Genomic DNA, 138,254 nt, shown 5'->3' with positions numbered 1-138,254 from the left:
GGGAGGCTGGAAGAGAAGGGGCTCAGTTCAGCTCCCTACAGCATGCCCCCATGGGCCCACAGGAGCAGGGTGGAACTGAGGGATCTGGGCCCCTGCCTTCCTCCCTCCTCAGCCCCATGGGGGTTGATTTCCCCAGTGGGCCAAGGGCTGGGATCCTCCCATGGTTCCAGTGGCCTGGCGCTCCCTGGGCTAAGCACGCTCCTCTTCTCTCCCAGCTGCATCGGGTTGGGCCGGGCCGTCCTGGCGCCCGCACGGCACCTGAAGAACACGCTGGGGCGGTGGCAGGCATGGCCCGCGGCCTCCGTCAAAGTCAAGCGGCAGGAGTGGGAGGCACAGGGCAGCCCCCCCGGGCTCTACGACAAGTGTCTCCAGCTGGCCAGGGCAGCCCGGAGGTCAGACCATCATCCCGCGCCCCACTGAGGCCAGGGCACAGCCTGGACGTGGGACCGTGGAGCCGGCCTGTCTGCAGGGGGAACGTGGAACTGACGCTGCGGCCAGCCCGCCCCTGCTCACTTCCGGCGGGGCTCGGAGACTGACTGTGCTGGACATGACCGGCTGGGCAGCCTGTAGCCTCCAGCATGGACACTGGGCGGGGGGGCATCTCAGGGAGACAGGACCCTCCCAGCCTGCTCTGGGACAGAGGCTTGGCTGTTCCCTCCCTCTCCTTCACCTGATGGTGCAGCTGCCCCCTGCCTCACACTCCTGGGGGGTGGGCTGGACAGAACCCAGGCAGGAGCTGTGATGCTTGTGGGGCCAGGCCACGGTGCTGTCTCCACTCCATGTTCACCCGCGGGGAGCATCCTGTCCTGTGCAAAGGTCAAAGGAGCCCTGTCCGGGGGAGGGGCTGTCTGCCCCGCTTCAGGGGGCAACCCCCAGGGCTGGGTCCCTTGAACACGCCCTCTGGGGAGAAGCTCCAGGATGCTACTTCCTGAAGCTCTGCCATGGGGGGCGGGCGCGGCACCTCCTCAGGACTGCAGCCCCGGTGGGGGGGGGGGGGGGGGCAAGACACTGGAAACCAGCCCCATGCTGCAGGGAATCCCCTGCCGGTGGGGGGGCCCTGCCACTAGCAGTGCCCCCCACCCCGAGGGGCAGGAGGACCCCGTTGTACCTCCCCGAGGCTGTGGGGAGGAGGGAGGTGAGTCAAGAGGGGGGGTGCTGGTCCTAGCCTTGCTGAGGGAGCCTGTTAGTGCCCTGCCTAGGGTGGGGGGCAGTGCCCCCCGGCCCCGGGGCAGAGCCGGCCCCTGGCAACTGCAGTGACAACTTTTCTAGAGAGCCTGTATTTTTTTTACATCTTTCCCCACAATGCTGCAGCCCCCCCCCCCCCCCCCCGACGTGCTCGGGCCAGGGCCATTGCTCTGTAAATAATGCTGCAATAAAGGGTTCCCTTCACACCGGCTGTGTGCTGGGGCTGGGCTGGGCTGCTGGGGTCCAGGCCGGGGTGGGTCGAGCAGCCCCCTGCTCCTGCGGGGCCTGTGGGGGGCTACTTCTGTCCCATCAGCCTCTTGTGCATCCCACCTCGTTCTGTACCCTCCCCCTCCCATTCTGCAGTACCCTGGCCTGCCCAGGCCCCCAGCAGAAGAGAAGGGGCGGGAGGGCTGCCTGCAGGGGACTATGGCCCCTTCTCCCACCTCCCAGCTCCACGGGAAGGGCAGGTGGCCCAGTCAGCTGCTCGCCCTGCACATTCCTTATGGCCCTGGGGGAATGTTGCTAATTTTATCCACAGCAACAGCACAGAGCGGGGGAGCCAGCATGCGTGGGGCGGGGGCAAGGGGACCCAGCGTGCGCATGCAGCTGGGGGGGCTATTTTGCACATGGGGTGAGGTGACCGGACCTAGAGAAAGCACCTAGGGCCCAAACTGCCCCGGGGAGGGCGGGAACAGCACTGGCTTCAAGCTGCCAGCCACTCATTGAGCATCTTCCCCCCCCTCCCCGAGAGCAGCACAGGGTGGGGGCGCCCAGCTCAGGGGAGCCTCAGCAGTGGGGCAGCAGCTGACCTTGGTACATCCTTGTCCGCTAAGAGGCGGGGGGTCATGGTCCCCACACCTTGCCTGGGGCCCCTCCTCCTACCACTGCTCTGCTCTGCCAGCTCCAGTCCCCCGGTAGCTCCTGTGCTGAGGGTGGGGCCCACTCAGGGTCCTCCCACATGCAGCAAGCGGCAGACCCAGGGGGCATGGCCCCCAGCCGCTGCACTCCCAGCACAGGGCCAGGCAGGGCAAGCGGGTGAGGCGGAATGGAGTGACCCACCAGCACTAGCTCCCTGGGGCGGAGCCTTCAGGGACCACCGGTGACTAGCACCATGCTTTGACAGGCACCCTCTGTGCTGAGCTGGGGCCTCGGGGCTCCTGGCAGCATGGCACCCCTTAGTGCTGCACGGGGGCTGGCATTGAGTGCTAGGGTAGTGCTGCCTCCTGAGCCATGCCATCCAAATGCTGAGCCAGCCCAACCCTGCCAAGGGAGCAGCCCCAGGCCTGCCATCCCTGCCCCAGCCCCTCCTGCACATACCAGTTCAGCAAATCAAAGCACAGGGGGGCACCTGGGGGTGGGGCATTTATTCCATCAGCTGCAATGTGGTAGGACATGGTGCGTTGGCTCTGACCCTTGCCGAGCCGTGGGCCCCAGGGCAGCCAGGCCCATGCACTCCCTGGCAGCTTTGGTTTCTTCCCTCCCTCGTGGGCACTTGTGCTGCAGGCCCAGGCCAGGCTTTGTGGAGTGAACAGCTGTGGGTCAGTGACCCCCCCCCCCTTGTGCTGCACAGCTCCGTCCTGTCCCCCTCTGCTCTAATCTGCCCTGACGCTGTCCCTGTACCCCCAGCACCGCACCGTGCCCCAACCACCCCTTCGCACCCAACGCCAGCTGGAACCACAGCTGGGCCCGCACCACAACTGCCCCGAGTGACCCTGACACGCTCCCTTTGCAGCCGTGGGGCCAGCGCTCAGCCCTTCTGGGCGTCTGGCACCCTCCCTCTTGGAGACTCTAGCTGGGCCCCCAGAAGGCTCCTCAGCATCCACCTCCCTGTCCATGACATCGTCTGGGCCATGGGGCCAGTCCCACTGTCTCTCCTCTTCCTCAGCCTGCTCTGCGTGGGGGCAGCAGGCTCGGCCCAACCGTGCGGCAAAGGAAAGGAGGACTTGGACCGTCTGTCATGTCAGCGGCTCCCAACCAGCTCCCCCAGCCACATCCTCGTGGCCCCAGGCTGCCAGCCCTGCCCACATCCCCCTGGCATAGCCACTGACTGTTGCCAGGGGCTCTGCCATACCCAGTGTCCCGACTCCCTGGCCCAGCTCATGCCCTATGGACTCCGTGCTCCAGGCTGCCCAGGAAGCGCTGGCCAAGCCCAGCCCCAAGGCGCCGTCTCTCAGCTGATGGAACAGGCGGTGGGGCCCAAGCACACAACCTGGGGCGGAGGGTTTCACGACTGGAACAGCGAACAGGAGGAATGGGCCCAGCGGCCCCGCTGGGGCCTCACTACACTCACACTACAGGACCCGGCGGGCGGATGGCTCGGGTGAGTGTGTGTGGGGAGCAGAGTGTCCGTGCAGTGGCCAGTGCCTGGACCTTGGCAGGGCGTGTGGGTCGCTAACGGCCGTTGCCTACATCACACCAGCAGGGACGGATCACAGAGCACCTGGGGTGGCCCAGTGTGGGCAAGAGAGGCAGCACACGGGAAGAACACGGCAAGCTCTACACGGGGATCACTGCAAGTGGCCAGGCCCAGCATTCACTGCGCAGTGCCAGCTGCTCGGCCCTGAGTGGCTCCAGTGGCTGCAGCTGGCAGAGGGTCTTGGCTGTCCCTGGAGCTGCTCCCCTCCTTGGGGGAGGTGCTGAACAGATTGGCAGCCCCAGCGGTGGGGCTGGTGGGGCTCATCCTCCTGGCAGGGTAGCCCTGGTCTGCGCTCGCCCTCCTTGGGCCCATGGCCTGGTCGACAGTCTCCAGGCGGAGCGCGGGCAGCAGGCCGAGGTTCCTGGGGTTGGCCCTGGCCAGGGGGTTGTCGTCAGAGAGGCACCAGGCGCCGCAGGGCTCCCCCGCAGTCCTGTAGCCAGGGGCACGGCTGTTCTCCTGGCTCTCAGCAGCCCGCGCTGGCTCCTTGCTCTTGGCATTGCGCCAGGGCAGCTCCTCCTTTGGCAGCTGGATGCTGGGGATGTCGCCCTTCAGGGGGCGTCGGCTCTGCGGCGACGGGCTGCGGCTGGCCCCCCGTTCGTGGCTCATCGGCCTCAGGATGAGCCCCTGGAACTTGGGGAGGCTGGGGCTGCGGCTTCGGTGGCTCTTCATCTTGCCAGGGCTGGGGCTGCGGGACTTGGGCGCCAACAGGACCAGGGTGCTGTTGTCCTCCTCCTCGGAGCTGGTGCTCGAGCTGTCCGTCTGGCTGCTGCCCTCCTCCGACGTGGGCAGCGAGATCTGCACGCCCATAGAGACAGTCAGTGGGGAGACAAGGCTGGTGCTGCCCCATGGGGCGTGCGTGAGGAGAGGGGGTGTCTCGGGACAGGCGGTATACCCAGTCCACCCTCTCTCCTGCCCCTCACCTCCCCACACCGAGGGTTCAGCTGCCATGGAAGGGGGGGCATAGACATGTCACAGCGCATTTGGGGCAAGGCCAGCCCAGCTTCTGGGGTGTCTGGGCAGCAGCTGGCACCATGAGGCCCCAAGAACCCCCATGTCATTCAGCTCATACCCCCAGAACTCCCCTCCCTGTCACCCTCCATCTCTTCTTCCCCACCGTGATACCCTTGTACCCTGCACAGCAGCCCCCGCCCTGCACTCCCCATCCCCACCTGCATGGTGCCCCCCAATGTGCCTTGCCCCCCGCGGACGTGCCCAGCAGGAAGCTGCTCACCTGGAAGGGTTCTGTCACCCCAGTGATGCTGCTGTAGTTGTTGCCGTAGTAACCGAGAATGTATTCGCCCTTCCCTTTGGGTAGCGCCTCCTCCGAAAACACCACCTACAGCCCCGGGGAGAGCGAGGGGGCATCAGGGGCCCTGCCAGCCACCCGTCCCTCCTCCACCTCTGGCATGGCAGAGCACCCAGCGGGGTAGCTCAAATGCGGGCCCATCACAGTGCCCCTTGGCGTACCCAGGAAGGACATGTGGCGCCCCAGGGCGTTTCTAAGGGGACAGGCGAACGCAGAGCTGGCAGATGGAGAGGGCATGGCACTAGTCGGAGAGCCGGCGCTCCGAGAGGCCAAAGGCTCGCTGGGAGCAGGGCATATTCCAACAGGCACAGGGAGCCTGGCACCCAGGCAGATCACCGCCACCGGCAGCTGTTGGCAACGGCCTGGCTCCTGCTGTGGCATGGCGTCCAGGCTCCAGGCCGTCCAGTGGCTTGCATGGGATTGTGTGATCATCTACCCACGTGGCAGGGGCTGTCTCCATGCTATGAGGGGCTGGTTCAGCTGGGCATGTGGCTGTCTCTCTAGTCACCAATCCAGCCCCTGGACTGTCCTACAAGCTCTAAAGCCCCACACCTGGCCTCTGGCTGGTGCTGGTTCTCCAGCTCCCCCCTCCCCACACACACACCTGGTGGCCCCCAGCACAACTCCCCTCTGGTGCAGGATGTCCTGCTAACAATGACTGCCTCCCACTGGGCTGCGTGCTACACCCAGCCTGGAGGGAGGCTGCCCTAAGATGCCATGGGCTGGGAGATCCCGAGAGCCCCAGGCTCTATGGGGGGCTGACCCTCACCTGGCTGGCAGAGCAGGGAGGGCTAGCTCACTGTTGTGGGGGGAAGAGAGTGGGGCTCAGTGGGGTATTTGGGAAGCAGAGGCAAAACGAGCAGCCAGCGGGGGCCAGCTGGGTGCATGGCCATGAACGGGGGCTGGGGTCACATACCTGGTACACACTGCCCTCTGGGTCCTCTTGTTTGGCCCACACGTACGCCACGTAGTCCTTGTAGTGCCTGAAGCCTACCTGCAGGGAGAGAAGTCCCAATGGAGAGCGAGATGGGACCAGGCCCCGCACCCAGAGAGTGCCCAGTGCTGACCCCTGCTCTTGCCCACACCACTGGGCCTCACACTGACTCCTAACCCTGCCCACACCCCTATAACACTCACCTGCACGACCCAACCCCCACCAGTGTGCACCTAACGCTGACCCCCTAACCCAGCCACACTAGAATATGCTCCATTGACATCAACCGCAACCCTATCACTGGACCATGCCCAACTCTAATCCCTGACCTCTAACCCCAAGGTGCTCGATTCTGACCCCTAACCCCAGAGCATGCTTACCCTAACCCAGCCTGGTCGTACCCCCCGAGCCAACCCTCAGCTCCCAGCCGGCCTCTGCCAACAGCCCGGCCTGATCTGGGGGCTCCATTTAAGACACACGGGGTCAAATTTTCAGAGGTGCTGAGCACCTGCAGGCACCCACTGGTCACCCCACCCACCACCACCAGCCACAGCCCCAAAGTCCTGAGCTTTCAGAACGCCCCAGGGCTCGTCCTGGATGCACCTTCTGGGCTCGGAGCTGCGAGGGGCTCTCCTCTCCAGCCCTGGGGGCTCCCAATCCATTTACAAATAGTGCACTGTGAGACACCCCTTTGGGCACAACACGAGTCGCCGGAGGCGCTCGCCCCCCCGGCCCAGTCCCCAGTCCCCGGCTGGGCATCCAGGAACCGAGGAACCTGAATCAGAGGAGATGCTGGCCCAGGTGACTGCCTCTTCTCCTCACCACAGGGCGGGTCAGGTGCCCCTGGCCAGCCCCCCAGCCCCGAGCGCTAGCGGGGCATGGGCTCGCCCAGTGGGTGTTGGGGGCGGGGGGACGCATCCCCTCTGTCACTTCCATCCATGCTCCTGCCATAGCAGCAGTGCCCCAATTTGGAGCTGTTAGCGAAGACCAGGCTCTGCCCCAGACATGTCCCCCCCACCCCCCGGCTGCACGGCCCCATCGCAGCGGCACCCAGGGCGGGGCCTTGGCACGCAGCAGCTCCCGGCCAGGCAGCAGGCAGCTATAACCCAGGGGACCCACAAGCCCCTGGGGAATCCAGTTAGCAGCAGGGGCAAGGGGAAGAGGGATGGCCCCTGCTAGGAAGAGGGGCCAGATTCCTCCCTGGGGTCAACACACTGAAGCCAAGGGAGTTACCCCAGGGGAGAACCTGGCCCAGTGAGCCTAGGAAACCAGGGGGCCTAGACAGCAGGGCCCAGGGAGCAGAGGCTGGCCCCACATGGGAAACAGAGACCCTGGAGAGGGGTGCAGGGCAACGTGTGATCCCTGCAGGCTGCTGGAGTCTCTCTGCCAGGGGATCAGGTTTGCAGCGCAGCACATGGGAGCCTCCCCTGCAGCCCCAGCTTGGCACAGGGGGATCTGAAAGTCACATTGCCTGGCTCCTGCGCCGGAGGCCTCCCTCAGCTGTAAGGAGACACCCAGGTGAGATGCAGGCTGCTCCAGAAAGGCTTACCCTGTGAGCTGATTGCACAGTGCCAAGGACACCTGCAGCTCGCCGGGGCTCACCTTGGGTCCATGCTCGCAGAGCCCTGGCACACACTGCAGCTGGCTGCCAAGGGGCGGTGGCTCGCCATGTGGTACAGAGCAGCACTGTAGCTAGGGATGCCAGCACCAGGGGAGTCGGCTCTCCCACTTCAGGCCATGGGCAGCTCGCCCCATCAGGAAGGGAAGGGGCAGCAGGCAGTGACCGCTTAGGAAGGCTGGACAGCCTGGCTCAGAGTGGCAAAGCCGGTGCTCCCACAGGACAGCTCTGCCCCTCAAGAGGGAACTAACCCGAGGGCACCCCTGTAACAGGCATCTAGCCCTGCAGCGCTCCCCATTCACCTGCTCAAAGATTGCTGACTGCACAGACATGGGGTGGGAGCTACTGCCCTGGGCGGGGGGAAGGGGCAAGGATACAGCTCTTTTGGGGTGTGGGACTCTGGGGGCTAGGGAGGGAGGAGCCCCGTGGAGCCCGCACCCTCCATCTCCACCTCCAGGGGACACCTGCCTGCCTGCTTGCCATCCCCCAGCCATCTGGACCTGCTCCCCCTCACACCCCCAGCCACCCCCTCCCCCTGCATGCCCAAGCAGCAGCCAGGGAAGGACCCAGCAGAGAGGCCAGGAGCAGCCACAGGAGGGCCCCACACCCTGCCCCTCTGGCACTCAGCCCCAGCTACAGCACAGCCCCTTACCCGGTAGAGACCTATCCAGTCCCAGGAGCTCCTGTGGAAGACGGTGGCCATCTTGTATCGGACAATGGCTTGCTCAGGTCTTGACCACTCGTCGGCCACTTGAATCTCAACCAAAGGCTTGTCGGTCTTGGAGGCAAACTGCCATGGAGAAGCACAGGGCATCAGCGGGGGCAGCCGCACCCCTGCAGGGGAAGCTCTGCCAACGCTGTCAAGCACCTCTGTCGAGGCGCTGGTCCCTCAGGACCGTGGCCAGAGCCGCTCCACCAGACCCAGACTAGCGCTGGGGAGCTCCAGAGGAGGCGACTGACTCACCTGCACGGCGAAGATGGCAGCCACAGGCTTGTGGTCGCTCACCACATACTCCATGTGGCTGCAGTAGCAGAGCTGGGTCACGGCCAGGACGGTCCTGCTGGGCCTCCGGCCGCTGGGGTTGTGCGGGGCGCCGCAGGACTTGATCTTCCAGAGGATGCGGTCGGTCCAGGCTGGTTTCCGTTTCTTGGCACTGCGTGGCACAGGTGGGCACCATTCAGCTGGCACAGGGCAAAGGGGTCTCCCTGCAAACCGCCCCCCTCCCCGGCGCAGGCCCTGGGGGAGGGGAACGGAGCACATCTTGGCGATGCTCCCTGGTGCAACTGCAGGGACTCCCTGGCAACATGGCTACTGCAGCCTCCCCCATAACAAACCCCATGTCCCCCACGCTGACATGGCAGCCCATCCCTACGCCCCTCGCGCCGACACGGCCACCTGTACCCTCCGCCCATCCCTACGCCCCCCGCGCCGACACGGCCGCCTGTACCCTCCGCCCATCCCTACGCCCCCCGTGCCGACACAGCCGCCTGTACCCTATGCCCATCCCTATGCCCCCCGCGCCGACACGGCCGCCTGTACCCTCCGCCCATCCCTACGCCCCCCGCGCCGACATGGCAGCCCATCCCTATGCCCATCCCCATGCCCCCCGCGCCGACACGGCCACCTGTACCCTCCGCCCATCCCTACGCCCCCCGCGCCGACACGGCCGCCTGTACCCTACGCCCATCCCTACGCCCCCCGCGCCGACACGGCCGCCTGTACCCTCCGCCCATCCCTACGCCCCCCGCGCCGACACGGCCGCCTGTACCCTCCGCCCATCCCTACGCCCCCCGTGCCGACACGGCCGCCTGTACCCTCCGCCCACCCCTATGCCCCCCCCACCGACATGGCAGCCCATCTCTATGCCCATCCCCATGCCCCCCGCGCCGACACGGCCGCCTGTACCCTATGCCCATCCCTATGCCCCCCGCGCCGACACGGCCGCCTGTACCCTCCGCCCATCCCTACGCCCCCCGCGCCGACATGGCAGCCCATCCCTATGCCCATCCCCATGCCCCCCGCGCCGACACGGCCACCTGTACCCTCCGCCCATCCCTACGCCCCCCGCGCCGACACGGCCGCCTGTACCCTACGCCCATCCCTACGCCCCCCGCGCCGACACGGCCGCCTGTACCCTCCGCCCATCCCTACGCCCCCCGCGCCGACACAGCCGCCTGTACCCTCCGCCCATCCCTACGCCCCCCGTGCCGACACGGCCGCCTGTACCCTCCGCCCACCCCTATGCCCCCCCCACCGACATGGCAGCCCATCTCTATGCCCATCCCCATGCCCCCCGCGCCGACACGGCCGCCTGTACCCTACGCCCATCCCTACGCCCCCCGCGCCGACACGGCCGCCTGTACCCTCCGCCCATCCCTACGCCCCCCGCGCCGACACGGCCGCCTGTACCCTCCGCCCATCCCTACGCCCCCCGTGCCGACACGGCCGCCTGTACCCTCCGCCCACCCCTATGCCCCCCCCACCGACATGGCAGCCCATCTCTATGCCCATCCCCATGCCCCCCGCGCCGACACGGCCGCCTGTACCCTCCGCCCATCCCTACGCCCCCCGCGCCGACACGGCCGCCTGTACCCTCCGCCCATCCCCACGCCCCCCGCGCCGACATGGCAGCCTGTACCCTCCGCCCATCCCCATGCCCCCCGCGCCGACACGGCCGCCTGTACCCTCCGCCCATCCCTACGCCCCCCGCGCCGACACAGCCGCCTGTACCCTCCGCCCATCCCTACGCCCCCCGTGCCGACACGGCCGCCTGTACCCTCCGCCCACCCCTATGCCCCCCCCACCGACATGGCAGCCCATCTCTATGCCCATCCCCATGCCCCCCGCGCCGACACGGCCGCCTGTACCCTACGCCCATCCCTACGCCCCCCGCGCCGACACGGCCGCCTGTACCCTCCGCCCATCCCTACGCCCCCCGCGCCGACACGGCCGCCTGTACCCTCCGCCCATCCCTACGCCCCCCGTGCCGACACGGCCGCCTGTACCCTCCGCCCACCCCTATGCCCCCCCCACCGACATGGCAGCCCATCTCTATGCCCATCCCCATGCCCCCCGCGCCGACACGGCCGCCTGTACCCTCCGCCCATCCCTACGCCCCCCGCGCCGACACGGCCTCCTGTACCCTCCGCCCACCCCTATGCCCCCCCCGCCGACATGGCAGCCCATCCCTATGCCCATCCCCATGCCCCCCGCGCCGACACGGCCGCCTGTACCCGCCGCCCATCCCTACGCCCCCCGCGCCGACACGGCCGCCTGTACCCTCCGCCCATCCCTACGCCCCCTGCGCCGACACGGCCGCCTGTACCCTCCGCCCATCCCTACGCCCCCCGCGCCGACACGGCCGCCTGTTCCCTCCGCCCATCCCTACGCCCCCAGCGCCGACACGGCCGCCTGTACCCTCCGCCCATCCCTACGCCCCCCGCGCCGACACGGCCGCCTGTACCCTCCGCCCATCCCTATGCCCCCCGCGCCGACACGGCCGCCTGTACCCTCCGCCCATCCCTATGCCCCCCACGCTGACACAGCCACCTATATCCTCTGCCTGTCCCTATTTCCCGGTGCTGATGTATCCTGCCATATCCTCCCCCCCACGGGTGTGCCCGTCCTATGCCTCCCATTCTGGAGCCCCTTTCCCAGCCCCCATGCAGAAGCTGCTTCTACTCCCTCCTTGTATTGTGTCCCCCAGCCAACCGCCAGCAGCCTGCAATGAGGATAATGGTACCCCAGTTCCAGAGTTCAAGACACCCAGTGCCCACTCTCACAGCTAGGCCCCCCAGTCTTCTCCTCAGCCTCTCCCTCCCCACGGCAGGCAAGTCGCTCACGCTGCACCCCTACCTGGTGTCATACTGGTTGGTCCCCACGTCGAACTTGAAAGTGGGCGGGAAGTTGAGGGGCCCCTCCTGGAAGCCGCTCAGGATGGGCCAGGTACCTTTGGCGATGTTCAGCTGGGGGAGGGGATCAAGGGGAATGGACAGACATTGACAGGGTCAGCCCCCAGTGCAATTCACACAGGCCTCCCTTCCAGCCCCTGCAGCCCCCCAGCTCCTGACCCACTCCAAGGAAGAGAACGCAGCTGCTGGCCCTGGGCTTTGGGATAGGGTGACCAGACAGTAAATGTGAAAAATCGGGATGGGGGTGGGGGGTAATAGGAGCCTATATAAGAAAAAGACCGAAAAATAGGGACTGTCCCTATAAAATCGGGACATCTGGTCACCCTACTTGGGGAGGGGCTTGGGGCTGGGCGTTGCTGGAGTGGGGCTCTGGGCTTAAGTGGAGCCATGGCCCTGGTGATTCCCCTCCCCCCTTCATCCTCTTTTGGGGGCAGCCCCATTAACGCCTGCCCTGGGGAGCCCCAGTGGCCGTTCCCTGGAGCGCAGGAGAGGACCGGCTGAGCTGCTGCAGACTCAGGGTTGGGGATCTCAGCCAGCACCTGTTCCTGCCCTTGGAGCCCCAGCTGAGAGCACGGATGCAGGCAGCAGTCCCGGGTTACAATGGCTCCAATGGCTCCATGGAGCCGGGCCCATGCTCAGAAGGGCCCCCACCACTTGCTCCTCTTGGCCTTCCCACCTGCTGCCTCCTTGGCCCCACCCTCCTGCTCCTCTCTGCCCCCTGCCCGGACCCCAGGGCACCTCCAGCTCCGGGCAGTCTCTGCTTCCCACCACCAGTGGGGCCCCCCGTCTCCCTGGAGCTGAGCCACCTGGGACTGGTGCAGAAGCCTGGCCCGTCTCAGCCGGGGACTGTGCGGGAAGCTTGGCTGGGTCCCTGAAGGCGAAATGCGTCTTGAGGAGCCCAGCCGGGGCAGGCCCTGGCCTGGCTGATCACAGCACTCCCGCGGGGCCGGAGCGATTCCCCGCCCCAGGACCAGCCCTGGCTGCACTGCCGGGGGCTCAGCCCGGCAAACACAGTCGCCTCCCAGCAGGGCCAGTGAGTGCGGCCAAGAGGCAGGGTGTGGGGGAGTGGGTTTCTTGCGGGGGCACTGCTGGGCTGGGAGGGGGCAGGGAAGAGGTGTATGTTGGGGCACTAGGGAGTGGGGGTTCTGTGGGGGGTGCTTGGCAGTTGTGGGGGGGCTGTGGGCAGGGGGGCACTGGACAGGGGTGGTGTTGTGCAGGGCGCTATGCATTTGTCTGGGGGGGCGTTGGGCACAGTGGGTCTGGTGGGGCTCTGGCCAGAGGGTGTTGGTGTGACGAAGTGGAAATTTTCTTTATGCTTTCTCTGAATATTGTGTGAGTGCCTCAGTTTCCCCTATGCATTTCTTAAGTATCTAGGTGGGGGGATAAGGGTGTGTGATTGTTGCAGAGCCCGAGAGGGCCAGTGTGATGGTGTCTACACAGAGAATGGCCAACACCCTGTCTCCTGGCAACTGATTGTAACAAAGTGTGGTGGAGTCCGGGCCCTGCACCCCTCTTCCTGGGATTCACCGTGACTCTCAGCCAGCCAGTAAAACGGAAGGTTTATTGGCCATAGCAATACAGTCTAAAACAGAGCTTATGGGAACAACCAGGACTCCTCAGTCAAGTCCTTCTGGGGGGCAGGGAGCTTAGACCCCAGCCTTGGTGTTCCCTGCATTCGACCACCCAGCCCGAAACTCTCTCCACCCACTCCTCCTCTTGGCTTTGGCCCTTTCCCAGGCTAGGAGGGCACCTGATTCCTTTGTTCTCCAACCCTTTAGCTCTCACCTTGCAGGGGGGAAGGGCCCAGGCCATCAGTTGCCAGGAAACAGGGTGTCGGCCATTCTCTGTGTCCAGACCCCTGCACACACCTGCCCTCTAGGGCTCTGCAATGATCATACACCCTTATCCCACCACCTAGATACTTAAGAACTGCCTAGGGGAAACTGAGGCACCCCCACAATATTCAGAGAAAACATTAAGAACAGTCCCACTTTGTCACACTGATGTCCTGGGCCCCTCCCCTGCAAAGGTGCCAACTGAAGGTGTTGGAGAACAAAGAGATCAGGTGACCTCCTGGCCTGGGAAAGAGACAAAGGCCAGAGGAGGGGCTGGAGAGTTTTCAGTTTGGAGCTGGCTGGGGAAATGGAGGGAGGCCCAGATGGGGTTCTGGGCTCCCTGCGCCCCAAGATGGACCTAATTGAGGGGTCCTCGTCTCTGTACCTACAAGCTCTGTTTTAGACCGTGTTCCTGTCATCTAATAAACCTTCTGTTTCACTGGCTGGCTGAGAGTCACGTCTGACTGTGAAGTTGGGGGGCAGGACCCTCTGGCTTCCCCAGGAGCCCTGCCTGTGTGGACTCGCTGTGGGAAGCGCACGGTGTGGACGGGGATGCTGAATGCTCCGAGGTCAGACCCAGGAAGGTGGAAGCTGTGTGAGCTTCTTGCCCTGGGGACAGGCTGCTCCCAGAGAGGAGGCTCCCCCAGAGTCCTGACTGGCTTCATGTGGAGTAGTTCCAAAGCATCGCCCAGGGACGCCATGACAGTTGGGCGGGAGGGGGGACTGTGTGGTGTGGCATGGGCCCGCCCCCCGAGGGGAAGGGGCATGTTGGCAGCACAGGGCGGGGCGGGCCACTGTGTGTCTGGCAACTACCAATTTGTAAATAGTGCCCTCGCACTGGGCTGGGTGGAGCTGGGCCACCCCTGCCATGCCATGCCCCATTGCCCCGGTTGGCCCCTTGCTCTGGGACTGACCTCCCTGTGCCAGGCTCCACTGCCCCCCGGGGGTCCACAAATAAGTTTGGCACCGGGCCCACAAAAGGTCAATCCGGCCCTGGCAGGCGCCAAGATCCAGATCCTCATGCAAATATGTCCCCGCAGCTCCCGGCAACACAGGCCAGGCTGGGAGGACTTTGCCCCAAGCACAAACCTCTAGAAGTGCCAGGCGGCTCCTGTGCTCTCTGCCCAGCCTTAGTGCAGCCCCACGGTGCTCAGGACCCCCGTGCGGGCCGCATGCCCAGAGCCCAGCGATTACAGCCTCGCATCAACTTCAGAGCCCATCAGTGCAGAGACATGTCTCCCCGTCCCAGCCCCCACGCTCCCCCCAGGCTCTGAGAGTCATGCTGGGCTTGTGCATCAACCACAGAGATTGTGCACTGAGAACGCAGGGAGCAATTCCCTTGTCGATGCACAAGCCAGGCTGGGCCCCAGCTCCCCCGCATCCCACTGGCCCTGCAGGGCGAACGGGACAGGATTAAAGTAGCTCTGAGCCACACCCCAGGGAGCAGACAGAGAGGGAGGAACGAGGCACTTTGCACATCGCTTTCCTGAGCAGCCCCAGAACCCAACCCTCTTACAAACCCCCTCCCAGCCTCCCAGCCCCCTTCAATCTCTTCCTAAGGGGGATTCCGCACTGTGACTTTACCTTGTTCATGGAGCAAGAACACAGGGTGGCCACATCACTGCAGGGCAGTGTGACAAAGTGGGAATGTTCTTAATATTTTCTCTGAATACTGTGTGGGTGCCTCAGTTTCCTGTATGCATTTCTTAAGGATCTAGGTGGGGGGATAAGGGTGTGTGATTGTTGCAGAGCCCTAGAAGGCCAGTGTGATGCTGTCTGCACAGAGAATGGCCGACACCCTGTCTCCTGGCAACTGATGGCCTGGGCCCCTCATCTGCAAAGGTGCCAACTGAAGGTGTTGGAGAACAAAGAAATTAGGTGGCCTCCTGGCCTGGGAAAGAGACAAAGGCCAGAGGAGGGGCTGGAGAGTTCAGTTTGGAGCTGGTTGGGGAAATGGAGGGAGGCCCAGATGGGGTTCTGGGCTCCCTGCCTCCCAAGATGGACCTGACTGAGAAGTCCTGGTCTCTGTACCTGAAAGCTCTGTTTTAGACCGTGTTCCTGTCGTCTAATAAACCTTCTGTTTCACTGGCTGGCTGAGAGTCACGTCTGACTGCGGAGTTGGGGTGCAGGACCCTCTGGCTGCCCCAGGAGCCCCACCTGGGCGGACTCGCTGTGGGAAGCGCACGGTGTGGAAGGGGATGCTGAATGCTCTGAGGTCAGACCCAGGAAGGTGGAAGCTTCTTGCCCTGGAGACAGTCTGCTCAGAGAGAGGAGGCTCCCACAGAGCGCTGACTGGCCTTGTACGGAGTAGTTCCAGAGCATCGCCCAGGGACTTCATGACAGGCAGTAGGCGGGGGAGCAACGCTGCCCCACTCCAGGGGACTCTGCGGCGGGGTCACGGAGGCAGCTGGGCTGCAGGGAACCTCGCTCCCAAGCCCAGGGGCACGCCTGCACTTCATGCCCCATGGGCTCTGGGCTGGCAGCAGCCGGGTTAGGAGGAAGGAGCTTTTCTAGCCTCTTGCCCTCCCCGTCCCCAAGGAGCTGCGGGCCCCAGCCGGGGATTTTCATTCCCCGGGGGAGCAGCTCTCCCTGCCCCCCCGGCTGGGGGCACAAGGGATTGGATTTTCATATCTGCCCCAGGGAGGCGCTGGCTCCTCAGCCCCATGTCGCCCTCAGCACCTAGCATGTGGGGCTCCAGAAAAGCAGAAGAGTATCTGCCGGCCCCCCTCCAGCACCGCCGAGCGTTAACTCGGAGCCGAGCACGCACAGGAAGCAAGCACCTGCCTCGTGGGATGCACCTGCCCGGACGGCCTCTCACCTGGTCCTTCTCCCACAGCTGGCTCAGGATGCTGTTGTCGATGGCGTACTTCACAAAGCGGATGTCCAGGCTCTCGATGCGGAAGTTGAGGTCCCCAAACCAGAAGACGATGCTGGGGAGAGCGAGGGCGAGAGCACGGCCAGGGTGAAGAGGGGACTCCATGCCCCCCACACAGCACAAATGCAGCGTCCCCAGGGGTGGGCCAGCTGCAGCCCATGGAGACGGGACTAGACTCCCTCCAGAACTCGCAGTGACTGAGTGACAGCCCGGGGAGAGCACTGGGAGTCCTGGCTTCCAGGCCTGGGATCCAGCCACTGGGCTGCGCTGCCTCGGAGAACTGAGGCCCAGGGAAATGTCCTGGGTAAGGCAGTGGGGAGGGAAAATCCCTGCCCCAGACCCCAGCTCCCATAGCCCTGTGCAAGGAGGCTCCCCTGCAGCACCCAGCACAATGGGGCACGATTCCCAACAGGTCGCTGTCAGAGACCCACCGTCACAGGGTCTCGGGGAAGTTTAACCTGGGGCGGGGGGAGAGCTTCAGTCTAGCTGTCAGGGTCCAGAGGACAGGGCGAAAGCAGCTGGGACTCTGGCAGCCCTGCCAGGGCCTCCCCTGGGCCCTCCAACCAGCTCCAGGGTGACAGGTTGGGTGACAAGCAGTCCTGGAGCTGTCCTCTGAGCCCCAATGCGACCCGGCCTTGAGCCTGCTCCCAGGCAGGCAGGAGCCAGGAGTCTTTTGCCTGCTAGCGTCTGAGGAGCTGGAGCACGGCTGCGGGTAGCAGGGTGGGTTCTGGGCTGTGTCTCAACTTGGGCTTCTGGAAGCTTGTGGGCTGCAGAGGGTGTGACGAACTGGGACTGTTCTTAATGTTTCCTCTAAATAGTGTGGGGGTGCCTCAGTTTCCCCTATGCAGTTCTTAAGTATCTAGGGGGTGGGATAAGGGTGTATGATCATTGCAGAGCCCTAGAGGGCAGTTGTGTGCAGGAGTCTGGACACAGAGAATGGCCGACACCCTGTTTTCTGGCAACTGATGGCCTGGGCCCTTCCCCCCTGCAAGGTGAGAGCTGAAGGTTTGGAGAACAAAGAAATCCGGTGACCTCCTGGCCCGGGGAAGGGACAAAGCCCAGAGGAGGAGGGACTGGAGGGAGTTTCAGTTTGGGGCTGGCTGGGACATGGAGTGAAGGGCAGATGTGGCTGTCTGGCTCACTGCCCCTCCAAAATGGACCCAGCTGAGGGGTCCTGTTCCCTGCACCTGCAAGCTCTGTTTTAGACCATGTTCCTGTCGTTTAATAAACCTCTGTTTTACTGGCTGGCTGAGAGTCACGTCTGAGTGCGAAGTTGGGGGGCAGGACCCTCTGGCTTCCCCAGGAGCCCTGCCTGGGCGGACTCGCTGTGGGAAGCGCACGGAGGGGCAGAGGATGCTGAATGCTCCGAGGTCAGACCCAGGAAGGTGGAAGCTGTGTGAGCTGTGTGTCCTGCAGACAGGCTGCTCACAGAAAGGAGACTTCCCCAGAGTCCTGACTGGCTTCATGGGGAGCAGTTCCAGAGCATCGCCCGGGGACTCCGTGACAACTGGTGGGAATGGTGGGATCTACTGCACCCCATGGATGGCACTTCCTGCAGTAAGTGACTGGGGAGCAGTAAAACGAAGGGGGATTGACGGGGACCAGGCGTGCTGAAGATTCAGAAGGAGACGGTTTCAGGGGGCGGTTAACCCCTAGGAGTGTGTGACCAGAGAGAAGGACTTTTGCAGTAACAGGGTCCCCCGGGGGATTGCAACGAGCGGTCCCAGGGGCGGAGGAGTCTGCCGCTCGACCCTGGCAAAGAGGTGGTGACCTTGAGAAGGGCTGGCATACTAGGGGTTCTCCCTGGAAACCGTGGGGAGCTGAGAGCACACAGGCCTGTGAGTCCACAACAACTTGGGAAGAGCGGAGTGATGGCCTGTCACCATATCCTTAAGAAGGACATTGTAACCCTGTGCAAAAAGAGAGGGTTGAGCATTGGAAAGTTCACCAAAGCAGAGTTAATCGTGCAGCTGGAGGAGGATGACCGCCCTAAGGAACAGATTCCTGACCCCAGATGGGGCTATAGCAGGATCTGGGAGCAGCTGGAGTGGTAGTCAGACATCCCCAAGACTCCTGTCCCCGACCAGACGAGGGTCTTCACAATCGGGTTCCCCATCCGGGGATCGGAGACAGACGGGATTGGAGCTGAGTCTGAGAGAGCAAGAGGACTGTGAGAGACAGCGAGAGCCCAAGAAAGAGCTGCAGAAGCAGCAGCAGCATGAACTGGCGTTGGTGGAGCGGAGAGGCATGGGGTCCTCCCAGGGGTGAGTGGGGATAGACCCCGGGGGGCCAGTTCCGCAGGGAACCTCGAGACTAAATTGCTGCCCCTGGTTAAGGAGGAGGGGGGATATGGATGCCCACCTCACTGCCTTTGAGCAGGCTGGAGATTTGAACCAGGGGGACCCTGCAGAAAAGCCCCGGTGTCTAGCTCCCTTGCTGGGTCCCAAGGCCATAGACTCCATCAGCCAGATGGGTGGGGAGGTGGAGAGGCTCCCACTCCTGACCCCAACCTGTATGTCTGTGTGGAGTCTCCTGGGGCCAGGCCCCTCAGACTCCCAGTGGGAGCGGAAGGTGATGGTCAATGGGGAGACGTTCCTGGGGTGGCGAGACCGTGGGACAGAGAGAACTGTTGTCAGGCCCTGGGTGGTGCAGCCTCAGATACTGAGGGGCTGTGTGAGCTGGGTGAGGGTCCCAGGGACGAAGCCCCTTGCCCTGCCAATGGCCCAGATCCCTGTGCAGACCCAGGAGGGGTCGGGCTGGCTGGCCGTTGGGGTGCTCCAGGACACCAGCTGCGAGACCCTGTTGTGGGGTGACTGTGTCTCTTTGGGACAGGATCCAGGCCCTGCTCCTGTAACATCCAAGGGTTTGAATTTGAATCCAGGGAACCAATTGGTGGAGAGGGAAATGGTCAGTGAAAATGCAGATGACCTTGCTGGCAGCAGGGAGGAGCCGCTACGCTTGGGCTACCTGCCTGCCTGTAACCAGACCCCTGGAGCTGGGTGGGACAGAGAGATGCTCCCTGCCCCCTTGCACACCAGAGAGGGGGCTCAGGCTGGCTCTGATGCAGTGAGGAAAGCAGCGAGCTCGCTGCCTACCCCACTGGGACAGCAAGGGCAGCGCTGAGCACAGTGGGAGCTGAGACCCCAGCTGAGTGGGGGGAGACACAGGCAGGGCAGGGGATCTGTTGGGAGTGGAAGGTGCTTGGTAAGGAAAGTTTGGATGAGCCTAGGCAGCCTTGTGATCTGATGGCTGTGTCTAGTCAGCAGGGTGGGAAGGCGAGGAGAGTGGAAGATGAGTGTCCTTGGACCTTACCTGTTAGCTGGGTGGAGAATTGGGACAGTGAAGGAAATGTGCCTGTGTCTGTCAGGGGTAGCCTATGGAGGGAGCTACCCCCATCTCCAAGCAGTTGTCTGTGACCAGCCTTGTGTGCTGGAACAAGGGGAATGAGATCCCAAGCTGTGTGTTTGGGAAAGGAGAAAGGGTGTCCGGCTCTTCTTTGTCTGTGGAGCAGACTGAAGGGGCCTTTCCGCCTGTGATGGTTGAGGGTAGTGCAGTTGTCTCAAAGTTGGTTCTGGATTCAACTAAAGCCCAGGAAGGGAATGGTCCTAAGTTTGTGTCTGCTCGGGAGAATGGCCCTGTAACTAGGTTGCATCCAGTTAGTGTCTATGCAAAATCCCAGAGCCCAGACAATTCTGGTGCTTGTATTTTGCCTGTTGCTAGTGTGTTGTTGGGAAACGGTGTAGCAACTGTGTCTAATCAGGGTGAGATCCTAGCCAGAGCACAAGGAGAGCATGAAGGTGATGTGATTATGTTACCTACTGAGGGGGTGGAAACCTGTGACAAGAAGGAAAAGATTCCTGAACTTGTGTGTGGCAAAGGGAAGGAGAATGCTTCTGACCTTTTATCTAGGAAGTCTGTAAGTTTGCCTGAAAGGGGATTGTGTAGGAATCCGCCGGATGGGCCAGAGGTAATTCTGGATGTAAGGGAGACCCGGAAAGAGTCTGTTGTTGCTCAGCAAAGTGTTCCTCTAGAGCAAGCCCTAGGTAAAGAGGGTAAGAGCAGAATTTCTGAGAAGTGTGAATTGTTGCATCGAAAAGCCCTAGGGAAAGGAATCCTCATGGAGTCTTTGCAAGCAGTTTGCTGCAACTGAAGGGTGTGAAAGTGATTTAATCAAGAAAGTTTCAGGTCCTAACAGCCAGAAATTTTCTGCTGTGAAGGGATCCACTGACTTTCCTGTTGAAAGATCCAGTGTGGATAGCTTTGAGAAGGTCTCAGATGAAGTGAAAGCTGTTAAGAAAGTTAAACAGTCCTATAACCAAGTGGCTGTGTTTGGCCAGCTTGTTGGGGAGAAGACCCAATCCCAGTTTGACCCCCTGGGGTTTTGGGGTGGCCAAAGGGCACTGGCCGCATAAACCTTCCCACATGCGGCCTGCGAGTGCTATTGACCACCCCGGACCTAAGGGAGTGCGTGAAACTGGAAGGGCCTGGTGTAACTCCTACCAAGGAATGGGAGAGATGCTGGGCCATCCATGGGAACGTTGGTGGCTTCGAACTTCCCCAGGTCACTGGCTAAAGTGACCCCGCCCAGTTCGATCTCGAAGGGGGGAGAGATGTCACAAAGTGGGACTGTTCTTAATGTTTCCTCTGAATAGTGTAGGGGTCTCAGTTTCCCCTATGCAGTTCTCAAGTATCTAGGGGGTGGGATAAGGGTGTATGATCATTGCAGAGCCCTAGAGGGCAGGTGTGTGCAGGGGTCTGGACACAGAAAATGGCCGACACCCTGTTTCCTGGCAACTGATGGCCTGGGCCCTTCCCCCCTGCAAGGTGAGAGCTGAAGGGTTGGAGAACAAAGGAATCCGGTGACCTCCTGGCCCGGGAAAGGGACAAAGCCCAGAGGAGGGGGGGCTGGAGGGAGTTTCAGTTTGGGGCTGGCTGGGACATGGAGTGAAGGGCAGACGTGGTTGTCTGGCTCACTGCCCCCCCAAAATAGACCCAGCTGAGGGGTCCCGTTCTCTGCACCTACAAGCTCTGTTTTAGACCATGTTCCTGTCATCTAATAAAACTCTGTTTTACTGGCTGGCTGAGAGTCACGTCTGAGTGCGAAGTTGGGGGGCAGGACCCTCTGGCTTCCCCAGGAGCCCCGCCTGAGCGGACTCGCTGTGGGAAGCGCAGGGAGGGGCAGAGGATGCTGAATGCTCCGAGGTCAGACCCAGGAAGGTGGAAGCTGTGTGAGTTGTGTGTCCTGCAGACAGGCTGCTCACAGAAAGGAGACTTCCCCAGAGTCCTGACTGGCTTCATGGGGAGCAGTTCCAGAGCATCGCGCGGGGACTCCGTGACAGAGGGCAGGGCAGGAGCCTGGTCACATGGGGGGCCTAGATGCACAGAGCGCTGTTGGGTGGGGCCCTGGATGCACAGGGGTCCTGGGATGGGGGGTGTTGGGCAGGGCCCTGGACACACAGGGGGCCTGGATGCACAGAGCACAGTTGGGTGAGGCCTTGGATGCACAGGGGTTCTAGGATGGGGGGGTTGGGAGGACCCTGGACACACAGGGGAGCGCCCAGGCAAGCGGGGGCAGAGCAGGAGCCGGGACACGTGGCTCTGGCACAGGGAGGCCTGGGGACAGGAGTCAATCTCACCCAGCTGCGCAGGCGCTCTCAGCAGCCCAGCCGTGCGAGCGAGGGAATGTAGGTCAGTGCTTTGCCGATAACGCGCTGGCCAGCTGCCAGCCCCGCTGCGGGAGCGGCTCAGGTGCGGGGCCCAGCAGCCCTGGGGATAATTAGCCGAAACCTTCTGCTCAGATCATCCGACTTTCCATGGATCAAACGGGAGAGCGCGAACCCGGGGTGGAAATTTCCACTGCCAGGCGCTAGCTGGTGGGGCTGTCCCGGGGCCTGCAGCCCTGCTAGCACCGAGCACGAGAGCATGGTGGGAAGTGGGCAGAGCAAACCACAACCTGACAGGCTGAAGCAGACTCCCTGACCCCCAGCTAGCCTGGAGGAAGCCATCTGCCAGCGCAGGAGAATGGCCGTGTACACACAGCCCTGTGCCCAGCACACATCCAGAGGGGCCACAGATTCAGACGGGAGCTGCGGCAGAGCAATCCCAGCTGGGTTTAGGACTGAAGGGCCAAGGGAGGCCCGGGACCCAAATCCACGTGGGGATGACACAGCATTCCCCAGGCAAGGTGCTGGCTTGCGATTCCCAAAGCAGAGCCCCCGCTGGGAACCCTGCTGGATGCAGGGGTTCAGCACCTGAATCTGGCCTCCTGGGGGCGGGACACGGCCCGTTTCAGAGGGGTGGAGCTGCAGACTCAGCTCCAAGCCCCAGTCAGAGCCGGTGGGTGGGGCAGGCAGGGAGTGGAAGGAGCCGGGGGTTACATACTCGTGGTCCAGGATGCCGCTGGCTGCATGTCCCTCGAACTGCTGCATGTTGAGGATGGTGGTGAAATCCTCCTTGCGCTGCTCGGCCTTCTCCAGGTGAGCCGGCAGGTGGCAGTTCAGGAAACAGACCATGTGGCCGAAGATGGAGAGCCGCACGCTGACCCCGCCCTTGTTGCCCTGCTCCAAGAGGAACCCAAGCTGTGTCATCGGAGGAGGGGAGTCCCCCCCCTGGAGTCACATCCCCCCACCCCTGCCAGAGCACCCTCCTCACCCAGTAGCCGCCCAGCCCGGTCCTGGTGCAGTCCGTCTGGATGTCCTGCAGGAAGGGGAGGTGATAGTACTTGGCAAACACCAGCAGGATCACACCCTGCATCCGCACCGTGCTCACCTGCAACAGGGAGAGAAGGGCGTGAGGCAGGGCAGCCATTCCAGGGCTTTTCCCCTGCATGGCAGGCGGCATGGGGCTGAGGTGCAGGGCTGGGCCAGCACCTCAGCTAGAATCCCAGCTCTGCCCAGGTGCCTCCCCCCAGTCCCTGCCCCTGCCTGCCTCAGTCTCCCCATCTGCGAGACAGGGCTGATGGCACTGACCCACCTTCCCTGGGGCAGGGCTGGTAGGACTGGTCAGCGTTGGCACATGGCACAGCACTGAGGGGTGTTTATGCGCCAGCCAGAGCAGATGGCAGCCACCCCAAGCATGCAGACCTGCAGCTTGCTGTGACCGGGAGCACCCACCCTGTCCTGTATTTGGTACCCAGCCGGCGCCCTGCTCCGCAGCACCCATTCCCAGGCAATCCTTATGCAGCCAGGCTGACGCCAGCATGCCACTGCCCCAGGAATGGACCCTGCAGAGCACTCTCTTGGCAACAGGCACTATCCCAGAGTCCCAGCGGGGCTTAGTTCCCTGGATGGGGGTGGGCACTTAGGACCTCAGATCAGGCCAGAGCCCGGCGGCTGCTCAAAGCCCAGGGCTCCACACGCAGTGCGCTGGGGGCTGTGCTAGCCCCCCAAGGAATGGGGGCGGTGGGCCAGCAAGGGACCAGCAGGATGGGGAGGTATGCTGGGCTGGCCGGGCAGGCATGGTGGGGAGTGCTGTGAGCCGCAGGGCCATGGGATGGCACAGGGCAGCTCCATGGGCTCCAGGCTGCAGGGTAGATCCACTGGAAATGGGGTGAGCTCAGGCCCCCATGGCAGAGCAGCCCCCACCCTTGTGCTACTGGGGAAGACCTGCACTCCACTCCTGGGCCCAGGTAGAGTTACACCCCCAGCCCTCTGGCAGGGGAGGAGCCAGACACAGCACTGCCCACCCAGCATTTGGGGCCCCCCATTAGAAGAGTTTAACTGTGCTTGTGACCTCACAGTCTCAAGTTGCCATGGAGACAGCTGTGAGGACACACACAAAGGGGACCAGGGGGCTGGGAGTGTGCAGATCACAGGCAGAAGCCCATGGACGGTGCCTGGCACCAGATACCACTGTCATGAGCTTTGTACGTTCTCTGCGCTCCCCGACTTGCCAAACCCAACCCCACTCCTGACTCTCCACCAGCTCCCCTCTACTCTTTGACCTCACCCCAAACTTTAATTCAAAGAATTACCCCAAACGGCACTGAGGAGACACCCATGGGACAAGAAGCGCCTCATGTCCCAGATTCTTAGTACCTTGCAAAGGTGGGGCAGGGTGTCACTTCTCCGTGGTGCAATGAGGGAAACTGAGGCAGAGATCAGGGCAGGGTCTTGCCCAGAGTCACCCAATGAAGTGGTGGCAGGGTCTTGCTCTCCCTGTGCATTGTTTAGGCGTTAGAGCAATCTCCTTCAAATCACCACCCAGGGAGACCTGGGATGGGGAACTGTGTCAGCTTGCCAGGCTGGGGGGGTTTCGGGAGGCCCTGGCTGCCTGCACTGCTGGGTGGGGTACCCAGTTTGATTTAATCAGATTTTTGCTCAAACCAAGCAGGCCTTCGAGCCCAACCCCTCCTACCAATACAAAGTTGAAGGGACTCAGCACGTCCATGAAGAGCTCACTCCACTGGTCTGTGAAGAGGGCGTCCTTCAGGCGCTTGTTGATCATGGAGTTCACTTCCTGCAGCCTGGAAGGGAGACAGGCAGGTCTGACTGCAGGCTTGGGAAGACTCCCCAGCAGCCCTCCAGCCAGCGGGCACTCCTCCCTGCCAGGAGACTGCCCGGGCGCCAGCTAGGGGCAACTCCCTCAGACAGGGGCAGAGGCCCAGTGCTGGAGGGAGCAGGGAGGTGGAAATCCCCCCAGGAGAGTCCCTGCCACTGGCAGTGGAGGGGGCTTCTGCACAGTGCCCGGCTGGCAGCTCAGGGTGAGTCAAACACTACAGCCAGCAGGGCAGGGCTTAGCCGCCAGACAGGGGTCTTGGGGACCCCGCAGGGGTTCTGTGCCCCTGTTCACACTGCAGTTCTGCCAAGGTTTGCGCCAGCTCAGCCCGGGCAGCTGTTAACAAAAGCAAACGGCGGGAGACGCTGCCTCAGGGACAGAGTCATAGACATGTGGGGCTGGAACGGAAGGGACCTCGGGAGGTCAGGTCCTCCAGCCCCTGCGCTGGGGCAGGACCAAGTTAACCTAGACCAGCCCTGACAGGCATTTGTCCAACCTGTTCTTAAACTTCCAGTGACGGGGATTCCACACCCTCCCAGGGAACCTGCTGGTTGAAGATGTCGCATCAAAAAGCAGAGAGGAATTTAAACAGTGCCAGGCCCCTGGGCACCGTGCCTGTGGGGGCCAGGCAAGTGGGCCAGAGGTGTCAAGGAACCTGGAGAGCCCTAGGAATGGACAGTGATCATAAACGGGTACAGGGAATTGAATCTCCTGTGCTGTGTGCGACTCCCAGCCTGGATGGGGGAGTCCAGCAGGAGAGAGAGCAAGCCCACAAGCAGCCTCATTTGGACTGGAAGGTCTCTGGGAGAGGGACTGTCTCTGAACAATGGAGCCCTGATCTCAGTTAGGGTTCCCAGGTACTAATGTAAACCACTACAATAGTACCCAAAGGGCCTGTCTTTTTCTTGCACTTTGGCAACACTCGTCTGGCTTGTTGTGCCAACAAAGTCTCCGTGCGTTGAATTGGAAGCTGCCTTGTTGGTAGCTAAGAACTGCATTAAGTGTTACCAGGGGCTGGCTCCAATCCAGCTTGAACAGAACAATGGATCCATGCCCTTGAGGGCTGCTTACTATGGCCAAGGGCTCATCGCAGAGAGAGAGACTTCTACGAGACTTTGGAGGGGATGTTGAACTGTCCACGGCCCAGTCCTGAGAGGTGCAGGGGCATTTGTATGGGCTGGGCTCTGCCATGTATGGCAAGCAGGGATCGGGGGAGCGAGGAGGGCTGGAGGGTGGATTTGAGGGGGTTAAAAAGCGTTTTGGCTACATTTACTGTTATATCTTTATCGTGTGTTTTATTCTGAATCATCTTCCTTGCAGGAGCAGCACGCACACCTGGGGAGCTGGGACTAGAACCTGGATCTTTCTGCTTCAAAAGAGGCTCTATTGCTTGGGCTAGTGGACGATTCCTTTTGGTGACCACAGAAGTAGGTCTGCTGGCCTCTCTGGGACCCACCTACTGCAGGGCAGCCTCCTTCAACACCGGCGCATGGCGCCCCTTACCCAATGGCGATCATGTCGGTGTCGTTTGTGTCACCCGTGTTGAGGTGCAGCAGGGAGGTCACGTCGCTCGGGGGCATGGCTGTGCCAACGTTCCACGTGACCACGGTGATCCTTGGAAAGATAAAGGGAGCCACGCTCAGGTTTTGGGACAAGGGTGCCCCTCCCCCACAGTCTGCTTACCCCTCTGCCTCAGAGCTGCTGCCCTGCGGGGAGAGAGAACCAGCCATGGCAAAGGCTAATGAATGAGGTTGGGGTCTGGCAAGGCTGTGCCCGAGGAAGAGGCTGCTGGGCACCCCGCCCCGCTGCAAGCGGAGCTCAGCTGGGCTAAGAACACCACACTGGGCATGCTACGCACCAAGTGCACTCAGCAAGTGCTAGCCCCTGGGTGCATGGTCCATACCAGATCATGGCAGGCACAGGGCTCAACCCTGCCTCGACACCCACACCTCAGCTGGACTGTCACACACCCGGCTGGGCGGCAGGAAGGCCTTCACCTACAGCAGTGTCTTTGGACCACTAGTAGCCTCTGTGGAGCTTCTGCCCCTTGCCCTGTGGGCTCAGGGCCGGGATAGCAACACCAGGCTGGCCCCAGGCTCCCTGCAGCCCCCCACCCCCAGGAGCCTGCTAATCCCCAGTTGCATCAGCAGTAGGGTGACCAGATGTCCCGATTTTATAGGGACAGTCCCGATTTTTGTGTCTTTTTCTTATATAGGCTCCTATTACCCCCCACCCCCTGTCCCGATTTTTCATACTTGCTGTCTGGTCACCCTAATGAGCAGCCACCCACCCCAACAAGCTGCCTGGGGTTGTGCAGCCCCATGACTGCTCCTTCCGCCCCACTGCTCAGGGCAGGACTTGGTGGTTCTAGTGACATGCAAATTACTTGCAAAATGTAACTTGACTCGTTAGCTTATTTGCACAAGATGACAGAGGTGGGGGGAGGGCAGTGGCTGCATCTGAGCCCCCAGGGACCATGCCGCAGCCATGGGTCACACACAAGGCTGCAGCTGACCCCAGCCAGGAAGTTGGTGCAGAAATGGGGTCTCTCATGGGTCTCTCCCCTCATTAGGGTGACCAGACAGCAAATGTGAAAAATCGGGACAGGGACTGGGGGTAATAGGAGCCTATATAGAAAAGACTCAAAAATCGTGACTGTCCCTATAAAATCGGGACATCTGGTCACCATACCCCTGATCCAGGAGCTTACTGGATTCTGGGTGGTGTTGAAGGAGTTGGGTTTGAGCTCGGGGGAGACATTGGAACCCACTTCCCTCCCCACGGTCTGCCTGAGTTTGCTGCCCTGGCTTAGAAGCATGTGGCAGACCTGGGGGAGGAAGGGAGGAGCAGGCAATGCCTTGGCATCGGGGGGAAGCTGGGCTGTTTCCTCTGGAGCAGCTGCTGGCTCTCTCTTTGTGAAGGGCTGGGATTGGTAGAGGGGCCCGGAGCCCAGGGCATGTGTGTGCTGGCCTGGCGCAGAGCTGCTATCAGTCACGCCATGGCACTGAACGCCAGCCTTGCTGGACAGTTGAAGTTGCTGAAGAAGGTGGGTTCCGGCTGCAGGGTAGATGTATGGGGCAGGCAGGCTAGGCCCGGATCCCAAGCTAGGGAGCTGGATGGACAGACAGCTACACAACTGACCCTGCTGCCCTTTGAGCCCCGCACTGGGATCACATCCCCGCCGCTGCCAGGTCTAGGAGCAGTCGACAGGCAGGTGGCACACGCCCCACCTGCCCCCATGTGCTCCAGCTCCCGAGGGGGCTCTGCCCATCCACACTGGGCTGGCCTTTGAGCTGGGCAGTTGGCCCTGACTCTGCTGAGCATGCTGCGGCCACCTGCAGAGAGCACCGGAGCGGGGCATTTCTCTGCTCCTCCGTGCTGGCACTCAGCCAGAGCCTCTCCCGGTTCCTCCCCCTGCCCAGCCCACCGCAGCAGGGCTCCGAGCATGCCCTGGCCCTGAAATAGGCTTCCCAGCCCCCCAGGGATCAGACTGATCCCCCCCCCCTCTCTTCCCCAGCGCTGCAGCTCACGCTCACCAGAACGCGCCGTTCTCCTTGGCCTTGCCCAGCCGGCTCACGGGAGCCTCGGGGGGGTCCATGCAGCCAGGCAGGGCGAGGGACGGGCTGCTCCTCCCGTAGGAGGGGAACTCCTCAGACTCGACCTTGGCCAGGGCCATGGACTTGGAGGGGCCGATCCTTCCCCCGGAGAGGAACTCGCTGGAGATGGCTTTGGGGAGGCTCACGGGTCTGGGGGACGAGCCAGTTCTGCCCCCGGAGATGTAGTCACTGGACTCTGCCTTGGGGAGTGCCTCTTTCCGCTCCACAGGGAGCATCGGCCCGGAGGGCCCTTGATCCAGGGGGCAGAGTTCGGGGTGTGTGGATCGGCTGGGCGACTGGCTGAGCTTCCCAGCGGGCGCCGGGCTGGGGCGGGAGGAGGGGCTGCCGGTGCCCGGGGACAGCGGGCAGAACTCCACCGGGGACAGCAAGCTGAACAGCTGGGCCCCACCTGAGCCGTCGGGCTGGGCTCTGCTGCTCTCCAGCGCCAGGGACTGGCTGTGCCTGCCCGGGGACCTCTCCTCCGGCCCCACGTGCTGGGAGCCCTCGGGCTGCGAGCGAGGGGAGATGGGATGGAAAGGGTCAAAGAGGGTGTCGGGCCTCGAGCCGCTGTGCCCCAGGGGGAGGTTCCCCCCGGGGTACGCTGCTGAGATGGACCCACTGGAGCCCTCTGGCTGGAACCGAACTGAGCCCTCTGCCCCGAACGGGGCCACGAGGGGAGCAAACAGTCCCGGGGAGGTGGCGGTAATGGAGCCCCTCGGCGATAGAGACGGGGCCCCCATGGCCGAGGCCGGTCCCTGGTCCTTGTTCCCACGGTGAGCCGGCTCCATCTGAGAGAGAGAACAGACAGGGTGTGCATGAGCCCCTGCCACGCTCGCGTCTCCTGGCCTGGGACACTGGCCCTCGCCCATCCCTGCACCCCGAGACGCACTCATGCTGGGGACGCCACCCTTCCAGGGACACCCCGAGATGCTCTCCTTCCAGGGACACCCCCTTCCAAAGATACCGCCCCTTCCAGGGATGCCCACGTGTCCTGAGATGAGCTCCTCCCAGGGACGCCCAGCTTCCGGAGATGCCCCCACCCCGAGACGTGCACTTTACCCACCCATCCTGTGCACAGCACTCATGGGCCCACTGCCTATGAAAGTGCAGCCCACAGGCCCCAGTGGGCCAGACTCCATTTTGGTGTGGGACCAAGATGCAGCAGTGCATGCTGGGACCTGGATCCTTTGCAGGCCATACCTTTGCTTTCAAGAGGCGAGTGTCTGCCCTGTTTCAGGCCAAGCCTGCAGTAGCCTAGGAGGGCCAGGGCCCATCCACTGGAGCTAGAGGCTCCCCCTGACAGTCACATGGAGGCCAAAGCCCCTTGTGCGGGCCAGAGGTCTCCGCACCAGGTTTGTCCTCTGCCCGTCCTCCCCAGACTCACCGGGGCTGCGCTGGGACACCGGGCGAGCAGGCACGTACCTGCAAGAAAGCTCCAGGGGTATCTCTGGAGCAGGTGGGGGTGGGGAGGGTGGCTCCAGATCTGCCACATGCACATTAGCACACCAGCAAAGCGTGCCCCTGCCCGGAGCCATGTCGTGTGCTCGGGGCTCTCGGGGCCTGGGGTTCACAGCAGCCTGTCTCCACCCTGGGGAAGGGAAGTCAGGGACCTTCCTCAGAGCTCCTGCTGCCTTCCCAAGTCTGCATGAGGGGCTATGGCCGCAACAGCCCCCGCCCCCCCCACCCCCGCTGCTCCTTGTCTCCTGCCTGTCCCCTGGCCTCAGCACCCTGAGAGGGCTAACTCCGGGGTGCAGAGGACGGCAGCTGGCGAGCACATCCCAGCTCCTAGGGGTCAAAGCGCTGAGGCCAGGGCGCACACAGGGCTGCACAGTGGCACAGTTTCTGCAGTGCATGGTGCCAAGCGAGTGCCCGCAGTCCTGCCTCTGCAGGGCTGGGCCTGGCACCCAGGAGGGAGCAGCGGGTCCCCTCTCTGGCTGCTCCAATCTGATCAGCAAGCTCAGCACACGGGGAGGAGAGAGGAGAGAGCGCCTGGCAGGCCGGTGCCCTGCCCACTCCAGCGAGTTACCAGTGAGATCCTGGGGGCACAGAGGCTGGCAGGTGCAGGGCCTGCTACACAGCATGGGGCAGCAGATTCATCAGAGCCCAGAAAAACAGAGGGCCCAGCTGCCCACTCGCATGCACCCCCCGGGGGTCAGGGAGATGCCATTGGCATCAGGGTAGTCACACCCAGGAGCTTCTTGCTGCCCCGCCACATGCCACTCACTGCCATGCTCAGAGTGTCCAGCTGGGGGTGCCAGGCTGGTCAGTTGGAGCTATGCATGCTGGGAACACCCATCTAGGGCAGGAGATGCCAGAGAATGGTGCCGCTGCCCTGCTGCATGGGGGCAAGGCGTGGCCAGCAGTGCCAGTGCGAGGCATGCCAGGGAGAATGGGGTCACGCGAGTGCAGGAGCCAGCTGAGTGAAGGGACACAGCCCATCAGGGGGATCCCCAGTTCGTTTCCCCCCCACACACACACACACCCCCTCTGGCTGGCCTGGCCTGGGGCCGGGCTGGATTAAGGAGCGGGGATGGAGAGACCTGGCTGCACCCAAAGCCGGCAGCCCCTGGCACAAACCCCACCCTGCCAAAGCCCCCCCATCCCCCATCTCTGCCAGCCCAGCAGCATGACACGGCCCGGCCATGCGGTCACCTCGCTCCTGCTGCTCTGCCCAGCCAGCCTACTCCTCCCTCGGGGGTGTTCTCTTCCCAGCTAAGAGCCTGGAGCCCTGCTGCTGGGGGTCTCCCTCCCCCCAGGGGCTTGTCCTCTCTGGCAGCGCTTGGCATCGGTGGGCAAGGGGCTGTGCCTGAGCTGCCCACCCATCTCCCCTATACCAGGGCACCCGCCGCCCCTCTGCTACTAGCCATTAGAGCAGAGGACTAGCCCAGACTCCTGGGTTCTAGCCTCTGTTCCCTTAGCACAAGGTCAGCAGCCTCGGGGCACTGGCTTTGGGGTGGGAGCATCGGGGGCCGAGCCCTCTGCCCCTGCTGGTACAACAGGCCACAGTACCATTCCCCCTGCGGGACTTGGACTAGCAGTTCCGGGCACCCAGCCCGAGGGGGCCAGGCTCTCAGCTCTTAGGGACAATCAGGCCCCCTCGTGCTGGGCCCCCAGAGCCACCAGCCCCTGGGAACAGCTTGGCCTCGGTGTCCGACGTGAGGCCCCTTTGTGTGAAAAGCATTGACCTTGGGGACCCAGTTCCTGGCTGGCTCGCCGTGCTGTGGGGCAGACGGGACGTCCCACCTGCCGGCAGGGGGCTGGGCTGTGGGTAGCGAGTCGCTGGCACCTGGGGAGCTAGGCACCGTTCTCCCGCCATGGATCCCTGTGCTCACATGGCCCCTCCATGCCCTTCATTTCCCCTCTCCAGCCCGGCTCAAACTTGCTGACACTTGCACCGTTCCCTTAACCCTTCCCATACCGGGGACCCCGCTTTGGGGCTGCTGGCCCATCGGGCATGGGACCCCCTCGGCCGCTTGGCTCCCTGCAAAGACAGGGGCTGCTTTTTGCCCCAGGAACGCCCGCCGTTGCTAGCAGGAAGGGGAAGAGGAAGCAGCTGACGGGCTCTTGGGTAACACGGGTGCTGGGTGTCAGCTTGGCCAGTGCTCGCAGCGGGGTGGGGGCAGAGCATGGCTGGGGGCACCAGGGCAGGCACACACACAGCAGGCCAAGCTACCAGAGCCGCCAGAGTCTGGCACAAACCAATGAAATCCCCCCATGGGGCTCAGAGACGGGGGGCACTGGACAGCGGAGCCAGCCAGACCCGCGCCCCTCGACGTCACCAGGCTCTTTCCTGCCCCGGGCAGAGCTGTCCCGCTGGGAAGCCACGGGCAGGTCTCCTGGGTTCTACCCCGGGCACAGAGCAGCGCTCAGCTCCCTCCAGGACCCAGCCCCCCCGCAACCTCCCCCCAGCCTCCCCCACCTTTCCAGAGCTCTGGCTCCTCCACTCACTTGCCATGAAAATAGCTCAGCCCGGGCCCCCCCGCGCTCCCCAGCCTGGGGGCGGAGGGGGAGAAACCACCAGCCATTATTTGACTCACCTGCCAAAAGCAGCGACTCTGTCACCAGGTGGGCGAGAGGTCGGCTGGCGCTGCCAGCGTGAACCAGCTCCCCCCCGGGCCACAGGTGCGTGGGACCCCGGCCAGGCCCCTCCCGCAGCTGAGCGAGGGACGTGGGCCGGGGGGCAGCCTGGGGTCATCGGACTAACGGATCCATGCCCCGTCGGGGCAGCTCTGCCAGCCCCGACCCCTGGCATCACTCGCCCCTCGGGGCTCCAGGCTGCCCCAGGGGCAGGGGCAGCCCGTCACCAGAGCTCGCAGCAGGTCAGAGCCGGGGCCGGGCACGTGGGGAGCAGCCGGCCCGGCACTCGGGGCACCCCGGGGGGCAGCGCTGCCCGGCTCTTGCGGGGAGGCTCCATTTTCCCTGGCTCAGGTGTGCCCGGGCTGCCCGCGGGGCCGGACGGAGCCTCACCTTGCGGGGGCCGCCGCAGGGCTCAGCCGCAGCCTGCGGGGCAGCGGTTCTGCTGCGCCCCGGCCCCGGCCCCGGCCCCGGCCTCCGGCTGCTGCGGCTCGGTTGCTCCATCGCTGCCTCCCCGACGATGCTTTCAGCTCCCTCCCGCAGCCCGGGGACTCAGTGATGTCACCAGCCCCGCAACCTGCTGGAGGATTTAAAGGCGCAGGAGCCCATCAGGGTGCCACTGAGCGCTGCCAGCTGGAGGGCAGCAGGCTGGGCAAGCAGAAAGGGGGGACTGGGAGCCCTTTGCCCTGCCCCAGGATGGCGAGGGTCTCTGGGCACAGCTGCCACCGCAGGTTCTGCTCCCTGGGTGAGGGCACCCACTGCCGCTCTGCCCCACTGGCATGGGACTGTCGGAGACGCTGAGCTGAGCAGGCGGGCACTGGGGGCCCCCTCTGGGATTCTCAGGGGGCATCTGCATTTAACAGAGCGGGTCCAGGTCCTGGCACTGTTGGCAGGATGTTGGCAGAGCTCGGAATCCCACATGGGCCGGGAGGTGGGGCCTCACCACACACCAGGGTCTACGCAGGACAGGGTGTCGGGGGCAAAAGTTGGCCCCATCAGATGCACGTGGCACTAGGGGGTGCTGTGCTGTAGGGAGAGGGGTGGGCGCTTAGTAGGGGGCACTCTTCCCTTGCAGCCAGTGCTGACCCCAATGCCCGAGTGTGGCACTAGGGGGTGCTCTGCTGCAGGGAGCAGGATGGGGGATTGAGGGCTGTTGCTACACTGGGACCCGCTCGCTGCAGCAGATGGGGCGACTCCAGCACCAGGAGAGCTGACAGCAATTCCCCTCCAGGGGCTGGAACCAGACCATCTGGGACAGGCCCCCTGGGCACTGGGAGCTGAGCTTCAGGCAAGTGCGAGAGGCACCCAGCACCCACACTTCCAGGCCTCTGCCCAGCTGCTTGGCGCTGCCCCCAATGGCCTGCTGAAAGGATCTCTGCCCCTCTCCACCTGGGAGCTCGGCTGTCTGACTTGGCCTGTGACTCAGAGACAGACTAGCTCTGCCAGTCACGCTCCTGCTCAGGTGCTGTGGGGAAGCAGGTTCAGGGCCGTCCCAGATGGGAGATGGCAGGCAAGGCTGCCTGGGTGGCTGTGTCTGCCCAATGGGGACTGCTTGGCGAGGGGGTGACCTGCACAATATCTGTGCCCATGGGGACAGCAGTGTGGGGAGTGAGCCTTGCTTGGGAAGGAGAGCCATGGTCCTAGGGCAGGCCGAGGCTGCGAGCCCAGCCAGAGGCAGCCCCAGAGGGGAAACTCTTACAAATCTGTGCCTGCATGGATGTGCTGAGGGCCCACGTACCAATAGCAGCATGTGTTAAAGTGAGCAGGGCTGGGGCACATGGGGAAGGGGGCACAAAGACCTTGGGGTCCTGGCATAGAACACCCTGAGTCCCCTACAGAGTATGGGCCAGCGTGCCCCTGTGGGGGATGCCCCAACTCAAACCCATGCTCCCAGGTGGAACAGTATGACCTGGCTCTGGCCAGACCCACCTGTGAGCAGAGAGGTGGCAGGCAATTGCCAAGCTGGTCACAACCCCCCTGGGCCCACTCCAGAAGGGGCAGGGAGACGCTGTTGTACCAGCTGAAGCAGGAGCCCCTGGTGCCACTGGAGATGGGGGTGAAGAGGCCAGCACCCAGCATGTCCCATTAGCACCATGTGGGTCAGGAAGACCCCATCCAGTTGGTCACCTGAACCTTCTGCCTGGGGTCCCCACAGCAGAATCTGACATCTGTGTCCCGGCATGTGGCTCCCGTGGATGACCCTGCCCAGAGAGTCAGCCGCACTCCTCGAGTTGGAGCCCCAAACAGAGCCCCCACCCCGCACCAGCCCCCACCCTGTACCTGGCCCACCTGAGCGCTGCGCTGCACTGCTCCTGGCACAGGTAGCAGCTGTGGGAATGGCCTGCCCTCTGGTGGCCACTTCTAACAGTGCAGCCTGGCCACTGCTGCCAGACACCGAGCCTCCCCCTGGTTCCCGCCAGGAAGCAGCCTGGACCCTGGGCTTGCCGTGGGCAGGGGGGCTGGAACAATGTGTACAGTGCGGGTGCTGAGAACCATTGAACCAAACTGTAAGCCCTGAATATGATGGAAACCACTTCACACCAGGGGGTGCGGCAGCCCCCCCAACACCCCTAGTGCCAGCACCCATGATTGTGGGGCCAGGGCTGTCAGCTCTGGTGCATGGGATTCTGCAGGCTCCTCTGTGCCTTTGGGGCTGCCATTGTGCAGCGACCTGGGCCTGTTCCTTGGGGTGTTGGGGGCTGTTAACGGGGTGGCTGCTGGCTATCGGGGGCCTCATCTGAACCTTTCCTCCCTTAGCCTCCAGACCATGGAGCCGGGAAATGTACCAGTCTCCTCCCTTTGCCCATGGGTGCCCACTGGCCCCATCACACCCTTGGCCTCAGCTTTTCCCCACTGTCCCGGTCCCTCCCCACGTCCTGCCATCCGAGTCCATGCCTGTCTGAGCCAGCAGCCCACCCCAGTCCCTCCATTGCCGCCTCCCCTGAGATGGGTGCAATGGTTCTCGGGAGTGCGGTGAGATTCCCAGGCAGGAGCCTCAGGTTTGGTTAACAAGATGCATTAAGAACAGAAGTGACACGCAGAGGACAAGGAGGGGCCCCCAGTGCCCAGCCAGGCTGGTTCACTGAGCTGTCCCGCCAGGCAGGCGTGTTGGGGGGTGGTGAAAGCCATGCCCCTTTCTGCCTTGTGCCAAGAGCGCATTTCTCATCTCCCCACCTGTGACCCACTTAGCCTCCCAATCCCAGCTGTGTGCTGAATGCTCTGAGCTCCTCTCGCTCCTTCCGCTCAGGTTCCTTTGATGTGCCTGGCTCAGCTCAGTGCAGACAGCCGGCATCTCCCCCAGACTCATGCAGGAGACAGGCCAGGTTCCATAGGGCTGGCTCCTCTGCAGCTGGAAATCAGCAACGCTCCTCTGAAATCTTTGCACCAGCCATGGGTCTGGCCCCCAGTCTCGTTAACCTCCTGTCAAATGTCGCTGCTCCCGAGCCTGGTGCCAACCTGCACCCGCGCCTGGTCCAGCTGTTACAGAGAGTTCTCACGAGAATCCCTCCTCAGCTGCGTTTCTCCTCGCTACGAAACACTCACCACCGAGAGCTGATCAAGCAACCACACACCCTGAGCCTTCGGCAGCTCTGCCCAGGGCCTAAGGCTCTGCCAAGCCGCGGACTGGGGCGGGGGTTAACGTTAGCCGAAATCAGCACTTCTCACACTGGGGGTCCCAACCCAAAAGGGGTCACAAGGCAATTGTAGGGGGGTCATGAGATCACAAAAAATATTGTCAGGGTGGTGGGGAGTTTGAGGGGGCGAGGGGGTTCAGCAGCTGCCCCCCGGCCACCCAGCTGTAAAGGCAGGGCCGCCACCAGCAGCAGCACAGAAGTAAGGGTGGCATTACCGTGAGTATGCTCCTAGGAGCATGTACAGAAATTTGTTGTCTTTTTTTTGGCTGGGGGGGTTGCCACATCCTTAACTATTTTCCAAAGGAGGCCCAGAAAAAAAAGGTTTGAGAATCCCTGGCCTAAATCATCATGGCCCTAAAACAGGGATTGTTCTCAGACTAGAAAGGTCTCCCCCTCCCCTAGCTCTCCCGCAGCACAGCACCCCTCGTGGCAGAGGTGGAGCAGCACCCTGCACTGGGCCACCTCCTGCTGCCATCAGCATAGGGCTCCCTGGGACCCTCCTGGGGCACTGGGCTCTGCACTGACTCAGGGGGGAGAGCGCCCCCTGCTGAGCCCCACACCACTCCCTGCAGCACAGCACCCCTTAGCGCTGTCCTGGGGCACAGCGGTCAGTGCTAACACAGAGGGGAGAGTGCCCCCCCCGCATGAGGAAGTGCGAATTTTTCATAATATTTTGGATGAATAGTGTGTGTGCCTCAATTTCCCCTGTGCGGTGCACGGTTAACTAGGCTGGGGAAAAGGTTGCTTTGCTCTTTGCAGAGACCCAGAGATACAGGCATGCCTGGGGGACCATGCCCATGGAGAGTGCCAGAAGACAATGGCCACTCCAATTGCCCAGAGATTTGGCACCTAGCAACAAATGACCATGCATGGCCCACCCTCCTTAGGAAGCCAGTGGGATGTGACCAGCTGAAGAACAAAGGGCTGGGGACGGGTTGCTAAGCGTGGGCTGCTGGAGGCAGGAGAGAACTGAAGCTTCTGGACTGGGACTAAAGAGGGGGTCAGAAGGCTCTGGACGGACCCAGATGGACCAGGCTGTAACTTTCTGTTCTCCATGTTAACTAAGGACTTTCTACGATGTGTTCCAGACATCTAATAAACCCTTCTCCTGCTACACCGCTGGCTGAGAGTCATTCCATAGTCAGGAAGTTGGGGGTGCATGGCTCCTTCAGCTATCCAGCGCTGGTGGGCTCGCTAAAGAGAGATTTCTGTGTGACATGGGAGTGCTGAAGGCTCTGAAGTTTGGTCCCAGGAGGCAGTGAGGCCAAGGGACTTCCCATAGTGAAAGGCTGTGAGCCTAAGGGGCTGACACACTGTTCTAGAGCCCATCCAGGGTCTGTTCTAGAGCCCTTCAAGAGCACCGGACCTATGGATCCCTGACACCCCCTACTGAGCCACCCACACAGGAACGTTAAGAACAACATAAGAGTGGCCATAGTGGGTCAGACCAATGGGCCATCTAGCCCAGTCTCCTGTCTTCCAACAGTGGCCAATGCCAGGTCCTTCAGAGGGAATGAACAGAACAGGCAATCGAGTATTGTCCACTCCCAGGTTGTGACGAACAGAGGCCAAGGACACTCAGAGCATGGGCTTGCATCCCTACCCATCCTGACTAATAGCCATTGATGGACCAACCCTCCAGGAACTTACCTAGTTCTTTTTTAAACCTGTTATAGTCTTGGCCTGCACAACATCCTCTGGCAAAGAGTTCCACAGGTTGACTGTGAAGAAATACTTCCTTTGTTTGTTTTAAACCTACTGCCTATTAATTTCATTGGGTGACCCCTGGTTCTTGTGTTATGTGAAGGAGTAAATAACATTTCTTTATTCACTTTCACCACACACCAGTCAAGATTTTATCCCATTTTAGTTGTCTCTTTTCCAAGCTGCAAAGTCCCTGTCTTTTTAATCTCTCCTCATAAAGAAACGGTTCCATACCCCTAATCATTTTTGTTGCCCTTCTCTGAACCTTTTCCAATTCTAATGTATCTTTTTTGAGATGGGGCGACCGGATCTGTACGCGGTATTCAAGGTGTGGGCGAACCATGGATTAATATAGCAGCATTACGAGATTTTCTGTCTTATTATCTCTCCCTTTCTTGATGATTCCCAACATTCTGTTGGCTTTTTTGACAGCCGCTGCACATTGAGCGGATGTTTTCAGAGAACTCTCCACAATGACTCCAAGATCTCTTTCCTGAGTGGTAACAGCTAAATCAGCACTGAGCGTTTTGCAACCCCCCCCTCCCCACTGAGTCACAAATCCTGGTTTTACCCACATTGGCCGTGACTCATCCATTCTTTGCAGCATTGCCCACGACAAGCCAGCAGCCCTAAGTGTCATATCAATATCACTGCTGTTATCAGGGGGCTCTCTCCAGCTCACCCACAAACTAGCACACAGCTTTCTGGCAGTCACACTCGCTTGGCTCGCTTACTCAGACTGCTCCCACTGCACGTGTCTGGATTCCCCAACCCTGCAGCCAGGGAGCAGAGACTGGCCATCGTCCCTGCCCAGGAGCACAAACACTCTCAGATGCCATCACTGGGGCTTGGCATGAGCTCCAGTCTTTTCACCTATCCCAGACCACCTGTGCAGCCAGGGATGGGGCCAGGGGCAGTACAGGGGGAGGGATGTGCCTGGGTGCCAGTAGCTCTGGGCAGCAGGTGTGTATTCTGCAGCCACTGGGCTGAATTCACCAGCAGGGTTCCAGGATTCCTCCCCCTTCAGAGCCCAGCTTGGGCATCTGCAGAAGCTTCCTTTACATCCATTTGTGGCTCTTGGCAATGAATTCAGCCTGCACCTGAGTGGCCCATCCCTCTTGGCACCATTTCTGTTTCCTCTGCTATTAAATGCTATTGATTTTATGTGGTGCCCACATGCTCCATGGTGTCGGTGCCAAAGAGGTTGCCTTGCCAGAGCAAAATCCTTGTTGGGGGATGTCATAAATATAAAGGGAAGTGTAACCACCTTTCTGTATACAATGCTATAAAATCCCTCCTGGCCAGAGGCAAAACCCTTTCACCTGTAAGGGGTTAAGAAGCTAAGATAACCTCACTGGCACCTGACCCAAAATGACCAATGAAGGGACAAGATACTTTCAAATCTGGAGAGGGGGTGGGGAGAACAAAGGGTTTGTCTGTCTGTGTGTGATGCTTTTGCCAGGAACAGATCAGGAATGCAGCCTTACAACTCCTGTTAAATTAGTAAGTAATCTAGCTAGACAGGCATTAGATTTCGTTTTGTTTAAATGGCTGATAAAATAAGTTGTGCTGAATGGAATGGATATTCCTGTTTTTGTGTCTTTTTGTAACTTAAGGCTTTGCCTAGAGGGATTCTCTATGTTTTGAATCTGATTACCCTGTAAAGTATTTACCATCCTGATTTTACAGAGGTGATTCTTTTACCTTTTCTTTCATTAAAATTCTTCTTTTAAGAACCTGATTGATTTTTCATTGCTCTTAAGATCCAAGGGTTTGGGTCTGTGTTCACCTGTACCAATTGGTGAGGATTCTTATCAAGCCTTCCCCAGGAAAGGGGGTGTAGGGCTTGGGGGGATATTTTGGCGGAAGATGTTTCCAAGTGGGCTCTTTCCCTATTCTTTGTTTAAAACGCTTGGTGGTGGCAGCATACAGTTCAAGGCCAAGGCAAAGTTTGTACCTTGGGGAAGTTTTTAACCTAAGCTGGTAAGAATAAGCTTCGGGGGTCTTTCATGCAGGTCCCCACATCTGTATACTAGAGTTCACAGTGGGGAAGGAACCTTGACATGGTGGCAGAGCGGTGGGATCATTTTGAACCAGAAGCACAGCAGGATTTTAAAGGGTTTTGTAAAAGGTGATTGCAGCTGTAGATTCTGTCTCTCTGCCTGGGAGACAGAGCAGCAGTCATAACAAAAGGATTTTTCTGTAGGTTGAGAACAGCTATCAGAGAAAAGGGTATCAGGTTACAGCACAGCAAAATTTTACAAGCCAGGGTTTTTTTTGTTTTCTTTCTAACTCTCGGGTGCAAAGTTAGTTAAAAACAGAGAGGTTAGGATGACAGACTGCACTGTTCAACAGAATCTGGAATTAGCCAGATTTGAGGCTGAGGAAAAACAAAAGGAACATGAAAGACGGGTAGAACTTGGACAGATGGAGATGGAGGCAAAAGAAAAAGAAATGGAGGCTGCCCACAGGAGAGAAATGGAGGAAAAAGAAAAAGAGAGGAAGCATGCACTGGAGATGGAGAAGGCAAAAGCTCAGCAGAATATACCGAATAACCCTAACAATCCTTCCCCAACAATCCACAAATGGGAGCGACCGTGTCCACGGTATGATGAATCCAGTGATATTGCTGAATATTTTCTCACCTTTGAGAGACTGTGCACACTCCATCACCTCACAAGATGACCACATTGGTCACAAAATTGACTGGAAGAGCTCTGGACATATTCAATAAGATGCCCATTGAGGAGGCTTCTGACTATGGTAAATTTAAGGATTTGGTTTTAAAGCAATTTCAAGTTACACCTGAAACTTACAGAGTAAAATTTAGAGCCCTTATTTAAACCAGATGAAGGATCTGTTAGATAAATGGGTCAAAGGAAGGGGTGTAACTAGCTTTGAAGAATGTGTGATTTCATGACTCAGGAACAATTCCTGAATATGACCAATCATAGAATATCAGGGTTGGAAGGGACCTCAGGAGGTCATCTAGTCCAACCCCCTGCTCAAAGCAGGACCAATCCCCAATTAAATCATCCCAGCCAGGGCTTTGTCAAGCCTGACCTAAAAACTTCTAAGGAAGGAGATTCCACCACCTCCCTAGGTAACGCAGTCCAGTGTTTCCCCACCCTCCTAGTGAAAAAGTTTTTCCTAATATCCAACCGAAATCTCCCCCACTGCAACTTGAGACCATTACTCCTTGTTCTGTCATCTGCTGCCACTGAGAACAGCCTAGATCCATCCTCTTTGGAACCCCCTTTCAGGTAGTTGAAAGCAGCTATCAAATCCCCCCTCATTCTTCTCTTCCGTAGACTAAACATCCCCAGTTCCCTCAGCCTCTCCTCATAACTCATGTGTTCCAATCCCCTACTCATTTTTGTTGCCCTCAGCTGGACTCTTTCCAATTTTTCCACATCCTTCTTGTAGTGTGGGGCCCAAAACTGGACACAGTACTCCAGATGAGGCCTCACCAGTGTCGAATAGAGGAGAACGATCACGTCCCTCGATCTGCTGGCAATGCCCCTACCTATACATCCCAAAATGCCATTGGCCTTCTTGGCAAAAAGGGCACACTGTTGACTCATATTCAGCTTCTCGTCCACTGTAACCTCTAGGTCCTTTTCTGCAGAACTGCTGCCGAGCCAACTGCTGCTGCCGAGCTAGTCTGTAGCGGTGCATTGGATTCTTCCGTCCTAAGTGCAGGACTCTGCACTTGTCCTTGTTGAACCTCATCAGATTTCTTTTGGCCCAATCCTCCAATTTGTCTAGGTCCCTCTGTATCCTATCCCTACCCTCCAGCGTATCTACCTCTCCTCCCAGTTTAGTGTCATCTGCAAACTTGCTGAGAGTGCAATCCACACCATCCTCCAGATCATTTATGAAGATATTGAACAAAACCGGACCCAGGACCGACCCTTCGGGCACTCCACTTGATACCAGCTGCCAACTAGACATGGAGCCATTGATCACTACCCGTTGAGCCCGACAATCTAGCCAGCTTTCTATCCACCTTATAGTCCATTCATCCAGCCCATACTTCTTTAACTTGCTGACAAGAATACTGTGGGAGACCGTGTCAAAAGCTTTGCTAAAGTCAAGGAACAACACGTCCACTGCTTTCCCTTCATCCAAGAGCCAGTTATCTCGTCATAGAAGGCAATTAGATTAGTCAGGCATGACTTTCCCTTGGTGAATCCATGCTGACTGTTCCTGATCACTTTCCTCTCCTCTAAGTGCTTCAGAATTGATTCCTTGAGGACCTGCTCCATGATTTTTCCAGGGACTGAGGTGAGGCTAACTGGCCTGTAGTTCCCAGGATCCTCCTTCTTCCCTTTTTTAAAGATTGGCACTACATTAGCCTTTTTCCAGTTGTCCGGGACCTCCCCCGATTGCCATGAGCTTTCAAAGATAATGGCCAATGGCTCTGCAATCACATCCGCCAACTCCTTTAGTACTCTCGGATGCAACGCATCCGGCCCCATGGACTTGTGCTCGTCCAGCTTTTCTAAATAGTCCCGAACCACTTCTTTCTCCACAAAGGGCTGGTCACCTTCTCCCCATGCTGTGCTGCCCAGTGCAGTAGTCTGGGAGCTGACCTTGTTCATGAAGACAGAGGCAAAAAAAGCATTGAGTACATTAGCTTTTTCCACATCCTCTGTCACTAGGTTGCCTCCCTCATTCAGTAAGGGGTCCACACTTTCCTTGACTTTCTTCTTGTTGCTAACATACCTGAAGAAACCCTTCTTGTTACTCTTACCATCTCTTGCTAGCTGCATCTCCAGGTGTGATTTGGCCTTCCTGATTTCACTCCTGCATGCCCGAGCAATATTTTTATACTCATCCCTGGTCATTTGTCCAATCTTCCACTTCTTGTAAGCTTCTTTTTTGTATTTAAGATCAGCAAAGATTTCACTGTTAAGCCAAGCCGGTCGCCTGCCATATTTACTATTCTTTCTACACATCGGGATGGTTTGTCCCTGTAACCTCAATAAGGATTCTTTAAAATACAGCCAGCTCTCCTGGACTCCTTTTCCCCTCATGTTATTCTGCCAGGGGATCCTGCCCATCAGTTCCCGGAGGGAGTCAAAGTCTGCTTTTCTGAAGTCCAGGGTCCGTATTCTGCTGCTTTCCTTTCTTCCTTGTGTCAGGATCCTGAACTTGACCATCTCATGATCACTGCATCCCAGGTTCCCACCCACTTTTGCTTCCCCTACTAATTCTTCCCGGTTTGTGAGCAGCAGGTCAAGAAGAGCTCTGCCCCTAGTTGGTTCCTCCAGTACTTGCACCAGGAAATTGTCCCCTACATTTTCCAAAAACTTCCTGGATTGTCTGTGCACCGCTGTCTTGCTCTCCCAGCAGATATCAGGGTGATTGAAGTCTCCCATTAGAACCAGGGCATGCGATCTAGTAACTTCTGCGAGTTGCATGAAGAAAGCCTCGTCCACCTCATCCCCCTGGTCCGGTGGTCTATAGTAGACTCCCACCACGACATCACCCTTGTTGCTCACACTTCTAAACTTAATCCAGAGACTCAGGTTTTTCTGCAGTTTCATACTTGAGCTCTGAGCAGTCATACTGCTCTCTTACATACAGTGCAACTCCCCCACCTTTTCTGCCCTTCCTGTCCTTCCTGAACAGCTTATATCCATCCATGACAGTACTCCAGTCATGCGAGTTATCCCACCAAGTCTCTGTTATTCCAATCACATCATAATTCCTTGACTTTGCCAGGACTTCCAGTTCTCCCTGCTTGTTTCCCAGGCTTCGTGCATTTGTGTATAGGCACTTGAAATAACCTGCTGATCGCCCCTCTTTCTCAGTATGAGGCAGGAGCCCTCCCCTCTCACGCACTCCTGCTCGTGCTTCCTCCTGGTATCCCACTTCCCCACTTACCTCAGGGCTTTGGTCTCCTTCCCCCGGTGAACCTAGTGTAAGCAGTGTCAGGATGAGCTCCACCCTGACATCTGGTGGTGAGGTGTGGCAAGTTGTGGAAAAGAACTTCAGGGGCTGATCTCATTTGCATAAGCACACCCACCCCACTGAGAATGAGGCCATAGCTGCCCAAATAGTCACTTTGGCTGCTGTGGGATCCCCAGTGTCTCTGTTATTGGGGCAGGAAGAATAAATTGTTATTACCCTGATTATGGGAACTGTGCTTGGAACTGTACTTGGCCTTTTATTATGATGGAGGGACTCACCATCAACTAAGGAGCACTCGCTAGGCAAGAGTCATGGGTTCCAAAACTCTGTGAATTGAGAGAGGTTGGGGGTAAGTATTAGTACTTGGTGGTATGGGTCCCTTGGTGAGGGCCTTACATGCTAATTGCACTTTCTCCTCTCTCCACTGTGAAATATCAGAGTTAATTTTGATTCCATTAGGAGTCTAGTTACAGGCTGCTGAGCTCACTTTGGGCTAATGGTGCGCCAGCACTGAGGCTTCCCTACTACAAGCTGAATTCACCAAAGAGCTGAACTGACTAAGAGCTGAAATCACTGAGTGTTGTGTTAAGTAGTGCAGGAGCCTGAAGATATATTGTGGAGCAGTTTGTGGGATGGCTGGAGTGCCTTGTGGACAGGCTGGTGGAGCAGTTCATAGGATGGCGGGAGCTGCTTGTGGGACATGGAGCAGAACCGAGTAAAGCAGTTCGTGGGGGGGCGACTGGAGCGAAGGCCTATGGAGCTGTGGGGGGGTCAGCTTCAGATCATGGGAGCTGGTTTTGTTCAATATCTTCATAAATGATCTGGAGGATGGTGTGGATTGCACTCTCAGCCAATTTGCGGATGATACTAAACTAGAAGGAGTGGTAGATACGCTGGAGGGCAGGGATAGGATACAGAGGGACCTAGACAAATTGGAGGATTGGGCCAAAAGAAATCTGATGAGGTTCAACAAGGATAAGTGCAGGGTCCTGCACTTAGGATGGAAGAACCCAATGCACCGCTACAGACTAGGGACCGAATGGCTAGGCAGCAGTTCTCCGGAAAAGGACCTAGGGGTGACAGTGGATGAGAAGCTGGATATGAGTCAACAGTGTGCCCTTGTTGCCAAGAAGACCAACGGCATTTTGGGATGTATAAGTAGGGGCATAGTGAGCAGATTGAGGGACGTGATCGTTCCCCTCTATTCGACATTGGTGAGGCCTCACCTGGAGTACTGTGTCCAGTTTTGGGCCCCACACTACAAGAAGGATGTGGATAAATTGGAGAGAGTCCAGCGAAGGGAAACAAAAATGATTAGGTGTCTGGAACACATGAGTTATGAGGAGAGGCTGAGGGAACTGTGATTGTTTAGTCTGCAGAAGAGAAGAATGAGGGGGGATTTGATAGCTGCTTTCAACTACCTGAGAGGTGGTTCCAGAGAGGATGGTTCTAGACTATTCTCAGTGGTAGAAGAGGACAGGACAAGGAGTAATGGTCTCAAGTTGCAGTGGGGGAGGTTTAGGTTGGATATTAGGAAAAACTTTTTCACTAGGAGGGTGGTGAAACACTGGAATGCGTTACCTAGGGAGGTGGTAGAATCTCCTTCCTTAGAAGTTTTTAAGGTCAGGCTTGACAAAGCCCTGGCTGGGATGATTTAATTGGGGATTGGTCCTGCTTTGAGCAGGGGGTTGGACTAGATGACCTCCTGAGGTCCCTTCCAACCCTGATATTCTATGATTCTATGACTCTATGTAAGGTGCCCCTTACCTCTCTCTCTCCCCCTCTCCCCCCCATCTCCACCCAGGTTGGGAGGTAAAGCTCTGCAGATAAACTTTCGAACTCTGGGGCGGCCCTGACGAGGGACAGAGACTTTTGGGTCACTGGACTTTTGGGACTTTGGGTGATTTGGGGTTGCTGGACTCAAGAACCAAAGGGAAAGGGCATGCCCCAATTTGCTTGGGGTGGGTTTTTGCTCATAGGTTGTGTTATGAATCCTGTTGGTGGTGTTTCCCCAACATAATGCTACATTGTTTCTCTCTGTTATTAAAAGGCTTTTGCTACACTCAGACTATGTGCTTGCGAGAGGGGAAGTATTGCCTCTTGGAGGTGCCCAGCGGGGGTGGTATATATTTGTTCCAGGTCACTGGGTGGGAGCTTGAGACGGTTTGCATTGGGTTATTGGAATGGATCCCCTAGATATTGAACCCGGCCCTTGTTGCTGCCAACTCTGACGGGCAGAAGGGTTACATTTTTGGGGGCTCGTCCAGGATCCCTGGGTCAGTACCCATCGCAAGCACCTGTTGAGTGATCTACTACATTGGGAAACAATTTATATTTTGTTTGTTTGTGCTTATATTTTGAGGAAATTACTGTTTGTATAATGGCTAATATGTCAGGTTTGTTGGGCCCTGGCTCAGCAGCTTCTAGCTCAGAGGCTACAGCCTCGGCTGATGATTGGACAAAAGCTCTGGGGCAAACATTGGAAAAGCTTGTTGTGTCCCATGCTGCTTCAAACTCTTGTTGCAAGTTAAGGTTATTTGGTGGAGAGAAGGAGTTTGAACCCTGGTTAGAGCATACCACTGAAATGCTGCAAGAGTGGGCCGTACCAGATGCAGAAAAGCGAAGTTGCCTTGGCAGCCCAGCATTAGATGTGATTCGCACTCTGAAGCTCATTGACCCTGGGGTCAGTGTGAAGGACTGCCTAGAGGCCCTTGAACACAACTTTGGGAGCGTAGAGGGCCCTGAAGACAGCTACTGTAAGTTCCTTAATTCCCGACAACAAAAGGGTGAGAAGGCTTCAGCCTACATCCAGAGACTGGAGAGACTGCTTCAGAGAGCTGTCATGAGGGGAGCAGTGACTGCTGAGCAGATGGAGCAGACCAGACTGGCTCAAATTGTAAGAGGAACTCAGTATCAGAACCCGATTCTACTTCATCTCCAGCTTAGAGAACGACAGGAACATCCCCCAAGTTACTCCCAGCTGATAAAAGAATCAGAGAGGAGGAAGAAAGGCAGGTTGCCAGTGAGTTTTGGGAAGCCCAAACATCAGCTCCAGCTAGCACACCACCACTGCAAACGGCCAGTGTACTGATGGTGAGCACCAGAGAGGAACTTGCCCAACAAATGCAGGTCCTGACGGAACGGATAGCTGAGCTGCAAAGCACCATTGACCACGTTAAGACTTCCAGGAATAAGGAGCCTCAAACTGTGGCGATTGAGAAGCCCGCACTTAGAGCCACCATCCCACCCAGGCGAAGGGGGAAAGGTCAATTCTTCTGCTACCAATGTGGTCAGGATGGACACAGTGCTGCCAAGTGCCGTAATGAAGAAAACCCTTCCTTAGTGTATGGAAAGCTGAGGATCAGTTGGGAGAGATCCGGTAGCTGCCAGAGGGTCTGGGGACAGGGACCCCCCAGGTCTGCAGGATTTGAAGATTCCCCCAGAAAAGACTGTCCAGCTGGGATCCCCGCACGACTGATAGGGCCTCGAGCAGAGGTCACGGTGAGGATTGAAGGGATGGAGTGTAAAGCAGGGCTTGACACTGGATCTCAAGTGACTATTATATTTCAGTCATTCTACCAACAGATGCTTAGGCACCTGCCTATACAGCCACTGACTGGCTTTGGCCTGTGTGGCCTCAGCATGGATGAATACCCCTACCAAGGGTATGTCATAGTGCACCTGGAATTCCCAGAGGAGGTTGCTGGGGTAAGAGAAGAGGTAGACACAGCTGCCTTAATATGCCCTGACCCTAAAGGGACCTCTGATGTGTCTGTGCTGATAGGGAGCAACTCCAGTCTCTTCAAGGTACTCGCAGATTACTGAATACCCTGATGATCCATATGCTTTGTGCTGAAGCCTATAGGAAAATTGAGAATGCTAAAAGGGACACATCTGAGCTACCGCTTGGGGCACTGAAGTACGCGGGCACGACCCCCTTAGCAGTGCCTGCAAGGACGGAGCAAGAAGTGCTTGTCATGAGTACCTGGCTGAAAGGCAGTAAACGGACATTAGCAATGATAGAGCAGACGATGGGAGGAGAGCTCCCTGAAGGAGTGCTGGTCCCCAGTGGAGTCATAACCCTACCTGCTGAAGCCCAGGAAAGGGTGACTATACTGATTGCTAATGAAACGAGTCATGATGTTGTTGTGAAGCAAGGACAAAAGATAGCAGACCTCTTTGAGCCTGAGTCGATTGTAAAACCCCAGTGTGAAACTCAAGTTCCGACAATAGACCCAGCAAAGTTTGACTTTGGAGATTCATCAGTGTCCGAGGAGCGGAAAGATCGCCTGAGGAAGAAACTTTGTGAAAGATCCAAGGTGTTCTCACTGCATGAGTGGGATGTGGGATGTGCAAAAGGAGTAGAGCACAATATCAGACTACATGACTCTCGACCTTTCAGGGAGAGATCTAGGAAGATTGCTCTCCCTGAGGTGGAAGATGTTCGACATCACCTTCAGGAGCTGGCTGCGAATGGCATCATTACAGAGTCCCACAGCCCATACGCCTCACCCATTGTGGTAGTCCATAAAAAGAATGGGAAAATCCGGATGTGTATTGACTACCGCCCCCTACACAGCCGTACTGTGGTCGACCAGTACACTATGCCTCAAGTGCAAGATGCCTTAGACTGTTTGCTGGGAAGCCAGTGGTTCTCTGTGTTGGATCTTCAAAGTGGATACTACCAGATCCCTCTGGGAGAAGAAGATAAGGAGAAGACAGCCTTCATCTGCCCATTAGGGTTTTATCAGTTCGAACGCATGCCCCAAGGGATTTCTGGAGCACCTGCCACCTTTCAACGTCTCATGGAGAAAGTTGTGGGAGATATGAATTTACTGCAAGTGTTAGTTTATTTGGATGACCTGATTGTGTTTGGAAGAACCTTAGAGGAGCATGAAGAAAGACTTCTTAAAGTGCTTGATAGGTTGGAGGATTATGGTCTGAAGCTTTCAGTTGACAAATGCCAGTTCTGCAGAACCTCAGTGAAGTATGTGGGTCACATCGTGTCCCAAGAGGGTGTGAGTACTGATCCCGATAAAATAGAAGCACTCACTACATGGCCACATCCAGGTAACTACAGAGAACTCAAGACCTTTCTTGGATTTAGTGGCTACTACCGCAGATTTGTGAAAAACTATGCTACGATTGTAAAGCCTCTGAACAATCTTACCAGGGGACATCAGTCCAGCAAGAACAAATCTAAGACCAAGAATAAGGGGAGGTCCCCAAAGCCTCCTGTGCAGAGACACTATGGCCCCTTCGAACCATTTGGGCCAAGGTGGGATGAAAGATGTGAAAAGGCTTTTCGAGAAATCATTACTTGCCTAACTCATGCTCCAGTCCTAGTTTTTGCTGCGCCAAGCAAACCATTTATCCTGCATACTGATGCCAGTTTGGAGGGTCTGGGAGCAGTCCTGTACCAGGAAGTGGAAGGCAAACGTAAACCTGTAGCCTTTGCCAGCCGAGGATTGTCTGATAGTGAAACTCGCTATCCCACCCACAAGCTGGAATTCTTGGCCTTGAAATGGGCCATCACTGAGAAATTTCGAGACTACTTGTATGGTGCTCAGTTCCAGGTGTGGACAGAGAACAATCCACTGACTTATGTGTTAACAAGTGCTAAGCTGGAAGCTACAGGGCAGAGATGGGTGGCCGCCTTGGCTAGCTATGAGTTCAGCATTCAGTACCGATCAGGGAGAAGCAATGTAGATGCAGATGCATTGTCCAGGCATCCGCAGGTTCCAGAAGTTGCTGTGATACCCACAGATGGAGTGAGAGCTATTTGCAGTGTGAGTCGCCGAGAGCCAGAGGTCTGTGAGAGCCTTCAGGGATGTGTTGCAGAAGCTTTGGGCCTGCCCCCTGAATGCATGCCTTCTGCTTCAGTGAACTATAGTGCATTGGACCAATCTCCTTTGCCCATGCTCAATGCGGCTGACTGGCAAGAAGCCCAGCGGCAAGATATTGACATTCGTGATACACTACTTGCCAAAAGGGAGGGGCGAAGCCCAGCTGCAGTTGTCCCACCTAACCCAGAGGGTAAACTAGTATTGAGAGAATGGACCAAACTAAAACTGATTCAGGGAGTGCTACACCGAATGACCACCGACCCTTTAAAAAAACAATGAGCACAACTAGTACTGCCAGAAAAGTACAGAGCCCTGGCCCTGAGGGCCCTGCATGATGACTTTGGGCCCTGGAACTTATTCATAGTAGGTTCTATTGGCCCCGAATAGCTGAAGATGTTCACAGGAAATGTGAGACTTGCGCTCAATGTGTTCAAAGGAAAACTCTGCCCACGAAGGCTGCATATCTCAAGAACATCACCAGCACCAAACCTTTGGAACTGGTATGCATTGATTTCTTGTCTGTAGAGGTAGACAAGAGGAATGTTGGGAACATTCTAGTAGTGACTGACCATTTTACACAGTATGCACAGGCATATCCCACACGTGATCAGAGGTCCACCACCGTCGCTCGAGTATTGTGGGACAAATATTTCTCAGTCTATGGATTCCCGGCTCAGATACACTCTGATCAGGGGCGGGATTTTGAGAGTCACCTTCTGAAGGAGGTGCTGAAGATAGCAGGAATTAAAAAGTCTAGGACAACGCCTTATCACCCCCAAGGTGATCCTCAGCCAGAGAGGTTCAACCGAACCCTATTAGATATGTTGGGAACTTTGCAACCAGAGCAGAAGACAACCTGGAGCCAGCATGTCGCATTTCTGGTGCATGCCCACAATGCCACAAAGAACGATTCTATGGGAGTCACCCCATATCTCTTGATGTTTGGGCGAGAACCAAGATTACCCATAGACTTGTGCTTTGGTGTATCAGAGGATGGAGATAGCTATGAAACTCATCAGCAATATGTATCCCGACTAAGAGAAAAGCTGCGGGATGCTTATCACTTAGCTACCGCTGCGGCTCGGAAGAACGCAGACCGCAACAAACATCGATATGATGCTAGAGTGCGTTCGCAGGAGCTCCAGCCAGGGGACAGAGTCCTGCTGCGAAATTTGGGTATTGCTGGCAAACACAAGATAGCTGACGGATGGAAGGCAATACCTTACCTGGTGATGGAAAAGCTGGGAGATCTGCCGGTCTACAAGATCAAACCTGAAGACGGTCCAGGGCAAATAAAGATGGTGCATAGAAACCTTTTGCTCCCTGTGGGGGAATTGGTAAGCACCCCTTATGAGATGGGCCACGATAGGGCAGCCGGGCAGAACAGAAGTGCTAGACCAAAGCTGTCATCCAACACAGACAGCGGGCCCCATGCAGCTAACTTACCCCTATTCTGCACATTTGAGAGTGGGTCTGAGGAGGAAGACACAATCCTGGTGTATCCTGGGATGGAGACAAGATTTCAGTCTCAATCAGCTGAACCAAACAAGAGTTTTCCCTCTTCCGCCCTCAACCCCATGGCGGAATTATTTAGGCCCATTTCTGACACCCCTGTGCCGCTGATGAGACCCCCGTGTGATGACACACACAGGTTATTGGACAGTGGAGACACACAGGTAGAGGATGTCCTGGGCACCTTGGACCCTCCAGCATTAGAACTAGGAGTGCAGGGGCCTACTCCAGTAGCCAAGGGACCCTCAAAGGAAGCCTCTCCATCCGTCACTCAAGAGGATGTTCCCTCTACCTCAGCAACAGAGATTCTCAATAGACGAGACAGGGTGATAAGACCAGTAAAACGGTTAACTTATGATGCACCTGGGGTGACTAGTGAGGAGCCAATACATTTAGCACACAGGCTTGTGGAAGCTAAAGTGGGATTCCTGATGCCCTTTGGAGGAAACCAATGAGTTGGTATAAAGGGAGTGTGATTTGTCGGGACGACAAATTCTCGGCTGGGGGGAGGATGTAAGCAGTGTCAGGATGAGCTCCACCCTGACATCTGGTGGTGAGGTGTGGCAAGTTGTGGAAAAGAATTTTAGGGGCCGATCTCATTTGCATAGGCACACCCACCCTGCCTAGAATGAGGCCATAGCTGCCCAAATGGTCACTTTGGCTGCTGTGGGATCCCCAGTGTCTCTGTTATTGGGGCAGGAAGAATAAATTGTTATTACCCTGATTATGGGAACTGTGCTTGGAACTGTACTTGGCCTTTTGTTATGATGGAGTGACTCACCATCAACTGAGTAGCACTCGCTAGGCAAGGGGTATTAATACTTGGTGGTGTGGTATGGGCCCCCTTGGTGGGGGTCTTATATGCTAATTGCACTTTCTCCTCTCTCCACTGTGGAATATCAGAGCTAATTTTGATTCCATTAGCACATTGACTCCACTGTAGAATATCAGGTTGCTGAGCTCACTTTAGGCTAATGGTGTGCCAGCGCTGAGGCTTCCCTACTACAAGCTGAATTCACCTAAGAGCTGAAATCACTGAGCGTTGTGTTAAGTAGTGGGGGAGCCTGAAGATATATTGTGGAGCAGTTTGTGGGATGGCTGGAGTGCCTTGTGGACCAGCTGGTGGAGCAGTTCATAGGACGGCGGGAGCTGCTTGTGGGCCGCAGAGCAGAACTGAGCGAAGCAGTTTGTGGGGCGGCGAGCGGAGCGAAGGCCTATTGAGCTGTGGGGCGGTCAACTTCAGATCATGTAAGGTGCCCCTTACCCCTCCACCCAGGTTGGGAGGTAAAGCTCTGCAGATAAACTTTCGAACTCTGGGGCTGCCCTGACCAGGGACAGAGACTTTTGGGTCGTTGGACTTTTGGGACTTTGGGTGATTTGGGGTTGCTCGACTCAAGAACCGAAGGGAAAGGACACGCCCCAATTTGTTTGGGGTGGGTTTTTTGCTCATGGGTTGTGTTATGAATCCTGTTGGTGGTGTTTCCCCGACATAATGCCACATTGTTTCTCTCTGTTATTAAAAGGCTTTTTGTTACACTCAGACTATGTGCTTGCGAGAGGGGAAGTATTGCCTCTTGGAGGCGCCCAGCGGGGGTGGTATATGTTTGTCCCAGGTCACTGGGTGGGGTCTCGAGCCGGTTTTGCATTATTGGAATGGATCCCCTAGATACTGAACCCAGCCCTTGTTGCTGCCAACTCTGATGGGCAGAAGGGTTACATCTACAAAAAGTCTTCAAGCGCATAAGGGAGGCAGGACTAACTATTAAGGCTAAGAAGTGTCAAATAGGCCTAAACAGAGTGACTTACCTTGGATACCAGGTGGGTCAAGGAACTATCAACTCCCTATAGGCCGAAGTGGATGTTATCCAAAAAGTCAAAGAAACAGGTCCAATCCTTCTTAGGCTTGGCCGGATATTACAGGTGATTTGTACTGCAATACAGCCAAATCGCTGCCCCACTGACAGACCTAACCAAAAAGAAACAGCCAAATGCAGTTCAGTGGACTGAAGAGTGTCAGAAGGTCTTTAACCAGCTTAAAGCGACACTCATGTCTGATCCTGTGCTAAGGGCCCCAGACTTTGACAAACCGTTCCTAGTAACCACAGATGCATCCAAGCATGGTGTGGGAGCAGTCTTAATGCAGGAAGGACCAAATCAAAAGTTCCATCCTGTTGTGTTTCTCAGCAAGAAGCTGTCTGAGCGGGAAAGCCACTTGTCAATCAGAGAAAAGGAATGTTACTCCATTGTCTACGCTCTGGAAAAGCTATGCCCATACGTTTGGGGACAGCGTTTCCACCTGCAAACCGACCATGCTGCACTGAAGTGGCTTCATACCGCCACAGGAAATAACAAAAAACTTATTCAGTGGAGTTTAGCTCTCCAAGATTTTGATTTTGACATACAACACATCTCAGGAGCTTCTAACAAAGTGGCTGATGCACTTTCCCTTGAAAGTTTCCCAGAATCAACTGTTTAAAATCGTCCTTGAGATGTGGAAAATATTGTTAGTCTTTATATACTTGGTAGTATATTTAGAGGAGCATGTGTCTTATTAACTCTGTTTTCTCCTAGAGCTTCAAGAAGAAATCACAACCAGCGTTTCACCCTATCTGTGATTTGGGGGGCGTGTCATAAATATAAAGGGAAGGGTAACCACCTTTCTGTATACAGTGCTATAAAATCCCTCCTGGCCAGAGGCAAAACCCTTTCACCTGTAAGGGGTTAAGAAGCTAAGATAACCTCACTGGCACCTGACCCAAAATGACCAATGAAGGGACAAGATACTTTCAAATCTGGAGAGGGGGTGGGGGGAACAAAGGGTTTGTCTGTCTGTGTGTGATGCTATTGCCAGGAACAGATCAGGAATGCAGCCTTACAACTCCTGTTAAATTAGTAAGTAATCTAGCTAGACAGGCATTAGATTTCGTTTTGTTTAAATGGCTGATAAAATAAGTTGTGCTGAATGGAATGGATATTCCTGTTTTTGTGTCTTTTTGTAACTTAAGGCTTTGCCTAGAGGGATTCTCTATGTTTTGAATCTGATTACCCTGTAAGGTATTTACCATCCTGATTTTACAGAGGTGATTCTTTTACCTTTTCTTTCATTAAAATTCTTCTTTTAAGAACCTGATTGATTTTTCATTGCTCTTAAGATCCAAGGGTTTGGGTCTGTGTTCACCTGTACCAATTGGTGAGGATTCTTATCAAGCCTTCCCCAGGAAAGGGGGTGTAGGGCTTGGGGGGGATATTTTGGGGGAAGACATCTCCAAGTTGGCTCTTTCCCTATTCTTTGTTTAACATGCTTGGTGGTGGCAGCATACAGTTCAAGGCCAAGGCAAAGTCTGTACCTTGGGGAAGTTTTTAACCTAAGCTGGTAAGAAAAAGCTTCGGGGGTCTTTCATGCAGGTCCCCACCTCTGTACCCTAGAGTTCAGAGTGGGGAAGGAACCCTGACAAGGGAGGCCAGAGGTGGGGGTCAGAGTCGCCCGACTTCAGTGGCAGCCAGGCCTTTCAACGCCAGGGGTGAATGGCTCACCTAGCTGTGCCTGCTGAAATGATCAGCAGTGAAGGAGGTAATGGCTGTGCCAATGAAATGGTCCCCATGGGGGCACTGGAGCTGACCCCACTCCCACAGAGCGGCAGGAGACCACTCTCCCACTCTGAGCTGTGGTTGCAGGATCTCTGCTGACCGAGGCCAGAGTCGTCCACTCACAATGGGTTTGTTTTTCTCTCTCAGCCAGGAGGGCCCCACACGTGTTGCCAACCCCAAATGTTCAAAAATCATGAGATTGGCTTTAAAATCATGAAATCAGCACCAGATTTGGGGTTCTTGTTATTGGTCTTCTGCCTTTGTGGGCCTTTCGGGCACATGGGGGGTCACATTTGGAAGCTTTCTCCACAGCCATGAGGGCTAGAAACTTACCTTTTCTTTAAGAATGAAGGCTGAAATCACCACATCTCCACAGGACTCCAGGAGCTAGGGCTTTAAGGAAAACAATAATTATCCTGAGACTCATGACAGAACATAAGAACGGCCAGACTGGGTCAGACCAAAGGTCCATCCAGCCCAGTGTCCTGTTGTCCGACAGCGGCCAGTGCCAGGGGTCCCAGAGGGAGTGAACAGAACAGGGAACCATCAAGTGATCCATCCCCTGTCCCTCATTTCCAGCTTCTGGCAAACAGAGGCTAGGGACACCATCCTGCCCATCCTGGCTAATAGCCATAGATGGACCTATCCTCCATGAACTTATCTAGTTCTTTTTTGAACCCTTTTATAGTCTTGGCCTTCACAACATCCTCTGGCAAGGAGTTCCACAGATTGACTGTGTGTTGTGTGAAAAAATACTTCCTTTTTTTGTTTTAAACCTGCTGCCTATTCATTTCATTTGGTGGCCCCTAGTTCTTGTGTTATGAGAAGAAGTAAATAACACTTCCTTATTTACTTTCTGCACACCAGGCATGATTTTATAGACCTCTATCATATCCCCCCCCTTAGTTGTCTCTTTTCCAAGCTGAAAAGTCCCAGTCTTTTTAATCTCTCCTCACATGGCAGCCGTTCCATACCCCTAATCATTCTTGGTGCCCTTTTCTGAACCTTTTCCAATTCCAATGCATCTTTTTTGAGATGGGGCAACCACATCTGCGTGCAGTATTCAAGATGTGGGCGTAACATGGATTTTTATAGAGGCAATATGATATTTTCTGTCTTATTATCTATCCCTTTCTTAATGATTCCCAGCATTCTGTTGGCTTTTTTGACGGCCGCTGCACATTGAGTGGATGTTTTCAGAGAACTACCCACAATGACTTCAAGATCTCTTTCTTGAGTAGTAACAGCTAATTTAGACCCCATCATTTTATATGTATAATTGGAATTGTGACATTGCACTCCACAGTCTTTATTAAAATATACTTATTATATGAATATGATATAACTGAGATGTACTATGTTAGATGGGTCTTGAAAGAGATCATTGGAAAGGTTATGATTTACTGAATGTGATTATCCAATGTGTATGCCTGTATCATTTCTGTATCTGAAGTTAGGAATAGTGACTATGTATCTGTATATCAAATGGGCTACTTTCCGTGAAACTCACTGCTAACACTTCAGGTACAAGAATGGAAAAGCCAGACAGGGCGGAAGGCCCATCAGGGAGGACAATGGACTGTGAAAAGCTTGGCCTGCCTGTGGACACTCCATACTGCCATGACTCATGGACGCTGTGATACTACAGAGTCAGGTGACCTGGTCAACCGATATAAAAATTTTATTAAAGCTAATGTTAAAAAATTATATAATACGGGAGGGAAAAGAGGTTGGAAAAAGAGGACTGTACAACTGGGTATAGCGCTTAGATTGTCCACAAATATAAAGTTAGTTTTTAGAAGCATATGATACACAGAGTACGTAATCAGCAATAACCCAAATGTAGGTGAATACCTTTAACAATACAGTTTAGCTATTAGAATCCGAATACTCCGGTACATCACTCATGAAAAGCTGGACTGCTGAACTTTTTCACTGGGAGGTGGGGAAATCAAACAAAGGATTCCCGCCATATGGAAATCCTATATAAGGTGGGGGAGGAAAACAGTCAAGGTCTTCAATTCATTCCTCCTCTGCCTCTCTGCCCAAAGAGATACTTGAAAACTCCTGGAAACAAAAGGACTGGAACTGAGTCGGGGGCAGGGAAGAACTGCTTGACCCAGGCTGGAAAGATATCTGGCCTGTGACGGAATCTACCTAAGACAATATCTAGGTTGAGCAATTACTATTTGTAACCAGGTTTCAGAGTAGCAGCTGTGTTAGTCTGTATCCGCAAAAAGAAAAGGAGGACTTGTGGCACCTTAGAGACTAACACGTTTATTTGAGCATAAGCAATTTCTTCAGTGAATCAAGCTTAGTTTGCGTGCTTTGTTTTATTTGCTTGGTAATCTGCTTTGTGCTGTTTGCTGTCTCTTTACCACTTAAAATTCACCGTTTGTAGTTAACAAACTTATTTCTTGTATATAATATAACCCAGTTTATATAATTTCTAACTGGGGGGGGGCAAGAAGTTGTGTATATCTTCCTCCACATTGAGGGAGGGGGCAAATTTCATAAAACCTTTGGGTATGTACCCTGTAAAGGGAGTGGGCACCACAGTGCTGGGGCAGGCCCCAAAGGCTGAATCTTTCCAGAGAGGATCTCTGTCTCTCTGTGCAGCTGGGCGTGGCCCAGCCTGTGTGCTTGGCTGGCAGAATAGCCTGACTCAGTGGCATCCCAGCACATCCGGTGACATTCAGAGGGGCAAAGGGCAAATGGTGGCAAATGGTCACAGGGATTATGTTTTCCAATTGTATTACTTTGCATTTATCAACACTGAATTTCATCTGCCATTTTGTTGCCCAGTCACCCAGTTCTGAGAGACCATTTTGTAGCTCTTCACAGCCTGCCTGGGACTTAACTATCTTGAGTAGTTTTGTATCATCTGCAAATTTTGCCACCTCACTGTTTACCCGTTTTTCGAGATCATTTATGAATATGTTGAATAGGACTGGTCCCAGTACAGACCCCTGGGGGCAGGGCCGGTGCAAGGATATTTTACACCCTAGGCAAAACTTCCATCTTTCACGCCCCCCCCCCGCCCCCCCCCGACAACCTCAGAAAACTTGTAAACCTAGCATTATAAACAGCCTGTCAGAACTGGTAATGGCTGTTGTAATGTTTCTTTTTTACCTTTAAGGCATTTCAGTTGTTTGCCATCGCCTCTGACGGTGTCCCATTCAAAGTCTCACTATTGTGCAAAGCTAAACACTTGAGCCTGGCATTGCACCACCAGCCAGGTTAGGCAGGGTGACAAATCCCCCTTGCCCCAAAGGACCATTATCCCGCAGTGACTAATTTCTACTCCAAGTCTGTAAAGCAGACTTTTAAGGTAAATACATTATTCCTTCAATAAGAAAAGGAGGACTTGTGGCACCTTAGAGACTAAAAAATTTATTTGCGCATAAGCTTTCATCACTTGCATCCGATGAAGTGAGCTGTAGCTCACAAAAGCTTATGCTCAAAGAAATTTGTTAGTCTCGAAGGTGCCACAAGTCCTCCTTTTCTTTTTGCGGATACAGACTAACATGGCTGCTACTCTGAAACCTATTCCTTCAATATTACCCATGCACACATTTCACAAAGATTCTCACTCTTGACAAGTTACCAGCCTTGTGTAGATACGTTCCTCTTTGTGGGTAAGTGCCCTGTAAGACGCGTGTGGGGTGCAGTGAGTTTGTCAGGCCTGTGGTGACAGCTGTTTGTGAAGATCAGGGTCCCTTTGCCAAGGGGTGCTGGTGTCACAGTGAGGTTGAGGTGGCTGACAGTATGGGGCAGAGCACTGAGGCTGGTGGGGCAGGTAACACTCACTGGGCTGGGGGGCAGGCGGTGCCGGGATGGGGCAGGGGCAGGTACCTGTCAGTCTCAAGCCCAGGGTGGCAGCAGCCTCTGCAGGAGCTGGTTGGGAGCATAGGCGCCCTGGGCTCGGGCTGCCCGGCTCCCCTGAAGTGGTGCCCGGTTCCTGCTGCTCTCAGCCGGCAGGTGAGGGGCCCCAGCCGAGCCCAGCCCCTTGCGTCTCCTCCGCAGCAGCGCCCCCCGCCCACGCCCTCCCCGGCGGCTGCAGCGACAGCGGCCAGGGAGCCTGAGAGGAGGAGTGGCCCCCGGGCAAGCAGGGGAGACTCCAAGGTGAAGAGGCTGCTGGCCCTGGCATGGCCCGAGTGCTGCAGACTGACAGGTAGCTGCCCCTAAGCAATAGTGTAAAAAAAAATAATTGGGGGGCACCGCTTTTTGGCACCCCCAAATCTTGGCGCCCTAGGCGGTCGCCTAGTTCTCCTAGTGGTTACACCGGCCCTGCCTGGGGGACACCACTATTTACCTCTCTCCATTCTGAAAACTGACCATTTATTCCTGCCCTTTGTTTCCTGTCTTTTAACCAGTTACCGATCCATGAGAGGACCTTCCCTCTTATCCCATGACCGCTTACTTTGCTTAAGAGCCTTTGGTGAGGGACCTTGTCAAAGTCTTTCTAATAATTTGGTGAGGCATGATTTCCCGTTACAAAAACCTTGCTGACTCTTCCCCAACACATTATGTCCATCTATGTGTCTAACAATTCTGTTCTGTACTATAGTTTCACCCAGTTTGCCCGGTACTGAAGTCAGGCTTACCGGCCTGTAGTTGCCGGGATCTCCTCTGGAGCCCTTTTTAAAAATTGGCATCACAATAGCTATCCTCCTGTCATCTGGTACAGAAGCTGATTTAAATGACAGGTTACAGACTACAGTTAAAAGAAAAGGAGTACTTGTGGCACCTTAGAGACTAACCAGTTTATTTGAGCATGAGCTTTCGTGAGCTACAGCTCACTTAATCGGATGCAGTGAGCTGTAGCTCACGAAAGCTCATGCTCAAATAAATTGGTTAGTCTCTAAGGTGCCACAAGTACTCCTTTTCTTTTTACGAATACAGACTAACACGGCTGTTACTCTGAAAGACTACAGTTAGTCGTTCTGCAGTTTCACAAGTACTAATAAGGAGCTAATACTGCTGTTACTCTGAAACCTGTGATGTTATTGACATAAACTATAACTGTCTAGATCATTGTCGCAACCACTGGCATATATTTGCAGCAAATATTGTACAAAGGTTGTCGTGTGAGGTGTCTATGGAAAGGTTATGATTTGTTGATTATGATTATGCTATCTGTATGGGTGTGTCATGTTTGTAGTTGAAGTTATGAATATTGGCTATGTACTTGTATATCAATGTGTTTTGATTCTAAAGTAGCCTTAGTAAAACATTTGGTCAGCTTCTTGAGAAAGGCATTTGCAAATTAAGTGCCCACTCAAGGAACTTAACTGACAATGGATCTTGGAAGACCCCCAATCAACATAAGAAGTCTTCCTGGGGACGTTCAAGATAACATGTAAGGAATGGCTGCCGCCTGTAAAGAATTAAGTCATGCATGGACATGTGACTTGCCCATGTGACTCCAAACTCCATTTTTGCTGTAATTTTCCACAGGAAGAACAAAGAGGTGTTCTTACACCTGGAGGAGACTATAAAAGTCTGATGCCTCATCTCCATCTTGTCTTCAATCCTGCTTCTTGCCTCTGGAGGGACTTTGCTACAAACTGAAGCTCTGAACAAAGGACTGAATGACCCATCCCAGCTGTGGATGTTCTCCAGAGACTGGATTTGAACCTGCAGTTTATTCCCTCACTGCTACAAGCCTGAACCAAGAACTTTGCCATTACTGGATGTCATTGATTCCATTTAACCAATTCTAGCTCTCATCTCTATCTTTTTCCTTTTATGAATAAACCTTTAGATTCTAAAGGATTGGCAACAGCGTGATTTGTGGGTAAGATCTGATTTGTGTATTGACCTGGGTCTGGGGCTTGGTCCTTTGGGATCGAGAAAACCTTTTTTCTTTTACTGGGGTATTGGTTTTCATAACCAGACATCCTCATAACACATGGCACTGGTGATGATACTGGGAAGCTGGAGTGTCTGAGGGAATTGCTTATGGTTAGCCAGTGGAGTAAAACCGAAGTCTTCTCCTTTTGGCTGGTTTGGTTTGCCTTGGTGTGCAAAGGAACCCCAGCCTTGGGCTGTAACTGCCCTGCTTTAAGCAATTTGTCCAAATTAGTACTCTCAGTTGGATCCCACCAAAGCCAGCATCGTTACAGTTCCTTCAGAACTCTTGGGTGAATCCCGTCCGGTCCTGGTGACTTATTACTGTTTATCAGTTTGTTCCCAAACCTCCTTTAATGTCACCTCAACCTGGGCCAGTGCCTCAGATTTGTCACCTAAAAAGAATGGCTCAGGTGTGGGAATCTCCCTCACATCCTCAGCCATGAAGACTGATGCAAAGAATTCATTAAGTTTCTCCGCAATGGCCTTATCGTCCCTGAGCGCTCCTTTAGCATCTCAATCGTCCAGTCACCTCACTGGTTGTTTAGCAGCTTCCTGCTGCTGATATAATTAAAAATATGTTTACGATTACTCTTGGAGTCTTTGGCTACCTGTCCTTCAGTCTTTTTTGGCCTTTCCTAATGATATTTTTACATCTCATTTGCCCAAGTTTATGCTCCTCCCTCGCTAGGATTTAACTTCCACTTTGCAAAGGAGGATTTAACTTCCTTTTGCCTCTGGCTGCTTCTCTTACTTTGTGGTTTCGCCTCAGTCCCGCTTTTTTGGGTCTCGGACTATGGTTGGTAATTTGGGGTATACATTTAAATTGAGCCTCTATTATGGTGTTTTTAAAAAGTTTCCATACAGCTGCTTGTAGGTGCAGAAAGGAAGCAGCAGGTCCCGGTGTGGTTATGCCCCTGAGTTGACATGGGGCTACTTTGCCCGTGTGGCAGCGGGGAGGGAAGCGGTGCCTCCCCCCAGCTCCAGCCGGGGGCTGTCAGTGCCTAGGGACCCGCTCTGTCCTCCAGCCCCATGTCCCGCGAGCCACGGTGCCATAGGGAGGGGCCGAAGCCCCCCTCGCGGCGGGACAGGCGGGGCTCCCAGCTTGCACCGCCGCCCTCCCACCTACGTGGCAGCGGCCCCAGCAGCAGGCTCCGCTCCGAGCCCCCTGCACGCCCGGCCCGGCCCGGCCCCATGCGCCGCCTGCTCCTGCTCCTGCTGCTGGCGCCGCTGCGCGCCTACGAGCCGGACTGGGGGAAGCTGCAGGGGCTGGCCCGGGGCAAGGTGGAGGTAACGGCGGGGGCTCGGGGAGCCGAGCGGGGCGTGGGGCGATCGGGCAGGCCGGGCGCTGGGGGGATCGGGGGGCAGGCCGGGCGCTGGAGGGGATCGGGGGGCAGGCCGGGCGCTGGGGGGATCGGGGGGCAGGCCGGGCGCTGGGGGGGATCGGGGGGGCAGGCCGGGCGCTGGGGGGGATCGGGGGGGCAGGCCGGGCGCTGGAGGGGATCGGGGGGCAGGCCGGGCGCTGGAGGGGATCGGGGGGCAGGCCGGGCGCTGGGGGGATCGGGGGGCAGGCCGGGCGCTGGAGGGGATCGGGGGGGCAGGCCGAGCGCTGGAGGGGATCGGGGGGCAGGCCGGGCGCTGGGGGAATCGGGGGGCAGGCCGGGCGCTGGGGGAATCGGGGGGCAGGCCGGGCGCTGGAGGGGATCGGGGGGCAGGCCGGGCGCTGGGGGGGATCGGGGGGCAGGCCGGGCGCTGGGGGGGATCGGGCGGCAGGCCGGGCGCTGGAGGGGATCGGGGGGGCAGGCCGGGCGCTGGAGGGGATCGGGGGGGCAGGCCGGGCGCTGGAGGGGATCGGGGGGCAGGCCGGGCGCTGGGGGGATCGGGGGGCAGGCCGGGCGCTGGGGGGGAATCGGGGGGCAGGCCGGGCGCTGGAGGGGATCGGGGGGCAGGCCGGGCGCTGGGGGGGATCGGGGGGCAGGCCGGGCGCTGGAGGGGATCGGGGGGCAGGCCGGGCGCTGGGGGGGATCGGGGGGCAGGCCGGGCGCTGGAGGGGATCGGGGGGGCAGGCCGGGCGCTGGAGGGGATCGGGGGGGCAGGCCGGGCGCTGGAGGGGATCGGGGGGCAGGCCGGGCGCTGGGGGGGATCGGAGGGCAGGCCGGGCGCTGGAGGGGATCGGGGGGCAGGCCGGGCGCTGGGGGGGATCGGGGGGCAGGCCGGGCGCTGGAGGAGATCGGGGGGCAGGCCGGGCGCTGGGGGGGATCGGGGGGCAGGCCGGGCGCTGGGGATAAGGAGAGCGTCCTGCAGGGACGTGGGGTGTTCAGGCAAGATGCGGGGAGGGGCGTCCTGCCTCCCCGGCCTGTGTCTTGGGGCAGCCCTCTCCCCAAGCTCTCCCCGCCCCCAGCCAGGGGGACCCCGTGAGCAGGCTGCTGTGCCAGTGCTTGGAACCCGCGTAGCCGGGGTTGCGGGAGGCTGATCCCGGGGGGCTGGAGCGGGACCGCCCGCAGCCGGTCGCTCGCACCGAGCAACGAAGCCAGGCTGCTGCCTGGGGCGAGGAGCACGGGCCGGGCCGGGCCGGAGGCAGCAGGGGCGGGAGTGAGAGCCCAGCTGGACCCAGAGCCTGCCCCTCCCTGTGCCGCGGGGGTCTGCCTAACCCCCTGGGTGGGGTACCCCAAATCCTTCTGGGGGGAGATGGGCTTGAACCAGAACTGCGATCTGAGCGCCCCAGACTGTGTGGGAGACGAGCTACCCACTGGGTCCAACATCCACCCAGCTATTAACCAGGGGCAGGTGGCCATCGGATTCCCTCACCCCCTGATCCCAGAGAGGGGTCCCCAGGTCGCAGGGAAGCTGGGGAATGGCGGGGGTGGGTGTGTGGATCACCTGGGGCAGGGGTTCCATTTATCCCTGAGCAGCAGTCAGTGCTATGGGGCAGCTGGGTGGAGACCACACACCAGTGGAAGGTGGGGAGAGGCACAGCCCAAGCAGGGATGAACCCCCAAACTCTGCTTTGGGGAGGGGGTGGAGCATCCCTATGAGTTCCCCTGGAAACCATTAATGTGACCTGTTACTAGGACAACCTGATGTGTGCTTCATTACCATGGCAACCAGGCATTCTGCTTCTCCGGGCGACCTGGCCCTGGCGACCTGGAGGAGCCCAATGTGGGGCAGGGGCAGGCGGGGAGGGGCCGGGTCCAACTAGGAGCAGTCCACCATGCGCAGGGAGGAGAGGAAGGGTGACCCCATGGCTGGGGCCAAGAACTTGGAGACCCCTGCACTGCCACAGGCTCCTTGTGGGACCCTGGCAATTCACTGCTTTTCTGGCCTGGGGGTGTAAGCCCTGCCCAGCCCCAACCCATTACAGACTGGGAAGAGCTCAGATACTCTGCTGATGGGGACCATAGAAGGACCAGCTGGGTCTGGGTGGGGGTCAGTGAGATGGAGCAGAGGGCAAGGTGGGGCCCTGGGATCTGGGGAAGTGCCCTACAGAGGGGTGGTGGGGATGGAGTGGGTGCAAGGGGATGGGGGAGGGTTGAAGCCAGACTGAGGCGGTTATAAATGGGATTGCTGGGGTCAAAGGGCATGTGGGGCTGGGGAAGCCGGTTATAGGTGGGGCTGCAGGGCGATGGGGGGCGGGGTTGCTGGTGCAGTTGCAGGGGGGATAGTGGGGAGATTGCAGTGGGGTTAGGGGGTGGCGTGGAGGGCTGGGGGCAGCTCTCACTCCCTGTGCTCTCCCTTTCCTTCAGACCTGCGGAGGATGATGGCTCAGCCGCCTAAAGGAGGTGAGTGCTGCCACGCCCTGGCCGGGGACACAGGGAATGAGCTCCACCCCCTCCACTGGGCTGCTATACAGGGGACTGGGACGCCCCCTTGGCCTCCTCCTGGGGTCCTTCCTCCCCCAGGCACTGCTCGTTCTGAGGCCAGGCCTATCACCGTGCTTTGCTAAACCCCTCTGCCAGGGTGGTGGGGCAGCCCCTCCCCCACGGGGGTAAGGGCAGCTCTGGCAGGATGGGCAGGTGCACAGGTCTCATGCAGCCTCCTGCTTTCCCTGGGGGTTCTGCAGTGTGGGGGAGCCCTCCTGGCCCCTTTGGGGTGTGTCTCTTGGGGGCAGCACTCATCTCTGCTCCCTTCCAGGTGAAGGCCTTTGTCACCGAGGACATCCCTCTATAGTATCCTTTCCTGCTCCAGGGCTGGGCCAGACTGTGGATGGGGAAGGGGCTGGCAAACCCGGGATTTGGCTCCAAGATCCAAGCTCACATTTGCAGCCTGCAGGGCTGTGAACCCCCATGCATATCAGTGGGTCTGTGGTGCCTGCCTGAGTCTGCAGACAGCCTGGGCCAAGAGCTCCCATTCACCCCAATTGGGTGTTGGAGCCTGATGACCATTTGCCACTAACCTGCCCAGCACTGTGGGATGCGGTGGTGGCTTCTGGGGACAGCTGGCTGGTGTCCAGGGCTGCGGGGGATGGGGGATATGAGATCAAGCTCCCTTTACCCTCAGAAATAGCATCAAGTCCCTGTGTCCGGGGGGGGAGGGGAAGCAGAGATGCTGTACCCCAGAGGCAGATGTTCAGCCACCTGCTGGAGGCTAAACCCCAAACTGCCTCCCACCACGTCTGGGGCCAGAGCCCCAGCCCCCTGCTTCCCCAGCCCCTGCTGGACACTGTGCTAGGGCTGGTGTCGTCCCAGGAGCTAGCCCAGGGAGTATCAAGTCAGCCAGGGGCCCATGCCCTGCTCTCCCAGCCCAGGGGACACAGAGGACCCTGCAACTTCCAGGCATGGGACTCCCCCAGCCCGAGTCACCCAGGCCATGATCAGTGGGATGCTGATGCCAGGCCAGGGCCCTGCCCCCTCACTGCCAGGATCCTTAAGGCCACCTTCCAGCCACAACCTGGTGATGAAGCATCTCCCCGGAGCCGACCCTGAGCTTGTGCTGCTCAGCTTCAGATACGAGGAGCTAGAGGTAAGGGCTGGGTGGGTGTGGGGAAGGAGGGGTGCTCCTGGGTACTTTTGTCCCAGCCTCTCCCAGCAGGGGGCACTGCAGGGAGCAGGGTGGGAGCTCTGGCTGTGGGGGAGCTCCCGGCTGCTTGTCCCAGTAGGGGATGCGTTCTACAGTCAGCTTATAAAGCCAGTGGGAGGCTGCCTGCCTGTGCAGGCCCAGGCATAGGCGCCCATGGTGCTGGACAGACAGGAGCCCTGGTCCTAGCTGTGGGAGGGAGCTGAGCCTGCAGGGGCATGAGTTGCTGGCCTACCTGTGACTAGCAGCAGGCCAGTCGGTGCTGGGCCGGGGCTGCTGGTCGTCCGGCACTGCAATCCCTGTCTTTTTGCAGAGAATTCCCCTGAGTGACATGAGTCGGGAGGAGATTAACCAGCTGGTGCAGGAGCTGGGATTCTACCGCAAGGAGGCACCTGATGCCCCAGTGCCTGAGGAGTTCCAGCTCGCCCCAGCCAGGCCTCTGCCCACGCTGCAAGCGAAGGAGCAGGGCCCTGGAACACCCTCCCCCCCAGCTCCCGCAGCCAAGAGCAAGCCCCCCAGGAAGCCTGACAACCAGGAACACCCAGATCTATAGAGAGCAGCCAAAAGTGTGCATGAGGGTGTGTGCCTGTGGAATGAGTGTGCATGGGGGGGTGGGTGTGCATGCACGGGGTGTATGGACTGTACACCCACCCCACTGGTAGGTGTGACACAGCTTCTGCCCCCCACAATATGAACACAATATGTTCTATACCAGCCCTGGGTCAGCTGCCCAGCCCCATGGCTGTTAACAGGCAGTCCCGTGGCACTCAGACCAACCTGCTAGTGCTTCTGTGCTGTGCGTCAGTGCCCCCTGCCTGCAGGGACAGAATGAAGCCCTCAGCTGAAAGCTCTGGGTGCTGAGGGTGGATGAGCTGAGTCCCAGAGGGCCCGGGGTCGCTGCATGCTGGGCAGCATGGGCAGGCTCCCTGCCATCTGCGCTGCGGTCCAAGGGCTTGTGTCCAGAGCTGGAATAAAGGCCCCTTCACCCCACGTGTTGCAGTGTGTCATCTTCTTCCTGGGCGGGTCTGTCAGAGCCCTACCCCACGGGTGCATTAGGAGGGCCCTGTCCCATGCAGCTGGCTGGCCCAGCACAGCTGTAGCCAGTGGGGGATGGGAGCGGCTGGTGGTCCTCGCAGGCTGGGTTCAGGTCAGAGCCATGCTCTGGCCCAGGTTGTGGGGGGAAGCGGCACAGCCCCTCCCAGCTCATTACAGCAAACACCACCCCCACCCCCTGTCAGCACAAACGAGGGCTCTGGGTGGGGGTTGCGGGGAAACCAGCACTGTAGTCAGGCTGTGGCTGGTGGCTCCAAGGGGTGGGGCTCAGACCAGACCTGTGGCTTTTAGGGGCTAGTCCTGGCTGCCTAGACCCAGCTGCCCCCTGCTGGCTCCCCAGCTGCAGGGGAGGAAAGCCCCCGTGCTGAGGCTGGCCATGGGGCAAGGCCAGGGCCCTTGCTGATTGACAGAGCAGGAGCTGGGCCCTGCAGAAGAGCCAGGGGCCAAGGTGGGGTCTGCCTCATGTCCAGGAAATGGGTTGGGGGAGCCTTGCAGGGTGCTCCTCACCGGGAACTGGACAGCAGTCTTGCTAACTACACAGCTCCACTCCCTCCGCACTGGGAGATGCTCTCCCAGTCTGTGCTGGGGATCTCGGCCATGGGCTTTAGCCAGTGGGGAGGGGGAGGACGAGTGTCTGAGCTGAGAGCCAGAGCAGAGGGGATGGGGGTGTGGCTCAGCCAGGAATACACCCAGCATTAAGACACCCCAGAAATAGTGCAGCCTCCTCAGGTGCAGCATGGCTTCAGAAGCCCCCCATACCCCACACCTGGCCCCTGCAGGAACCTGGACACCAATGGGGCAGTGGGATGGTGCAGGTGGAAGGACCTCCTACCCCTAGACTACAGCCCTGCCGGTTGTTCCAGGAGGCCCCCATCCCTCTCATCCCACCAGGATCTACTTTGCAGTCATAGCCATGGGGGTTGGAGGGGGGATGGAAAATAGGGGGTAGGGCCTAGCTCTGCTCCATGAACCCACCAGCCTGGGGGCTGCAACCATCACAGGCAAGCTGGTGGTGGAGAGGGGAGCAGGGCAGAGGGACTGGGGCCACCCACACCTGCCTGCTGGCAGGGAAAGGAGCTGGCCAGGCCGGAGCTGGGCAGAGCTGCAGATGAGAGCGTGCAGGGCCCTTCCCCCTTCCCCTAAAGGAGAGGAAGGCACACTGTGTGCAGGCCACATGCCTCCCCCCACCCAGGCAATGGGACAGTAGCAGTGCTAACCCAGGCAGCCTGCAGAGCCAGGGCAGTGGGAAAAGGGCCCCACTACATCACCACAGCCAGCCCTCTGCCCAGGGCAGGCAAGGAGCAGAGGCCAGGCCCTGTATAACAGAACTTTATTGTCGGGCTGGTGCTGATACAAGTGTCTATGGGGGTGTAGAAATGGTTACACAATTGACTAGTGGCACTTAGTGCAAAGGGCCCGGAGCCAGGTCGGAGGGCTAAGGAAACAAGTGGGAGGTGCCAAGCCAAGCCCCGGGGGCTGCCCCACTGGGAAAGGCCTGCCCCAGGAGCCCACCCCCTCACCGGGTTCCAGTCCAGCTCCCCAGGGCAAAGGGAATGTGGGTCCCAGCAGTGGCGGTGCCTCCTAGGGGTGGGGGTGAGCAGCAGGGCAGCAGCGTGCCAATGTGGGAACTGCCCCCAGGTGTGGGCACAGTGCTGAGGGTGGAGGTCCCCAAGGGAGAGGGCTGCAAGCAGGAGTGTGAGCAGCACCCTTCTGGAGTGCCACGGAGGGCAACTCCCCCCAAGGGCAGAGAACCCCCCCACCACACACACACACAAAGACCAGCTACCCAGGCCTCAAGCCCTGGAGGAAGCAGGGCAGTGGGGGGCACTCACTCACCCGCCCATGTAACTCCAGCGACAAACCCCTGGGCCAGGTGTCTACAGCACCATGCCAGCCCATTGCCACTACGCAGCACATAGGCCCACACAGCCAGCCTGAGACGTACACAGGGCTCTCCCAGCCCAAGTGGGGTCGGGGGTATTGCACAGCATAAAAACAATTCCTTTAAAATGAATAACTTAAAACAATACTCTATAAAGCACAGGGCAGAGGGGTGAGAGCCAAGCTGGCAGGGGGACCAGGCCAGGGACCATGGGGGCTCAGCTTGCCATGGAGAAGATGGAGGGAGCTCGCAGCATGGCCAGGGGGCAGAGCACAGACAGTGCAGGACCAGTCTCAGCCTCACCCAGGCCCTGTGGGGCAGCCTGGTGGCTGGGCAGTTCTGCTGGGGATGGGTAGCACCCCCTCTGCACACCTGGGTCCCTGCAGGGCAGTGCTGGGTCTATTTACTCTGCAGCCGTGCCCAGGACAGGGGGGTCAGGACGGGGGGGCTCTAGAACTCTTTCTGCCGCAAGCGTAACTCATGGCGCCGCAGGTGGTTGTAGAGGGACTGCACGTAGGTGAAGACGCACTTGGAGTCCGGCCTCTTCCCCATGATCATCATGTCTTCCACCTCCACCAGGGGCATGCAGTCAACCAGCATCCTGCGGGGAGAGGGCAATGAGCACGGTACACAGGACCACAGGCATGACTGCCTCCTGCAGGCCAGACCCTGCCCTGCCAAGAGCCCATGCAGCCCCACTGCTCACCCAGCCTCCCCTCTGCTGAAACCCCACACATGCCTGGTCCCAGCCCCCAAGCTCCAGGCCTTGCTCAGATCCTGCCTGGCCCCCCGCTCACAGGCACTAGCCCACCACCCAGGGCTCCCTCCACAACCAGCAGCCCTCTGGGCCCAGCTGGCATGGGTAACCCTGGTGCATCAGCCTCTCCTTTCAGGTAAACATCTCAGACAAATGCACGTCCAGGAGGGTGGTGTGCCCACCAGCCCAGCTTCTCCCTAGGTCCTGCCCACCTGACCCACTGCCCAGAACCTTGGCCCTCACCAGCCAGCCAGGGCCTTGGCCCCATCACCCCCACAGCTGGCACCTGCCACATATCCTGCTCTCTCTCCTCACAGCCCTCCTTGCCTCCCCCCCTCCCCACCCCTGCTCCTCTCCACCTGAGCTGTGACCTGGCCCCATGCCCACTCACCTCAGCTGCCTGGCTCCAGGGGCCTCCTGCTCAGCTGCAGGCCCAAGGCTAGGGCCCGTTGCCTTTAAACCTTGGCCCTGACTTGAGGGCAGCTGCGCTCACAGAGCCCCAGGCCATCCTACACACCCCTAGCCTCTCTGCTCACCTCCAGCCTGTGGTGCCCAGAGGGGGCCGTGCCCTCAGCCTGTGTGTGAACCTGTGCCTGGGATATGCCCACAGAAAGGGGAGCCCCCCCCCAACCCATCTGGGGAGCTGACATGCCACCCCTCCCTGTCGCTGTCCTGTCTCCCTCCTCAGTTCCCACCCCTGGGGTCCCATGGCAGCCTCCTCTCTCCCCTGGCCCCCCTGACAGGAACGGGGCAGCCTGCAGCTTTAGCTCCAGTGCCAGCATGGGGGTGGCAGGCACCCGGAATAAGGGCAGATGTTTGCACGAGCCCCTGACCACACACCCCTCAGGACTTGCCCTATGTTTGAGCTGCATGTCGGCACTCGCCCCCTCCACCCACAAGAGCCTCCTGCCCCACACTTCCTCCCTGTGCTCCCTCATCCCCTCCCACCCTATGGCCAAGGGCAGGCTGTGCCCAGATGAGAACACAGCAGCAGGACACTGCCACCAGCCTGTGCCCCCATTGCATGCCCTGCTGCTGCCACCGTGTCCCCTTCGCCCCAGGATGGGCGAGTTCCTTTCTCCACAGGCCCAGCCTATCAGCGCCCCCCACCCACGTGCACAATCATTGCACCGCAGCAGGTGCCCTGGGCAAAGGGCCTGATCCGGCTAGTGCCCTCAACTCCTATCCTCATGTCCGCAGGCTGAGGGCTTGGGCAGATCGCAGGGTTAGGTCCAGGGTAGCCCAAGGCCTCCAAAGGCCTCAGGCACTGCTTCCCCACCCCACCACTTCCCCACCCCACCACTTCCCCAGCTCTGGAAGTCAACGGTGGCTGAGGAGGCTGCTGGTCTGCCCCCCAACACTCCTACTGCAAACTGCCCCGTTGGTAACCAGTGCAGCTGGCTGCCTGCTGGCCTGCGTGCTAGGCCTATGCCATGCTGCCTGGGACCTAGGGGTACACTCCAGCCTTCCCAGAGTCACCCTCCTCTCCCAGGCCCAAGAAGCCAATTTCTTTGCAGCTCCCCAGCAGAGGCTGCGACTCCATCAGCCCTGGGTTGAGGCTCGCCCCCGGTGTCCCAGCAGGATTTTAAGTCCTGCTGGGATACAAGCTAGGGGAGTGAGTGGGTGCAGATGGGCAGACTAGGTACTGCATGGGCAGAGGCAGGCACATCCCACACTGCCAATCCATACACCTCACCGAGGCCCAGCCAGCTGCCCTCCATGGCTGCTCAGGCCCCAGAGCCCATTCAGTCCTCCTGCTCTGGGAAGGATGCTGGCGGGTGGGAGCCCAGGCAGGCCTGGGCTTGCTGGGGTGCGACCTGCAGCACCGGACCATGTGTAACAGCAGCAGGATTACGAGTGCTGTAGCAGCCCCTCACCTGCAGCATGGGCACACAGCGCCTCTCACCTCCCCAGGAGAGAGGCTGCAGGGGGAAGCTGCAGCAGAGACAGATGACCTTGTAGCAGTGTGGACAGACAGACCAGGCTGGGCATGGCCCAGACTCTGCACCCAGCAGGACCTTGTTGGCCCAGAGCCCCAGCACAGGCTCCCGGAGTCAGATTCTGCTGGGAGCCATTGGCACTAGCCACAGGGCCACGGCAGCTGTTGCAAGCAGTGCAGGAAACGGGAGGTGGCAGCTCCCCCGCTGGCTGGCCAGGCTCTGCTACCTGGGACTGGAATGGGGGGAGTGGATTTTAATGGGGCACGTGGCTAAATCATGAGGCAATAGTGGGGGAGCACCGGGGCTCTGCAGAGATGTCAAGCCCCCCAGCAGAGAGCAGCCCTGCCCGGAGCACAGGAGGGGCAGGCCTGAAGGAATGGAGTTGACGTGGTAACCCAGTGCCACGCCTTGCCCAGCTCACACTCAGGGGAGATCCGTGCCTTCAAGTCCACTCAGGCCCATGTGACATCCCAACTGCAGAGGGAGCAAGGGCTGGTTGGGTGAGCACACGCCTGGAGCCAGCGTCCCCCTCCCACTCCCCAGCGCTGGCACAGACTCCCCGTGCAGCCAGTGGCAGTTCACAGGCCTGGTGTGTGCTGAGGTGAGACCGAGGGCCCAGGTGGCTTGTGCCTGTAAAGTGCTGTGAGATCCCTATGTGGAAGTGGTGGAGGGGGACAAAGGATCCCTCTGCCCCCAGACATCAGCCCCTTCTGCTGAACAGGCCTGGGCCCACGGTGCTCTGAGGGCATGGGCAGCAGGCCGGGAGACACCTGGCAGCAGGAAGGAACAGCGCCCAGCGGTGGCAGCTGCAGGTACAGCAGCAGACTGCTGTGTAGCCAGAACCCAGGACCCCATCCATTCACTGGGAAAAAGCCCCACAACGCCAAAGCCCCCTTCCCACCCCTGTCTGTCTGGGCACTGGTTCCCCTTAGCACTGAGCAGCGAGGGCACGGCGTGGAGGCTGGGAGAGCCTGGCCCATGCCCCCAGCATGTGCGCAGCACAGACTGGAGGTGCTTGGCCCAGCCAGCTCCGTGGCAGGGGCTGAGGCAAAGCCCAGCTGACCACACCCCTGGTGCCCGGGGCAGGCGCCCTGTCAGCAAGTGGCTGATTCCCTAGGAGCCAGGGGCCAGGCCTTCCCTGCACTGCTCAGGCCCGGGGCAGAGCCCAGAGCAGGAAATCTCCCCAGCTAGCCCTGCAGGGGGAGGGACCTGCCCCCAGGGCATCAGAGAGCCCACGCCTGACCCCCCTCACAGAGGCAGGGGAGCGCCTGCTGCTGGCAGCAGAGTACCTCTCACCTGCAGCATTAAAACAACAGCACCACGCAGAGTAGGCACCAGCCCCCTCCCCCAACCCAACCCACCCTCTGCCTGCACAGTGCAAGGAGCTGGGCTGCAGGACTGAGACCAGAAACCTTCCAGCCAGGAAGCTCCATGTGCTGCCCAGCCACTGATTAGCCCCTTCAGCATCCTCCCACCTCTGCAGGTGGGGAAACCGAGGCACCGCTTGCCCAAGGTCACACAGTGAGCCATGGCAGAGCTCCAACCACCAGCCGTTTGCTGCCAACAGTTCCCAGCGTGCACCCCTTGCAGTGTGTTATTCTGCCAGCCCAGGCCGCCGGGGCGGGGCGGCCAGTCAGTTGTGGGCTGCAGAGACGGACTCGGGGCCTGCACTGCTGGGACAAGAAGTGAAGGGATGCTGGCTTGCGACAGAACAGAGGGGAGCAGCTGCGCACGACTGCGCCCAGCTGCAGAGACCGGCTCCCCCTCAGCCAGGAACGCAGCAGTCAGCTGGGGCCCACAGAAGAACCTGTGCTGAGCTGGCTGCCCCACGGCCCTGCAGTCCAGGCTTCTCACCCCAGCCTCCTGGTCTCGCCCCCACCTGCTGATCTGCACGAAGGGAGGGCTCAGCAGGCGGGCAGGGCTGTACACCCGGAAGGGGGGCGCGGGCTCGGTGCCCACGCGGTACCCAGCCCTCCGCCACACCCGGCTTGGCGCTCCCTGCCAGGACCCCTGGCGCTGGGAGTGAAAGGGGCTCGCTGGCCCAGCGGCTTCCAGGCATTTGGCCGAAAGTGCCAGGAGGGGGCAGGCACCTCCTGCTCCCCTCCCTCAACAGTGCCTGCTTGCTTCCACCAGCATGGGCATGGAGAGGGGATGTGGGAGCCAAGACTGGCACAGGGTCTGCTGGGCACTCAGCACAGAGCACCGATGCTGGGGGTAAGGGCTTCTGCTCCCCCATCCCTGCCCACTTAACTACCCCAGGGGCCCTCTGCCCTGCAGCTCCCCACTCATACAGCTGTGCCGATGCCGCCCCATCCTGCTCCAGGCCGAGGCCCCGTACGGTTCTTTCAATGCAGAGTCCTGCGCTGCAGCAGAGAGTGGGCGATCACTGCAGTGACATCTCCGGCCTGGGGGGCCCTCCTGGCTCTGGCCGGCTTGGAGCCCAGGTGACTCTGGCCAGCACCTGCTGCTCCCCTTGGTTCCAGCACCTCTGGAAATGCAGCCCCAGGCAGCTGGTTCCCCCCTTCCCCCCACGGGGCACTCAGGCACAGGCCTGGCTGGGTTTGTGATGGAAAAGCTTGAGGCAGCCTCAGGAGAATCCCTGCCCTTATAAAGACATAGCTGAACCTGCAACGTGCTCAGCGCAGCACAGGGCCCACGTGCCGGGGAGGCTCCAGCAGGAGCAGAGATGCCCCCAGACAGGCCCAAACACTAACAAGGAGCAGCGTGATGGACGTGCCTGAGTCACATTTTCCAGGCTCCCTGCTCCCATTGCCTGCCCATATATGACTAGGAGGCACTTTGCAGCGGGAGGGCTCGCTCACCTCGCCTGATCCCCTGCTCAGCCTCTGCTCAGCCCCGCAGCCTCACTGCCCTGGGCCGGGGGCTGGGAGCGGGCGCTGGGGACGAGAACTCTGCTCTTGCGGGACACAAAGACTGAGGAAGCACCAGGCCCAGGAGTTCACTGGCCCCCTGGCCTTGCCAGAGGGGAGCCAACCCAGCTCAAGCATGAGCAATGGGGCATGGAGGGAGCCACTCTGCCAGCCCTCGATCCAGCCACAGGCTGCTCCAGCACAGTGGGAAGTGTAATTAAAGCAGCAGTTCGGAACAGCCACCCCTGCCCCAGATCCCAGGCTCAGAGAGCTGGGGAAGGAAATCTCGTCAGGGCACCCCTCCTCCTGGCGGGGAGCAGCCGGCCAGGGTCCAAGGCTAAGGCTCAGCCTGAGTTTTATGCTGGGGTGCAATGTCCTCTTCCCCTCCCCGGTCCCCATTCTAGATGCTGACACTCTGGCAGCGTTTCTGGACAGCCCTGGCTGAGGTCAGAGTCAGTCTGGTGCCCTGACATCTGGCCTGCTCTCTGGGAAGAGGGGTATGCCCCCTGGACCCTCACCCCATGGATGGCAGGACTCACCCCCTCTCCCCTCACCTTCTGCACAGCTGCACCCAGGCCTTGCCAGGTTCACCCCTGCCCTGCCCGCTAGCCCCCAACTCAGCACAGCACAACCAGGCCCCTCGCTGCCCCCTCCTGCCAAGGGCACTGCCAAGCCGGGGCTGGGCGGTAGATTGAGAGGAAGATTCTCACCATCGCTCCCAGGGGTGTAAATAGGCTACGACTTTTTGGTTTTTACCAGCCCCTTCTGGACCAGGCAGCGATAGAACTCCTGAATGTATGTGTACACACACTTCCAATCCGGCTCGCGCATCCGGACCATGTCCTCCACGTCGAGCAACTGCGGACAGTCTGCGTGCTTCCTGGGGGCGGGGGGAAAGGGGGAGCGAGTGATCACAGCCCAGTCCGGGGGAGGGAGAGGGGGGAAGAGAGAGAGAGAGAACAAGAGAAACGTATCAATCCAATTCACATTCCCCTGGTGCCATAACAACGCTCCAGTTCACACATGCTCTGGGGAGGGTGCGTAATGCGGAGGGGGGGCATTCCCAGGTACCGCTGCACTACTGGCACTGTGAGACTAACAGGAATCGGGGCTACACAAGCACAGCCAGGGGAGTCATAGGTGCGGGAGCGTGAGGTCCAGGCGTGAGGAGATCCAGAGCGGAAGAACAGAGTGAGACAGAGGAGGAGAGGAAGGGAGTGAAGTGCTCTGGCGCCAACCAGTGGTTGAGGAGCGGATTCCAGAGCGGAGCAGCTCTCTATATAGCTGCGTATATAGATGGGGTGGCAGAGGGGAAGGCCCAGCTCCCTCCTTGCCAGGCTCCGCTTGGAATCGGTGCAAGAAGCTCACCGAGGGCTGGAGGGGGAGGAAGGGGAAGGGCCACCTGGCTTCCAGGCCGGAGGGATCGATTGCTCTCATGGTCCACGCACCGGTCCCCGTTAAGGCAAAAGGCATAATTAATAGGAAGGCGGAAGTCCCAGGCACACGCACCTGTTTGCTGTACCCTGTGCGGACTGGAAAAAAGAGCTCTTGGGCCCTGGGGAGCTGGCACCCACGCTCCGTCTGTGGCCACCTGGCCCCCAGACATCATCCCCGGCAGGGCAGCCTGCACAGGCCAAGGGAACTCGGAGATCCCCTCCAACACACACACGCACATCCCCAGCCTGTGGAGACACTGGAGGAACTAGCCTGCCTCTGAAGGGAAGGAGGGATAGGTGGGTGGATGGATGGAGAGACAGAAGGAAGGAAAGGGGCTGACAGCCTCCAGCTGGACTGGCTCCCTTTTCTCAGCACCTCAGGAAACCAGAAGCAAAAAGGGGGCGCTCAGGAAGCTGCAATAGCGCCCCAGCCCCCGGGGCAGGCTCCAACCCTCGGGGTGGGCTCCAGCCCCCAGCCGCCCGGGCTGCAGCGCTGCACCGCACCAGGGCCCCCACCAGCCTTACCATCCCCTCCCTACTCGACGCCAGTCAAGCCCCAGGCAGCTTGAGGGGCCTCGGCCTGCACAGGTTTTGCTCCAGCGTTCAAGCAGTTAGAAGAGGGGTACGGAGGCAAGGGAAGGGGCTCCGTGCGCCCAGGGTTAGCCAGGGAAGGCCAGCCACTGTCGGTGCTCAGCTGCATGGCGGGGCAGCGGCTGCCGGTTATGGGGAAGGAGCGCTCTGGGGAATCATTCGAATGAGTCGAATCACCCTTGCGAAGGCTGCTCCAGGGCCATCTCAGCGATGCTTGGGGCTCTGAGTGTTACAGGGCGAGAAGGGTTTGGCCCAACATCTCTGCACTGAGCACTGGGCTGCGTTGGCTTCCTATGCACCTGCACGGACGTCGCTTTGCCCAGCGTCAGGCCAGAGCAGCCACGGAAGGCATGCTGGGAAGCAGCAGAGCCAGCCTGAGAGCCCCAAGCACGTGGCAGGGCAGCAGGGAGCCGGCTCAGCTCAGAAGAGAGGCAGCCCTAGGGGCACTTGCTGCTTCCCTGCGCCAGCCTTAGCAGGGCAGTGCCATGCTCCTGACCCAATGGAGCTGAGCTCGAGGCAGGGACCCAGCCCTGGCCCGCACTGCACAGTGGGGAGGGGAGGGGGACGTACTCTGCCGAGGAGAAGGCCACCTCAAAGTTGCGGCGGCGGTTCTGGGGCGTCAGCTGTGCGTAGTCGAAGGCCTCGGGGAAGAAGTTGTGGACGAGGGCACAGAAGGCCATGCCGTCGCTCCAGCTGGAGGAGAAGTTCTGGATGTCCACGTGCTGTGGGACAGAGGCAGGGTCAGGAGAGGGAGCAGGCCCCAGCCTGGCTAGGGGCTGGGAGGAGAGCAGGCCCTGGCCAAGAGCCAAAGGGGATGGGGGAGCGGGGTGGGGACTAGGGCCTGATCCAGCCAGGAATCGGGGTGAAGGGGAGGGGAAAGGAGAGGCCAGCCTGGCCAGGAGCTGTAGGGGAAGGAGGGTGGGGGTAAGCAGGGCCTGCTGCTGCTAGGAGCCCTGATAGGATTGCCAACTTTCTAATCGCAGAAAACTGAATACCCTTGCCCTGCCCCACTCCCACCTTCACCCTCCCTCCTGTCACTCGCTCTCTCCCACTCTCGCTCACCTGCTCAGTTTCACCAGGTGCAGGAGGGGGTGAGGGCTCCGGCTGGGGATGCAGGCTCTGGGGTGGGGCCAAGGCTGATGGGTTTGGGGTGCAGGAGGGGGGCTCCAGGCTGAGGCAGGTGGTTGGGGTGTGGGAGGGCTGGCTCTGGGCTGGGGGTGCGGGCTCCGGGGTGAGGCCAGAAATGGGGGGTTCAGGGTGTGGGAGGGGACTCCGGGCTGGGGAAGGGGGTTGCAGTGTGTGTGTGGGGGGGGGGCGCTCCGGGGGGAGGGGGGAGTCCCGGTGTGGGCTCTGGGCAGCGCTGACTTCAGTCAGCTCCTGGAAGCGGCTGGCATGTCTCTCCTGCTCCTAGGTGGAAGGGCCAGGTAGCTCTGTGCCCCTGCTCTGTGCTCCCATTGGCCACACAGTTCCCAGCCAATGAGAGCCAGCGCCTGCAGGCAGGCGCAGCACACAGAGCCCCCCTGGTGGCCCCTCTGCCTAAGAGCAGGTGGGACATGCCAGCCACTTCCGGGAACCACGCAGAGCCAGGCAGGGAGCCTGCCAGCTCCACTGCACCAGCACCACCACCAACCAGACTTTCAACAGCCTGGCCAGCGGTGCTGACCGGAGCCTTCAGGGTCCCTTTTCAACTGGGTGTTCCGGACCTGGCAACCCAAGCCCCGGAGGATGGGGGGCAGGGAGAGGGCCCAGCCTGGCCAGGAGCTGCAGGGGAAGGGGGGCACTGACCTCATAGCCCCGGGTCTTCGCTCTGCACCAGTCCAGCAACATCTGCTTGATGCTGTTGGCGTTGGGGACACCGAAGCTCGAGGAGCGCTGCACGGCAACCCGCGACATGGCCGGGCTCGAGGGGCTACGGGGAGCACACACAGCATGTTGGTCGACTTCCCACGGCATCGGCCCACCCCAGCCCAGCCCAGCCCTGCCCCGCACCCAGCGCCCTCACCTCCCGCTCTCCTTCTCCAGCTTCTCGATCATGGCCTTCCGCGCCTGCGTGGCCGACGTCTTGGGCAGGCTCTGAGCCTTCAGCAGCTCCTTCTTCTTCTCAGCCTGGCGCCGCTCCAGAGCGGCCAGACTGCCCTGGCGCGAGCTGCTCTCGTCCTCGCGGTCAAAGATGCTGGGAGAGGGAGAGAGACAGACTCAGCATGGGAGGGAGGTTTCTGTTCAGCCAGGTCCCAACAGCACCCGGGGAAGGGGTGCAAGGATCTCTTCAATTCCACCCAGGGGGGCCCAAGGAGCAGCTGCAGCTCCCCAGACTCAGCTGCAGGCGAGGGTGCTCAGCCCAGGAATGCAGGCCCAGAGGTCTCAGCTGGGCCCCCCAAACCAGGGGAGAATCTGCCTTCGTGTGGCAGGGACGACACTACTCAGGGTTGTGGAAGCCTTAAATCAGTGGGGTCTGAGATCCCCAAGTGACAGGCACTGGGTTCTCCTGGCCCTCCAACAGTGCACTGGACACTCAGCCACATGGGACATCACAAGACCCCCAAAGGCTGACACCCCACAGGGCTGCTGAAAGGACAGGTAGCAGGCTGGGTGACAGCAGCTGCTCTGGGAGGTGGAGGGTAGCCAAGGTCGCTGACCTTTGAGGACACCAAAATACAGTGGCTAAAGGCCTGTGCCACCCATGGATCCCAGCAGGGGGGGCAAGCGGCCACACTGAGCTGCCATGCCTTTCTCCACCTTCCCCAGGGCACAGGAGCTCTCCCAGAGGGCACTGCCCATTCAGCAGGGGGTCACTCACCTGCCCACCTTCTTGGACGAGGAGCTGTAGGAGGATTTGGTCTGGACGAACGTGCTGCCATCTGCAGAGGCAAGGAGAAGAACCTCAGACACTGGTGAGGGAGGTAGTGGGAGCTCTCTTTTCCCTGTGCCTGGCGCTGCCCAGAGGCGCTGCAGCCTGCTTCCACCAGGGCCCAGCGCCAACGGGCAAGTGGTTGCCCCTCCCCCCCACCCCAGGACTGAGCGCCCAGTGCCAACGGGCAAGCGGGTGCCTGCCCCCCCCGGGGCTGAGCGCCCAGCGCCATTGGGCAAGCAGGTGCCCCCAGAGGAAGGGGGAATTGCCACCAGGCGGCAGGAGAGCAGGCCAGAAGGGGGCAAAGGGCCCTTACTCTCTGATCGCTTTGTGTAGCTCGACTCCACTGTTGTCATACGGGAGGTTCTGGTGCCGTCGTCTGCAAAGGGAGGAAAAGACAAAGAAGGGTCAGCCAGGGTGGGGCGAGGCCAACACCTACAGCACCCGCCCCTGGAGAGGGCAGGGCCAGAGGGACGGCGTGGCTGCAGAGAGGCAGCTGAGCGAGGCCAGCAAGCTCCGCAAAGGCCAGGCCGATGGGGGTGTGTGCAGCAGGCTCCAAAGACAACACAGGGTACGGGGCAGAAAGAGGCAGGGAGGCCCAGCCTGGTGGCAGGAGATGCAGAGAAGGCTCTGCCCCAGCCCGGAGAGAACAGGCCAGTGGCAGTGAACGAAAGGAGCAGAGGCAGCATGAAGCCAAGGCAGGCTTCTCCAAGGAGAGCGCCACCCAGCCAGAGCCTGGCCTGGCCGGGAGCCAGAGCAGTTGGTGGAAGGGCCCATGTGGCCAAGCTTCCTTGCATGCCTGAGAAGGCAGGTGGCAACAGGAAGAAACGTAAGAGCCAGGGCTCCTTGAGCAACAGGTGTAGGAAGGAAGTTGCGGCTGAGGGCAGGGTGCACAGGCCAACGGGGGAGAGAAGAGTCCCAGCCCTGGGGGGAGGAGGGGGCTGTGCTGGACAGACCCCCCTGGGCAGGGCTTGCTGGAGGAGATGGCCGCCTGAGTTCATGCCAGCCTGGGCAGCGGCTGCTGGCAAGTAGAGGAAGCGCAGGAAGGGACAGGTGAGGCCAGGAACGGCTCCAGCCAGCCAGGGAGGCCCAGCTTTAACCAGGGGCCCCGTTACAGACCCTTGACCACTCCAAAGGCTCCATGCCCACCATGCCATGGGCTGTGCTCGCTGGGGGCTCCCCATGCAGGCCCCATGGTTGGTGTAGTCCTGTGCCCCAGGCTCCACACCGGCCTACTCCAGCTCTCCCTGAGCTGGCATGTCCCTGGAGCCATCCTGGGGAGCAGGGAATTCTTGGCACAGAGGCTGCACCTCCAGAGCCCAGCAGACTCACGGCAAGGCAGAGCACATGCGTGCTGGATGCTCTCGGCGGTGGGGAGCCAGGCCCCATGGCTGCCAGCTGTCCTGGATGGCTGGGCCCAGGAGCCCTTTTTCAGAGTGAAGCCCAGGCAGCCAAGCACCGTCTTCACAGGGACAGCGAAGGACAGAGAGAAACAGAGAGAGACTCCAAGAGCAGGGGCTGCGCCTTGGGAGATGATCGAGAAGAGGCCAGCAGAGACTGGCAGGCACCCAGAGACGACCCTGTGCCAGGGTGGCAGAGAAGAGATCAGCAGAGGGGGCCAGTGCGAGGGTGGCACAGAACGGGCTGTGCTGGGTGTGAGCGGGACCAGGCTGAGAGAGCAAGCGGTAGTGCTCAGTGGCCTTGCAGGGCCCCTTACTGGACTGGACGAGGCGCTCAGTTTTGGTGAGTGTGTGGCGGGCTGAACCATCAGCCGACTGGGTGCTCTGCTGGGTGGTGGTCTCAGTGGCCTGGGCCGCCTTCCCCGCCGCGGCCTGGTTCTTCATCTCCTGCAGCCGCTGGCCCCGCTCCTTGTCCCGCTGCTCTGCAAATGCACGCGGGCGAGGGCGTTAACGCGGAGATGAGGGCACCGGGGGCGATGGATGCTGCCCGGCATGGAGCCACTACAGCCTCTCTGGGGTGCCCAGCCCAGTCCATCCTCTGCTACACGGTCCAGGAGTCAGGGCCCTGTGGGGAACTCCTTGCCCTGACAGAGCCGGAGACACAGCAGGAGGAATGGGGACGTTCTCCCAGCCAGGCCCCTGCTGCCCCTCGCCCATGATGCTGCCATGCCAGACGGCGCCATGGCTATGGCACTGCAGAGACTCACACACAATGATCGGCAAAGGCTACAGAGCCTGCCTGCCTCCATGGCCAAGCCCCTCCCTGGGGTAGGGCCCAGACATCCCCATGCCAGCTCAGGTTTCGGTAGCACGGCTCCTGGCTCTCTGACCCCCCCTCTGCTGCTTCCATTCCACAGCCCTGCCAGCCTGCTGCCAGGGTCAAGGTGCCCACCCCCAGCCTACACAGGCCCTTGGGTGAGCCCATGGCTCCCCCAGCCACCAAGACCTGGGGACCCATGAGCAGCTACCTCTCTTCCTCTGGCGCAGCTCCCGCATGGCGGTGCGGATCAGCCGTCGCTCCTCGAAGTCCGACGTCTGGTCCAGCTGTCAAGGCAAGCACGACACCAGCAACCTCAGCAACCGCGGCCTCATCCCCTGCCCCACAGCCAGCCCCAAACTCCACCGCGGCCTCACCCCCCAACCCTGCCCCACCACGGCCTCGCCCCCACCTAGGGTGACCAGACGTCCCGATAAAATCGAGACTGTCCCGATTTTCCGTTCTTTGTCCCGCGTCCCAACCAATGCGCAATCCGGCGCCATTTGTCCCAATTTTGCGGCTTTGACTGCTCGGGCACTTTTTTTGAGGGGGGGGGAGGGGGGGCTTCCCCCATGCGTCCCAATATTTTGTCTGTTTCATCTGGTCACCCTACCCCCACCGTGGCCTCACCCCCACCCTGCCCCACTGCCCCCTCAAACCCAAGCCACCGCCCGGCTGGGGTAGCTCAGAGGCAGAGGGCAGGCTCAGCCAGGCCCAATGTACCATCTTATCCAGCACGTCCTCCTCCTCGATTCTGCTCAGCTCCTCAGCGCTCAGCTTGCTCCTCTTCTCCGGCTCCCTCGCCTGGGCCTTCTCCATCCCATTGGGCAGCTCCGGCTCTGGAACCAGCACCTGGGGCTGCTCCACCAGCTCCGCCTCCATCTGCAACAAGAGGGGCCAATGTCGAGAACCTCCCCCGGCTCCAGAGCGGCCTGCCCTGCTGAGGGCCCGGGCAAACCCCACGCATACATCCCCCGGCCCCACAGGGAGAGCAGCTCCGGATGCTTCCCCCAGCCAACAGGCCCAGCTCCCAGCCCTGGGGAGACGTGCCGGGGCGCATGCCCACGAGCAGCCGAGGACTTGGTTTTACACCCCTAGTAAAGGGTAGCTCCAGTACTACCGTGCCCTCAGCGCCAGGCTGGGTATTAGCTATGGGCTGACGAGAGGGAAGAGCGCCACCTACTGCGTTGCCAATGCCACTGCCTGACCATCCGCCCAGCTCCCGCTACCCATAGAGCCAGGCAGTACCAGCAAGCCCAGCAGAGGCTCCATCTGCCAATCCTCTACACCCACACAACAGGCTGAACTGTCCTGCCCTTCCCACCCCACTCCATAAGTAGAGCTCTGTTGGGGGGCAGCCCTGACTATCTCCATACACAGTGGGGATGTGACAGACCAGAGGTCACCCAGCAGGCCAGTGCGAGAACAGGGAACAGAACCCAGGAGTCCCGTCTCCCAGTCCTGGGCTTCTGCCACTGAGCCACATGTGACAAAGCAGGAATATTTCGTAATCTTCTTAGGAGATCTATTTGTGCCTCAGTTTCCCCTATGTGCTGGACTGTCACTAGCATGTGGAAAAGGGCTGCTTGCACTCTGGGCAGGCGAAGAGACAGATATGGGTGTTGCCTAGCTGTCTGGGCCTTAAGTTCAAGTTCAATGGTGCTCTGGAGAATACAACAGCAGATCCAATTACCCAGACGCTGACACCGAGCAAGCAAGGACCCAGAGGCATATGGACTTCCCCACTTCCCAGCAAGGGGGCTCCCCAGCATTTCCCCAGCTTGGAAACAGAGGTCTGGAGAGGTGTGAGCTGGGGGACAAGCGTTGGCTGCTAGTGGCAGTCAAGGGGCTCTGACCTGGGATTTGGACCAAGGTCAGACGGACGGAGAGCCAGAGTTCACTACAGCTTGGCTGGGCGCCCCAGAATTGACGGTTTTACCCTTCCTTCCTCTGGGCTACCCTAAGGCCGTCCTGTGCTGTGCTCCGAATGACTAATAAACCTGACTGGCTTGACAACACTGCGAGTATCACTGCACAAGCTGGACGAGGTGCATGCATTCCCCAAGAGCAGACAAGTCCCCCTCGGCTGTCTCAGCGGGACTCGCTGACCAGAGCTGATGGGGTGGAGCAGGGGGGCTGCAGGCCCAGAGGTCCAGTCGGAGGAGGCGGGGAAGCCACGTGGCTTCCCCTGGAGGAAGTGAGAGACGCCGGGGACCTGGCCCATGGAAGGGTTCCCTCCCAGATGCTGTTCCAAAGCTGGCCCTAGCACCAATCCTGTGGCTCCATGATACCACGGACATCACCCCACACCACCAGAGCCCAGCAGCCTGGTGCAGTCCAGCCCGTGGGGCAGACATGTACCGCTCCTGTGGATGGGCAATTCCTTCCCTATCCTCAACTCCTGCTCTCCGCCTCAAAGGGCACGCGGAACCCTGCAATGGGAACGGAGGAGTCAGGGACAGGGCTACTGTCAAGTTTCATGGCAACCCTAACACAGGCATGCGGGTCCAATCAGCCCATCCAAGATCCGCAGCAGTCAGGCAGCCCAGATACACCCAGAGAGCAACGGCTGCCCGCAGCAGGCAGGCCCCACTGCCCAGTGAGCAGGGGCGCTGCCTGGGTCAGGCGGGTGGGCTGGGAAGCAGGCACCATGGAGCCGGGGAGGTCAGCGCCCGCCTCTAGCTCCAGCACAGGATTTCCAGGGGGATTAAGAGGCTTATCGGAAAGAGGATCCTGTGCTGGGGATCAGGAGCTGCCCTGGCAACGAGGCAAGCCCAGCCTCTTCTGAACAATCATGTGGTGCCAACTCCTTGTCAACACAACCCCCAACGAATGCAGCTCGGGCAGCCGGCCAGGCCCAAAATAGCACCACAAAGGCCTGTGGGCAGGGGCTGAGGTGTCAGCTGTGGGGCTGAGACCACACCTGCTTGGCTCCATTCACACACCCCCAGCAGAGCCTGGGCACCCCAGCGCTGGCCGTCTGAGGGGCCAGCTCTCAGTAGCCCCATTGGAGCAGGATGCCCCCCATGGCAGGACGGAATGGGGCAGGAGAGCCAGGCAGGCCAACATATACAGCACTGCTGCCCTCTGGCTCCACTTGGACCCAGCCCCCCTGGGCTGGGCGTGACGGCCAGCAGCGCAGCCTCTCTCTCTGCCCAGCTGCTTGCTGGGGGTCAGTTCTCTTTGGTTAAAACACCAGGGGACCAAGGGCTGGGATTTCCCACCAGCCCTTGGGGCAGGGGCCGACCAGATGCCGAGCGCCCTTGGTAGGAGGCTGGCCTCTGTGGCCAGGGCTGGTGGTAGGCAGGCAGCGATGGGAGGAACCAACCCTAGGGCAGGGCCTAACGCCTGTTGTCAGCCGGGCCCGCTGGGCTGTGTGCACAGCAGCCCCACTAGCCCCGGCGCTCAGGCAGATTATCCCTGCAGGGGCCACACCCAGATCCAGGCAGCCCCGCGCCTCCCTGCCCAGCAGCCAGGGGAGATCCCGCTCACAGCGACAGCCTCGAGCAGCTCTGACACCGCGCAGTGCCCCAGCACTCGCCGGAGGGCGCAGCTCCCTGGCTGGGCTCGGAGCCGGTGTAAAGAGACCCCAGGCCAGCTGTTCCTGCAAACAAACACGGGCAGGCAACAGCACCCACCACACCAGGCTGCTCCAGATGGCATGTCAGCAATGCAAGGCAGGCGGCCCGGATTGGCTCCGGGTGATGGGAGCCTTGGCTGGCACAGGTCTCCCTCAGCTGTAATCTCCTGCCACAGCCACAGTTAATCCCCCATGAAAATGCACCTGCCTGGGCCAGCAGCAGCTGGCGCCAGCTCTGGGGCTCCCCCACAATAGCTTCCCTTTCCCCAGGGGCCAAAGCTCGGGGAAGGGCCGACAGGAGCACAGGGAACTCACCCAGCCAGCTCCAAGCTGGCCGCCTGCTCTGGCCCTAGCAGGGGGAAGGGTATGCGAGGTGCCGGCACCGGGTACCCAGAGTAGTTTTGCAGCTCAGCCAGCAGGGGCAGGCCAAGGCTTCTGCCCAAGCAACATCTGCCCACCCCTGCCTCCTTCCCCCTTGGAGGGAAGAAGGGACCCAAGACACAGCCAGCCAACGCTGCCCGTGGGACGGGCTCTCGGGGAAGCTGTCCACTCGAGGGAGTGGGCCTGCCACCCTGCCTTCCCCTGCCCAGAGCCCGCACACTCACAAGGCTGTTGCCCCTGGAGAGGTGCACAGATGACTGCCTGCGGGTGCTGGAAAAGGTGGGCGGATGGGCCACGGGGCTGCTGGGCTCCTCGGTGCCCGCAAAGTGGGCACATGGATCTTGTGCCTCCAGGAAGAGGGTGCTGGGGTCTTTCTCCTCCAGATCCTGGGCTCCCAGCCAGAGCGTGAGCACCTCCAGCTGCCGGCCGAGGCGCGCCTGCTCTGCCCGCAGCACCAGGTGCTCCTCCTTCAAGTCGTTGAGGGCGTTGGCCAGGGGCTGCAACTGCTGTAGAGCCTCCTCCAGGCGCCTCTCCGTGGCCAGCTGGAAGGCCTGGAGGTCCAGCCGGATCTCCTCCACCGTCGCCTCCCGGGCATTGTCCAAGCTGGGGAGGTGCACCCCCGGCATGATGCTGGGGGGGATGGGATGCAGGCACGGCAGGGCCCCTCGCTGCCACGCCGCAGGCTCCCGGGGCGAGACACAGTATGGTCAAGGTCCTCTCGCTGCCAGCTCCGGGCGGTGGGCTCTGCAAGCTCCCAGCCCTTTATAGGGGCTCTTGGGCGTTGCCCCTCCCCGGGGCTGGGCTTTGTGTTCAGCCTCGCTATTCTTATCGCACAGGCCGGGGCTGGGCAGAGGGGCCGACACAGGAGCCGGGTGGGGAGGTGCTGAACTTGGGACAGTTCCCAGAGCAGGCCGGGCAGTGATGGACTCGGGCCAGGTGGCCAAGCCGGCGGGGCAGGCATTAGGACATGCAGCTGGGCATGTTGCAGTCACTGAGCCTGCTGCCTCCCCACCCCGACGCACAGCATGGGCTCCCCTGAGCTGCCTGCCGGGGTCTAGCCCTCAGCAAACGGGGGAAGGGGACAATCAAAGATAGAGCGGGGCTTGGATAGAGCAGCCCAGCCCCTGCCATGCTGCCCCCACGCCTTCACCTCACCACCCCCCATGCTGCCCCCCACCACACTCACCCCCAAATCCCCCAGCCCAAGCCATGCTGCTCCCCATTGCTCCACCTAACTCCCCCAGACCAGCACCCAGCTGTGCCACTCCCTGCACCCCAGCTACCACAGGCCAGCACTAGTGTCCCCTCCCAACACCCTAAGGAGGGGGAGGCAGGGCCCTCAGCCCGCAGCCCTGCAGTTCCTTTGGGGAGGGGCAGACTCCTAGCGCCACCCATGCCCATCCAGGCAGTGCTCCCAGCTCCTGTCCTGTGCCCTGACAGGGCCAGCTCCTCACCCCCGCACCAGCGCCGCCGTGCACAGATCTCCCCCGCAGGAGGGGATGCCTCCACCTGGGCCGGTGCAGCCCAGTCTGGGGGCAGAGAGAGCACAATGCAGACAGGAGCTGGCTGCAGGCCCAGGCTAGGCCTCCATGGGCCATAGGGGCAGGATTTCCTCTGGAGCGAGGTAAAAGACACAGTTCCCCAGCGGGGCAGCCTACTCCGCTTGGGAGTCCTCAGGTGTCCCCGTCTTCACCCTATGCCCTCCCACACCCCACAAAAGGCTCTCCCTCCCTCCACACCCTCCCTCCCCATGGCCTCGGTGTGCACAGCCCAGTGCCAGCGTTGGCAGGGATGCTGTCCCCGTCCCACCCCCACGCCAGGCCTACTCCACCCACCGGAACCAAACCTCTCTGCCCCACCAGCTGCTGCCCCCTCTCCGGGGGCTCCATGGCAAGCAAGCCAAGCAGGCAGCTCCAGCCCCACCAGCTGACTCTGCTCTGACACCAGCTCGCCTGGGGGGCACTGAGCACCTGGCAGGGCTGGTAAATAAAGCATCAGCCAGGCAGATCAGGTTCCCAGGCAGCGAGCGGCAGCAGGAGTGAAGTGCCCCCCCTCAGCCTGCCCCCTCTAGGGCCCAGGAGAACGCAGCGCCCTCCGCAGGGGCCCCTGGAATAAAGCACCCCCCAGCAGCCACACTGTTCACCCTCTGCATGGGCACCTGAGAGCACAGCCCCCCTGGTCCCCCGCCCAAGTGCCTGCCAGCCCCACAGTGCACTCCATGGCCTTGGCCACCCATACCTGGAAGAGGTTGTGGGCTGCTCCTCCTGCCCCCTCCCCTGCGGACAGCCTCAGCGCACACCTGCCAGCTGCACTCTTCCACCGGGCAGACCCAGCTCCCCAGCCCTGTGCCGGCCACGCTAATACCTTAATGAGAGCTGACGGGCCGCAGCCGGGCCACGGGGCCGCGTTAGCTCATTAGTGCGGGAGAAACCACCGGCCCCCCCACGCCCAGCAAGAGCTGTCCCTGCAGAGCGCACGGCTCCCAGAGGTGCTGCCCTCCTCCCCCAACCAGCCCTGTGGATGCCGCTCAATCCTGACCCACAGTCCCCCTCTGCTCCCTCAGGGCAGGGTGCAGGAGCCCCAGGGTTGCATGTGGTGGCTGGGCCAGAGCCCATGTGGCTGCTCCTGCAGGGAGGCCCCCCGAGCGTGGCTCCCACGGGGGTCCTGGACGCAGAGTGGCCGAGAGCTGCAGACTCAGCTAGAGGTGCCTCGTGTACCCTGGGGAGGGCCGGGCTGGCTCAGCCCCTCCTCCAGCTCCAGGGGCCAGGTGGGACATGACTCTGGTGCTGCACCTCCTGGGGAAAGGGAGATGCAGACACTCCTGCCACAAGGGGGAGCCACCCACAGGGGCACGTGCCAGGCCTGGTGCCATCCTGGGCCCCACGGCCGCTGGACCTCGAACACCACTGCAGCCTGGCCCTGACGCCTTTGTTTTTCCTAAACACTGCAACATGCCTGAGTGCTCAGCATTACCCTACATGGCCAAGAGCGCCAACCATGTCGGGCCAGCTCAGGGCCCAGCCACACGCACCCACCCCCACCCCTCTCTTCCCACTTGGAGGCACGCGCCTGGCCACACACACCCGCCCCCCACCCTGGGGACACGTCCAGCTGCACAGGCCTGTCTCCCCCAGGGGTGTGCACCCGGCTGCATGTTTCCCTTAGCTGCCTCTGCTCCAAGGGCCACCCCCACACACACACACAACCCCCTACCTGGGTCACATGCCCAGTGCACACACCTCCCCCCATCATCCCCCCAAGGTGCACGCCTGGCCACACACAGGAATCCCAGCTCCAAGCAGCTGCCTAGGGGCTAGGCGGCCACTCCCCGACGCCAGCCAGCTCTGACCCCTAGAAGGAAGGCAGGGGCGGAAGAGGTCCGTTTTCCAGTCCTTTCCAAGAATCCCCCTCCAGGGCCATGATGGGCAGGGTCCGGCACGGGCAGCTTCTTGCTGCACCCAGCGGGGTCTGGGGCAGAGATACCACCCCGCACTCTGCAGGGCTCTGGGGTCCTGTCCTGTGGCTCATGGGGTCACTTGGCCCCATGTGACCCCAGAGTGAGGCCAGGATCCCCAGAGGGTGTGGGGGATGGGGACACACTCCTCACGCTGGGCTGCCACCCCTCACACAGACCACACCATCACAGAGCTCCTGGAGTAACACTGCTCTGACCTGGCCACCGGGGGGGGCGGGGGGGGGCAGCCACAACAGCTCCCCACCAGGCGCTCGCCGGGCTGAGTTGCAAGCCCCCAAATACACTGGGGGGCTGGGGACAGGCCTGGGCCAATCCCAGCAGGGAGCCACAGGGCCCATGGATCTGATTTCACAGCAGAGCCAGTGGAGGCCCAGGGATTTGTTTCCCTCCCCACCCCCTTCACACAGCCAGAGCCCCATAGTGCCTGGCACCGGCTCTGTGCCCCCTGCTCCCCCGGACCCAGACAGCCAGGGCTGGCAAACTCCTGCACCTGCCAGCTCAAGGGCTGAAGCATCCTTCCCTTGCGCAGGGCAGGGCGACCGCGCTGTTAAAGCGCCCACCCCCCCAGGTACAGCCTGCACCGCAGGAGGTGCCCAGATGGCACCTGGCATAGAGTGCGGCAGGGCAGGACTCAAAGGCCTGCAGGGGCAGCAGCGCTGGCTGGATCCATAGCCCTGGCGTGCACGCGGTGTGGGGGGGGCTCACCTTGCTGGCCGTGCTGACCCTGCCGGTGCCGGTGCTGCTGATCCGGATGGGCGAGCTCCGCAGCCCCAGGGTCAGCTCTAGGAAGGGAGGGCACAAGAGTAGAGGCTGGCAGCCAGCATCGGCCGCGGCTATCTCAGCACTCCCCCCACCCCCAACAATCGCACTTGCGCCAGCACCCCACGGAACCATACAGGACTCAGATCTGACCCCCCCCGCCCCCACCCCACCAGCTGCCGAGCCATAGAGGACACAGCCCCCAGCCCTCTCAGAGCCCATGCAGGATCTGGGCAGAGTCCATTCCCCGAGCGCCAGGGCTCACCATGCAGAGCGAAGCTCACCCTAGCTGATGGCACAGCTGGCCTCTGCACAGGGAGGGTCCAGAGTCACAGGGACCCCCCAGCCCTGGCAGGGGACTCCCCAGCAGGGAACCTGCCTGCTCCACAGTGAGGGGAGCCGAGGCGCTCCCCAGCTCTGGGGCAGGACTGGGAGGAATCCCTCCCTGGGGGTTAGGAGCAGAACAGCCAGGGGACCCAGTGCCCGGGGAGCGTCCCACAGCCCTTCGGCTGGAGCCGAGATTCCCTTGGCTGGGACAAGGGGCAGCCAGCCCTGGGGCCATACAGCCCAGCTCCAAGAGCGAGTCAAGGCTCTGTTGATTTCCCGTGAGCCCCACTGATCTGCCCTGGAGAGAGGGGGAACTGTGGGGCATCCTAGCGTGGCAGAGGGACCCCAAGCGGGCAGCCAGGCGGGGGCCAGGGCTAGGCTGCACCCCCAAAGGCTGCAGAGCCAGCCCCACCTGGGCATGCTCAGCAGCGGCTGTCCTTTGCTCCCAGCTCTCCCAGGAGCACAGCCGTGAGACCCACACGTCGAGAGCTCAGCCTGGCCGCTGTGGCAGCTGTGGAACCTACCTGCCCGCTGGCTGCCCGGTGCGCCCACGACGCGGCTGCTGACAGGCTGGGCCCTGCCATCCTTGATCTCGATGGTGAAGAGTGTTTTCATGGGGTCCTCGTCCCTGGCGCTGGCCTTGGTGCCACAGGCAGGAGGCTGGGGCCGGGCCGGGCGGCTGGGCAGAGAGGCAGAGTGGGCGCCAGGCTCCTCTGTGCCGGACGAGCTTCCCTCGGCGTTTTCAATGGGCCTCTGGGGGGACGTCAGCAGGCTGCCCTGTGATTGGCCAGCCTGGCTCCTCCCCACAGAGCTGCCCTCCTCTTTAGGGCAGGCTGGGCCCCCGGCAATCGCAGCCTCTGCCTCCGAGGAGGAGGTGCGGCGCTCCACACGACTGCTGGCTGGGGGGCCCCCCGAGCCCTCCTTGGCTCCCCGGAGGGCAGCATGGCCCAGTGGCGCTGGGCTGAGTCCGCACCGAGGACTGCTGGGTAAGTCTGCTGTGCACTGGGCACCGCCCGCCTTTGAGCCCCAGGCACCCTGGGGGCGCAGGAGTTGCTGCTGCAGGACCCAGGAGCCTTTGCCAGGGGTCTCCCACTTCTGGCTGCAGGACCTGGGACCAGGCTGGGCCAGGGAATCCGAGGTGAACTTGCGGACGCGCTCCCGCACCGAGTTGGCTCTCTGGAAGGGCTGCTCCCGTGCGGGCTCTGGAAGGGGAGACAGGAGCCGAGTGAGGACTTGAGCGATTCACCCTCCCGTGGGCACAGAGCCTGACTGGCACTGGTGCGCTTTGCCCGGGAGGGGCCGCGTGGCATCCCCACCCCCAGTTCAGTCAGGTTTCAGGAGGACCCTGCCAGCCCATTACCCCAGGATGGGGAGTGGAGAGGCAGCCTTGCACCAGCTCTCATGCCACCAGGGCAGGTGCCACATCCCGTAGGGCGGCTGTCATGCTCTCTAGAGAAGCCAGGGCTGGGGTTCCCTCCCACTGCACCCCTAGAGCAGCAGCGGGCAGTGTCACAGAGAGCCCCTCCCGAGGGCTGCTTCTGAGGGAAGGATATGGGGCAGAGCAAAGGCCAGGGAGCAAGGAGGGCACGCTGGATGCAAGAGGAGAGGGCATTACCTGTGCTGTGGGCCAGGAGCGGGGAGAATGGCGCAGATGGCATGTGGGTGTGGCGGGAGAGATCCTGGCGGGCAGGGGTTCCTGGCACATCATGGGTGGGCGCTGCCAGCCACAGTGTTTGGAAAGGACCAGTCCAAGGTAGCATTTTCGGAGATGCAGAGAGCCCAGTCAAGGAGAGCCATGTTAGAACAGCAGCACCAGGCATCACCTCTGAGCACAGCAACCCGAGGCCCGCCCCACGGCCAGTGCAGCTGGGCCCCCCCGTCGCAGAGCCAGGCAAAACCCCCATGGCCGCCCTGCCCCACAGGTACCCAGCCCTCAGCCAGGGGTGAGTTAATCTGGGCCAGCGCAGGCCCACGGCCAGCAGAGGGCACCAGACTGCAGCCCTGCCCCCCAGCTCTGGAGCACACAGAGTCCCCAGGTGGGGCAGCCCGGGGCAGACTCAGGGACAGTGCCCACGTTCCACCCACCCCCCCCCTCCAAGGGCGCTGCCAGGCTGGGGGAACCTAGCCAACTTCCTGCAGAGGCGCCCGAGGAGTGCAGGGTTGGCTGCAGAACCAGCCCCTTTGCACGGACTGCATTCGTGCCCCCACTGCCTGGGCCTCCAATGAGCACCCCGCCTCACCAGCTAGTGGCACCAGTCCTGGGCACTGCCCGGGGAAAGCCCACCTGCAGGGGTAGTCGTGAACGGCTGCCCTGGGAATCTGGCTCCAGGGGTTACACTTGGCCAAACCAGGGCCCCTGCCCCTCCAGAGCACAGAGAACAGCGCTGTGCCGCCAGACACCAGCGCCCCCATGCCCTCTGCTGCGACCGGCCGCGCCACACAGACTGGGCTGGGGACTAGTCCAGCAGGCCACGCTGCCAGGGAGCAACCCTGTGGGGAGAGCCAAGGGGAGGGGCTGCCATGGGGTCTGTGGGAGATGTCCCCCTTCCCAGAGCAGCGATCACAGGCGATCTCTTGCTCCATGCGCTGCCCTGGCACTGTCATCCCCAGGGCCCCCTGCTCTCGGGCAGGGACACGGGCACCGCAGCACCTGCCTGGCACCACGCAACAGAGCCAGGCTCACACAGCGGGACGCTGAGCCCACCTCGGCCAGGCCCCAGCCCAGCCAAGGAGTCACCCTCTGTTTGGAGGCCTGGGGGCTTGACCCACTTCCACAGGAGTCCCCATCACAACCATCAGACCCCTCTTGGCCATGGAGAGGGGCCTGCCCTCCCCTGACTGGAGTGAGGCATGGTGTGGTGCCTGTCCCTGCTCTGGGCAGACCCCAGGACTGTAGGTCTCCAGGCCTTCTCCCCGCCCCTCCTGCTCACTCCCTTCGCTCCCGCTGCCAGGGAGTCTGCACCCTACGCCCGGCCTTGCTCAATGCCTGGGGTGCTGTCACCAATGCGCAGGAAGCTCAGGGGTGCTGTCACAGAGATGATCCCCCCGGGAGGGCACTGGAGAAGGGCTATGCACAACGAACCCTGCTCCACCTGTCCTGCAGGGAACTCCAGGCTCATCTCAGCCCCTCCCTGGTCTAGCGGAGACCCTGGCAGGCTGAGTCGGGGGGCTGCCCAGGGCCAGGATCTCAGCTGTTTCCTCCAGCTCCCTGGGCTCCTCAAGCCGCAGCAGCCGGCGCACAATGGGGAGAACCCCTGGAGCTGCCTGGTACAGCAGGCCTGTGCTATGAGTCGAAGCGCAGGGCGGTCCCCCGAGCTGGGAGCCTGGCTCCCCCGCTAGGCCCGCTAAGCCGCCTCCAGCCAGCAGAGCGAGGTGGAGGGCCAGGAGAGCACAGAGCGGTGCTGAGCCACCAGCCTTATTGGGCTAAAGAATGTAAAGGCCGGAGTTTGCTGCACACATGGATTCCCTTTCATGGCCCTGCAGCAGCCCAGCGAGCAGCCAGGGGATGTCAGCAGCACCAGCCCAGCCCGCTCCCACATCAACCGGGGCCAGGGGCAGCTGATGAGCAGGGTCAGGGAGGGGCCACAGGCCAGAAACCCCCATCCCGTCCCCAGGGGGCAGGAACACAGGGGGTACCCCCTCAAGGACTCTCACGCATGGACCAGTCTCCCAAGGCACTGCCGTGTCTGTGCCCCCTGCCTTCACTCTGCACCAGGAGTGGTTTGGTTTTGCCAGGGACACTTGTCCCACCCCAGGAGGCGGGGGGGGGCATCCTCCAGCTCGAGCACAGACCCGGCCAGGAGCCCAGAGGTTCGTCACAGAAGGCTCAACTCTTTCAAACAGCCAGACTGGAGCAAGGAGGACACAGGCTGGCCAGGAGCGCCAGCAAGGCCACTCCGCCTCCCCCGGAGGGCAGCACTGAGCTGGGAGCCCACAGCGCCCCCTACTGAACTACCTTGGCACTGCTGCAAGAAAGCCCACAGCTCCGCCCACCCACACCACCCACCTGGAGGGTGGCACCGCCGCAGGGAGCGCCGAGCGACTCTGCAGCCAGCCCAGAGGGAAGCACTGCTGTGGGGCGGGGGGCGTGCAGCATCCCCGAACAAGGCAGTTCATGGCACGGCCACACTGGAAGGGGCACTTCTGTGGGGAAGATGACAGCACCAAGGGGGAGACTGGCACAGGGGAGCTCCAAGCACCCCCAGCAGAAGCATTGCTGGGTGTCTGCAAAACACCCCCAGAGAGGGGTCCCGCCGATGTAAGAAGTCAACATGGCCAGCAGGGAGCTACTGTGGAGAAGCTCACAGCGCCACTGGAGAGGGGGCACTGTTGCAGAGAAGCTCGCAGCCTCGGTGCCCCAGCATACAAGGAAGCCCTCACTTGGTGCAGGAAGGTCCCTACGCACCCAGTCCATATACACTAGTGACAGCACCATCTACCGGTGCAACTCCCGGCAGGGGCTCCCTGACCACAAGGCCCCAGCCAGGCACAGCAAGTGCTGGGGGGAGGGGATGGCGCCGCGCTTGCTTCTTACCAGCTCGCGTCTTGTTGGCAGCGTTGGCTGGCTTCTCGGGCGCTTGGCTTTTGACACAGGAGCTGACCTGGGGAAAGGGAGAGGAGGAGTGTAGGGTTAGTCCCAGCAACTCCTCAATCTGACAGGAGCCAGATGGTGCTGGTGAGAGGTGCTGGGTAGTGCCTGCCCTGCTCCCCTCCCCTGACTCTGCCCACCCCCCTCGATCCCACCACGCAGCTCCCTGCCAATCCAGCTCTGCCTCCCTCCCCTGGCTCTGCCCACCCCCCCTCGATCCCACTGTTCAGCCCCCTGATAATCCAGCCCCAGCTCCACCGATGTGCCTCACTCCTGACCTGCAGCCCCCTGCCATGCCACTCTGGGACCCTGGAGAGGCGAGGGCTGACCTTGCAAGGCACAGGGTAGTTTTGTGTCTCTGATAAATGGGGATGTGTTAAGACCCAGACTCATTTCGCTCACGTCCTGTTTCAGGCCTGGAAAGCGGGTCCCTGTGGCGAGCGGCTACCGGGCTCGCCCCGTGTGCTGCCGAGCGGCCAGCATTGGTAGTGCCCGGCTCAGCCCTCCAGTCACGCCTGCCACATATAGCCCGTGGGCTCCGCTAGGGGGAGCGGCAGGCGCCGCACTCTACCTGCCAGCCCGCAGGCCCAGCGGAGAGGGCAGCCGCAGCCCGGTCCTGGGCACCGTTCCTCAGGCCCCCCGGGAGGGGCAGCTGTCTCGTTACCTGGCTGCTCTGGTTCCTGTTGCTGGGCAGCCTCCGGCAGGTCTCCTCCGCTGGGCAGCTGTCGCTCGTGGTTGCAGGTGCCTCTTGCTGCTCTGGCTCCCCCTGGCTGGGCTCCCCACTGCCCCCTGCCTCTGGCTGGCCGAACCCCTCGCCGTCCCCCTCCTGTGCGCAAGGGCTGGTCAGGCTCGCGCAGGGCTGCTCTGCCCCTGGGCCGGGCTCAGGGCTCTGGGAGCTGCGCTCCGGGGGATCGGCTCTCTGCTGTGGCTCCAGCTCCGAGGACGAGGAGCAGTGCGGGGGAGGCAGCGGGTCCAGGAGCAGCAGGGTCCCCGAGGCCGGGTCTGCAGGGGAGAGAACCAGCTTCTTATGGGGGAAAGTCCCCCCCACCCTCCTCCACAGCTAAACAGCCCCCACCAGCCCCTCCTGAGTGCGACCCCCGCACTGGGGCAAACCCTCTCCCACGGCTCTCTGCCACACACCAACTGCCATGCCCAGTCCCTCCAGGGCAAGACCCCTGCTTAGGACCCAGCAGCAAACGGGGTGCTGCCCCGACCACACACTGCAGCCTGGGAAAGGGGCTGCTGCCCCAGTCCAACGCTCCCTGCCAGAGAGAGGGCCACTGCTCCCCACATAGGGCAGCCCCTACAGGCCACAACCCCATTGGGCAGGGCGTGGTGGGGTCCCACTCACCCCATCCCGCTAGGGGAAGAAGGCTGTGGGACGGGACGGACGCGGCACCCCGGGGCAGGACTTTGCCTAGGGAAATTGGGCCCCGGTGGCAGGATTTGCATGGACTTACCCTGGGCATCCGGTTTCTGGGGCTCTCTCCTCTGCTCACTGCGTAGCTCCCGGATCTTAGCCCGGATCCGCTCCCGCTCCTCCAGGTCCTCTGGCTGTGTCCAGGGGACAGGAGAGTGAGCACCAGGACAGCCAGCCAGGCTGCCAGCCCCCGCAAGAGGGAGCACCCAGCCGAGGGCCCCTTTCCAGGCTGTCCCTGCCCAGTCCCCAGCACTGGGCGTTTGCGTTAGCCCTGCTTTGACCCTCCCTCTGGAGAGTTCCCAAGTTGCCCCCAGGCGGGCCTGAGGCCTGCAGTGGGTAGCCTGCACGACACCTGAATGAAGGCAGAGATGCTGAGAACCTGGCCAGCCCCGAGTCCAAGGGGGGGGACATGGGCTTCCCTCGGGGAGGGCTCAGTGCTCCCCACAGCCCGGCCTGCCCTGTGGGCAGGGACATACAGGCCACCCTCTTACACATCTCCTCAGGAGCCTGGAGCAAGCCCTCAGCAGCTTGCCATGCTCCTCTGGGGGGGCAGGTTCGAATCCAGCCCAGGGAGAAAGTGGCTGGAAGTCCCCAGGGCAACAGAGAGAGGGCTCAGCCCAGCTCCCACCACCCAAGCCAGCCCTTCTCTCAAAGGGGGGGGCAAGAACTGAAGAGCCCCAGGAGGTTCTCTCTCAAGTGCTCTCTGCAGGGCTGGCGGGGGCCGGGTATGCAGGCAGGACGGGTACGTGGGCAGGCCACTTGGGCAAGGCTGGCCCTGCCCCTGCTGCCCTTATCTGGCAGGAAGGGAGCTCCCGCCAGTCCCCAGCGCTTGGGTCACACAGACAGTGAGCATGCAGGGCAGCTCTCAGGCTAATGCTGGCAGGCCCAGCACCTCGGGCAGGAACAGAGCAGCTGCAGGGGCAGGCACGGTCCCCCAGCCTCCCACAAGCCCTGGCCAGGCGGAGGAGACTTCAGGCTCAGCTAGTCTCTCCCCATACCCCACTCCTGCTTTCAGGAAGAAAGCTTCAAGGTCCCCCTGGCACAGATCCCCTTCCCACGTCACTGCCTGGAGCAGCTGTGGGAAACCCACCTGCCCCAGTGCCAAAGCCCCACCCCCCAGGGCTCAGGGATGGCAGGGTGGGACCGTGGTGATTACCCATGGGGCTGTGGGGTCCCAGGGATGCAAGAGGGAGGAATGGCACCCAGCAACACTGGGCACCCTAGAGGCCACTGAGGATGCGTGGGGGGAAGCCTGGGACAAGATGGAGCCAGCCCAATGCCCAGCACATGCGGGAGACTGCCCCCAAGTGTAGTGATAGCACATCCGGGCGTGGGCACATCCCCCGGCTCACTGCAGAGCCCTGCACTAACACACTGCACAGAACCCTCTGCCCCAGGCTTCCCAGTTCCTGCAGAGCCCCCCTGACCCCACTCACCACAGAGCTGCCCCCGTCCGGGCTCTCCTTCCCCTTGGAGGCCAGGGGCTCATTTTCCCCTTTCTGGCTGCCGTGGGCTCTCCCTGCCGAGGCTGCAGCTGGAAGGGAGGAAGGAAGGAGCCAATTAACGAGTAGCTGGCTCAGGGCAGCGCCAAGCTAGGCCTGTGCAGGGAGCCAGGGGAGGGGGGTGCGCCAGGGCCGTACCCTCAATCTCCTTGGCCCGCAGCTTGCGGATGGCGGCCCGGATCAGCTTGCGCTCCTCGTACTCGCCGGCTCCTCGCAGCTGTGGCAGAAAGGGACACAACATGGGCTCTCACAGCTCCACGGCCGCCCCAGGCTCCTGGCACGATGGGGGAGGGAGCGCCCAGGCTCGGCTGCAGCCCACTCCCACACGGGCCAGGTTGGCTCAGCAGCCGCCAGGAATCCTGTCCAGGCGTATGATCAGCCGGGCACAGTGCAGGTTCCCAGATGACCCTCTGCAGCTGCTCCATGCACGGGCACCAAGCTCGCCCTGCCATACCAGGGCCAGGAAGGGAGGGAGCACAGAGCAGGTTACAATGGATGGTTGGGAGCCAGGACTCCTGGGTTCTAGTGACAGCTCTGCCACAGTCTCCCCATGGTACCTGGGGAAGGCCTTGCCTCAGTTTCCCCACGGTCAGGTGGTCAGGCGCCACCCCTGGGGAACAGAGCTCCAGACGCTCTCACTGAACGCTGCCTACTGGGTGCAAGAGTGGGAGGTGCAGCACCTGCTGGGGAGGAGCTCACACTCCAGGCAAACTAGCCGGCAGCCTCTTCCTCCCGCCCACCCCCCCACGCCAGTGGGAGACTAAACCATCTGCATCCTCCTCACCTCCCACCCACCAGGACACTGGAGCCCTAGACTCAGGTCCCCTTGGCGGGACACCCTCCACTGCCCTGCTCCTTCAGCTCTAGCCCCCAAGAGGCAGACCCCAGAGCATGCTAGTCGACAGCCGGCTCTGCCCACCGCGTGGCCATATGCACAGCTCTGCCCACCCGCCATGCCCAGAGGCAGGGGCTGTGGCAGTGGCAGGCCTGGGTCATGAGAGGTCCCAATCTCACTGCTCCATTGGCACTATGGCAAGTACCCACCGTGCTCCTGGCACCGGGGTCTCCATGCCCGCCGAGCTCTCTGCGCCTTGCCAGCAGCCTGCCCGGCGCTGCTCAGGAACTGCCTGGCCATGGCTCCCCTGCACACTGCTCAGACAGGGTAGCTGATGGGAGCGGAAGGCAATGGGACAGGGAAGATGTGGGAGCGGAGGAGAGTGAGCAGATGGGAGAGGGCGCTGAGGAGACCGGGGGACCCCTAACCAGAGCGTGCGAGCAGTAGCAAGTGTACAGCAATGGACCCGCCCCCCGGCCTGTTTTACCAAGGGGAAACTGAGGCACAGAGAGGGGCAAGGACATACTCGCTGTGTGACCTTGGTTCAGGTTAAGGGGCACAGCTGGGAACAGAACCCTGGAGTCCTAGTTCCCCATCTCGTGCTTGCCTGCTCTGATCACAGGAAAGGAGGGGGAGTGGCAGGAGCTGAGCTGGAAAGCAGCAGGCACCCTGGCTGGCACCAGATCCTCCCCACTCCATGCCCAGGGCATAGTGCAGACTTTCCTCCAGGAACGGAGCCAGAGCAGGGTCAATCCCTCCCCTAGAGGGCAGCCAGCAGCCCACGCCCTGGAGGGCAACTCACCAGAGCCGTCAGCTCCTCCACGTCCGTGATGGAGTCGAGCTTCCCAGAGAGCAGTGCCAGAGATTTCTGCTGCTCCTCCTCCAGCCGCTGAGACCTGCAGAGAGACAGTCTGACAAGGGGCACGCAGGCTGCTGGCAGGGGGCAAGTGCCCCACCTGGCGCAGGCTGGGGAACGGGGCTGTCCCCCCAGTGCCAGAAATCCAAGTGCACCCTCAGCTTCCCGGTGGTGCACGCAGGGAGGGGCCAAGACAGTATGATGCCAGGATGGGGGCACTTCCCCTAAGCCGAGCTGTAGCTTCTCCTCTGAGGGGACCAGGGGCACACACAGGTCCCACAGCAGGAGGAACAGGTATCCAGGGAGCAGCATTCAGCCAGCACCGAGCTGCCTGCCAGGAGCACTGCCATCCCCACTGGGAGAGGCAAAGACTCTGCTCCATAAACCTGGCCCATTGGGCTCGAGAGGGCAGCTCAGCTCTGCCCACAAGGTGTGACAGGGCCCACAGCCCATGCCCCAGCCTGCGCCCTGCCCCTGCACTCACCGCAGCCAGTTCTCCTTGTTCTCCTGCCGGTGGCTGCCGCGCTCCGAGCGGAAGCGCTTGGACGCCAGAGCCTCCTCGTCCCGCTCCAGCTCCTGGCGCCGCAGCTCCCGGATGGCCGAGCGGATCTGGCGCCGCTCAGCAAGGTCCAGCGTGGCCTCCAGCTGGGGAGCAGAGCAGAGTGGGGAGGTCACCCAAGGACGGAGAGAGCCTGCTATTCATCCAGCCCCCTTCTCCCCAGGGAGCTGCGCTCAGTGCCACCCCCCGCCGTGCCACCCCCGCCTGCACTCAGCACAATGGGGCTGTTTGTGACGCTGCGCGAGCTCCACAACAGCATCACCACACACACGGACGGGCACTGGCCTCACTAGGCAGCTGTCACGGAGTCCCCAGGCGATGCTCTGGAACTGCTCCCTACAAAGCCAGGCAGGACTCTGGGGAAGTCTCCTTTCTGGGAGCAGACTGTCTCTAGTACACACAGCTTCCACCTTCCTGTGTCTGACCTCGGACCATTCAGCATCCTCTGCCCCTCCGTGCACTTCCCCCAGCGAGTCTGCCCAGGCGGGGCTCCTGGGGAAGCCAGAGGGTCCTGCCCCCCAACTCCGCAGTCAGACGTGACTCTCAGCCAGCCAGGAAAACAGAGGGTTTATTAGACGACAGGAACATGGTCTAAAAAGCTTGTAGGTGCAGAGAACGGGACCCCTCAGCTGGGTCCATTTTGGGGGGCAGTGAGCCAGACAACCACGTCTGCACTTCACTCCATGTCTCCAGCCAGCCCCCAAACTGACTCTCCCTCCAGCCCCTCCTCCTCTGGGCTTTGTCCCTTTCCCGGGCGAGGAGGGCACCTGATTCCTTTGTTCTCCAACCCTTTAGCTCTCACCTTGCAGGGGGGAAGGGCCCAGGCCATCAGTTGCCAGGAAACAGGGTGTCGGCCATTCTGTGTCCAGATCCATAGATTCATAGATTCATAGATATTTAGGTCAGAAGGGACCATTATGATCATCTAGTCTGACCTCCTGCACAACGCAGGCCACAGAATTTCACCCACCACTCCCACAAAAAAAACCTCACACCTATATCTGTGCTATTGAAGTCCTCAAATTGTAGTTTAAAGACCTCAAGGAGCAGAGAATCCTCCAGCAAGTGATCCGTGCCCCATGCTACAGAGGAAGGTGAAAAACCTCCAGGGCCTTCCAATCTGCCCTGGAGGAAAATTCCTTCCCGACCCCAAATATGGCGATCAGCTAAACCCTGAGCATATGGGCAAGATTCATCAGCCAGATACTACAGAAAATTCTTTCCCGGGTAACTTGGATCTTACCCCATCTAAAACCCATCACAGGCCATTGGGCCTATTTACCATGAATATTTAATTACCAAAGCCATGTTATCCCATCATACCATCTCCTCCATAAACTTATCGAGTTTAATCTTAAAGCAAGATAGATCTTTTGCCCCCACTACTTCCCTCGGAAGGCTATTCCAAAACTTCACTCCTCTAATGGTTAGAAACCTTCGTCTAATTTCTAATCTAAATTTCCTAGTGGCCAGTTTATATCCATTTGTTCTTGTGTCCACATTGGTACTGAGTTTAAATAATTCCTCTCCCTCTCTGGTATTTATCCCTCTGATATATTTATAGAGAGCAATCATATCTCCCCTCAACCTTCTTTTAGTTAGGCTAAACAAGCCAAGCTCCCTGAGTCTCCTTTCATAAGACAAGTTTTCCATTCCTCGGATCATCCTAGTAGCCCTTCTCTGTACCTGTTCCAGTTTGAATTCATCCTTCTTAAACATGGGAGACCAGAACTGCACACAGTACTCCAGGTGAGGTCTCACCAGTGCCTTATATAACGGTACTAAGACCTCCTTATCCCTACTGGAAATACCTCTCCTGATGCATCCCAAGACGACATTAGCTTTTTTCACAGCCATATCACATTGGCAGCTCATAGTCATCCTATGATCAACCAATACTCCAAGGTCCTTTTCCTCCTCCGTTACTTCTAGTTGATGCGTCCCTAGCTTATAACTAAAATTCTTGTTATTAATCCCTAAATGCATGACCTTACACTTCTCACTATTAAATTTCATCCTATTCCTATTACTCCAGTTTACAAGGTCATCCAGATCCTCCTGTAGGGTATCCCTATCCTTCTCTAAATTAGCAATACCTCCCAGCTTTGTATCATCTGCAAACTTTATTAGCACACTCCCACTTTTTGTGCCCAGGTCAGTAATAAAAAGATTAAATAAGATTGGTCCCAAAACCGATCCCTGAGGAACTCCACTGGTAACCTCCCTCCAACTTGACAGTTCACCTTTCAGTAGGACCCGTTGTAGTCTCCCCTTTAACCAATTCCCTATCCACCTTTCAATTTTCCTATTGATGCCCATCTTATCCAATTTAACTAATAATTCCCCATGTGGCACCGTATCAAACGCCTTACTAAAATCTAAGTAAATTAGATCCACTGCGTTTCCTTTATCTAAAAAATCTGTTACTTTCTCAAAGAAGGAGATCAGGTTGGTTTGGCACGATCTACCTTTTGTAAAACCATGTTGTATTTTGTCCCATTTACCATTGACTTCAATGTCCTTAACTACCTTCTCCTTCAAAATTTTTTCCAAGACCTTGCATACTACAGATGTCAAACTAACAGGCCTATAATTACTTGGATCACTTTTTTTCCCTTTCTTAAAAATAGGAACTATGTTAGCAATTCTCCAATCATACGGTACAACCCCTGAGTTTACAGATTCATTAAAAATTCTTGCTAATGGGCTTGCAATTTCTTGTGCCAATTCCTTTAATATTCTTGGATGAAGATTATCTGGGCCCCCCGATTTAGTCCCATTAAGCTGTTTGAGTTTCGCTTCTACCTCAGATATGGTGATGTCTACCTCCATATCCTCTTTCCCATTTATCATGCTACCATTATCCCTAAGATCCTCTTTAGTCTTACTAAAGACTGAGGCAAAGTATTTGTTTAGATATTGGGCCATGCCTAGATTATCCTTGACCTCCACTCCATCCTCAGTTTTTAGCGGTCCCACTTCCTCTTTCTTTGTTTTCTTCCTATTTATATGACTATAGAACCTTTTACTATTGGTTTTAATTCCCTTTGCAAGGTCCAACTCTACTTGACTTTTAGCCTGTCTCACTTTATCCCTACATATTCTGACCTCAATAAGGTAGCTTGCCTTACTGATCCCTCCCTTCTTCCACTCCCTATATGCTTTCTGCTTTGTCTTAATTACCTCTCTAAGATGCTTGCTCATCCAGCTTGGTCTACACAAGCTTGATCCCTGCACATACCTGCCCTCTAGGGCTCTGCAACGATCATACACCCTTATCCCGTCACCTAGATACTTAAGAACAGCATAGGGGAAACTGAGGCACCCCCACACTATTCAGAGGAAACATTAAGAACAGTCCCGCTTCGTCACATCTCTCCCCGCTTCGAGACCGAACTGAGCTGGGTCACTTTAGCCGGTGACCTGGGGAAGTTCGAAGCCACCAACGTTCCCATGGATGCCCCAGCATCTCTCCCATTCCTTGGTGGGAGTTACACCAGGCCTTCCAGTTTTACGCCTTTCCAGGTTCACGCCCTCCCTTAGGTCGGGGCTGGTCGATAGCACTCGCATGCCGCATATGGGAAAGTTTATGCGGCCTGTGCCCTTTTGCCACCCCAAAACCCCCAAGCGTCAAACTGGGATTGGGTCTTCTCCCAGCGCTCCAGTCTGGAGGGCTGCAATTCGGGCTCTCTTGGTTAAGAGCCCCCATCTTGACCTGGCCCACATAGTGTTCACTTACAGAACTAGCATGGAGACATCCCTTTCTCCACAACCTTGTCTCCCCAGCAAGCTGGCCAAACACAGCCACTTGGTTATAGGACTGTTTAACTTTCTTAACAGCTTTCTCTCCATCTGAGACTTTCTCAAAGCTATCCACACTGGATCCTTCAACAGGAAAGTCAGTGGCTTCATTCTCAACAGAAAATTTCTGGCTGTTAGGAACTGAAACTTTCTTGATTAAATCACTTTCACACCCTTCAGTTGCAGTAAACTGCTTGCAAAGACTCCATGAGGATTCCTTTCCCTAGGGCTTTTCGATGCAACAATTCACACTTCTCAGAAATTCTGCTCTTACCCTCTTCACCTAGGGCTTGCTCTAGAGGAACACTTTCCTGAGCAACAACAGACTCTTTATGGGTCTCCCTTACATCCAGAATCACCTCTGGCCCATCAGGCGGATTCCTACACAATCCCCTTTCAGGCAAACTTACAGACTTCCTAGATAAAAGGTCAGAAGCATTCTCCTTCCCTTTGCCACACACAAGTTCAGGAATCTTTTCCTTCTTGCTACAGGTTTCCACACCCTCAGTAGGTAACACAATCAAATCGCCTTTCTGCTCTCCTTGTGCCCTGGCTAGGATCTCACCCTGATTAGACAGAGTTGCTCCACCCTTTCCCAGCCACATACTAGCAACAGGCAAAATACAAGCACCAGAATTGTCTGGGCTCTGGGGTTTTACATAGACACTAACTGGATGTGACCTAGTTACAGGGCCATTCTCCTGAGCAGACACAAACTTAGGACCCTTCCCTTCCTGGGCTTTAGCTGAATCCAGAACCAACTCTGAGACAAATGCACTACCCTCAACCATCACAGGCTGAAAGGCCCCTTCTGTCTGCTCCACAGACAAAGAAAAGCTGGACACACTTTCTCCTTTACCAGACACACAGCTTGGGATCTCAATCCCCTGGTCCCAGCACACAAGGCTGGTCACAGACAACTGCTTGGAGATCAGGGTAGCTCCCTCCATAGGCTACCCCTGACAGACACAGGCACATTTCCTTCACTGTCCCAATTCTCCACCCAGGTAATAGGTAAGGCCCAAGGACACTCATCTTCCACTCTCCTCGCCTTCCCACACTGCTGACTAGACACAACCATCAGCTCACAAGGCTGCCTAGGCTCATCCAGACCTTCCTTACCAAGCACCTTGCCACTCCCAACAGATCCCCTGCCCTGCCTGTGTCTCTCCCCACTCAGCTGGAGTCTCAGCTCCCACTTGTGCTCAGCGCTGCCCTTGCTGTCCCAGTGGGGTAGGCAGCGAGCTCGCTGCTTTCCTCATTGCATCAGAGCCAGCGTGAGCCCCCTCTCCAGTATGCAAGGGGGGCGGGGAGCATCTCTCTGGCCCACCCAGCCCCAGGGGTCTGGTTACAGGCAGGCAGGTAGCCTGAGCCTAGCGGCTCCTCCCCCCTGCCAGCCAGGTCATCTGTATTTTCATTGACCATTTCCCTCTCCACCAATTGGTTCCCTGGATTCAAATTCAAACCCTTGGATGTTACAGGAGCAGGGCCTGGATCCTGTCCCAAAGAGACACAGTCACCCCACAACAGGGTCTCGCAGCTGGTGTCCTGGAGCACCCCAACGACCAGCCAGCCCCACCCCTCCTGGGTCTGCACAGGGATCTGGGCCATAGGCAGGGCGAGGGGCTTCGTCCCTAGGACCCTCACCCAGCTCACACAGCCCCTCAGCATCTGAGGCTGCACCACCCAGGGCCTGACAACAGTTCTCTCTCTCCAGGATCTCGCCACCCCAGGAACGTCTCCCCATTGACCATCACCTACCGCTCCCACTGGGGGTTCCAAGGGGCCTGGCCCCAGGAAACTCCACACAGACATATAGGTTGGGACCAGGAGTGGGAGCCTGTCCACCTTCCCACCCATCTGGCTGACGGAGTCTATAGCCTTGGAACCCAGCAAGGGAGCTAGACACTGGGGCTTTTCCGCAGGGTCCCCCTCGTTCAAATCGCCAGCCTGCTCAAAGCCAGTGAGGTGGGCATCCACATCCCCCCACTCCTTAACCAGGGGCAGCAATTTCGTATTGAGGTTCCCTGCGGAACTGGCACCCCGGGGTCTATCCCCACTCACCCCTGGGAGGTCCCCTATGCCTCTCCGCTCCCCCACCACCAGTTCATGCTGCTGCTGCTTCTGCAGCTCTTTCTTGGACTCTCGCTGTCTCTCACAGTCCTCTTGCTCTCTCGGACGCAGCTCCGATCCCTGGATGGGGAACCCAATCATGAAGACCCTCATCTAGATGGGGACAGGAGTCTTGGGGAGACCTGGCTACCACTCCAGCTGTTCCCAGATCCTGCTATAGCCCCATTTGGGTCACGAATCTGTTCCTTAGAGTGGTCATCCTCCTCCAGCTGCACGATTAACTGTGCCTTGGTGAACTTTCCAATGCGCAACCCTCTCTTTCTGCACCGGGTTACAATGTCCTTCTTAAGGAGACGGTGACAGACCATCACTCTGCTGTTCCCAAGTTGTTGCGGACTCGCAGGCCTGTGTGTTCTCAGCTCCCCACGGTTTCCAGGGAGAACCCCTAGTGTGCCAGCCCTTCTTGAGGTCACCACCTCTTTGCCAGGGTCGAGCGGCAGACTCCTCCGCCCCTTGGACTGCTCGCTGCAATCCCCAAGGGAACCCTGTTACTGCAAAAGTCCTTCTCTCTCCCAGGGCCAAGCCGCAGGCTCCTCCACCCCTGAGACTGCTCATCGCAATCCCCAGGGGGACCCCATTACTGCACAGTCCTTCTCGCTGGTCAAACACTCCCAGGGGTTAACCACCCCCCGAAACTGCTCCTCTCTGGGCCTTCAGTACGCCTGGTCCTTGTCAATCCCCCTTCGTTTTACTGCTCCCCAGTCACTTACGGCAGGAAACGCCATTCGCCATTCACGGGGTGCAGTACATCTCACCTCTGCCACCAGTTGTCAGGGAGTTCCCGTGCGATGCTCTGGAACTGCTCCCCATGAAGCCAGTCAGGACTCTGGGGAAGTCTCCTTTCTGGGAGCAGACTGTCTCCAGGACACACAGCTCACACAACTTCCACCTTCCTGGGTCTGACCTCGGACCATTCAGCATCCTCTGCCCCTCCGTGCGCTTCCCACAGCGAGTCCGCTCAGGCGGGGCTCCTGGGGAAGCCAGAGGGTCCTGCCCCCCAACTCCGCAGTCAGACGTGACTCTCAGCCAGCCAGGAAAACAGAGGTTTATTAAACGATAGGAACATGGTCTAAAACAGAGCTTGTAGGTGCAGAGAACAGGACCCCTCAGCTGGGTCCATTCTGGAGGGCAGTGAGCCAGACAACCTCCTCTGCCCTTCACTCCATGTCCCAGCCAACCCCAAACTGAAAACGCCATCCAGCCCCTCCTCCCCTGGGCTTTGTTCCTTTCCCGGGCCAGGAGGGCACCTGATTCCTTTGTTCTCCAACCCTTTAGCTCTCACCTTGCAGGGGGGAAGGGCCCAGGCCATCAGTTGCCAGGAAACAGGGTGTCGGCCATTCTCTGTGTCCAGACCCCTGCACACACCTGCCCTCTAGGGCTCTGCAATGATCATACACCCTTATCCCACCACCTAGATACTTAAGAACTGTATAGGGGAAACTGAGGCACCCCCACACTATTCAGAGGAAACATTAAGAACAGTCCCGCTTCGTCACATCTCTCCCCCCTTCGAGATCGAACTGAGCGGGGTCGCTTTAGCCGGTGACCTGGGGAAGTTCGAACAGACCAACGTTCCCATGGATTCCCCAGCATCTCTCTCATTCCTTGGTAGGAGTTACACCAGGCCCTTCCAGTTTCACACCCTCCCTTAGGTCCGGGGTGGTCGATAGCACTCGCAGGCCGCATGTGGGAAGGTTTATGCAGCCCGAGCCCTTTGGCCACCCCCAAAACCCCAGGGGGTCAAACTGGGATTGGGTCTTCTCCCCAACAAGCTGGCCAAACACAGCCACTTGGTTATAGGACTGTTTAACTTTCTTAACAGCTTTCACGTGATCTGAGACCTTCTCAAAGTAATCCACACTGGATCCTTCAACAGGAAAGTCAGTGGATCCATTCACAACAGAAAACTTCTGGCTGTTAGGAACTGAAACTTTCTTGATTAAATCACTTTCACACTCTTCAGCTGCAGTAAACTGCTTGCAAAGACTCCATGAGGATTCCTTTCCCTAGGGCTTTTCGATGCAACAATTCACACTTCTCAGAAATTCTGCTCTTACCCTCTTTACCTAGGGCTTGCTCTAGAGGAACACTTTCCTGAGCAACAACAGACTCTTTATGGGTCTCCCTTACATCCAGAATTACCTCTGGCCCATCAGGTAGATTCCTACACAATCCCCTTTCAGGCAAACTTACAGACTTCCTAGATAAAAGGTCAGAAGCATTCTCCTTCCCTTTGCCACACACAAGTTCAGGAATCTTTTCCTTCTTGCTACAGGTTTCCACACCCTCAGTAGGTAACACAATCAAATCACCTTCATGCTCTCCTTGTATCCTGGCTAGGATCTCACCCTGATTGGACAGAGTTGCTCCACCCTTTGCCAACAACACACTAGCAACAGGCAAAATACAAGCACCAGAATTGTCTGGGCTCTGGGGTTTTACATAGACACTAACTGGATGCGACCTAGTTTCAGGGCCATTCTCCTGAGCAGACACAAACTTAGGACCCTTCCCTTCCTGGGCTTTAGCTGAATCCAGAACCAGCTCTGAGACAACTGCACTATCCTCAACCGTCACAGGCTGAAAGGACCCTTCTGTCTGTTCCACAGACAAAGAAGAGCCGGACACACTTTCTCCTTTACCAAACACACAGCTTGGAATCTCTTTCCCCTGGTCCCAGCACACAAGGCTGGTCACAGACAACTGCTTGGAGATCAGGGTAGCTCCCTCCATAGGCAAGTCAATACCCCTGACAGACACAGGCACATTTCCTTCACTGGTTTCAGAGTAACAGCCGTGTTAGTCTGTATTCGCAAAAAGAAAAGGAGTACTTGTGGCACCTTAGAGACTAACCAATTTATTTGAGCATGAGCTTTCGTGAGCTACAGCTCACTTAATCGGATGCAGTGAGCTGTAGCTCATGAAAGCTCATGCTCAAATAAATTGGTTAGTCTCTAAGGTGCCACAAGTACTCCTTTTCTATTTCCTTCACTGTCACACTTCTCCACCCAGCTAACAGGTAAGGTCCAGGGACACTCATCTTCCACTCTCCTCGCCTTCCCACACTGCTGACTGGACACAGCCATCAGCTCACAAGGCTGCCTTGGCTCATCCAAACTTTCCTTACCAAGCACCTTGCCACTCCCAACAGATCCCCTGCCCTGCCTGTGTCTCTCCCCACTCAGCTGGGGTCTCAGCTCCCACTGTGCTCAGCGCTGCCCTTGCTGTCCCAGTGGGGGTAGGCAGCGAGCTCGCTGCTTTCCTCATTGCATCAGAGCCAGCGTGAGCCCCCTCTCCGGTGTGCAAGGGGGGCGGGGAGCCCCAGGGGTCTGGTTACAGGCAGGCAGGTAGCCTGAGCCTAGCGGCTCCTCCCCCCTGCCAGCCAGGTCATCTGTATTTTCATTGACCATTTCCCTCTCCACCAATTGGTTCCCTGGATTCAAATTCAAACCCTTGGATGTTACAGGAGCAGGGCCTGGATCCTGTCCCAAAGAGACACAGTCACCCCACAACAGGGTCTCGCAGCTGGTATCCTGGAGCACCCCAACGACCAGCCAGCCCCACCCCTCCTGGGTCTGCACAGGAATCTGGGCCATAGGCAGGGCGAGGGGCTTCGTCCCTGGGACCCTCACCCAGCTCACACAGCCCCTCAGCATCTGAGGCTGCACCACCCAGGGCCTGACAACAGTTCTCTCTGTCCCAGGATCTCGCCACCCCAGGAATGTCTCCCCATTGACCATTACCTTCCGCTCCCACTGGAGGTCCGAGGGGCCTGGCCCCAGGAGACTCCACACAGACATATAGGTTGGGGTCAGGAGTGGGAGCCTGTCCACCTCTCCACCCATCTGGCTGACGGAGTCTATGGCCTTGGGACCCAGCAAGGAAGCTAGACACTAGGGCTTTTCCGCAGGGTCCCCCTCGTTCAAATCGCCAGCCTGCTCAAAGCCAGTGAGGTGGGCATCCACATCCCCCCACTCCTTAACCAGGGGCAGCAATTTCGTATTGAGGTTCCCTGCGGAACTGGCACCCTGGGGTCGATCCCCACTCACCCCTGGGAGGTCCCCCTATGCCTCTCCACGCCCCCACCGCCAGTTCATGCTGCTGCTGCTTCTGCAGCTCTTTCTTGGACTCTCGCTGTCTCTCACAGTCCTCTTGCTCTCTCGGACTCAGCTCCAATCCCGTCCATCTCCGATCCCTCGATGGGGAACCCGATCGTCAAGACCCTCGTCTGGTAGGGGACAGGAATCTTGGGGATGCCTGGCTACCACTCCAGCTGTTCCCAGATCCTGCTATAGCCCCATTTGGGTCACGAATCTGTTCCTTAGAGTGGTCATCCTCCTCCAGCTGCACGATGAACTGTGCCTTGGTGAACTTTCCAATGCGCAACCCTCTCTTTCTGCACCGGGTTACAATGTCCTTCTTAAGGATATGGTGACAGGCCATCACTCCGCTCTTCCCAAGTTGCTGTGGACTCACAGGCCTGTGTGCTCTCAGCTCCCCACGGTTTCCAGGGAGAACCCCTAGTGTGCCAGCCCTTCTTGAGGTCACCACCTCTTTGCCAGGGTCGAGCGGCAGACTCCTCCGCCCCGGGACCGCTCGCTGCAATCCCCAGGGGAACCCCATTACTGCACAGTCCTTCTCACTGGTCAAACACTCCCAGGGGTTAACAGTCCCCAGAAACCACTCCTCTCTGAGCCTTCAGCACGCCTGGTCCTTGTCAATCCCCCTTCGTTTTACTGCTCCCCAGTCACTTACTGCAGGAAGTGCCATCCATGGGGTGCAGTAGATCCCACCGCTCCCACCAGTAGTCACGGAAACAGGGTGTCAGCCATTCTCTGTGTCCAGACCCCTGCACACACCTGCCCTCTAGGGCTCTGCAATGATCATACACCCTTACCCCACCACCTAGATACTTAATAACTGCCTAGGGGAAACTGAGGCACCCCCACACTATTCAGAGGAAACATTAAGAACAGTCCCACTTCGTCACACTCCTTTGAAGAGACAGAGATCTGTCCAGGGGGCACAAGTGATGGTTGGAGGGGAAAGAAAATGGATGGCCCAAGGGCTGGGTAAAGGGAGCCTGCGGAGATTTTGATGGGATGGGGTCCACAGACACCCCTGATGCACCAGTGCAACTCCCCCCAAGCACCGCAGCCCTGCCCCCACAATGCCCCTCCTCTCCCTTCCCCACCCTCAGAGTTTGCTCTGCTTCACTGCCTGCAAGGGGGGGGCGGGCCTATCCTGGATGCTGCAGCAGCTGGAGGGAGTCGCCGGAGCGGGGAGGGCAGCGTGCCAGGGAGCGGGAGGCTCCATTTCCTGATGTCCCATCTCACAGCAAGCTCTGATCCCCACGTCCCTTCCTTTGGGAGGGCTATGGCTGGGAGCAATGTCCAGCTACCGCCCCCCCGCGTACACACACACACACAGCGCCAAGGCGGGAGAGCCACACTGGGCTGCCCAGAGAATGGGGGAGCAGGGGGCACAGTGTAGTGACCAAGCACTGGGCACAGGTTCCTATCAGCGACTAGGCGCCCCAAGGGAGGACCCTGGGGAGAAGCAGCTCCCCCTCGCCTGGGGCAAACAGGGACCCCCTGCTCCATGAGCCAGAGGAGCCTGGTCAGACTCTGTCTGCAGCCCCCACACCGACCTGCCACAAGACGAGCTCTGACTGCATGCCCGGCAGTGCCAGCCCAGCACTCGGTGAGCACTGGCACACGCCAGCCCAGCAGGTAGGGGAGGGGCAGCACCTTGGATATCGGGTGGGACAGGGAACAGGGCAGAGATTTGGGAGTGGTTGGAGCTGGCAGGGGTGGCTGTGAAGAACCTGGGCTCTGAGCTTCATAGAGCATTCTGGGGGGCAGCGTGCTCAGCTCAGAGACCTCAGCTCCAGCAACCCTCCAAACGCTGGGCAAAACAGAATATCTCCCCCCCCCCCGCCCCCACAGCATAGCCCCCGCCCTCACATGACACAGGGCTTCAACTGCAGCAAAGTGGCCTCAGCCACCCCACCCCACAGGACACCCTGAGCAGCCTTCCCCAGAATGGCAGCCGACAGGTCTGCAGAGCGCTGCCATGGGCAGCGCCAGTCACGCAGGAGGAAGGGCACCGCGGGCTCCACGCGGGCCCAGTGCCCTGGGCCTGGCTGAGGAGCTGAGGGTGGCTCACTTGCTGTTGCTGAGGCAGCACGCCTGCCTTGCTCTGCACAGGGATCCTTTCCAGGGATCAGCCTGGGACCCCAAAGCTGGGCCAGGTGCGAGGAGCCAGGCCCAGGCCTAGCGGGAGTCCAGCGCTCCGGGGGCAGCCCAAAGACCCCCAGCCCCAAGGGGTGGGGACCCAGGAGACCCCAGGAAGCGAGGGCAGGAGCACAGCCAGCTGGGCCCCAAGCAAGCCGGAGTGCCTCGCCGACTGGTGTGTCAGGGCTGAAGGAGCCACTGGCTCCAGCAGCTATTTCTCATGGAGTTTGTTAAAAATAAATTATTTGACCCAAACCAGCTGCTGTTTGAGACGGAGCCTTTGAGGGTTGGGAGCAGTGGTGCCAGACCCAGCCTGGACTCCTGCTTCCGCCTCCCCTCCCCCTGAGCGCATGGAGCCAAACAAACACTGCAGCCCACTGACCAGGCCCAAGGGGAAAGGCCCCCATTGCAGAAGGTGAACCCGCATCCCCCCCCGGGGGCAGGCAGCTCCCATCCCGGCAGACCCAGCCTTTGTTTCTTGGGGGACTGGGCTAGGGTGGAATAAACACCTCCAGCCATCTGTAACCTGGGCCCATTCCCCATCAGCCCCCCAAGCAGCCAGCTAGGGACTCCCTTCCATAAACCCCCTAGGGGGACACCCCACTCCAGATTCCTGGCCACACACCACAACCACTCAACAGAGGGTGAGTCCCCCAGGTGCCAGCCCAGCAGGCGAGGGCCCCAGGCTCCCCCCAGTCCCCACTTCCCTCCTGGCAGCTCCTGGCCTGTCTCCCAACTCCAGCCTGGACAGAGCAGCACCAGGTTGGGACTGGATTTCAGCATCAAGCTGGATGCAGCCCACGTATGATGCAGCACTTGGCTGGGGAGGAGGGACTATGGAGCATGGTGTGGGGCGGGTCAGCCACCAGCTCCCCCGTTTCCGCAGCCGAGAGCTTGCTTTGCAAACATGCAGCATCATTCCGGGAGGTGCCAGGCCAGCTGGACCCCGCCCCCAAGAAGCCAGTGTCCTTTGTTGCCTCTGCCCTGGTGTGGGCTCTGGAAGCCCAGGCACTCACAGTGGGGTAAACATGCCTGCCCCAGACCCCCTCCCCACCACTAGGGTGCTCAATGGTGGAGTCCCTAGGGAGTGGCTGTGATGCACCAGGTTGGGGAGCTGGCAGGCACACCGGGAGGGACCAGATAGCAGGGTAGCTCAGAGTTGTGCCAGGCTCTGCTTCCTAGATGTTAAAGCATCAGGTGGAGCTGCTATTCCGTGCCTGAATCCCAAACCCCTGGCCCGGAACGGCTGCCATGCTGCAGCCCATGGCCATCCAGTGGCCCACAGCTATCCAGAGTCCCCAGCGCCAGGTGGGAGAGCAAGAGAGGCTATAGTGCTGGCGAGCGTGGGTCATCAGTGCTCTGCGCCATGCTGCAGGGGGCACGCGCTGGCCTGCCAGACACTTTGCCCCTGAGCCCCAGAGAACAGGAGGGATCCCCCTCCCCCGAGCTCATCCCCATGGTCTGTGAGGGGATGGGGTCAGACAGGAGAGCGGGGAAGGAAAAGGCGGGATGGAAGGGATACCAAACAGAGATTAACTGGTGAAGGGGGAAGGGGAGATAGCCAGGCACAAGCCACAGGGCCTCTAGTGGGACCAGGTGGCAGATCCTGGGCATCCCTCTCCCCTTCACTCACAAGCTGCCCTGGAGCCCAGGGCACGTACGCCAGTGCAGGAGGTGGCATTTTGCTGGCTAAAAGGCACCTCCTGGGAGAGCATCTGAGCCCTGGGAACTTGCCAGTGGGATCCCCCTCTGAGACGAGGCTCCCAGAGACAGCAGGGGGCTCACACTGGACAGCCCGATGCACCGGAAACACAAGCATGGCAGATACCTGCTTCCTTCTGGAGCCACGAGCATGGGCCTGTCTGGCTCCAAGCGTGGACCCCCTCCCTCTCATGCACTGCCCATCAGCACAGTTGCTATCAGCCACACTGTGGCTGGTTATCACATCCTGCAGCAACTGGTGCCCGTTCACCACAGCTGGGAGTGGCCCCCAGGGCAGGGGGGCTGCCAGCCAGGGTCCAGCTGGCTCACTTCTACACAGCCCCGGGCAGGGCTCTCCTACGGGGGATGTAAGCCAGGATCGGGCCCTGCCTCTGGCCCCTGGGGCAGGGAAGCTGCTCCAGAACCCGTGGAAGGAAGGAAAGCGAGGCAGTTCTGGAGAGAAGCGCAGGGAGAACAGCTGGGAAGAGACAGGGCCTCTCGCTGCTCCCCTCGGATGGATGGGTGTGCAAAGGAGGGGCTGCTAATGAGGAAATTACCCCTTCCATGCCGGGGCCTCCTCCCAGCTCCTCCTCGGCAGCTGCTCCAGCTCTCCAGTAAAGGGGGGCGGAGGTTTCCACACTGACTAGCCAGGGCGGCTGCTGCTGTCCCCACGAAGCAGCACCAGGCACATTCCCCCCCACAGCCCTAGGTCAGTCATCCAGTGCCACGCATCATGCTGGCACACGGAGCAGGAAGGAGACACCACATGGGGCAGGCGGCCCACCCCGCCCTTCCACAGGCAGGAAACCCTGCCTGGCAGCATTAGCCTTTCAATCTGCTGACAGACTGCACAGGGATCAGCCAGGAGGCTGGGAGGCCTCACACCTCCCATGAGCCAGCTCTATTGGGGTCTCTCAGATTCACAGCCTGATGCCCCCAACCCCAACACAGCCCGCCCAGGCTGGTACCCTGCCCCGTTCTCCCCTGCGGGCTCTCCCTTCTCCCTGCCATCCTGGCCCTGAAGCCGAGTGCTCGTGCCTGCACTCATGTGACGAAGTGGGACTGTTCTTAATGTTTCCTCTGAATAGTGTGGGGGTGCCTCAGTTTCCCCTATGCTGTTCTTAAGTATCTAGGTGGCGGGATAAGGGTGTATGATCGTTGCAGAGCCCTAGAGGGCAGGTATGTGCAGGGATCTGGACACAGAATGGCCGACACCCTGTTTCCTGGCAACTGATGGCCTAGGCCCTTCCCCCCTGCAAGGTGAGAGCTAAAGGGTTGGAGAACAAAGGAATCAGGTGCCCTCCTGGCCCGGGAAAGGGACAAAGCCCAGAGGAGGAGGGGCTGGAGGGAGAGTCAGTTTGGGGCTGGCTGGAGACATGGAGTGAAGTGCAGACGTGGTTGTCTGGCTCACTGCCCCCCAAAATGGACCCAGCTGAGGGGTCCCGTTCTCTGCACCTACAAGCTCTGGTTTAGACCATGTTCCTGTCGTCTAATAAACCTTCTGTTTTACTGGCTGGCTGAGAGTCATGTCTGACTGCGGAGTTGGGGGTAGGACCCTCTGGCTTCCCCAGGAGCCCCGCCTGAGCGGACTCGCTGTGGGAAGCGCACGGAGGGGCAGAGGATGCTGAATGCTCCGAGATCAGACCCAGGAAGGTGGAAGCTGTGTGAGCTGTGTGTCCTGCAGACAGGCTGCTCCCAGAAAGGAGACTTCCCCAGAGTCCTGACTGGCTTCATGGGGAACAGTTCCAGAGCGTCGCCCAGAGACTCCGTGACAACTCAGCAGTCCCACAGAGCTGGGATTCTGCCACCACCCACGCTCCCCCGTGGTGCTGCCAGGCCCTGAGGGATGGAGGAGTCAGGCTTCCAGAGGACAGGAGCTTGTGAGGGGCTCTGGGGAGGAAGCAGAGCTCAGCGTGGGGCCCAGGGCCCTTCGCCCTGCCCAGGATGGGGGCACAAGCTCTGCGCTCCTCACGCCCTGCTCAGCCCAGCCTAGCCAGGAATTGGTGCTCCTGCCTGTCCCTGCCCATCAGCGCGGAGCTGGACTCTTCACCTTGGGAGAGGCTACGGGGCACTGCAGGGCATCCTGGGCCAGGGGGCCGCCTGCCCTCCTCTTGGCAGACCCAGGCCTCTCCTCCCGCAGAGCCAGGTGTGCCCTGCCCCGGGGTAAACCCCTTGTGGGCACCCAGCAATCGTCAGCAGGCCAAGGCAAAGCTCCCACAGCTCCCAGTCCCACAGCCAGGGCAGGCTGTTCTGCCCCCCAGCAACGCCTCTCCCCGCCTTGGGGCTCCCGCATAGCCAGCCTGGGACAGCATCTCACTCTGCCCTTCCATGACCCAGCCCTGCCTAGCCGCTGCCTGCTCTGCGGGGTGAACTCACCACGCTGGGCCCCTCAGGCTCTTCTCTGGAGCTTCCCCAGGACAAAGAGATGGTGGGGTGGGAAGCGGGAGCCCTGGCACTGGGCTTCCTCCTGGGCAAGCCTGGGCCACAGCCCCTGGGCCGTTTAGAGTCAGAACAGTGCTGGGCCTAGCAACGGCTGGCTTGGTGACCTGCAAGCAGCAGCTATTCCACCCCAGGGCAGGGCAGGGCAGGGCCACACAGCACAGAGAGCCGGGCACGTGCTGCCCCTCAGGAACCGTCACCCACACAGGAGCAGGCTTGGGGCTTCCCCCTCAGCTGCCAGCCTGCAGGATCAGCTGCCCCAGGCAGCAGGAGCACTCAGCAGACAGACTAACCCCTGAGGGGGTTTCAGTCGGGCACGGGCAGGGCAGGTGCCTGTGTCAGCAGCGTACCAGGAGCCCTGGGGCAGGGGCTTCCCTGTGCAGCATCAGCAAGGACGTTCTGGGGGAGGGGAAGATCAGAGGTGCCATGCAGAGTGAGTGGGGGGCACGCCCCCCAGCAGTTCCAGCCCCTCCCCCTCCAATCCACCAAAGCCGCCTCCACACGCTGCCTCTGGGCCCCGGTGGCTGAGCTGAACTGGCCCGGCCTCTGCCTGAACAGCCCTCTCCAAATGCTGCCTCGAGGTCACCCCGTCAGCACCCAGCCTTGCCAGGCGCCGAGCGGCACTCCAGCCCCACAGCCTCCGCTGTGGGAAGAGGGGGCATGTCTACACCAAGCTCAAGGCTCCTACCCCTGCACAGCTGCTCCAGCCACTGCAGATGGGCCACCAGCCCTGCCACTGTGGTGTGCAGACCTGCTCTGGGGGGGAGGGGACAGCAGCCATTGCCCAGGGACCCGTCTGCAGTGCCACTGCTGTGGGGAAAAGCCTGGTGTGGACGCAGCTCCGAGACACCCACTCCGAGGAAGCAAACCCGCCCCCGCAGGCAGAGAGACCAGCTGGAGCCCAAGCCCCAGCCCCCTCCAAGGGCTCAGCTGCAAGACACTGCTTCCCAGGAGAAGGGAAATCTGGGGGTGGGGTGGGGGGAGGCCTGGGGAAAAATCAGATGGACTCTCCCCAAGGCAAGGCAGAGGCATTGCCGGCTAGCCATGGGCAACAGGCCCAGCACCCCACTGTGCAGGGGCAGTTGGCTCAGATGAGCCCTCAGCCCTGCAGATCTTCCAGCTGCTCCCATTGAGACCCCCAGGCTGTGACCAGCTGCTGTGCGAGCATCAGCACCCCAACCCCCAACTCCCCATCCCACTGGATGCAGGTACAGCGGGAGGTCTGCCCAGCCCCCAGCATGGCACATCTCCATAGAGGGGACAGACATTGCTGTGGGCATCACTCCTACGAGATGGCAGTGCAGGGATGGGGGCAGAGTAGGGATGGTGGGAGGGGACATGGAGGGGTTTGGAGCCTTCCCCCTCATGGTGCAGACAGGAGGTGCCTCTGCACCGTCCCTGTCCCTGCGTTTTGGCACTGCAGTTCTTTATCGGAGCAGGAAGGAGGGAACCCCTCCCCCTGGCCTGGCCCCTGCAGCGTGCCTCCCTCCCTCACCCTGCTGACAGCGCTTGGCCCCGGCACCATTTCCTGGACACTAGGTCACGTTTGCCTTCGTTGTCACCTCCGTTTCCTGGCAGCCCCATGTCCCCCTGCGGCGCGCCTGACCCCCGGGCCATGCAGGAAGGGCAGAGGGCTGGTCGCGCTGGGCTGCTGGGAGCAGGACCGCCTGAATCAACACGGCTGGCGCACACGCTCCCAGAGCGGATGGCCAGGAGCTCCCGCGCCCCTTCCCTGCGGAGACATGGCCTGCAGCCCACCCCACCACCCCACACGGCCTTCCTCGCCCAGAGCGCAGGCCAGGACCCCAGCCAGCCGGGAAGAACGGCACCCATCATGCTCGCCCAGTGCTGGCAGCTCTGCCCGCCCCCCGGCTGGCAGTTCTGCGGTCGCAGCTGCGCCCCTCAGCCCAATGCCTCCTGGGGGAGCAGCCCAGCCAGAGACCAGGCTTCTCTTCCAGTTTCGGGCCTCTGGAGCCCTCTTGCTCCCAGACAGACAGAGAACGGAGAAAGGGACAGAAGCCAGCCAGGATCTCCAGCTCTGCACTTGGTTCCCTGGAAAGCATTCCCTCCATGGAGGAGAGATTACAACAGAGCAGGCGAAGCATCCACATCTCTGACCCACGTCAGCACCGAGCCCAAGACAGGGAAAACAAACAGCCCTCGATGCTCTGCGGCCAGCAGCGCAGGGGAAACAAATGTGCTGGAAACCACAGCCTGAGCCGATCTGCAGGGAAAGGAATAATGTCCCACCCTGCTCAGCTGAGCCGGCTGGCTGGGAGTTCCCAGAGGCCCTCATGCCCCCCCTCCCCTGCCAGGCAGTAAATTAATGGTTACAAGCTAACGCCTGCCTAGCGAAACATACGATGTGGCCTTGTAAACAGGGCTCCCGCAAGTCACAGGTGGGCGGCTTCCCGGACAGTGCCAGGCCCCCTGCCATTCACAAGCCTGTCCCCAGCACTGGGATGGGGCAAGTTTTCCATTTATAGGCAGCTGCTGCTAGGAAGCTATAATTACGTCCAAACCCACATGGCTTTGGGGGCAGGCAAAGGACCCGAGGGAGCCAGCACACAACGGAAAGAGGGGCATCAAGGAGCCAGACACTGGGCACATGGATGGACTGACTGAGCAGACAGAGCTACGGACAGTAGTCGGGTGCACTTCTCTCATGGCCTGCATCTCTAAAGGCTCTACGGACCACCTGTCTCTTGAAGCCATCCACCCCAGCCCCAGGCAGCCATCTCTGGGGTGGGCCATGGCAGCTGTTTAACAGTGCAGAACACCACTGCACAACAGTTCAAAGAAAGGACTGTAGGCGGGTGGGGGGAGGGGGATCAGTGGGAAAGCGAGAGCCAGGGCTGGGAGAGGGATTGAGTGAAGGTAAAGCAAGGATCCAAAGGGGTGGGGGGAGACAACCCTTCCCAAAAGCCAGCATCAGTGAAGAAACAGGTGGACCCTGCACCTGCGTCCCTCCAGCCCTGGCCTGCCCTTCGTCTGGCCCCAGCTGCGAGGGGATTTGCATTCTGCCTCTCTAATGAGCCAGACTGGAATGTGGAGAGGCCGGGTGGAGCTTTGGGTCAACCTGGTGCAGAGGGGGCTCAGCATACCCACCTACAGCTTAACAGGCTGGGCTGGAGTCCACAGATGCACCTGGCTGCATGTGAGAGGTGGGGATGTCCAGGCGACAGCACGGGCCCCTATGACCCAGGCCTGCCCCAAGCCTTGTGTGCCAGGGGCGAAAGTCTCCCCCTCTCTCTGGGAGGATTTTGCTCCATGTTACTCACAGACATTTACAATCCCCCTGATCGCACCGCAGCCCTGCCAGGGGGGTTACCCATTTTCCCACAGCTGGGGCTGCCAGGGCAAGTTCTCGGGGCTGGTGCCACCCCATGCAGGCTGCAGGACCTGGGGGCTCTGTCTCCCCCATGACCAGACTTGGCCACACTTCTCTTATTGCTGCATGGGCTGAGTCAGCCCCAGAACTGCCCGGCTCCCTTTCAGAAGAGGAGGCAACAGTGTGAACATTCAAACCATCCAATCAGCTGCCAGCTGGGCCACGGCAGTGGCACCCTGGCCAGAGCTCAGCGCCAGGGAGCCTGGCACACACCCAGCTCGGGGGCAGGAAGGCTCCGAGCGAGCCAGCCTGGTGAGCACCGAGAGAGGCAGCGCCTGCATACAACGGAGAGATCACTAGTCCCCCCACCCACACGGTGCCCCCTAAGAACAGGTCAGCCCCCCCACCCCATTGCAGACCCCTCAGGAATGCATGGGGAGGAAAGCGGAAAGGCTGGGAGGGGGCAAGAACCCACTGGTTTAAAGGGAGCTAGGGCAGAGGGGAGCAGAGGCAGCTGGGCGTGGAGAGCCAGCGCTGGGGAGAGGGGGAGGAAGTACAGGGAGAGGCAGGCAGTTTTTCCTTATATGGACTAATCCTCTTCCAGCACAACAGAGCCAAAAGCCAGCAGAAAAATCCCTCCTCCCATGCCAGCTAGGAAGGGGCCTCTCCCAGCCTGCCCAAGGCAGAGCACACAGCTAGGGGACAGCCCCTGGGAAAGGGGCTCCCCCACACAGCGCCTAGCCCTCTCCAGCCCCACGCGGGAGACAGCGGGGGAGTGACACGCGTCAGAGAAACCTAACCACCACACCCCTTTCCCACAATGCCTGGGCCCAGCCCCTGCTGCTCGGCCCACATGCCCTGTCCAGCAGGCGCCGCAGCCATTGCCAGGCCAGACGAGAGCACAGGTGACAATCCACATTGGGAGGGAGCGGCTTGGCCCAGGAGCCCCTGGAGGGGCAGAGAGAAGGAGACAGAGCCATCCTGCGATCCCAGCCATGCTTCTCCCCCTCTGAGTACACCCTCCAGCAGAGGAGCTCACGGTGCTGCTCCATCAGTAGCTGAGTCAAGCCCCTGGTTCCCCAGGGTATGAGGAGAATTAAAGGGGAAACTGAGGCACAGATGGGGCGACCCCTATCTACACATGGGTTTCTGGCACAGCTAGGGCACCTGTGGTCTACACCAGGCAACAGAAATAAAGCCCCTCTCTGCCATGCCCTCGGCAAGGGCTCCGCACCTCCAAGCACTCAGAACAGGCGAGCTGGGCGCCCCGGCTCTTCTGTTCACCCTCCAAGCACACAGAAGGGCAGGGCCCGAGTGACTGCCCAGCACCAGGTTCTAGCAGGGCAGACGCTCTCCTCACAGGGCCACTCAGGTCACGCAGCCAGACAGCAGCAGAGTCCACACGAGAACCTGTGTCTCCGACTCCAGCCCAGTTCCTTGGCCACAAGAACCAGGCGCCAGGACAGATGCACCTGGAAACCCTTCAGCCAGTGACCCAAACAAGAGCTCAGCAAGGGCCATAGGCACTGAGAGAGCAGTCAGGTGCTGGGCACGGGAGGGTCACAGGACTGTGCTGGAGAGAAGATAAGGCTCCCAAACAGTCATCCAGCACCAGCTGCTGTCGCTGGCAAGTCCCTGCCCCACTGCAGGGCCCCACACTGGGCAAGGGGCTCCCACACAAGCCAGGCATCACATGCGGGCCCCCCTCATGCCCCCCACCTCCCTACACTGCTGCCCTTCCCAGTAACCCTCCAACAGCTGCCACCGCCCTGCCCCAACACCATCCCCTGCAGGCCTCAGCAGAGCCCCCCTCCTCCCACCTCCCCCTGCAGGTCTCGCTCCGGGCATCACCTGGAAAGCGCCCTCCTCCATGGAGCCAGGGACGAGCATCTGACTGCAATCGCTCCCCTCCTCATCCTCCTGGCACCAGGCAGGCCTGCTGCTCTCCCGACAGCTGTGCGCGGGCCTGGTGCCTTCCCAGCACAGCCTCGCTCCTACCTAGAGAGCCAGGTGCCCTGGCTCGCCCCATGGCTGCTCCCTCCACCACAACTCTGCTTCCGTGGAGTGCCCCCCAGCCCCCTTCTCCCCCCAACCCAGGCTGTGCCCCTGCCCCCTTCCCACTCTCAGCGCGGGCTGTAACACTGGCCTCATCCTGAGCTCACCTTCTGCACCCACACCACCTATGCCTCAGCCACACTGCTCCGGTATGTCACAGCACCTGCTCCCCCTCCACCGCAGCCCATCTCCTCTGGCCTGGACGACTGAGCCCCGCCAGCTCTCCATACTGTCACAGCTTCTCACCGCCCTGAGAGGATCAGTCACACTCTCCAGCCACACCCCGGGCTCCCCGCTCACCGCAGGATCTCTCACTCCAGCTGGCTGCTCTATCTGCTGTCCTGTGCCTTCCCCTCTGCTGATCTAGTGCCAGCTTCCTCCATCCCTTCACGTCAGCTCCCCGCCGTGGGGGCAACAGTCTTCTTCGCTGCAGCTCTCCGCACTACTGCTCTTGCTGCCCTCTCCCCTTGCTGAGCCTGGGGGGGGCGCGCGCGGGGAGGTCTCCACATTGCCCCCCAGAGCGCACTCCCAAGGGCTGGCTCCCAGACACATGCAGGACGGACAGACCAAGCACCGGCCCCCCGAGTCCCAGGGGGTGCAAGGTCTCCTGTCCCGCTGCCTGCTGAGACGGGACGTTCCTTCCAGGCTGACTCAGCTTCCTGCCGTTAACCATTTCCCAGGATTCACGAGCAGTTTGGCCTTTGGAGAGCCAGAGCCAAACCCTCCAGCTAGAGGCCGGCAGCCGAGATGAGGGAAGGGGTGGTTAGCAGTCCTGCTGTGCCTGGCCCCACAGCAGAGAGGGCAGCATGGGGCCTTTGGCAGCGTTCTCCCCCAGAACCAGGTTCTCCGGGCCCATGCTGGAGGCCTTTGACCCCGCAACAGCCCCAGTGTGTTACCCCAGGTGATTGGCCATCAACTGGTCGCAGCCCCAATCTCCAGGGCATCCATTGGCAACTCCCTGCTGAGCTGCTCTGCTGGGGGCAGCTGGCGGGCCAGGACTGCCCACAGGAGGGAGTCTTGGCGGGGAGGGAGGGGGGAAATCTAGCCTCCCTGCTGAGGGCAGCACAGCTCAGCCACACGGGCTGCAGCCCTGCCTGCCCGACCTCGGCCCCAGCAGTGTGCTCTGGAGCAGACCACTGGCTGGCACCTACTCAGGAGTCCCCCCACTTCCTCACCCTGGTGTTGCGAGCTCTCTGACCACTCCAGCAGGCAGGACACACTGAGCAGGGAGGGGGGCTCCGCCCAGAGAGGAAACCAGCTAGCCTGCGGGGGGCGGGGGTATTACTGCGGGGGCACTGCAGACGCCTTGCCCCGGGACCCAGTGTGTGTGTAGCAGGCCGGGTGAGAAACTGGGCAGGAGGAGGATGGGAGGTTTCTGCCCTAGCTCGCGGGGTCCCTTCCGCAGGCACACTAAGCAACACGACGCGTACATTAGGGAGGGAGCTGGAGCAGATGGGGAGCGCTGGCTGCTCCAGGACAGGTGCCCGCAATGCAGGGGCCCTGCAGAGAGCGGGCAGAGTGCTTCCTGCTGTGACTGAATTCTAGCCACAGAAAGCAGGTCCCAGGTGCAGGGCAGGGCCACCTGGGCGGGCAGGAGACAGAGACCAGAGCCAGACAAGCACAAGGCAGGTGACAAGCAACAGCATGAACATCTGGCCCTGGCAGCAGGAGCCCAGAGCGCAGGCTGGGAGCGTGTGGCGGCTCAGCACCATAGCTGAGCTGGGCAAGGCAACGGAGCAAGTGGCAGATTGCGTCTGGGGCAGGGGAAGCCTGCAGAAGGGACTGATCCCAAGGCCAGGGATATGGTCAGCAGCAACAGGACAGCAAGCTTGCCAGAGCTACAATGGAGCCCCCCATGCCAGGCACAGAGCTGGGGAGTGGCACCCCTTTCCCTCCCAGTGACAGAACAAGGGGGTCGGGCCCCCACACAGCCAACATTTAGGCAGGGAGTGGCAGATCTCTGCTTCCTCAGAGAGCGAGCATTAACCTTGCTGCTCACTGGGCGCCCGCCGCTCTCTCTGCCTATGGATGTGCCCCATCATCAGGCTCTGGTGGTGGGGGCTCGGCATGGGCAGGAGCTGATCCCCCAGGGTCCCTGTGCCCCCCATGGGAGCAAGCAGCAGCAGCCGCCTGAGGAGATTTGGGTCAACACGCTTTGGCACTCCCCACCTCACTCAGCCCTACGGGGGAAGAAAGGCCGCAAAGAGCCCTCATTGGAGCTGTGGCTGGAGCCCAATGCGTCTGGCTCAGTGGGGAGAGCTTGCAGTCCCACGGACAGGGAAGTGACCCCAGAGCCCCCATTAGCCAAGAGCTCAGCACGCATCCAGGGACGCAAAGCGGGCACTCACACAGGGCGCTCCCAGGGGTCAGTCACTGTTATCTCCAGTCACTCGTGCGATGGGCGACTGGCCCTGCAGCCAGCGACTGTTTCCAAACGCAGGGACTGCAGACGCAGCTCACTCAGCCCCACGGTATGGAGCATCCCCACGTAGGCCCAGGCTCAGGGAGCCGGCCAGGCCAGGCTATTCCACTAGACTTGCCCCATCTCATCGCCCCCACCCCACACAGCAGGGGGCTAGGACCGCTCACCCTTCTGTTATGCCCAGGCCTGAGTACAAACTAGCACTGCTTAGCTTCAGCCACGTTCACGCCATTCCCAGGCCCAGGGGGGTCTCTGGAGAGCAGGCAGAGATGTTTTACCTACTGACTTACAAACAAGCAGCCTCCCAACCCCTCCGGCTGTGCCAGCCAAGTTCACCTGATCGGCCTGCCCATAGCACACAGCACCACCACCAGGCACCAAGCAAGCCAGCAGCTAGGAAACCAGTTTCAAAGAAAGGCCGTCTACACTAACAGCCACTGCACTGATCTGCTTCCGCCATGGGGAGAGAACTGGTCTCAACCAGATCCCAAACTGTGCCAGAGCCTAGGTGCACAAAGGTCCCATTTACACTGCAAGACCAAAGCATGGCAGGGCTGTACCTGAGTTCCTCCAGCCCAGCAACAGTTACAGTGCAAACAGAAACAGAGCCACAACCCCAGTGGCCAGGGCCTTACCCTGGCAGCAGCAGGGCGTGCATACGTCCTGGCCAGGTAGTGCTTTGGAAATTACAGGAATTGTTTCCATTTCTTCGCCCCATCCTGATTACAGCTGAACACGTGACACATACTCCCAGGCACCCAGAGAGCCCCAGGGCTCAGCCAACCACCCTGGGCTACAGCTGCCACGCTGTCAGGGGAAAGGCTCAAGCAGAAAGGTGAATATAACAGTGGTTTCTCTTTTCTTTCAGCAGGGAAGGTTTGAGCACTTTGCAGAGAGGACACCACCAAGATCAGGAGCTACCAACGAGGTACACACACACACACACATTCCCATGGGGCTGCACCTCAGGAGGGACTCACCAGTTTCCGGAGGGCTCCCTCATCCATGCTCAGGAGGTTCTCTTCAGACATGCTTGCTTCCCTTCACTCCAAACACAGGCAGGCAGGTCTGGTCTCAGTCACTGCACTGTTCTGGGCAGCTCTCAGGGCTGGATGCTGCGTGGAAGTGAGCAGATGGGAGCGGGTCGTAGGGCCGGGTCAGGCCCCGTTCTGCACTGGGCTGCCAGCTCACAGAAGGAATTCTGCAAAGGAACAGATTGCAGGCGTGTCAGCGAAGCTGCAAAGGGGTTCCTGGATTTATTAAACCTCTGCTGAAAGGCAAATGGGATCAACCTACAGCTGTTTCACTGGCTGCTAATCCCAGTGCTGGAAAAAGAGTCACTCTGAAAGCGAACCACAGCCTACTCCAAGTTCATCACCAACACGCTGTGCTCTGCCAGAGGCAGAGCCTGAGCTAAATGCATCCATCCCACTCACACAAGGCTTCCTACTACTTCTCCAGCCCTGCACCCCACGTTCATGCATCCAGATCTGCCAGCACCCCTTAACCTCACTTCCTCCCCAGTTTATTTAACCAGAGACACCATCCGCCTGCATCTCCCCACCCATACACACAACACCTACATTTTGATCAAGAGGTGAGAGATTCCCCAAATACAGTTTGATCTTATTAAAATCAAAATAAGAGACATTCCACCTCAGAGAGGTACAATATTTGGGCATCAAAAACTACAACCAGAAAGGGAAGTGGCCAGTCACATCAGTTACTCCCAGTTTATTATTGTGGGTTGGCTGGTCCGAGTATACCCACCTTTTTAGTGCTGGCCAATTTCCCCAGCCCTGCCCAGGTGTCTCAATATACATTGTATTTGTTGCCCTCAGAGTTTAGTGCTGGTGAAAGTCATCAGGCTACTAAACAAAGTGGAGGACTCTGCTCGGGGACAACAGGGAGCTCGGATCCCATCCATGGTCTCTCTGCGGATACAGCCAACTCAGGTCACCAGCTAGCCCCAGCTGTGAGGCGACTATTTGTCCACAGGAGACTGGACAAACGCATTTCACATAAACCACCAAACAGCCATTAGCCATTTTCAGGCATGGCTTGTCTCAGATCCAAATAAACTAGTCCTGTGGTGAAAGGTTCCATAGCCTATACACCCACTCCTACCAGGTCCTACACTGGGACTGGCCGGGCTCCCAGATTTCCTTAATGCAGATTGGTTCTATGTCCCCACCCATCCAGAATGGACTAAAGGAAGTAGGAACTGCCAAACCAGATCAGACAAGTAGCTCATCTCTGGCAGTAGCACTACCGGATGCTTTTAGGAAGGGAAGGAAAAGCCCAGAGGGCACAGCTCTGGAATAGTTTGCCCCCAGCGAGCCAGGGATAGGTTTAAATGAGAGACTTTCCCAACTTTTGGGTTTGTTTGGGTTGGGGGGAGGGGTTGGTCAGAGTCTTTCCCCTCCTTCTTTAATCTGGATTAGCAAACAGCACCCAATCCAGATTTGGCAGTCTCCCCAATTGTACAATCCAGATTAGAGATCACCCGACCTCCCCCAATTAGCCAGATCCATTAATTCCTTAATCCGGATCAGAGAGCACCACCCCCATGCTCAACTAGGAACGGCCAGTCCTTTAACCCACACCGGCCGCTACCCCTCCAAACCTTCAATCCGGATTAGTCGGTGGGTGGGTGCCTGCCTCCCTCCCCCTCTAATCCGGAGCGCTGCCCTGCGCACCTCACGTAACGTTGCTTCGGCCAGGCCATAAGCCCCGGCCACGTCCCGGCTCCGCTCCGCTCCCACCGCAGCTGGGACTGAGCCGCGGCCGCCGCACCAGCCCCAACCCCCACCCGGCAGCCCCGCCCACACACCCACTCCCACCACTCACCGGGCGCGGACCGCCCAAACCGGCTCACTCTCCTTCTCCATTGGCTCATTTCAATTCCTTGACCTCCCCGCCCCGAGCCAGAGCCCCGCCCCGCCCGCGGCATTCTGGGGCGCGTAGTTCTGAGAGGCGCGGGGCTGAGCTAGGGAGATGCCCGTGCCTGGGAGTTGCGGGGCGGGGCACGCTGTACTGTGCAGGGAATGGATGTTGGGGGGCGGCCTATTGTGGGGGCTGAGCCCGCACTGGCGGGAGGGCATGGGGGGCTGTCTGTTCTGGAGGCTGAGCCCGCACTGGGGGAGACGGGCAGGGGCTGGGGGGAGGGAGTCCGCGCCGGGGAGGACCTGGGGGGCTGCCTGTTCGGGGGGCTGCGCCTGCGCTGCCGGGGGGGACCTGGGGGGCTGCCTGTTCGGGGGACTGAGCCTGCGCTGCTGGGGGGGACCTGGGGGGCTGCTTGTTCTGGGGGCTGCGCCTGCGCTGCTGGGGGGGACCTGGGGGGCTGCCTGTTCGGGGGACTGAGCCTGCGCTGCCGGGGGGGACCTGGGGGGCTGCCTGTTCCGGGGACTGAGCCTGTGCCGGGGGGGGACCTGCCTGTTGGGGGGACTGAGCCTGTGCTGGCTGCTGCTGGCACCCACTGCCCCACTACTATCTCCTGGACTTGTTGCCCCTCCTCTCTGTGTCGCTGCCCCCTGCCCCACTCCCCAGATGCCTTGTCTTTGCCCTCCGTCCCCTCCTAGCCTATCCCTGCCCTCCATATTGTCCCTTACCCAGCCCCATGCCACCCTCCAGTGCCCATTGGCATGTTCCCCGCCAACGCCATCTTGCTCTCTCCCATGCTGCCCATGTGTGGAAGGAGCACCCTGAAAACACCCGCAAGGCCACTCCTTCAATCACTCTTTAACACCCCCAAACCTACAAACCCCATGCTGATGGCTAGACAGCTGGGGGGCTGCGCTCTGCAGTGGGGAGCACTGGGGAGTGACCGCCCATAGGCTCTGGTTTGATGGTCTCTGTGTGCATGGCCAGGGGTTGATGCTCTCCCAGGAGATGCCTGATGGAGTGGAACCTGTGATTTTTGTACTGGGCTGCCACACCACATCACAGTGCACTAATGGGGAGAAGAGCCTGCCCGTCTGTCTGTCTGTCTGGCGATGATGGCATGGTATTGGTGCCCGGATACCACAGTGTGGTGAGCAGTACAAATTGCAAGAATCCAAACAGCAGGACAAGGGCAAAACCAAAGAGGAGCAGGTCCAAAGGCAGCAGGGGAAGAAGGGGGGTTATTAGTGGCACGGCACAGGTGGATGCTGTAGAAGACACCAAAAGACAATTTGAAATGTTGAAACAAACCTGTGGCCCCTGAAGACTTTATTGTGCTGCACTGGCCATTTGAAATCACAGGGCTACAACCAGGTATAGAACTCTGCTCCTTCTACCCCTTCTGTGTCAGCTAAAGGAGAATCACCAGGGATCATGACACACAGCTGTGGCGCTCTGATTCTACCAATAGAAGGCAGTGGGATGGGAGGGGGCAGGTGCACGCCTTGGTTAACTGGGTAATTATAGCGCTTTAGTGGCTTGTCAGGTGTTCAGTGTGTTTTAAAACACTAATTAATGCAGTGAGGTCACAGTGTTGGAAGAGGAAGCTGAGGTCTGGGGATATCAGTGATTCACTGAAAGTCACGTGCTGAGCTGGGGGCATGAGGTAAGAACAGCTTATGCTTGGACCACCCCATCCTGCTGCCTTTCCCATAGCAGCCCTGCTCTGAGGGCATTCCCAGATCTCAGTGGCCAGGGGAACGGCTAGTAGTGACAGCCAGCTGTTCTTTACATTCCCTCCTGCACCCCTCCACACCTTGCTGTTGTGAGAGGGTGAGCAAGCCCCAGCAGCCTCTTCAGTGCTAGGCCATGGGGAGGTGCCCTGCTAGGGAGTGGGGTGGAAACTGTCCCTGCGAGAGTCAGGCTGAACAAGGGGCCCTCTTCCAAGTTCTTGTTCTGGCCCAGAACAAGATCGGGGTGGGGGGGGCAGGGAAGCAGATTAGCAGCAGAGTGGGGGAGCGCCCATGGCTGGGCAGGCATCTGGGAGACTGGGCTGGGCCAGCTGCATATCTGGGGGCTGGGGGGCTGTGAGAGGGTGGGGGTATGGCTGTGAGGCTGGGGAGGGTTAGTGAGACAGACTGAGATTCCCCGCTGGGGTTAGGGGTGGGGACCTAGATCCAGAGCTGCTTCTGTCCCCGTCTCTGTATCGGGGTCAGGCTGCGCAGAGGGCGGCTCCCTCAGTGCCGTGGGAAGGGAATGTGCTCTGATCTGCAGGTGTCGCTGTCCCCATGGCAACCTGCCAGCTGCTCACATGGCCTGGGAGATGCTGCCCCCTCCTAGCAGCACTTGCCCTCTCTCCTCCCCCTGCTCGTGGGCAGGGCAGGACCTGGGGGCTCTGGGTCAGCAGAAGCTACCCAAGGGCCGTGGCTGGGATGAGGAGGGTCCCTGTGAGTGCCTGCGGGAAGCCTGGGACTGGTGGGTGCTGGGGTGACACAAGGGCTGGGCGGGGCCTCTTGGCTCAGTCTTGCCTCCCATGTGGGCATCTGGGCTGGGTCTGCACTGGGAGGCTCCAGCCTGGCAGCTCCCTGCTCCCAGCCTGGCCTGTGTTTATTTGGACTAAATATGGAAAGTCAGCCCTTTATTTTGAGCACCAGACACGCCCCAGATTCCAGACTTTGTTTTGAACTCCATTGCCATGATTTTCACCCCTTCACTGCCCTCTCCCTCATCTGCACCTAGAGATCCCAGTCCTGTCAGTATGCTGACGGGGGGATGTACGGCCAAGACCACATCCCGTGAGCTGCCTGCACTGAGAGCACAGCGCTCTTGGCTTCATTTCATGCCTTCTTCTGTAGTGCGTGGCCTGGTGACTCAGCTGGAGGTCTGGGGGAGAGGGAGCAGACAGAGGGTCTTGCTCTGTGCTCCTTTCTATGGCAAGGGGTGAAACCCATGTGAGGGAGGAGCCCGAAGCCAGGGTGGCAGAACCCCTTTGGATGGCTGCAGTGGCATTGCCTGGGGAGTCATGTCCCAGGGGTCTTGTATCTGCCTGGGGCTGTGTGACTGCTTCTCCATCAGCTTTTCACCTTCATTCGCCAGATCAAAGAGGTCTCTCTCCCGGTGGGCAGCGTGGACCCTTGGCAATAAGAGGCTCCCCACAAGTAGGGCCTGATTTCCCAAAGGGGCGCTGGGGGAGACACAACAGGTGGGCCGCTGCAGGCAGAGCCGTGAAAGTTCATTCCCCTGATGAATGCAGCGACTCATGACCTGAGGGCCTAGAGACCAGGTTTGGGGTCCACATGCCGATTCAAGCAGCTATAGAGCATCAGCCAGCAGCATCTTGCACCTTCCCTGCCCACTGGATGGGGTGTGGCTCTGCAGCCCCGTCCAGGGATGCTGCCAGGTTAAAAGCCAGGCCCAGATTCTCCACTGCATGACAGTCACAGCATCGATCCACAGAGACGGGACTCGTCGGTCAGTCCAGGACTGCCACCCTGGCTCCTACGCACCACTGCCCCCAGTGGAGGGGGCATGCCCTCCGCATATAACCACTGAGCACCTTTGGCAGCTGGCATAGAGTAGAGCCCCACAGAGGCTGTCAGCCCCAGGACGGGGGCATCCACTGGGGTAGCTGAAATCCCCCTCCCGCCCTGTCCCCACACCAGAGCTGCACTTCGTATGCAGCCCTGGATCTGGCCCTCTTGCCTTAATGCTCCCAGAGATGATTAAACCTGGCTGTTTGCCATCCAAAAAACTCCTCCTGGTTCATAAGGTTCTGCTACTTTGTGCCTCTCCCCCGGCCCGGCTGCACAAACACGCTTGTCATTGTCACTGCACTCTTCAGCATATTTCCCTTCCTGGCTCGTCATGCGCTGGCTCAGCCAATGCCACGGGGGACGACTGGTTTGTTTAAAAAGAAACTCTTTCCATTGGAATGAGAAACAAACACTGAACACATCATGGAAATATCGCTGTCCCCTCTGCGTTTGTGACAGCTTTTTACTAAATCCCACATCTGGGTGTAAATTGGACCTGCAAGTGTCCCTTTAAGTGCTGTTATTGGTAACCATTACCCTGCTGCTCCCCAGCAGGGGCAGTTTGCTTAATGCACCCTCTTGCGTGGCCTCAGGCTGTCTACACTAGAATTGCTGCCGCTGTAGCGTAATGTTACAGTGGCTGAAGGGGTTCTCCCCTTGCTGTAGTAAACCCCCCTCTCTGAGAGGCAGTCATTGCATTTAATGGAGTCTACACTGGGGCTGAGGTCATCTTAACTATTGCCCAGGGCATGATGTTTTTCACAGCCCTGAGCAACATAGTTAAGCTGACCTAACTGGTCTATGGACCGGCCCACAGAGATGTTTAGAGACGGGAAAGATCCATGAAAACCCAAGTCCCTCTCCCTGCAAATACAACAGCATTCCTCATCTGTTCTCTAGTCACTTGTGCTAGGTAGTTTAATGTCCCAAGTAATGAGGATGCACCCCTCTGGATCAGTGCCCAAATTCACCCTTCTTCCTGGCTTTATCAAGAAACTGAAGCCCAAGTCATCTGCCCAGGCATGGCTGTTTCCTAGGGCTTCAGATCCAAGACAGACCCTTCCCGGGGCCTGAACCCACTCCTTTTGCTTAGCTAACAACTGCTACCTATTCCCAGGAACCAATTAGCAGCCCCTGCAGGGTTCCAACACCTGGTCACAGGATGGGCCAACTGCAGTATCCTTACATGCTACAGGTGCCCAATGAGGGTTACTGCATTACCTTAACCAGGACCGGGTCCCAAGGGGCTTCTCACTCCGAGGAAATGTTTACTCCCTCCTATGTATCAGCTGAATCTCCTTTTAGCATTCCCCAACTAGGGTTCTAACCTTGCTAGGTTTCTTAGGATCATTTGTCCGTCCTCCTGGGTATTCCCATCTCCTCCTCGCAAGTTAAGTCCTGGGTGAAGTTTGCCAAGCTGCTAACTCCCTCCTCCCAAGCACTGGTGAAGATAACCTAATAGGCTGCTGTGTGGGGACTCAGAGGAGACCTGAATTCCAGACTTGGTACTGCCACGGGCCAGTTGGGTGACTGTGAGCAAGTTGTTTTCCCTCCCCTTGGCCTGTCCTGTCCAATAAATCCTGGATATATTTCGCTTTAGGACATTGAATGCACCATGCTAAAGTGAAGCATGTGCACAAGTGTTAACAGCATCAGGACCCAAAACGATAAGTTATTTGGGCAGAGCTGTCTCTTGCTATGCACCCGTGCAGCCCCCTGCACAGGGTCCCCTGGCAACACTACAATCTTAATGCCCCTTCAGGCTGGGTGGTTCACGCATATTCAGGGCCTTGCAGGGTTGTTTCTGTTAGGTGAGGAATAAATGATACCAGTCAGCTCTAGTCTTTGTGCAAACCTGTTTATTGACACAGAACGTCCACAAAGTCCTGTTTGATCACAGAAGAAACAAGCAGCAGGCAGTGTCCTTGCTCAGAAATCCCCAGGCCTGCCTCTCCAGCGAGCTGTGTGCCCAAGGAGCCCACTGCCTCTGCTTCAATGTAGCATCACACTTCCGCTGGCTCTCTATCTCTAACACACACAGCCTGCAACCTAAATCCTAGCCCCTGTGTTTGCAGCCAGGGAAACCCCTGTCAATCTACCTGGGGTAGCTCTGACTGGGCATGCGGCCCATAGCCTTGGGCAGTCGCCTCCCTTGTCTGCAGCTGTCTTTATTACATCAAGGGGCCAGAGTGCTCTTTCTGTCGAGACTGAAGGAGGGGGCTTGGCCACATCCAGTGGCTTTAACGAGGTGTGTGGATCCAGAACTCCCCAGATGGCCATTATCGCCTTCCAGCATAACCACCCTAATAATTAAACTGGTCCTTGCTCAGGGTGTTCTGGGCCACGTGACATGTGGTTTGCTCACATGGGGATTGTTTCTCTATCACAATAACTCCCAGCAGGGCAAGGACCAGCCACACACTTCACTGGGCATTATTTGCTCTCTCTTCTGGAGCAGGACTGCTGTTGAATAAGGCCACACATAATGCGGATCCCTTAGTGCCCTGCAGACACGATGTGGTTCCTCGTTCCCGCCGGCTGATGGCCTGTCAGCTAGCGTTCGGCCCAGGTGGCTCTCTTCTGACCCACCACAACTGGAATTAGTTTTTCAATTAAGATTTCACGAGACACAGTATCAAATGCTTCACTGCGCTCCGATGCACCCCACCCACCGCCTTCCCCTCCTCTAGGGCTGTGATTCTACCAAAAAAAGTAATCCTGTTTGTCTGGCAAGCGTCCTCCTTTGTAAATCCCTGGATAAGTGGCTAACGCAGCTGACGGCTCACAGTTCTGATCCCCTTGTGATGCTCAGCGACTCCCCTCGCTGGGAGGGGGGGGTTGGCCCTCCCCCGACAGCGGGTGTCAGTGGTTACTGGGTGCATGTCAGGGACACTGAGTTCAGTTTAGACTTTCTGAAGAAGGCGGCGGCTGTCCTGCTAGCTTATTGTGCCGCTCTCCTTATTCTGGCACAAACTCAGCTTGGAGATATTTACAGGCCCCTCAGTCGGGCACGGAGGCGCACGGTGCATTCTTGGCTCAGGAGAGCCCGGAGAAGGGCTGGGGGGCTGGTGATGGGAACATCTGAGCTGGGGAACGTTGGCGGATGACCTCACTCCATAAAAAGAAATAACAGGGCTGTCAGCATATACCCAGGTTGCTCCAGCAGATGGGACACACCTGCCTCTCAGGAACACGTCAGGTTTGAGAGGTGCTGCTGGGTGGGGCAGTGGAGGGGGAAGGGGGAAGGATGTGCCCCTGCACACAGAAGAGTGGGATGGGAATAAGGATCCTGCAACTGTGTGTGGAGAGGGAATCGCCAGGGTGACTCCTCAAGGCTGCAAATGCTCCAGAATAATACACCGTGCAATTTTATTCCTGGCCTGGGTGCTGGCTTGGAATGTTCAAGGCCCATGGGGAGCCCTGGCACGTGGGAGCTGCAGCAGGCTAGGCGTCCTCACTCTTCCCAGTCAGCTCACGGGCTGAGCGGGGAGTTCAGTCCCTCTCCTCATTCCTTGGCCTTTCTACTGGTGACAGCCCAACGTCAATAGGCAGGACAAAGCCTGGTGACGCTGAACATGGCTCCCTCTCTAGCGTAGACGGGTCCCTAGCGTCAAATGGGATGTAGCTTGTGGCCACCTGGCCATTGGGGCTTAGACTGAACCTGTGTTCATACAGAGCCGTGAATGTCCTAGGTAAGATTTGAACCCATGATGCTGAGGGGGGAAGCCAGCCCGCTCCTGAGCTGTCCAGTGAAATGCCCCCAAAGACTGCATCCCTCCCTCCTGAGATGTCATGCCAAGTGGCACAACCCCTCCCTCTTGCTTCATGGGGCCCCAGGCCTGGGAGAATCGTACCAGGGTCCAGAGTTTACAGTCTGAACATAAAAAGAAAAGGAGTACTTGTGGCACCTTAGAGACTAACCAATTTATTTGAGCATAAGCTTTCGTGAGCTATAGCTCACTTCATCGGATGCATACTGTGGAAAGTGTAGAAGATCTTTTTATACACACAAAGCATGAAAAAATACCTCCTCCCACCCCACTCTCCTGCTGGTAATAGCTTATCTAAAGTGATCACTCTCCTTACAATGTGTATGATAATCAAGTTGGGCCATTTCCAGCACAAATCCAGGGTTTAACAAGAACGTCTGGTGGGGCGGGGGGGGTAGGAAAAAACAAAGGGAAATAGGTTACCTTGCATAATGACATAAAGCCTGACAAAGGAGGTGCTGTTGTCATCATGAATAGGTCAGAATATGAACAAGAGGCTGCTCGGCAGCTCTCCAACACCACTTTCTACAAGCCATTACCCTCTGATCCCACTGAGAGTTACCAAAAGAAACTACAGCATTTGCTCAAGAAACTCCCTGAAAAAGCACAAGATCAAATCCGCACAGACACTGGAACCCCGACCTGGGATATTCTATCTACTACCCAAGATCCATAAACCTGGAAATCCTGGGCGCCCCATCATCTCAGGCATTGGCACCCTGACAGCAGGATTGTCTGGCTATGTAGACTCCCTCCTCAGGCCCTACGCTACCAGCACTCCCAGCTACCTTCGAGACACCACTGACTTCCTGAGGAAACTACAATCCATCGGTGATCTTCCTGATAACACCGTCCTGGCCACTACGGATGTAGAAGCCCTCTACACCAACATTCCACACAAAGATGGACTACAAGCCGTCAAGAACACTATCCCCGATAATGTCACGGCAAACCTGGTGGCTGAACTTTGTGACTTTGTCCTTACCCATAACTATTTTACATATGGGGACAATGTATACCTTCAAATCAGCAGCACTGCTATGGGTACCCACATGGCCCCACAGTATGCCAACATTTTTATGGCTGACTTAGAACAACGCTTCCTCAGCTCTCGTCCCCTAACGCCCCTACTCTACTTGTGCTATATTGATGACATCTTCATCATCTGAACCCGTGAAAAAGAAGCCCTTGAGGAATTCCACCATGATTTCAACAATTTCCATCCCACCATCAACCTCAGCCTGGTCCAGTCCACACAAGAGATCCACTTCCTGGAGCCTGTTCCGGCTGGGCCCAGGTGTTTGTACTCCAGGGAAGGGGTGGGGGCAGGGCTGGAGGTCAGAGCCGCTCCCTGGTGGGGTTTGGGTGGCGGGTTCTGAGCGTGTCCTGTGGCTCCCCAGCATGCTGGCTCTCCAGTGCTCTGTCTAACCTGCTGCAGCAAGCTCTGGAAGCGCAGCTAGGAGCAGAGACCGTGTCCCTGGTTTGCAGCCAGGGGCTGTGGCCTATTCTGGAGGTGACTCACTCTGGGTCCTGGAGCGACTGGGGGAATTCCCACTGCGCACGGCGGTGTGGGATGCAGCTCTGCATCAAGGGCCCAGGGCTGGGTCTCCTCTCGCTTCCCCACTGTGCTGCCCCATTGGCTTTGAGAGCAGCCCTGGGGGAGCAGGGGAGAGGAGAGTCAGAGCCTGGAGGGGGACGGATGAGATGTGCCCTGTACCCCTGCTTCACCCGTCTGCGCATGGCTATCCTGGTGCTAGGCGCTCGGGCCGCTCTGGCCCCTTCCAGCGTGGCTGCTCGGGGCTTTGCAAACGCGACCACTCTGAGCCCTCCTCTGGGACCCTCTGCTGGCCAGGCAGGGAGCATCAGCGCGCAGGGAGAAGCAAGCTGCCGCTCCTCTCTGAGCCGCCATTTCCCCAGGTTCACACGGGAACAGAACTCAGGAGTCCAGCCTCCTTGTCCCAGCTGTAACCACTACACCTGCCCCACCATGTCTTCTCCTAGCAGAGCCCACTCAGCCCATCTGCACTGCTGCTGAGAGTTTCTGCACCTGCTCCCCCGTCACTGGCTCCCCACCTCCTGCAAAGAGGTCAGGTTCTTTGCACCCCCCAAAATATTTGAGGATCTTCAGGATACGAGGCTCTGCCCCCTGCCTGTGTCTCTGCTCCTTTCCTGCTGCCCGCTGTGGCCTCCTCCCAGCCCTCTGGCCTTACATCCTTCTGGGATCAAACCCTGCCCTGGGCCAACAGAGATGCCCCCACTGACCCTAGCTCTGAGCATGGCCCTTGGGCTCCTTCCACATGCCCTCAGCATCTTCCTGTGGGTTGCCTCCAGGCTGGGAACAGATGCAGGTCTCTGCCCCTCAGACGCTGCCCCCTGCTGCCATCACTGCTCATGTCTCCGCTTTCTGGGGCTGACTCCGCAGGGGCTGGTGTTGCTATTGCAGGAGTCAGGGACAGCTCTGAGTCCCTCTGGGGCAGGGCCAACAGCTGCTCTGTGCCTGCCCAGCCCGGAGGTGGCTACACTGCTCTGAGCTGATACAATGGTGCAAACAGTTCGGGCCAGTCTCAAGCCAGGGCCTGTCTGACCTGGGGGAAGGACATGAGCAGAAATGACACCTGATGTGGGCACCACGCCTGAATGTTCCTGCCAAAATATTTAGTGCAACAGGTAATGATCTTTCCATTACAGCTCTCATTAGGCTTCAGGGCCAACACCCCTGGAGCTAGCTGAGGCTGTTCCCAGCTCTCGGGGCTCCGTTCTAGCCTGGCTGCGCACAGGCAGCTGCCGCGGCACACTACATTACAAAATGCATTTTTAAAAACAAAGGTTTAAATGCTGCAGACAACACTGAGCCTGGAGCCTAGGACTAGAGGCCTGGCTCAGTCTGTCCTCTCACCAGCTCAGGGCTCAGCTCAAGTACCTGACCTTGGCATAGATATTGTGACAGGGCAAAGCCAGATGGCTGTAGAAAAGCAGTGGGAGATAGATATATTAGCTCCAGGCTAAACAAATCCCTGGTATCAGGATAAGTTAAATGGCAGCTGCTCCAGGTCAGTTAAGACACCTGGGGCCAATTAAGAACTTTCCAGAAGGCAGGGAGAACGCTAGGTTGATTGGGACACCTGAAGCCAATCAGGGACTGGCTGAAACTAGTTAAAAGCCTCCCAGTTGGTCAGGTGGGTGTGGATGTCAGGAGCTGTGGGAGGAAGTTGTGCTGTTGGAGAGACTGAGCAGTACACACCATATCAGGCACAAGGAAGGAGACCCTGAGGTAAGGGTGAAGTGGAGCTTGAGGAAGTGGGGGCTGCTGTGGGGGAAGTAGCCCAGGGAATTGTACATGTCATGTTTCTGAAAGGTCAGCTACCATAGCTGATACTATTAGGGTCCCTGGGCTGGAGCCCAGAGTAGAGAGCAGGCCTGGGCTCCCCACCCCTTTATCCCCCCCCTCTGATTAATCACTGAGACTGGGAGACAACAGACACTGTGCAAGGGAGGATAGCTTCTCCTCACCTCCCTCGCTGGCTTATGATGAAAATGGCTCAGTAGACTGTGACCCTTGTCTCTAGAGAGAGAAGGGTTATGTGGAGGGTCACAGTGAGCCTCTGAGGCCAGTGAAATCTGCCAGGATATACGGGACCCACGGAGACAAGGACAGAGCTTTGTCACAACTGGTGTCAAGGGTGGGATTTCATTCACAGCGTGGCAGAAGAAAGAGGTTTAAAAAAAAGTGCGCTGGGGTTTTGAATTTTTGTTTGTTTGTTTTGGTTTGTTTGTTTGCTTTGTACCACAATGGAGGAGGTGGTCAGAGCTCTGGTACAAGCCACAGCAGCCCAGCAGGAGGCCACCCGGGTTCAGGCAATGGCGCAACAGGAGTCTATGCAGCTACAGCAGGAAACCAATCAATTATTGATGAGCCAGGCGACCAAGATCATGTCCTCTTGAGAGAGGTGGTGGACCAGCTGAAGATCCTCACCACCCAGGCCTGGGGGTCCGATGAGACGCGAACCCTGAGGGCCACTGGTTGTCTGCCAAAGATGACGTCAGGAGATGACGTAGAGGCATATCTCCTCTCATTTGAAAGGTCTGCTCAGCATGAGGCATGGCCCCAGGAGCAGTGGGCCAGCATTCTCGCCCCTTTTTTGTGTGGAGAGGCCCAGAAGGCCTACTTTGACTTGCCTGCCACGGATGCTACTGACTATACCCACCTGAAGGCAGAGATCCTAGCACAATCAGGGTGATGGCCGCGGTAAGGGCCCAGAGGTTCCATGAGTGGAAATACCAGGAGAACAAACCCCTGAGGTCCCAGCTATTCGACCTCATACACCTCACACGGAAGTGGTTACAGCCTGAGGTGTGCAGGCCGGAGGAGATTTTGGAGACCCTGGTCATGGACCATTACATGCGGGGACTGCTGCCAGATCTCCGCAAATGGGTAGGTCAGAATGATCTGTCCACGTATGACGAAATGATCATGCTGGTAGAAAGACGGATGACAGCCAGGGAACTGACCCGACTACCCAAGGAAGCCCCTTTCGAAGCAAGCACCCAACCCTAACCCTGGAAGGTAGGGCAGCCAAACCCCCGAGGAGTCCTAGGTGGAAGAAGGGGGGGGGCGAAAACCAGCAGGGACCCCAGAAGGAAGGGATTGGCCTGAGTGGGGGGAACCCCGGGACTAAACCCCCTAACCCCCGGTATAGGGGAGTGATTAAAAGCAATTATAGATATTATGCATGTGGGAGTGGGGACACATAGCAGCA

The 138,254-nt window shown here is 59.3% G+C and overlaps 4 protein-coding genes across 9 annotated transcripts in view; 2 read left to right on the top strand and 2 right to left on the bottom strand.

Annotated features, from left to right (window-relative positions):
• The window catches only part of PLA2G3 (phospholipase A2 group III), a 7,596-nt gene extending 6,422 nt beyond the window's left edge, over window positions 1–1,174 (top strand). The window contains exon 7 of the mRNA XM_027823789.3: window positions 216–1,174. Coding sequence (XP_027679590.3) covers window positions 216–420 — 205 coding nt within the window. The 3' untranslated portion in view covers window positions 421–1,174. The remainder of the gene's footprint in view (window positions 1–215) is intronic.
• Window positions 1,175–2,382: 1,208 nt separating this feature from the next.
• On the bottom strand, window positions 2,383–32,786 carry INPP5J (inositol polyphosphate-5-phosphatase J). 2 transcript variants are annotated; one of them, XM_043529586.1, is made up of 14 exons: window positions 32,641–32,727; window positions 29,596–29,761; window positions 28,114–28,961; window positions 26,081–26,191; window positions 24,437–24,545; window positions 22,733–22,849; window positions 22,463–22,638; window positions 16,025–16,136; window positions 11,316–11,425; window positions 8,424–8,613; window positions 8,112–8,249; window positions 5,824–5,901; window positions 4,833–4,937; window positions 2,383–4,396 (listed from the first exon to the last, which is right to left on the bottom strand). In XM_043529586.1, exons 3-14 carry the CDS (start codon window positions 28,959–28,961, stop codon window positions 3,719–3,721), a joined length of 2,772 nt encoding a protein of 923 aa, XP_043385521.1. In that variant the 5' UTR covers window positions 29,596–29,761; window positions 32,641–32,727; the 3' UTR covers window positions 2,383–3,718. The 2 variants fall into 2 exon arrangements, with proteins under 2 accessions (XP_043385521.1, XP_037734352.2); XM_037878424.2 differs by lacking the exon at window positions 29,596–29,761 and having other exon boundaries at window positions 32,641–32,786.
• Window positions 32,787–61,419: 28,633 nt separating this feature from the next.
• Window positions 61,420–66,307, top strand: SELENOM (selenoprotein M). The gene is made up of 5 exons (XM_037878426.2): window positions 61,420–61,594; window positions 64,048–64,083; window positions 64,436–64,470; window positions 65,185–65,263; window positions 65,631–66,307. Exons 1-5 carry the CDS (start codon window positions 61,499–61,501, stop codon window positions 65,868–65,870), a joined length of 486 nt encoding a protein of 161 aa, XP_037734354.1. The 5' UTR covers window positions 61,420–61,498; the 3' UTR covers window positions 65,871–66,307.
• A 1,376-nt stretch (window positions 66,308–67,683) lies between these two features.
• SMTN (smoothelin) lies at window positions 67,684–126,132 on the bottom strand. Of its 5 annotated transcripts, none has more exons than XM_037878421.2 (22): window positions 126,011–126,084; window positions 124,292–124,512; window positions 99,119–99,279; window positions 98,581–98,674; window positions 97,082–97,160; window positions 96,878–96,975; window positions 95,482–95,575; window positions 94,686–95,023; window positions 93,968–94,034; window positions 91,049–91,150; window positions 89,958–90,635; window positions 89,053–89,129; window positions 81,635–81,793; window positions 81,123–81,198; window positions 80,412–80,576; window positions 79,011–79,073; window positions 78,644–78,704; window positions 77,849–78,019; window positions 77,632–77,755; window positions 76,417–76,568; window positions 74,530–74,699; window positions 68,714–68,853 (listed from the first exon to the last, which is right to left on the bottom strand). In XM_037878421.2, exons 2-21 carry the CDS (start codon window positions 124,340–124,342, stop codon window positions 74,555–74,557), a joined length of 2,955 nt encoding a protein of 984 aa, XP_037734349.1. In that variant the 5' UTR covers window positions 124,343–124,512; window positions 126,011–126,084; the 3' UTR covers window positions 68,714–68,853; window positions 74,530–74,554. The 5 variants fall into 5 exon arrangements, with proteins under 5 accessions (XP_043385923.1, XP_043385925.1, XP_043385924.1 ...); XM_043529991.1 differs by having other exon boundaries at window positions 95,482–95,580; window positions 96,877–96,975; window positions 125,938–126,062; XM_043529988.1 differs by lacking the exon at window positions 74,530–74,699 and having other exon boundaries at window positions 67,684–68,853; window positions 95,482–95,580; window positions 96,877–96,975; window positions 126,011–126,132.
• Between the last annotated feature and the right edge of the window lie 12,122 nt (window positions 126,133–138,254).

This window comes from Chelonia mydas, chromosome 15 (assembly GCF_015237465.2).
Source record: "Chelonia mydas isolate rCheMyd1 chromosome 15, rCheMyd1.pri.v2, whole genome shotgun sequence".
NCBI classification, from domain to species: Eukaryota; Metazoa; Chordata; order Testudines; family Cheloniidae; genus Chelonia; species Chelonia mydas.
The sequence above is the reverse complement of the archived record's forward strand: the minus strand, read 5'-3'. Positions and strand labels throughout refer to the sequence as shown.

Coding starts and splice junctions, on each gene's coding strand:
- INPP5J (XM_037878424.2), bottom strand. CDS start 32,751: ATGGAGCAACCGAGCCGCAGCAGCCGGAGGCCGGGGCCGGGGCCGGGG. Junction 22,850..24,436: donor GTCCCTTCAACTTTGTATTG/GTAGGAGGGGTT, acceptor TCCCTGTTGCAG/GTGAGCACGGTGCGGATGCA. Junction 11,426..16,024: donor AGCTGTGGGAGAAGGACCAG/GTGAGAGGCCGT, acceptor CCCCTCCCCCAG/CTGAACATCGCCAAAGGTAC.
- SMTN (XM_043529988.1), bottom strand. CDS start 124,342: ATGTCTGAAGAGAACCTCCTGAGCATGGATGAGGGAGCCCTCCGGAAA. Junction 89,130..89,957: donor ACCGGGCAGCCAGCGGGCAG/GTAGGTTCCACA, acceptor CTCCCTTCCTAG/AGCTGACCCTGGGGCTGCGG. Junction 79,074..80,411: donor TGAGCGCCTCGTCCAGTCCA/GTAAGGGGCCCT, acceptor CTCCCTTTGCAG/ACGACGGCACCAGAACCTCC.